This window comes from Lygodium microphyllum, chromosome 23, assembly GCF_053477565.2.
Source record: "Lygodium microphyllum isolate KBCC chromosome 23, Lygodium_microphyllum_v1.1.10, whole genome shotgun sequence".
Classification (NCBI taxonomy): domain Eukaryota; kingdom Viridiplantae; phylum Streptophyta; class Polypodiopsida; order Schizaeales; family Lygodiaceae; genus Lygodium; species Lygodium microphyllum.
Window position 1 is genome coordinate 9,043,698 of NC_141157.1, and position 144,179 is coordinate 9,187,876.

The 144,179-nt window shown below is 39.4% G+C and overlaps 1 protein-coding gene and 1 pseudogene across 6 annotated transcripts; one reads left to right on the plus strand and one right to left on the minus strand.

Annotated features, from left to right (window-relative positions):
- The first annotated feature begins 21,826 nt into the window (after positions 1–21,826).
- Positions 21,827–95,683, plus strand: LOC148015862 (OVARIAN TUMOR DOMAIN-containing deubiquitinating enzyme 12-like). 6 transcript variants are annotated; one of them, XR_015688014.1, is made up of 13 exons: positions 21,840–22,026; positions 22,677–22,838; positions 22,966–23,334; positions 23,468–23,640; positions 23,833–23,906; positions 34,364–34,418; positions 60,236–60,310; positions 60,409–60,482; positions 60,568–60,616; positions 93,904–93,988; positions 94,077–94,133; positions 94,217–94,412; positions 94,489–95,683. XR_015688014.1 is itself a non-coding variant. In XM_087663586.1 (13 exons), the coding sequence occupies exons 4-13, from the start codon at positions 23,064–23,066 to the stop codon at positions 94,291–94,293; spliced, it is 990 nt and encodes a 329-aa protein (XP_087519712.1). In that variant the 5' UTR covers positions 21,840–22,026; positions 22,144–22,198; positions 22,677–22,838; positions 22,966–23,063; the 3' UTR covers positions 94,294–95,683. The 6 variants fall into 6 exon arrangements, 5 of the variants coding, with proteins under 5 accessions (XP_087519715.1, XP_087519714.1, XP_087519712.1 ...); XM_087663586.1 differs by adding an exon at positions 22,144–22,198 and having other exon boundaries at positions 94,217–95,683; XM_087663587.1 differs by adding an exon at positions 22,144–22,186 and having other exon boundaries at positions 94,217–95,683.
- On the minus strand, positions 92,960–93,069 carry LOC148015863 (U6 spliceosomal RNA; annotated as a pseudogene).
- Positions 95,684–144,179: the final 48,496 nt, after the last annotated feature.

A 144,179-nucleotide genomic window follows, 5' to 3' on the forward strand; every position in this document is an offset into this window, starting at 1 on the left:
TAATTAGTCTATGTAAAGGTTTTAACTATGGGAATGAGTCCCTATGAATTGTTTTTGTGTTTTCCCATGTAAACACCCTCATTGACTTTTCAAATGGTGTTTCTTCATTGCCTCATGTCTTTTGGGTCCCTTCCTTGCTTGCTTATCACATTAAACCTCCTAATTGAGGTTTTTTTGTGGGTCTTTTATTATTTTTTCCACTTTTATTTTATTCCATGTGAACATTTCTTTTTCTCCCTGAAACTCGATTTTGACTTTATAGTCCTGATCGCTCCTTTAAATTGGACGTTTTACCTTTTACAACACTTCGTTTTGAGTTAGGATTCACTCAATATTAATTTCCATCAACTTTTATGCACTTTTGATCTTTTCCCATGTGAATGTATCCATTTGTACCAAAAATGGATTTGACCTTCCACTCCTATTTGACCCTTTGAAATTGACATTTTCCCTTCTTAGACCATTTATCCTGAATTGTGAATCATTATATATTCCTTCCTATAGGAGCTTACTTTTTTTAAATTAATTATTTTTCAAACAAAAAAAATGTAAACACACCTCTCCCCCCACCAACCATTTCCCACCTCCCATGTCTCTCTTGTTCTTCCTCTCTCCCTTTCCCCTCTTTGCATCGACACCATCTCACTTAAACCTCTCCCCCTTCCTTGATAGCCTCCTCCCTCCTCTCTCATCCTCCCTTGCCACTGCCCATCTCCATCCTCCATCCCCTCACCCATTCCCCCCTCCCCCCACCTTCTCCCTCTCACTTTCCTCCTCCTCCCCCCCCCATCTTCTTCTTTTGCTTCCTCTTCTTCTACACCTTTTTATCCTTCTTCCCGCCTCCTACCCCCTAGCTCCCTTTGCCACTGCTTGCTCCATTTACCCCCTCTAGCACAACCCACCTCTTCCTACATCTACCCTCCCATTCATCTCCTATCCCCTCCAAGTGTTGTTGTAAAACGGGCCACCACCCCCTAGCCCCTAGCCCGCACGTAGATTGTGATAAACAGTATCCTATTCAGGCTTCAATTATTATAGAGATCATACTACTTCTCAGTATGATCACTTGTTGTTCTCTCTCTTGACATTGCTATGCTTCAATGGATTGTCTACATTAAGTCCTTGAATCTAGAGTTTCAACATATAGTAGGAAAAGACAATCCAATAGCTAATATGGTTTCAAGAAGGATGGAGAAGATGTCTCCCCCCATGCTTCTTGTACAAGTAGATCAACAAAGTAAGTTAGGGTTGTTTTAAAAGTACATGAAACCCAACCCTACATACACATCTTGAGTTTCTTGGGTTGCTTTACAAATCCCCATCATCTTTCCCTATGCTTCTTTGTTATTATATGGCCTTGCCCACCTTACAATCATTCCCCCTATGTTGCTAGCAAGCCCAATAAACCACGATGACATTGAAAATACAAGTCCCCACAAAGAAGCACGAATATAAACCTTAGGCCCATGCTTCTTCTCATGTTGCCAACCTTTGTGGTTTTCATCACTACGAAATGAAGATTTGATGCCCCTTGTGATTCATTGTAGACCTGCACTTCCTAACCTCTAGTTACTTCACACCTTCCTCACTGTTGGTACAATTATTTTGCATAACTTCATCTAATACTCAATTCACCACAACACAAAGCACATTAGTATCTTTCCATCTATGTACCAAGCATAATGCAACCAATGTCATATGTACGTGCTCGTGCAACAAGTCACAGATCATGCAACAAATAGAAAAAATCCACAATAAATAAAGATCATATTATTTTCATAGAAATTTCCAATAAAATACCATAAATAACATAATTATGTAATGCTCTGTGTGTCATTCTTGTAATCTTAAATCCAACAAAAGCATGTAACCTCACACCATCTCAGCACTTTGATGTAACAATGCTTTTGATTGAACAAAAATAAGATCAATGTGATGAAGATAATATGATATGAATATACATGCATAAGTCACAAATTTGACATGTGGATGTATTTTTGATGGTATGAGACATGTATGGCTAGTTGTTATAAAAGTCTCATACAAGCAAGGAGTAAAGTTGTTTAGTAATTTGTTGGAAGCCGTTTTGTAGAGTTGATCTCTTTAAATCCTCCCATTGACTTTTCAAGTAATAAAAAGTTGAAAATTCCAACCTTTTTATATAATACAACATCACCACTAAGATCTTCTATATCTGATGTATGGATTATTTTATATATCTCCAAGTTGGTCAGTTATCAACCTACAAAAAATTGGAGTACACTTGCTTACCACTATTGGAAGCTAAATAGACAAAGCTACAACCATCATCTTGTGATGAAATTTGAAGAAGAGTTATTTCTTGCACTATTGAGTATCTTCCTACCCAAGGCATCCTCAAGATTCACTCAAACCACTAAAATGCATCAAATTGCTTTACTTACATAATCAAATTGTAGTCTCAAAGTATTATATCATTGTGTGCATCTATGTATCAAAGGTTAGCAAGATCCTTGACATGAGTTTTACATTTGGGGATTAGTCTATCCCTCGATAGCAATAACTTCTTTCTCTATTGAGAAAAATTACTATTGTTTATTATACACTATATTGTCTTGTTGAGTGCAATTGTTGTGTCTCCATCACCTTGGACCTATGATTCTTTTGTTTGTGAGCTTCATTGTTGACTATCTCCAGTAGTTGGCTCCTCAAATGCTTCTTATCTAAGCAATTCAACAAGTAAATCAAGGCCTACCCTAAATCCTTAGCTTCATATTATACGCATATCTTGAATCTTTTTTTTTTTCCATCACCTTGGTCTTATATTACTCATTATCTCTCAATTCTCATTTTGCTTCCTATGCAAGCAACTCTATAAGTAAACCATGGTCATACCCTAAACCTACAAGTCCAACCTTGTACCTTATGCACATACCTTGAGCTTCTTGGGTTGCATCTCCACCACCTTAATTGTTATGTTCTTTTTTGTGTGACCTTCACCATTGCACATGCAATTCAATAAGTAACCTAGGGCCCAACTAAACACCTAACACTACAAGAAAATGGCGCAATAGCGATGGTGATTTGCGACATGAAATAGCAGCCTTGCATCGCTAATTGCAATGCAAATAGTGACACAGATTTGAGAAAAAAAAGGTCAAAAACCCGAGTGCAGCATTTGTTGCAAACATTTTCGAGAGAAAGAGAGAGAGAGATCATCGCCCTCTTGAGAGTGAGAGCGAGAGGAAGAGGGAAAGAGAGAGAAGGAGAGCTCTTCACCACCGTCGTCGCCACCATCGTTGTACACGAAGAAGAGGAAGAAGTGCGCATGGGAGAAAGAAGGAACGTAAAGAGGAGGCGGAAAAGAATCGGTCCTTCAGCCTTTGAGATAGGTACATTGCCTCTTCTTGCTTTGTTTTTGTGTTTTCTTCTTTTCTTTTTTAATTTTTCTTTGTAATGAGATGCATTGAAAGAAAGAGAGAAAGAGAGGAAAGGAGAGAGGGAGAAGAAGGAAGGAAGAGGAAGAGAGTACAAGAGAGAGAAAAGGAGGAAAGCTAACAAAGAAAGAGAGGAAGAGAGAGAATATGAAGGAAGGGAGAGGGAGAGAGAGAGGGAGAAAGAGGGGAAAGATAACAAAGAGAGAGAGGAAGAGAGAAATGATATATGAAGAGAGGGAGAGAGGAGAATGAGTAAGAGAAATAATGAGGGGGGAGAGAAATAAAGAGGGAGGTGACAAAGAAAGAGAAAGAGAGAAAGAAAGAGTGGGGGAGAGAGAAAGAGAGACAAAGAGTGAAGGAAGAGGTAGATAAAAAGGGTGAGGTAAAGAGAAGAAGAAGAGTAAAAAGAAAAGAGAGAGGGGGGGGGGAGAAAAATGGACATAAAGAGGGAGAAAAAGAGAGAATAACAAATAGAGAGAGAGAAATACTGAAACAATGAAAGAATGGAATGCTAGAAAAATAAGGGGGGGTGGAAAAAAGACTCAAAGAGACCTAGGTGGGGAGAAAGGGTCTTTCAATGTCCTTATTTTATAATTTTTTTATTTTCTATCTTTGATTTTGATTGTAATGAGATGCGTTGAGTGGAGTGGAGAGGAAAAGAGAGAAAGAGAGAAAGAAATAAAGAGAAGAAGGGAGGAAAAGAAAAAGAGAGAAGAAGTGACAGTGGGGAGGGAAGATGGGGAGAGAAAGAAACAATGAGAGAGGGGGGAGAAAAAAAAATGAGAGAGAGAGGGGGAGAGAGAAACAAAGAAGGATGAAAGGGGGCAAATAAGAAAAGGGAAATAGAGAGAGAGAGAGAAAGAGGGGTGGGGAGAGAAATAGAGAGGGATATAGATAAAGATAGACAGACAGGGAAAGAAAAAGAGAGATGGAGGGAGGTAAACAAATAAAGAGAAAGGGAGAGAAAGAGGAGTAGAGACTAAAATGGACGAAGATCATCAATGAGGGGAACAAAAACATATTATTTGCCATAAGATAGACCAAATGGAGAAAGATGATAGTTAGAATGTCCAAGATCGCAAGCCGTATCTTAATCAATGTGTCACGTGTCCTTGCCCTCAATGCAAGTTGGCAATCAGACAAAAGCATCGCTTGTCCATAGAACACATATGATGCTTCGGCGAGTTTCAATCGAAGATCATTGACCAGGTGATCTCAGAATTTGAGTGAATAGTAAGAAAAGTGTGTATCAATCATGCTCTATATTTGCAAAGTAATTGAATATCATATACAAAAATATTAGACGTGCCTGTGAAATTTACATAGATAGGTGACACTTTATTCCAAGGAATTTACCTATTGTGGCCCATTAGAAGAGTTCATGGGTATGCAATGGATGGAGTACCTAATCCAATATACCAATTGGAGGGCATATCGTAGACTACACCCTTGATACCAGAGAAGAGATAGTGGGCCTTTCAAACCTTTCTCCAATCTTGGAGCCTGAGATGGAGGCAATGATCAATGCAATAATATAATGCCCATGGATGCTAAGTCATCTAATCCACTGAGAGAGGAAGTGTCCATACCATTATATGATGGATACCGAGTATCTCGCTTGAAGATGTTACTTGCGCTCCTAAGTGTGCAGACGAAGTACGGGTGGAGCGATGCGAGTGTGACCGAGTTGTTCATGTACATACTACGCTCTGTTGATTTTTTTGACTCTATTATAAAAAACACTTCTTGTGCTCTTCAAGGCTGCTTCTGATTTGTTTTTAGGTTGCTAAAGTATTATATATTACCACCTGAAAACACGATGTATGAATCTTGTGATGATGCATGATTGGTGTTACGAAAGCTTGGTATGGACTACAACAACATTCATGCATGTGTCAATGATTGTGTGCTGTTTTGGAGACTACGGGAATATGGAGACATGTCCGAAGTGTGGTGCTTACAAGTATCGACAAGACTTGCAAGGGCAAACCATCCCTCAGAAAGTTCTCAAATGACACTTTTCACTTATACCACGTATACATCACATGTTTCTACATCGGGCATGGTAAGCTTGACAACATGGCATGCATAGAATAGATCCATAGATGGAGTCCAACGAATATCAGTAGATTCACGTGCATAGAGCCACATTGACTGGATCCACCTTTCCAGGCTTTGCATGAGAGATAATGAATCTTTGGCTCTCAGTCTTGCTATGGATAGTGTGAATCCATTTGGTCTTTGCTCAACTTCTTACAGTGTGTGGCATGTAGTCCTTGTTAATTACAACATCCCGCCATGGCTTTCCACGAAGAAAGGATACCTGATCCTTAGCTTGCTCGTTCATGGGCGCTATAAAGTCAAGAACATGGATGTCTACATCCGTCCATTAATTGATGAGCTCAAGATTGTGGGAGGAGGGGGTTGCTATGGAAGATACGACGAGTAAGCACAATAGTGGACAGTTCGCTATTTACAAGGCGGGGAGCGGTGGAGACGGTTTGTCTCTTTGAGAAATACCTGCCCACAAGCATGCTCACGATACAAACTCACATCTTGGTGCATCTCATAGATGAAGTGGAGATCGCAGGACCCATTCATATGTGATGGATGTTCTTCTTGGAGCGCTTCATGAAAACCTTGAAGGGCTTTATGCGACAACGAGCTTGACCAAAAGGTAGCATAGTTGAAGGTTGGTTAGTATTGAAGGCATTAGTGCATATTGCAAAGTAGCTACCAACAATGGTGGATTCATACAACAGTATGCTATGGTTGTTGAAGGATGATGATAGACTAATCGGAGATGTGATGGTTAAAAATGGAGTAGGAAAAATGATGAATGCTACCATGGAGAAGAAAATGAATCATTTTTGTATCTTGCATCATGCATCTATGGAGAAGTGACTCGCTAAGTACGAGCATGCCAGAAAAGATCGAGAAGAAGCACAATCAGAATTTTGATGTAGTACACGCCATTGACCGATTCGATATCCTGAGGGCATGGAGGAGATGCTGTGGTTTATGTCTATGCGGTGGTTACATGGAGCTTTGATCGCAGCTTCTTACGAAGGGGGAGAGGTCTCTATTGAGGAGTGGAAATTCTTGCGGGGATGTAGTCAGAAGGTAACCGCATGCTTTATTTGCTGTTGTATCTAGATTTTATGCACAACAACTAATCTAATCGTTTCTGTCAAGAAGAGGACAGGAGAGAGAGAGAGAGAGAGAGAGAGAGAGAGAGAGAGAGAGAGAATAAGAGGAGAGCGTGTATGTGCACAGAGGAGAGAGAAAGATTGCAGGAAGAGAGAGAAAGAGAGTGACAAGGAGAGAGAAAGACTAGAAAAGGAGAGAGAAAGATAGGAAGAGAGAGAAGAAGCCATGAAAGCTTGGAGAGAGAGGTGAAGATGAAAGGAGACTTGTATTATTATTTGATAGTGAAAAATCAAGTCCTTAACACCTTATATACCAGCCAGTGTAGTTAGTATTTTTCCATTATTAAATCCCCCTCTCTTACATTCCATCCCCATCCGAAGGTTTTTGCCCTTAAAAACAATTTGGGCACTTATGATAACTGGAGAGGAGCAGATCAGAGTACTACTCTACTACATTATTGCAGGGGCATACTAATGAATAAAGAGATACATTGTGTATGATGGGTCATTGGGATATGTACGATACATGGGCCTTATTGGGGAATTATAATATTGAAATTTTGGCCCAAATATCTTGAGTAAATGCGAGCTATAGACAGTGGACAACAAGTTGTTTACTACAGGGCCCTGCTATAGTAAATCTATCATAACTTTTTGTAGGAGACTCCAATCGGGGTGTGCCATATGTCAAAATAGAGCTCTCGAGGAGTACTTTCAGCCCATGTATGATGTCCATTGCTATCCATAGTACATTAAAAAATCTCTTTGAAACAAAGAGTTGTCTGCACTCAATCTTAGAGAAATCAGGGCCATAATTAGCTAGATTTCAGCCAAATCTACTTCTAGTAGGTATAGAAACTCTTCCAAAATTGAAGCTGGCATTCAAGAAGCTTCCTCAAGTGGTAAACCTCGCCACTTAATCAAATATTCCATGATGGAGCGAGAGTGAAGTTTCTTTTCCCTTTGTCCTATGACTTGCTCGGGTATGTATTGAATGATGCCTTCTTTATCTATCAGTGGTAGCTCCTCAACATAATCCACTGATGATCCAATGAAGGGCTTCAATTGACTCACATGGAAGACATTATGAATCTTTGTGGATGGAGGCAATGCCAATCAATATGCCAAGTCTCCCACTCTTTTGACAATTTGGTATGGCCCATAGAACGTGTGAGCTAACTTGTTGCTGGACCCATCCTTAAGGGTGGCATATCTGGATTTGGGTACCTTCAAAAGCACCAAATCCCCTTATTGGAACTCAACATCCCTTCTTTTTTCATCAACATAAAGCTTCATTTGATCTCGAGTTTTCTTCAAGTTGACTTTACACTGCTGAAGTAAGGCCTGCATTCTATCCAACTCCTCCTTGCTTTGTGGGTTTATCTTATCATTGAAGATAACCATGAAAAGGGACACTTTATAGCCATACAATGCCTCAAAAGGTGAAACTCCAATGCTGGAGTGTGTAGGGTTATTATAGGCAAACTCAGCCAAATGTGGCCATGAGTCCCAAGCATGTTGCACATCATGATAGAAATGCCTCAAGTTTCCAGCCACTTGTTAACCCTCTCTGTCTTGCCATCGGCCTGTAGATATGGTAAGTAGTAGAAGGGGATAACTAAGTGCCCATGGAGCTAAAAACTGCTTGCCAAAAGTTACCCATGAACTTGTTAAATGATGTGGATCTAGGATATGACACAAGCTATGGTGGATCAAAGATGTAAACCAAGTTCATAATGACATGGACAAGTAGAGATAAACTATTACACAAGTGAATTAGGTTCCAAGATAGATTAGCTTGGACTCATAAACACAATCTTGTGTAGAATTGACAATGACAGACACTTAACTGAAAGTACAAAGCATCATGATATTGTGTTCATTTCATAGTCAAGTACAATGCTTTATAGGCTTTGAGTTGTTCCACTCTCCTCACTATGCATATGGGATTCAGGACAGCTCCTCTTGGAGCATACATCATTTGTCTATTTCTCAACACCCCCCCTCAAATGATGAGTCCCTACACTTGCTGGCTTTTGCCCCCCCTACATGATAACATGGCCTGGAAAACTAGCTCATAGGCAGCCTAGTCAAGTTAAAGCTTGAGACTTTACATCTTGGCAAGGGTTTTACAAATCAAATCCACTAAGGAAAAGAAAGATCCACTATAGGAAAAACATATGAAAGATACAATGAAAGTTCTTCAAAACAATCTGTCAGAGTTGTTGATGGTAGCAGAAGCATATTCTTCTTCTTCTTCTTCTATGAATTGGTTCTGGTGATGATCACTTTGCAATTGTTGGGCTCTTTTCTTGTGGAAACATTCACTGGCTACATGGCCAGTCTTACCACAATAGTGACATGTAATCCAATCCTTGTTGTTGTTGTTGATGAATCCTCGACCTCTTCCTTTAGGTCCAGCAGCTCCTTTGGTGTACAAAAGATTGTCCCTAGATGATGAGACATTGTCTTTTGCATTCTTGTTTTTTACTTTGCCTTCTTCATCGAGTAGTGAGTGCTCAATATCTTTAAGTGTGAGGCTTGGAACATTACTCAAAGTGGACACAAGATTTTCATATGGATCCTTGTTTACACTTGCAAGCAGTACGGCTATTGCTTCATCTTCCTCAATATTCTTTTTAAGAGATTCAAGCTGAGTTTTTAAACTCTTAAACTTATTAATCCGTATGGTCATAGAAGCACTATCTTTGATATCCAGTTTATAAAACTGCATGAGAAGTTTTACCTTTGAATTCTTTGCTTGAGTACCAAACATTTTATCAAGTTCCTCCCAGGTGGTTCTACCATTTCTAATGCCAGATATATGATGTAACACATCATCACTTAATCCCCAGGCAATGATGCCTAGTGCCTTATTATTCATCTTCTTCCATTCTTTGGATTTGAACTGGTCTTCTTCAACAAACCCGTCTTCATCATCTTCTTTCTTGTTATCTGCATCATCTTCAAACAGGTCCCATAAGTCCTTTCACATCAGGTGATACATGGTATTTTCCTTCCAGGCATGAAATCCTTCACCGTTGAATTTAGCTATTAGCTCAATCTCTAACATGTTGCTAAACTTTAGTTAACCAGCAAAAGATTGTATTTTAATGTGTCAAGAGACACAAGAGAATCAGTGTCAAATTGACACTAGTTGAGTGTTAATGGATACTAGTCAGTACTTGATCTGCTTTCTCTCAGGAACTTCATGGATAAACTGAGCTTCCTTGGACACTTCCAGACTAGTAATGATCTTCAAGAGTATTCCTCAGTGATTAAAATCACTATTGATGATGGTAATGGAAAAAGGAACAAGGTTGCCAAGCTTTCCAAATTTCTAGATATGGCTTCCTCTAGGGTTTCAGACAGATGACTGTTCTTTCAGTTCGTATAGCTCAATGAGTTGACCATTGCCCAAGATATTGTATGGGGAGTAGGCTTGCATAGTGAGCTTCAAAAGCCCTATGCTCACAAGGTCGATTGCGGACTGTACGATTGGCTTCAACAATACGACAGTGGACAGGCGCAGACAGGACAACACGTTTCGATTTGTGTAATGCTGGAGCTAGGAAGGAGTAATGTCGTCGATTGAAGTGCTAGGATGAAGCGTCTTGAGAAAGGGAAGATACCTCCAGAAGGAATCACCTAAAGATATGGCCCGTAGAGAGAGATCCAAGAGCTCCAAGGTGGGTAGGTGCAGTCTAGCTATGGCTGCCACAAGGTCCAACTGAGATTTGAAGTTGAAACTGAAGATATGAGCTGAATGTGGGCTGGTTAGAGATCACCAGAGGTGAAGGGAGACTAGAGATTCAGAATATGAGCTGTGCCATGCCCAACTGGGCTCTGATACCATGTTAAACGATGTGGATATAGGACATGACACAAGCTATGGTGGATCAAAGATGTAAACCAAGTTCATAATGACATGGACAAGTAGAGATGAACTATTACACAAGTGAATTAGGTTCCAAGATAGATTAGCTTGGACTCATAAACACAATCTTGTGTAGAATTGACAATGACAGACACTTAACTGAAAGTACAAAGCATCATGATATTGTGTTCATTTCATAGTCAAGTACAATGCTTTATAGGCTTTGAGTTGTTCCACTCTCCTCACTGTGCATATGGGATTCAGGACAGCTCCTCTTGGAGCATACATCATTTGTCTATTTCTCAACAGAACTTAGCATCCCGATCATGCTCAATGACCTGTGGTAAGCCATGTAATCTGAAAACATATTCCATGAATTGGCTGGCTACTTGAGAAGCATTATATTGAGTCTTTGTAGGAATGAAATGGGCTGCCTTGGTGAATCTGTCCACAACTACATAGATGTTGTTCCATCCTTTTTTGGTCATCGATAGGCTTGTAATGAAGTCCATAGTAATGTGTGTCCATTTGCCTTCGGGCATATGCAATGGCTGAAGTAAACCAATTGGTTTTAAGGTGCTATCCTTGTTTTGCTAACATGGCACACAACTCAAGACAAAATCTTTTACATTCTTCCATAGGCCCTTCCAGTGAAAGCTCTTAGCAATCTTGTCATAAGTTTTAAATATGTCCAAATGACCAATCATAAGCAAGGAATGCATCTCTTGCATTATCTTTTGCCTGAATGGAGAAGTGTATGGGATGGCAATCTTGCCCTGAAACCATAAGAGACCGTTCTATATGGACAGTTTTCTTCCACATGCCCTTGCTGTAATTTCTAGAAAATGCGGCTGAAATCAGCATTTAACAAATAGGCCTCTTGAAGCTCTTCTATCCAATCATTATGAAGTTCCATGATGGGCTGAAACTTTATAGGCCCACATTCTAGATAATGAATCAGCAACTACATTGTCTTTTCCCTGCATATGTGTAATGTCAAAGTCATAGTTCTGCAATGTAGCTATCCATTTGCGTTGTTTGGGGGTAAGATTAGACTGAGAGAGGAAATACTTGAGGACCCTATGGTCGCTCTTGACCGTAAATATGTTGCCATACAAGTAGTGGTGCCATTTCTTAATGGCATGAAGGATGGCCAACATCTCTTGGTCATCTCATTTTCAGCAAGTTTGTGGCTCTCAAACACTATAACCCCATTCTCCTGTAACAATACAACCCCTATGCCTCTACCACTGGCATCACACTGAATGGTGAATTCTTTCAAAAATTTTGGGCAAACCAAGATGGGAGCTGAGGTAAGCAATTCCTTGAGCTGATTAAAGCTCTTATCAGCTATGGTATCCCATAAAAAGTCCTCTATCTTAAGCCTATCAGTCAAGGGAGTTGCAATAGTGGCATAATGCCTAATGAATCTGCGATAGAATGATGAGAGACCAAGAAATCCTCTAAGTGAAGTGGTATTTGTAGGTGTGGACCAGTCTTTTATACACTGCACTTTCTTAGGATCAGCCCTAATTCCATCTTCACTAACAATGTGCCCCAAGTATTCCACTTTTGTCTGGATGAAAAAACATTTTGTCTCCTTGGCAAAGAGTCTATGCTGCCTCAATACATCAAACACCTGTCTCATATGCCAAAGGTGATCCTTCAATGATCTACTATAGACGAGGATGTCATCAAAGAAAACCAACACAAATCTGAAAAGAAAGGGTTGAAGTATTTTGTTCATTAAGCTCTGAAAGGTGACCGGTGCATTAGTTAACTTAAAAGGCATAACCAAGAATGATAAAGCCCTCGATCAGTTTGAAATGTTGTTTTGACATCATACCCTACCCTCATGCGGATCTAGTGATAGCATGACCGCAAATCTATCTTTGTAAAGTACTTAGCCCCCTTGAGCTCATCTAGCAAGTCATCTATGGGTAGAATGGGGTACCTGTTCTTCATGGTGATCTTATTAAGATCCTTGTAGTCTATGCACATCCTGAAAGATCCATCCTTCTTTTTTATCAATAACATAGGGGAAGCATATGGTGAAGAACTAGGCTCAATAAATCCCATATTTAGTAATTCTTTGACTTGTTTGGCAACTTTTTCTCTTTCACACCTAGACAATCTGTAAGGTGGCTTGTTCACAGGCTTTGACTGAGGCTCTAGATCTATGGGATAATCAACTACCCTATTAGGGGGTAGTGTTGTAGGTACTTGAAAGAGGTTCTTGTACTCTTCTAAAAGAGCTCTCAATGCTGAATTCTTTATTGTTTTAATGGACTGATCCGAATTTTCTTTATTTAACTACAATACAAAGATTTGGGACCGTCTCTTGAACTCTTTCTTGAGTTGTTTGCTAGTAATGAGCTGAAATTCACTGTTATTTTAAATTCCCTGCAAGTGAATGAGCTGTCCCGCATTGACAAACTCCATATACAATAAGAAAAAATCCATGGTTATAGTGCCCAATGTTTTCAGCCAATCTCAACCCAAGACAACATCTATAGGCCCCATTTCCAATGCAATTAAATCCATTTGCTATCCAAAATTTTCAACAAGCTGAACCTGAACATCAGGGCATACTTGAGTGCTAAATTCTTCATCCCAATTGGCAACTTTCACCTTCAATGGCTGCTGTAAATCAGTGGGAAAACACTTCAGCCTGTCCATGACTTCTCTATTAATGAAACTATGAGTTCTACCACTGTCTACAAGTATAAACACATCCTTCCCATGAGTTTTGCCCTCAATACGCAATGTATTAGGGCTTTTGGATCATGTCCAAGCATCCATAAATATGGTATAAACAGTGGCAGCATGTATTTCAACATGTGGTTCATTCTTTCCACCCATATCCTATGATACATGACCACCGGGGTCAAAAGGAAAAGAGTCAATAGGGTCAAAGAACTCTTATTGACCAAACTATTCATCAACGTCATCCGTTTCAGCAATCATCGTAAAAGCATGTGCATCCTCAAGGTCCTCCTCTGAGTCCTCAAATACCAACATGCTGTGAACCCGTGCCTTTGCATTTCTAAAAGCACATTTTGAGGCATGATCAACTGTATACTTCTCGCCGCACTTGAGACAAAGCCCTTTTTCCTTTCTTTCTTTATACAAATCCATGGGAATGGACTTTGGACTGCCAATGTTTGAAACTACTTTGTGGTCTTGAGGCATTAAAAGTGGGGTATGTGGGGGATCTTAGGAGTGTTGAATGGCACATTACCACCACCATAACTTGCCCCAAACTGTCCCGGCCTTACAACACCTCTTTGTTGCCCAAACACTGGCTAAGATGCCCCTCTTTGCTGTCCATGCTGAAATGAAGCATCCCTGTGATACTTACGAGAAAACCTCTTAGCCAACTCAATAGCTTTGAACAAATTCGATGGATTTTGGGCTGAAACATTAGCCGAGAGTTGGGGATCCAACCCATACACATACTTGTGTAACTTGGCATCATCACTAATCGACTCGACATACATGGTAAGGTTGAGGAATTGATTTGTGTATTCTCTAACAGCAAGAGCACGCTATTCAAGGCCATACCATTGGCGGGCAAGCTTTTCTTTCTCCACTGGTGATACAAATACTTGCACCATGAGTGCCTTGAATGCTTCCCACAAGTCTACTTGCTAATTTTCTATTTTAATGTACCTCCACCATGTATGTGCAAATCCTTCCAAGTGGATGGTTGCAAAATGGATCTTTTGGTCATTACTACTACGGGGCAAGATGTCAAAATAATCCTTAAGCTTGGAAAGCCACTCTTCGAGTTCAGCTGGAGATGACGATTGACCATTGAATTTTGAGAAAATAATCTTATCTCTTAGCTCTCTTTCATGATTAGGTGGATGTCCCCATATATCCAAACTGAGGCTAAGCCATGTGGCCGCCCAAAAATGATCTATTGTTAGAGTAATTTTTGCCAAAAGATAGTTGAACTCGTATAGATGGCATGGGCCCTTGCGATGGATGGAAATTACCCCTCATTGCATTGTTCATGGGCTCCTCTTGCCTGTATGAAGGCTCTCCATAACTCACATATAAGCATCATACATGCACTGTTTGTTGCATTCATTGTCATAGCTGCATACATGATTGCATCTGTACCTAAAGATACATTTTAGCATTGATTCTTAGTCATACATCATTGCAAACACATCAGTGCTACATCAATATGTCATAGACATCAATGGCATCATCATGACATGCCAATTCTCATTGTCCCCAAAATATCTCTGCACCTACAAACAAGTTCGGGCTTCGAATCGCCGAGAGGTGGGCAAAGTGCCCCCCGGGCCGGGTTGTGCACCCCTTTAGGGTCATAATCAAAAGGGGGCTTCAAGGTTCCCTCTTTTGCTTCCGACTCACCTAGAATGTATACATGGCATATATTTGGTTTAATTAAACAATCAGCATGCTATGCATGGGAGCTTGAAAGTAATTCTTTTCATGAACTGCATGGACTTAAATTGGGAATAGGGGAAGGGCTTATCGAGCAGTGACTCACTGCTATCTCATCTCATTTACAATGGATTTCAGAGATTAGTTAATACTCAAACAATCATCACAAGTCAAAAGATTAGGGTGAGGCAATCACTAAACAGTAGTTAGTGAAAACTTTCAGCATAGAATTGACCATTTTCAATGCCAAAAAGCCTAAGAGAGGAGTGAGATTAAATTGGCAGCATGTAAGCATTGAAACCTTCAATAAAATGCATGATTGACTACTTGAATCTCTCCCAACAATAGGCTTTTTGGCTCAACAATAGGATGGAAATAAAAGAGAGTTCAAGAGTCAATTACCTCTTTGATTAGTGAAGAAGGGCTGAGAATCAATGGCCAATGTCCCAAGGTTGCTCTCCAATGCTCCAATTAGCTTGATGACAAAGCTTCAGCCAAGAATTGAGTCTTCAAGCTTGATTCTTCAATGGGAGAAGGAGGGGTTGAGCTTCAGTAGCTCCATGCATGCTTTGAAGGTCGTAGAAGAAGAATCTCCCAAAATTTAACCCCATAATGCCTTCACGTGCTCCAAACCTCTTCCAAATTGGTAGGCAAGCTCCATTGATGGCAAAGACTCCAATCTTTAAGCCACGTGATCCAATCTTGAAGGGAACTTGAAGAAGTTCAAGGTTCTTGGTCTATGGCTATGGCTGCCCCAAATGTCAAGCCTCCATTCTTACTTCCATCTTCAAATACGGGCTTCTTGATGCTTGCTTCTTGAAAGATTCTTGTAGGCATAAGCTCCTGGGCCGAAAAGAGGCAAAAGCCCTCAAGATTCAGTGAGCTTTGAGCAAAATTTCATGGCTGTCCATGGCTTGCACTTGTTAGGGTTTTAGGGATTAAGAGAGCTCAAGAAATGTGAGAAGAAGGCTTCATCCATGTCAAAACCACCTGCTGGAAGCTGGAGAAGAGATCCAAGATGGAGAAGAAGCTCAAGATGATGATTATTTGCTTAGATTGTAGCCCAAAATTTGCGCCACAAATCATGGGCGGTTGCTTGGGGACAGAGGGAGGGTCAAACCATTCGATAGACAGCTTGAGATGAAGGTTAGAAGCCCTGGGAAGCTCTAGAAAAGTCATGAAGATCATTGGAGGTGGAGTAGAGAAGATCTATGGTGTTTTCTCCTCCATGGAAGCTTGGCAGGAGCATGGGAATGAGGAGAGAGAAGACTCCATGTGAAAAGTAACCAAGACTAAACTCTTTCCTAACTCCTGTGACCATTGTCTTTAGAAATTTACCTTCAAATTTGGCCCAAAATGACCCACGAGCTACAAAATCCGATCTTCCAGCCTCTAAACTTGGTCCAAGGACTCCATTAATGCTCCTGACTGCTGTCCTCCTGGTCCTTCACTGCTCCTCCATTTTAGTATATGTCCCTATGTACCTGAAGCCTCTTGGATTTTTAATTGAAAATGATGGTAACTGAGCATATAAGGTAACTAAATGGATTAGAACTAGAGATCTGATACTACTTGTCAATAAGAGGATAGGGGGGAGAGAGAGAGAGAGAGAGAGAGAGAGAGAGAGAGAGAGAGAGAGAGAGAGAGAGAGAGAGAGAGAGAAGAGGAGAGAGAGACAGTGCAAAAGAGATAGAAAGACTACAGGAAGAGAGAGAAAGAGAGTGATGAGGAGAGAGAAAGACTAGAAAAGGAAAGAGAAAGAAGCCATGAAAGCTTGGAGAGAGAGGTGAAGATGAAAGGAGACTTGTATTATTATCTGATGGCGAAAAATCAAGTCCCTAACGCCTTATATACCAGCCAATGTAGCTAGTATTTCCCCATTATTAAATCCCCCTCTCTTACAGTTTCAGTGTACAATACAAAATCTACAACGCCACTGGTCACATGTCACATGGGTGACATTTTTGTGTTGAGTGCATCGACAAAATGCGCTCCATAATAGATTGTGATATCATGGCAAAGTTTGAGCAAGAGAGTCGATGGCATGCCACAGATCTAAATACAATAGTAGATGAGATGGAGTATTTTGAAAACTTACAAGTATTATCTTAGTGGATTACTGTAGCTTCTCCACGATCATATTCGATGTACAATGGTTTAAAGTGGTATTGAAAGGAGTTGGGGTAACCATTCAACAAGGTTTGTCATGATTTTTGGAAATAGATTTCGAGAAAAGATGGATGGATCTATGTGATACGTTTGTCCTATCGCATCATTGTGAACACATACATTACCTATTTTTTAAATTTTCCATGACACGAAATAGTTACAAATGTTAGTTCACTCTTATATGTGATATTGAACATGTAATCTTCTATCCAAATCCCCAACAACCTCAATGACCTTCCAGTATATATCGAGAGATGTGCCAGGAGATTAACATGGAGCTATAGGCCATGTCTTATTTGCATGCTTACTCAATTTGTTGATGATTTGATTTTAAGGGTACTTTAGAATATGTGCTTTAATTAGAATCCTTTTTTTAAGAGTTATATTATTGTGCTTTATCTAAATCCTTATATTGATTATGCTAATATCATTTTCAGTATGTGTGCACATTACCTTTGACGATACTTAGAGAGCAGGATGAGTCAAGGGATAATCGATGAGAAGTTGCAAAAAATATTCACACGTATGTCTCTGGATCAAATGGCCCGATTTAGAGATATGGTAGACCTATCACGGACATCATCAGGCCGTTCTATGAAGTCTACTTCAGCACACCTCGGTGCTTCGATTTCCAATAGATGAGGTCGATGCTCTAGATTGGCCCTAGATAGAGGGAGTGGTTATGGGGGTGCCACGGAGATGTGGATGTTGTGAACCTGCAGTCGGTTCTAGAGAGGGTTGCTACTCCTCACTCTTATACCGGTTCTAGAGAGGGTGGCTTAGGTGGGTGTTGTGAAGGCACTAATTTAGTGTCTCCGTCTTGTCGATCTACTGGATACTTATCACCTCCAAGATTTATCACACCTGTAGGGACATCTACTCCCATGACTTCGGGTTTCGCTCAACAGCCATTCACAAGTGGCACCCCTATGGGTACTACTCTGAGAGATACTACCCCTGCAAGTATGCCAAACATATAGATGACTGAAGCGTGGTTATATGTGGGAGAGAACACACCTTAAACATACCCTAGTAGGGTACAGATACCACATAGATGATAAGATAGGTGCTATAATCATGAATGATGAGGGGAGAAGGGTGATGTCTCGCATGAGAAAGTTATGTCAACAAGTATTTAGGCACAACATTCTGGACCATTGGAAGAATATACTTGAGGGGAGCAAAGACTATGTAGTGGCATCTTTGCATGAGGAGTTTCTAGTACCTATGGTGGTGGAGAGGTTTTCCATTGGGTGGATGATGGAGTGTATGCGTGCATACATGTCACATAGATGATTAGATGCATATAAGGCAATTAAGAGTGGTGTCTCAAAGCCCGAGTGGCCAGATATAGACGATTGGTGGAGACTCAGAGAGGAGGCTATTGATTCTTCAAGACGATGGCAACAACAGTGAGAGGCAACGAGGACACTATATTGGAGGCAAGGGTCATGCATCATCTGAGGAGTGGCAGCAACATTACTTATTTGGAGGATTTTGTAAGTTTTCTTTTATTTATTCTTGTTTTCTTATTTAGAATATCACTTGTACTAACAATCTTGTTTCTAACAATGCTATTTTATTTTCTTTGCAGCACTCCATCATAAACTGTGTTCCCACAAGTTTGGAGACTCGATATGCAAAGAGACACGGTCTTACTGCACTTATCGATAAATTGTATGGGTACAGTAGCCTAATAAGTCAATCCTCTTTCTTGTTTGCAGTCACTAGTTTTGTTAATGATGCATTATGTATAGTGGACTAATGTTTGGTTGTTCATTTTGTAGAGTTCGTTCGACGCTCCTTTGCATTGGGATGAGCTTTCAGATGGCGTGGGTCTATTGCACACGCTTGAATTCATAGAGTGCATATATTATTTTTTGGTCTTGTGATCTATGTAGGCCTCTTCTATGTAGCATTCCTTAGATATACTTATCATCCTTTGCATAAAATCTCACTTTGTAATCTTTTCAAATAGATTTTCATGTTTGTTTTGATTCTCCCCTCTCCATGGTTCCATGTAATTTCATGAGTTGTCAGCACAAGTCTTGTACTTATTTTATGAGTTATTAGTCTCGTGATTTTAAGTAGTTTTTGTGCCTGTCTTGATGACGATTGTGAATCTAATATGTAATTGCTTTGGAAAATATTATATAGCACATGGTGCTATGGATAGTAGGGCAACACATTGCCCTGCCACCAAATTTTTTTCCTTTGTAACCGTTACTATTTGCATCACTAATTTACTGCATGTGTTGCTATTTGCAACGTAGTTAGCAGCAACACTATCTGCGACGTAGAGACGCCTATATCGACACTTTTAGCGATGACATGGGCAATTTTTGTACGAACATTTGCATTGCTTTGAATATCGGTATGTTGCCTGTATCTTATAGTGTAAGCCCAAGCTTGTATATACACCCCTATTGTGAAAGGATCTTGACTAGATTGGAAGAGGTGAAGCTAAGGTGGATGCTATTGAGAGAATGGATGAGACTTGCACTTCAATTTTAGAAGTATCGAGGCTTTTGGGAGCTTATGTATTTTATCTCATATGAATTCCACATTTTGCACATATTACAAATGCCCTTTATTAAGTGTTGAGAATGACACAAATTTTAGCGGGATAAAATGCGCACAAAGGCAATAAGAAAGCAAAAAAGGTCACTGCAAATAGCACCTATGTTGAGAAAGGTTAAGTATACTGGTGGAAGGACCATCATTATTACCATTGTATGCTACAAGGTTTGGGGCTAAAGTGTTGAACGAACAACAAAGAAGGTATGTACAGATCAAAAGAGAGTTGTGGGGAGCGGTTATAGCTTTAAAGTGTGATAAATAGTATTATATTGGAGCTTCAATTATTGTAGAGATAGATTGCTTACTCCTTCTTGGTATGATTACTTGCTATTCACTTTTGACATTACTATGCTTCAATGGATTGTCTACATTAAGTCCTTGAATCTAGAGTTTCAACATATAGTAGGAAAACACAATCCAATGGCTCATATGATTTCAAGAGTGAGACATGAGGATGAAGAAGATGTCTCTCCCCCTGCTCTTGCACAAGTAGATCAACAAAGTATGCTAGGGTTGTTCTAAAAGCACTTGAAACCCAACCCTACATACACATCTTGAGTTTCTTGGGCTACTTTGCAAATCCCCATCATCTTGGCCCTATGCTTCTTTGTTATTAGATGGCCTTGCCCACCTTACAATCATTCCCCCTATGCACCTAGCAAGCCCAATAAACCACCACGACATTGAAAATACAGGCCCCCACAAGGAAACATAAACATGAACCTTAGGCCCATGCTTCTTCTCTTGTTGCCAACCTTTGTGGTTTTCATCATTATGAAACGAATATTTGACACACCTTGTGCTTCCTTGTAGACCTACACTTCCTAATCTCTAGTTGCTTCACACCTTCCTCATTGTTGATGGTGATTTGGCCATGGAGGAGGTGCTTCCCTCTCCCTTGCAATGCACACTTCTTAACTTGTATCCTTCACAATGGTCACCTCAAATGTGTTCCTCACTAGGCCATATGAGCTTCATGGGCTTAGGCGGGAGAGACCAACATACATGCTAAGTTGAACCTCGATAGAAATGGTGATAGAGATAGCACTTTGCTGTAAATGCCCAATGGAATGCACATTAGTTAGGGTGGCAATGAAGGGTAAGCGCCCTCTACCTTACGTGAATATCAATGAGGGTGGCAATAGCAAGCAAGCATGTGCAAAAAATAACATGTCCCTCCTTTTCTCCACCCTTGTGCCATCCCTAATTGCAACATCAAGGATGTGTACCCACCCTGATTACATGTGGTGGGGTGCAACCATGCCAAAGCCAAAATTGTATGTGACTATGCCATAATAATTTGATTCGAACAGCTTATATGCATGGCAAATGTATCATATAGAGTGGTACATTAATGCCATGTCAACCCACCCCTAGTTGTTGGGTCTACTTGTCATTTCATATCCCTTGCTATCCTTTACAATTTGCATAAATCCCAACATATTGCCAAGTGCACATCCCATATGCCCACCTTTTTTCCTCCTCAACCCTATGCCATCGATCCTCTTTAAAAGTCACATTTAAGATGAGGTGGAAAATTGTGCAGATGTCCATATACCAAACCATAGCGTAATGCAAATGTCCATATACCAAACTATAGCGTGAATGCCCATCCTGATGAGAGGCCTATTTAGTAGTAGCCAAAGGCCATGGAATCACATTCATATGATGGATGAGATCTCAAGGGTGGGGATATGATGTGAAAGGGATTGAACCACAAGCAAAAGTATCCTGAACAAAATACTAACCAACTTACTCACATCACCCAACTTGTGAAGGGATATGAATTTGCAAGATTTTGGATTTGAACAAGGATGCACCAGTGTGCAAGAGCATTGCCCTTTTTTTGGAGAGAGAGAGAGAGAGTGTGTGTGTATTTTCTTTAAATTTTTAAAATAAATTCTTCTCTCTCGAAAAGCAAAATGTCCACATATTTCAAGGCTAAGTGAACCTCTTAACTGAAATTAATACCGGGTAAATTTTTTGAGAGCTGGACCACCTTCTCATTACCGGACTATTGTATAGGCATATGCCTTACAGACACCAAGCATCCATGCCGCGGCCCGCCTATTAATTACTCGATATTATTATCCAGGAAAGGCTCTCTTGCGGATGAATGTGATTATGTAAAATCCGGCCTACCTAATGCGGACAAGGCGGAAAATGTTTCCTCTCTTGCGTGTTTGCGGTGCCCCGTTAATCGGCCACGTCATTGCTTTCGGCAAACAAGCAAAGGATCGGTCGGCCTTGCGTTTTCAATGAACTTTTCGCCCCTTCCATCTTTTGTACCCCCCCTTGCCCCCTTTCCTTCTCTCTCTGGTTCTCGTAGCTTCATGCGCGCTTTCAGCTCGTTCGTCGTCGCAACCTTTCACCACCTCATAACCGTGTTCGACCGTCGTTCTTCATCTAACAGGTCTGCGTCTGCATACATGTAGTTGATTTTGTTTTTCTTTTGTCTGAAGTCTGCTTCCTGATAGATGTGCCCGTTTTGTAATCAACCGATAAGTCTCCTGTTTTTCAGTGGAGACAGAATTTTGTTGGTCGAAGATGGGTTAAAACGCACAGAGAATGCGGTAGCTTTTCGGGTTGACGTTTTCCAATCCATATATCTCATACAATTTCTGATGCTTGAATGTTTTGGGGAATCGGCCTTATGACGCAGTCAAAAAGCGTGCCTGTACTTTGTATTTGTTATAAGTAATAGAAGTTTGTTGTTAATGTTCGATTGTTATTGTAAATGAGGCTGGGTTTTCTTCTAGAGTGTGTATCAGCAGGATTGGATTCTTATCGCAAACGAGGCTGGGGTTTCTTCACTAGAGGTCGAATAGGGAATTTTGGAATATGGATAAGGCAGCCAAAATGTGGGGATTAAACCTTAAAATGATTTTGGGGGGGGGGGAAGCTGGCTTTGAAACTAAGAGTTTTTCTTTGGAGAGGTTGAGAGTCCCAGTTGGGAGCACTTTGCTAAGTGCAAGAATATCATTTGTTAATTTTTAGATGTTCTTCGACAACTTTTGCTTTGGACTTGCCTTTGCTAAGGCTGTCTCCTTTTCTTCAAATCAGATCTGCAAGGGTTCCCTTTCACAGACACTTCCAGGTGTTTGGCAGATGGCTGTAAGGGCTTAGGACAAAAAATATTGTGGACTCTGTGATACATAGCCATTTGGGACGAGGAATGTATCCCTTGGAAGTCTACCGGGAAAGCTAAGAGGAACGTCAGCATAGGTGCTTCGAATTAAGGAATCACTTCGATCACATTTTGGTCCATGGTTGTTTTTGCTGGTTGTAAACTGTAGGTTTTATGATACTGATAGTTATAGCCTATTCCATTTGTATTTCTTGTTTTGTGAAGGTGAAGTATTTAGCAACAACTGTAAGGATCCATAAGGTGGAGCTGTGGGAGCTCTAGAAGGAGCTCTAGAAGGTCGAGTATATCACAGATTTGCAAAGATGGTAACAGATGATCCAATTCTTGTGAGATGGGGTCTGCATGACTTGCTAGAGGGCTATTCAAGTACAGCTGTTGGCAGGACCAGCGTTCAAACTAGTGATCATGCTCGAACTGAGTTTTTTCAGCCCGGAGAATCATTCTCGGTTCAAGACTACAGTACAGTTGAAGACGATGAAGTAATAGCCCATGCTCTTCAAGAAGAGTCTTTGAAAGAAGCTGCAGAAGGATCTGAGCAGCTGCCTGACTGGTATCAGTGGACAACTCACTCTGGTATTATCTCTAGTCTACTTTGTTGAACAATTTTATATGCTCTAGAGGAGGATGTCTAAGTGACTCAAAGTGTGACATACTTGCCCGCTACAGAGCATTCAAGATTCTTATGTACGTGCACTCTTGACTTCAGATAATTGGCCTATGGAAGAAGCAACTCGAAGTACTAATTGCGACTCAAGTTCCAACAATGATTATGAATCTGGACCAGAAAGCGATGATGGTACTGCTCCTGAAATGTCAGAAGATTTTGCAGCTTATGATGGAGAAGTTGGGAAACGCTTGACTCACATGGATTCTATCCCTGTAAGTTTCAGTCTTCAGAATCATTATTCTTTTTCATTTGAGTTTTTAATGTGTTGGAAAAACTTGGACTGAACTTTTTTATATAAGCAACATCTTGTATTATCTGTACGTGGGTTATCTAGATTGCTGGGGAAATTGGTGAGTGAATATATTGTCAAGTGTTAGAGAGACTTATAAACCACCTTCTTGCAGCATGTACCCAAGATCAACGGAGAAATACCAACTATTGATGATGCATCTGATGCTCACAAGCGGCTGATTGACAGGTTGAGAGCTTCTCATACAATCCCCACCAGTCTTATTCTCATTCTTCCTTTGATTGCACTGCTCTTTAACTTGTATTGGCTTGCTGATGAGGAGTGGCTGATGTGACTTTGTTCTTCATCTTTTTACACTTTCTTATAAAGAATGTTGAAATGAGCTCTATCCAAAGAGAGGATGTAGTTACATGGTGAAAATTATAAATAAGTATATAAGTTAGCCCATGCTCATAGCCCATAGTTAGCAACTTATGAATTTTTTTTACATTGCAACAATCGAATTGGAATTTTAGGACTTAAAAGGGTATAGTGCATTGCCTAAAAAACATCAATTGTAATAAGATTAGATTATTGAGTACGAACAACGTGCTTCAAACACATTCAATAACACTTTTTTTTTGGGGGGGGGGTAGGGAAATGGCTTGTAGTGTTAGACTAGGGGTTTTGTACCTTTAGGTGTAGCCATAATTAAACCTAAGGTCCTTGGCTCCTTTTATCATTAGGAACTTTTACAAATGTGTGTTCCCCATCTAGTAAAGACATATCCAACATCTACATGCAAGTGAAGAAAAACCCATCATGGCCATTTGTCAAGCTCTCATCCAACTTCAATCGAAGGAATGTAGCCCAAAACATATTATTGAATTAGACATGGATAATCTAGTTGCTATTAAATATACCTTGTTTTTGTTGCATCCACATGTGTCACAATGATTGTGATCGCAACCATAACTAACTTGTCAAATATGGCATTCCAAATATCGAGTAATAAGTATATCATGGCACACCATGTGTACATTTGAAAGGTTTTTGTTGATGAGAAATTTAGAATGGTCAATGGTAAAAAATGAATTTTAAAGTTGTGCATTTCATGAAAAATGAGTGATGTTAACTATAATGTTTTCATACTCTTAATTTTCCTATCATTACAGTATTGCTTTCAATGTACCTCAAATGATGGTTCTACCTTTCAAAGTACAATGTCCAACTTCGGGGCCATTTAATGCATAATCCCTAACATGGATGATCAAATTAGATCCAGTGAGACAATACCATGTTCAAATGTATGCATACATTCATTAGGATTGGGTAACTAATTTCATTTTTAGGGAGAATCATTGATACAAATTGCAGCGATATATGCTCAATAAGTATGGAAAAGACACATTACTTGCCTTATGTTGGATAGCAGACATTAGAAATGTTTTGATGTATTGATTGTTACTTCATTATTGGTGTGCATAAATGAGTATTATGGTGTCTTACACTCCCACTTTTACAGTTTCATTGATGGATATTATATGGATTTGTCATCAGTAAATTCATGTGTAAGGCAAAGTCATGGTTTTATTGAAGGGCATCTTCTCCTTGTGCTTGCATACACCACTCGTAGGAAGTACATATCAAGTGAGTTAGAGATGAGGATGTTGATAATCCCCCTTTCCTTATGGCCACTCCATCCATTGGATAGGATGGAGCACTTGTACTTGACCCAACCGGCACGCACGGGCTCAAGCAACTTGTCAATTCTCTCTCTCTCTCTCTCTCTCTCTCTCTCTCCATCAAGATGAGACGGTCATGGAAAGTTGGTATATGATGCATATTTAGACTGAAAGTTTAAAATGTACGTATCTTAGTATAGAAACCTCATATGAGGACTCTAGTACTATTTTGGTAATGTGATCAGAAATTGCATTAGAGCTAGTCACTGATGAGTGAGCATAGGTTATGGTGGACCCACATAGAGAAAGGCAGTGCACACTTTCACTTGTATGACTTGATATGGTGCTTGTGAACTGGAACTCCAGCACATCAAGGTTTGACTTGCACACAAATGGATTAATGCCTTGAAGTGTGGGCTAGATTTGCTAGAATAGACAATTACAATCAACAAGATGGCATGACCATCTAAAGTTTGTACATGGTACATATGTAGGCTAAAAGTTTAGAACACACATATCTTTGCATAGAAAGCTTATATGAGGAATGTAGCACTATTTTTGAAAGGTGCTCGAAAAGAGCTTTTACATGATATTGATATTGGATGGTGCAAAAGGAGTATGCAATGGTAGTTAGTCACAACAATGTGACCTTTGGTAGAGGAGTAGGGTTGGCATAGGAGGAAGTGGTGGAGGTCGAGGGGAAGGAGGCGTGGTTGATGGACCTGAAATGCAGATCTAGGCTGGTGGGAGGCTTCAACTTGTTTCTCTGCACTTATTATAATGACTAGTAGAAGGCACATGCTAGTATATGTGATGACCAATAATGGTTCTAGCCTCTCTCTCTCCCCCCAAGTGATTTAATTTGATACTTAAGTGAAGGAGTGTGAATATATAGGCCTTTGGGTGTCACCCTACATAATAAATTGTGCCAAAATGAGCCATCTAGCTGCCCATAAAGGGCCATACGAAAGGACAAATAAAGTACTCTAAAAACCATGAAATGTATATTGCTTATACCCTCTCTTAGATGACGGGTGATCAATGCAATAAAACATAAGTGACGGATTATATAAGCCCTTAGGGACCATCACCATGTTTGATATTGCATTATGGGTTTGCCAAAGACTTGTAATATCATATAATTTACAACAATGATAAAGAAGGCACCCAGGATACTCCAACATTCATGTTAGTTTAGTTTCAAATGCACCTCATAGCAAGCACTTGAGTTGATGTCGATAATACTCAAACCACCTTGATAACAGAAAGTGGAAACAACATAACAATTGCTTGCCACAAATAGCCTTGTAGAAGCACATCATGATTCATGACCATGGATTATGCTTCTATGCTAGCTGGTTAAAGGGATCCCTTGACATTGGAATAGACTAGGAGCACTATGTCACTTAGTGTTAAAGCCTCCCATCATGGACTTGAAATATATGCGATCTTCAAGATTTGTTAGTTGTGAGACTAAGTGATGTATATAGAAAGCCTCCTCAAGGTCCACTACATCATATAGAAGTATAGTAAGCATAAGCATACCCAACCTCCACTTCCACAATCCCTCTTTGGCCTAGGCATACATGAGGAGCACCATTCTGCGACTATAGAATAGGAGTATTCTAGCTTCGTGCCAAGGCATGCATTGAAGGAGAATAAGTGTCATTGTCAAGAAGATTGGAAATGTCCATTATTTGTGGTATCCTCAAGCAATCCAAGCACTAGTCTAGCCTAGACAATGAGAAATGCCATAGGAGACGGCCTCCCTCTTTGCCATGGGGACCTTCATGATAGAAAAAATTGAAAAGGCATCACCATTCAAGATGGACCAAAGACTCGGGAGTTAAAGCTCGATATGTCAGCCATTTGTTCATCAACTGAATAGAGTGAGCCATGCCACTAACAAACTGTCAGAGATCATAGCCTGTTTTCAGGCAGGCAGCAGCAGGCAGCAGCTGCACAGTCCAGCTGCACAGTCGGACTGTGCAGTCGGACTGCCACGTGGCAGTCCGACTGCCTGCAGCTGATTTTTATCAGGCTGCGCCCTATTCTGGCGCCCCATCCTAGGCAGATTTTCGCCTATTTATTGCTGACGTTTTCAGCAGTCTGGCATTCATTCTCTGTCGCAGATTACAGACCGGTGCCGTGCAGATCTCTGTCTCTGTTCGCAGATTTCAGACAGCAGACAGTGCAGACTGCAGCAGACTTCGAGGTGGACAGCAGGTCGCATCGTCGAGGTGGAGACACGCAGTCCAGCGCACTGCGCCCGTGTATATCTTTGTATTCAGCATTCTTTATACAGCAGATCTTCAGTGTACACTGTCTCTTTCTCTCCCTTCTCTCTCTGCGTTCTCTCTCTCTCAGTCCTACGCTTCCGCACCGCTGCACTCTGACATGGTATCAGAGCAGTGTTTGAGGGCTGACTGAGCGCAGAATCAACCTGAAGAGGAGTTTCCATCGCGACACAAATTTGCGTTTTTTGCGTTTAAGGGCAGACAGGAGGGCTGCGCCTTGGAACAAGGCTGAAACGAGTGTGGGCGCACAGGAAAGGAGTACAGGTGGTGGATTTGCTGCTGTTTACTGCTGTTTGACGCGGAGAAAGTTTGAGTTTTCAACCTAAAAGTGCAGGTTTTGCTTTTTCATCGCCTCCGGCGGGTGAAGAAGCTTCGGGACGCAGAAGAGCCTTAGCAGGCTGAGTTTACCCAGTTAGAGGGGGCTGCTTTTGCGTATGAGAAGGCATTGCAGGTGAAGATGTCTACAGAGATGGACTTGGAGTTCCAGGCGATTATGGACCGGAAGGTGCCTGTCCTACCGGCTCTTCCTACAGATCAGAAGCTCGACGGCGACAACTACCGCATTTGGCGCGTTATGATGTTGGCCATTCTGGAGTCCTATGATTTGGCGGAGTTGGTACAGGAAGATATTGACCGGCCCTCGGTAAGAGATGAGTCCAAACTCTCTTCCGATGCTCGTGCGGAGTTGGCCAGGGCCCAGTCTCATTGGGACAAACTGAATGCCAGGATTCGATCCTTTCTCTTTCTATCATGCACTACAGCCGTGATCGCTCACATCGAGCACTTGACGGTGGCTCGTGAGATATGGCTGGAGCTTGATCAAATGTACAATCGGATGACCCTGATGAAGAGGGTTTCTTTGGAGGTACAGATGCGGACCTTGTCCGTCAATAAGTCTTCTTCGCTAAGGGAACACATTAACAAGCTAAGGCAACTACAGATGCAGGTTCAGAATGCGGGGAAGCCGATCTCCTCCGAAGACATGGCGATTACACTTTTGTCCCAGTTGCCGCCACGATTCGGTACATTTTACTCTGCCCTTATTGCTTCGGGACGAGAGTCTACTCTTCGGTGGGAGGAGTTGGTTCCTATGGTCTTGGACCAAGAGGAACAGTTAAAGGGACAGAATGCTTCCAAGACGGAGGCGTTGACAGGTCAAGCCTCTCAGAAGAAGGGGAAGGACCAAAAGAAGAAGAAGGGGGATAACAAGTCCAAGAAGGACAAGGAGAAGGACAAGGACAAAGACTCCACATGCCATATTTGTGGAAAGACTGGCCATTGGAAGAAGGATTGCCCTGACAAAGACTCGAAGGACACCAAGAAGAAGGAAACCAAGGATTCTGGAGCGGTGGCTGCACCCTCATCAGCTGCATTTCTACACTTAGTCGTCATTGAGGACGCTTCACCGAATGCTTCTGATGCTGCGATGGCGGCTTCCCAATCTCGAGAGTGGATTATTGATAGTGGTGCCTCACGGCACATGACTCCTTCATCAGATGGTGTTGCCCAGCTGCGACCTTCGCGTGGGCAGGTTCTCATTGGAGACACCTCTTCTGTTTCTATTGCAGGTCGGGGTAAGATGCAGCTTATTCCGGATGGACGAGGTGGCACCCATACCTCAGAGGTTTTGCATGTACCAGGATTGGGGTACCATCTCCTTTCAGTCCATAAGATTTGCTCCCTTGGTCTTCTGGTGGAGTTTGACAGTTCTACAGTGCGAGTCCTTGATCGTGAATCGAGGAAGGTTCTATCATCTGGATATGAGGAGAACGGCGCTTACAAACTGAAGTCTTCCACTGCCCTCTCTACTCTTCTTCTTACCTCACAGTCACAGTCTGAATTATGGCATGCTAGGTTTGGTCACCTGAACTATGACTATCTTCGGAAGGCGTCACGGGGACAGCTTGTTCGAGGGTTGCCGGATATAGTGGTGAGCCAGCAGCCATGTGTCTCCTGCATAAGGGGGAAGCAGCATCGGGATGCCATTCCCCACACCGCTTCGCGGCGGTCTACTTCACCGATGGAGTTAGTATCTACGGATCTATGTGGCCCTATGAGGAATGAGTCCCTGCGTGGGAGCTCGTACTTCATGCTGATCGTGGATGACTATAGCAGGATGACATGGGCCAACTTTTTGGCACTAAAATCAGAAGCTTTCTCGCACTTCAAGGATTGGCTTCTCTTTGAGGAGAACCGATCAGGCCGGAAGTTGAAGACCTTGCGATCCGACAAGGGAGATGAATTTGTCTCTAATGAATTTGCTCGGTTTTATGCAGATAGAGGAATTCACCAGGAGTTTGCCAATACGAATACTCCACAAGAAAATGGTATTCTCGAACGGAAGAACCGCAGTGTGATCGAGATGGCGCGCACCATGATGGAGCACCGACAGACCCCCCAGGTTCTGTGGGCCGAGGCTGTGGCTACTGCAGTCCACATCCTTAACCGATCTCCTACTTCGGCCGTGGAAGGGATGACTCCATTTGAGGCGTATTTTGGAACGAAGCCAGATGTTTCTTACTTTCGGGTCTTTGGGTGTGATGCCTATGTTCACATTCCCAAAGCTCACCGTGACAAATTCGAAGCGGCTTCCCGCAAACAGGTATTTGTTGGCTACAGCTCCCAGTCCCAAGGCTACCGACTCTATGATCCCGTCAAGCGGGATGTGTATACTAGCCGTGATGTGTGGTTTGTGGAGGTTCCGGCTTCTTCAACGGGTGAGGAGCATCCCGTTCTTGGAGATCCAGGGGAGAGTTTGGCTCCTTCTACAGTTCCATTGGAGCCTGTGCCGTTTGATTATGATTCTGTTTCTGACACAGAGTCTACTGTTCCACCGGATCCTTCTGAGGAGTTACCACCGGTGGACATTCCAGAGTCTTCTACTGATGGAGAACGACGAGGGGAGGTTTGGCCTCCTCCTCGCTGGGCCTGTGACACAATCCGTGATTCAGGGATCGAGGGGGTTCCTGAGGAGTGGGGACCGCAGGATGGTCCGCGGCGGTCACGGAGGCACCAGGCGCATTCTTCGGAGCTTGTGTGCTCCAATTATTGTTTGATGTCCCGAGTTATGCAGGATCGAGAGCCCACCTCCGTGAAGGAGGCTTTACAGTCCGCCCCATGGAAGAAAGCTATGGAAGCTGAGTTGGAGGCTATTGAGAGGAATGGCACTTGGTCACTTGTGCCACGCCCCCCGACGAAGAAGGTGATTGGAGTCAAGTGGGTCTTCAAGACCAAATATCTCAGTGATGGTACTTTGGATAAGCACAAGGCTCGCCTTGTTGCCAAGGGTTTTGCCCAGCGCCCAGGGATTGACTGTCATGATACCTTTGCCCCTACAGCTCGTATGGCAACCATAAGAGCTGTTCTTGCTTTGGCTGGCCATAGGAGATGGCCTGTTTATCAGCTGGATGTGAAGTCGGCCTTCCTGAATGGTGATTTGAAGGAGGAGATCTACGTTGAGCAGCCTCCTGGCTTTGGTTCTTCAGATGGGAGAGTCTACAGGTTGAAGAAGGCCCTGTATGGTCTCAAGCAGGCCCCGCGAGCTTGGAACGAGAAGATTGATTCGTTCCTCCAGACTCAGTTGGGATATCGGCGGTCCAAGGCCGATCCGCAGCTGTATGTTCACACTTCCGAGGATGGTTGTGTGCTGTTTGTATTATATGTTGATGATTTGATTGTCACAGGTGATGATGCACAGCAGGTCCAGGAGACAAAGTCAGCTTTACATCGGACGTTCGAGATGACGGATTTGGGGCTACTCCATTTCTTTTTAGGACATGAGATTTTTCAGTCTCAGAAGGGGATCTTTCTCTCCCAACAGAGATATGTTCAGGAGCTCTTGGTGTCTTTTGAGATGGAAGATTGTCGGGCCCTCTCTACTCCTATGGATCCGAACTGGAAGGCCACTTCCCACTCAGCTTCTCCTTTGGCGGATGCTTCCCGCTATCGACAGTTGATAGGGTCTTTGATTTGGCTTCTCAACACCAGGGTTGATCTATGTTTTGCTATTGGGCTCTTGGCAGGGTTCATGAGTGAACCTAAGACGGTGCATTGGCAGGTTGCTCAGAGGATACTTCGGTATCTGAGGGGGACGTCTGATTTGGGGATTCATTACCCCGCAGGGACAGATGGGTCAGATCTTGTACTTGCAGGTTGGAGCGACTCGGATTGGGCCGGTGACGTGGACCACAGGCGGTCTACAACAGGTTACTGCTTTACTTTGGGTGCAGGTGTTATTTCATGGAGTAGCAAGAAGCAGCCCACGGTAGCCCTTTCGTCTACTGAGGCGGAGTATCGGGCCGCGTCTTCCACCACATGCGAGGTTGTGTGGCTTCGGAGACTGTTGGAGGAGCTTGGGTGCCCCCAGACTCGTCCTACATTGTTGCGATGTGACAATGAGAGTTGCATTGCCTTGGCAAGGAATCCTGTTTTTCATGCCCGGACGAAGCACATTGAGATCCAGTACCACTTCATCCGAGAAAAGCTTTTGGATGAGACCATCACTGTGGAGTATTGCAAGACGGAGGATAATCTTGCGGATTTGTTTACGAAGGCGCTTCCTCAGGCTCTACTTCGGCAACATTCCAGATTCCTCAGGCTTCTGCCCTGTCTTGGCTCTGAGAGGGGGTGTCAGAGATCATAGCCTGTTTTCAGGCAGGCAGCAGCAGGCAGCAGCTGCACAGTCCAGCTGCACAGTCGGACTGTGCAGTCGGACTGCCACGTGGCAGTCCGACTGCCTGCAGCTGATTTTTATCAGGCTGCGCCCTATTCTGGCGCCCCATCCTAGGCAGATTTTCGCCTATTTATTGCTGACGTTTTCAGCAGTCTGGCATTCATTCTCTGTCGCAGATTACAGACCGGTGCCGTGCAGATCTCTGTCTTTGTTCGCAGATTTCAGACAGCAGACAGTGCAGACTGCAGCAGACTTCGAGGTGGACAGCAGGTCGCATCGTCGAGGTGGAGACACGCAGTCCAGCGCACTGCGCCCGTGTATATCTTTGTATTCAGCATTCTTTATACAGCAGATCTTCAGTGTACACTGTCTCTTTCTCTCCCTTCTCTCTCTGCGTTCTCTCTCTCTCAGTCCTACGCTTCCGCACCGCTGCACTCTGACACAAACTTGGTTGACCCTTTGCACTTATCACCACTATTTATCTGTTTGTGTGACCACCATTGAAAGAACATAACACCATCATATTGCGAAGCATAGAAGTGTTGTGACCAATGCCACTAGAGAATGGTCACTAAGGAACTTCAATGAATAGACACCATCATATTGCGAAGCATAGAAATGTTGTGACCAATGCCACTAGAAAATGCTCACTAAGGAACTTCAATGAATAGGCATGCCGAAAACCACAATCCATTGAGAAAGTCTCGCAAAGCAGTTGAGATGTAGATTGGATCCACAATGCTGGGAACACGGTCCAAGTAGAAGGTGAAGAACTTGCAGCTAAAGAGAACCATATCCCAAGCATACTCCAAGCTTGAAGAGTGCCTCAGAGGAACAAGGTTAAGCCATGATGAAAGAATTATTAGCCCACTAGATAGATTAGTCATGAGAGAAACATTAAATAACATATGAGTCAACAGTTCACACGTAGTTCAATCAGTTCAAACATTGTTCAATCACAGTCAAAAGAACACAGATTGACACAACAGTGATGTGAGTACTGATGGAGCACAACGACAAACACACTAGACCCCTCGTAATCTGGAAATGCAAAACACGAGTGATTAGATCAGACCAACAAAAAATGCAGGTTTACCACAGTCAGCGGAAGATTGAGCTCGAAGCACAATGTCGAGAAGGGCTTACCATGTAAAACAGTAGGCGACAGTAGCAGCAGTCCTCATGACAGTAGGACAGCCCAAAATGCAGGGTTTCCAGAAATCTGGAGCAGGAAAACAGGTCGTCCAGCTCAGTAAACAGGCTGTCCACAGTAGCTGGGAGAGAAAAGGTAAGGTGCAGCAGCTCAAACAGCAGTTAAACTCAGCAATTTGAGGCCTGTAATCAGTGCAAAGACAGCAACAACACTATTGGAATTGAAGATTCTAACTATCTGATATGATGTGAGGATGCGGAAAGAAATGGAGGTGAGAAACCATGCAGCATGAACACTGAGTGAATGAATAGTGAGGGAAGAACACAAAACTTAAAAGAGTGAATGATGACTGGGCAATGGAATCCATGACTCAAAGCCTAAGAATGATCAGTACAAACCACATGGGTACCAGCACCACCCTAGAGAATAATAGGTCAGACCAAAATGAGCTACCCGGCTGCCCCTAAAGGCACCCTATTAAAGGCCAAATAAAGGGCCCTAAAACCCATGACATGTACAAGCTTATGCATGGTTTTTCTTCACACTTTGGCTGATAAACCTTTCATGGTTCCTGGGTCATTATAATCCAATACCTGCTTTTCTGCAGGAATAAAGCCTGCTGTTTATTATATACAGTACTAAGTTTATATCTATAGTCTCATTGAGCTTTGAGTTGAAAACCTAATTTTGTTTGCTACAATGTGCTTCAAAGGTAGTCTTGTCTGTCTCTGTGTACACTATATGCTGGATATTCTAATATCAGTCCAATGATGCTACTTAAAGATCAGTATCTACTTAAAGATTAGTATAATTTGAATGAGTTTTTAACAGCTTCAAAGGTATTCCTTTTGTCTGACTGGATGGAGATATTTATATACATTTGTTAATGCTGGGTACAGATTAAGGCAGTATGGCTTGAGTGAGTTGAAGGTTGATGGTGATGGGAATTGCCAGGTAATCTATTTTTAGTTTTATGTGTGCAGCCACAATGTTCTGCTGTTTACTTCCTTTTTTCCACCTCGACTTCCGAGACCGGATGTGATTAGGTGTACATTTGGTTTACCCATGCAATATTATTGTACTATTACAGTTTCCTGTTTCAAGTTTCAGATTGATAAGGATAATCATGGTGAGAGAGAGTATTTGAAACTTTACTTTGCATATGTGCTTTGTTTTTGCTCTGTTTTGTGAATTGTCAGTGTTTTTGTACAATCACTACAACATGCTAACAGTAGCCTGATGGACAGAAAAAGAGGTGCCAATGGAGGTAGTCTTAAACTGAAATTGTCTTCTAGGACTACTGAATGGAGTTCTACTCTCAGAAAGTGCCATGATGCAATTTCTTTCTTAAGTTTATACATCTGTGAGAGACATTTTTAGTGGACCCTCGTGAGGTAGGCTTAACTATTACAGTCTCTGTTAAAGGGTGTTGGATTAAATCCTAATCAGATCCAGTCAGCGAACAAAACCCATATGGACAGCTAAGAAAATAGCCTAGATCAAAGACACATGCTGGATCATGAAGGGTCCACATGTGGATGTTATCGACGTACATTTCATGTCTGTACAGGCTCAAAGTCTAAGCACATTTCATTTCTGAGGTGGTGCACATTTAATGCTGGCTGACCTGTTTTTTTGGCATTTAATGATGCTGGCTCGCCTGATTATTTGGATGTATAATTCCAGCCTATTTATTGGCTGCCTTTCCTCCATCTCACATTTCATTTGGTACGAGCATATTGCATCCTGTTGAAGAGAGAGAGAGATCAGGAGCACTCTGCTGGTTGCCCACAGCCCATGCCTTTGTACACACTCTTGTGTCCTTGCTATGTGGAATCTGTTTCCCAAGTACATTATCATTGAGTTCATGTATTCTTGTTCTTCTATTCCATTCTTTGCATTTACAACAGCTCTATATTTTTGCTTTGGTTGCTCCACGCCATGTGACACGGTACTTGAGCTCAAGTGTCTTGGTTGTGCTGCTGTTCTCTAGTATCGATTGCTGGTCTTGTGGCTCTTCTTGACTGCTCCAAGCTCCAAACCTTGCTTTTTTCTGCTGTCCTGATCTGGCTGGCCTGGGAGCCTCTTCTGCAATTGGGTGGCAATGTACAGCTGCTGGGCCTCTTGCTTAATTGTGTCTTCAGTGCTGGATCCTATGTTTTTAGTGCTGCAACTTGTGTTTTGATCTGCCCAACCATTGTATTTCATCTACAACTGATGTTTTCATCATTTTTATAGTCTTTTTTCTTTTTCTTTTTTGTAGTCACTTGCCAGGCCATGCAGATAAATCTAGAGCCATTGGTATTTCACCAGTCATACACATTTGTTAACCCTCAAATGAACAAGCTGGAAAATTCGGAAAACCTAAAGTGGAGGACAAGGCCAAGGCAAAAGTGGAATGGAAGACGAAGGCACGCCGAGAAAAATATGGAAACACAAGAAGTGCAGAAAAGTCCTAAATCAAGGAAAAATATGCACAAGAAAAAGCGCAAGTTAATACTTTTGTAAAAGAGCGCAAGGTGCATTATGATTTATTTTAAGAGCACCGGGCTCTCACTCGTGCAATTTGTAAAGGTAAAAAGCGCAAGTTAATACTTTTGTAAAAGAGCGTAATGTGCATCATGATTTATTTTAAGAGCACCGGGCTCTCACCCGTGCAATTTGTAAAGGTAAATGGGCGGTAGGAAGGACACTATGAAGATAGGAGGACAATGGGAAAAATGGCCTAGGTTACGGCTAACCATGTAAAAACGAGATAAGGGGATGACCGCCCAAAAGGGAGTTAGGGTTTTGTATATAAAGTTGAAAAGTGAATGAGAAGCTCATTCTTGTGTGTGGCCAAAAGTAGCTCTCTTCTTTTTCTTTTTCTTTTTTTTCTTCTTTTTCTTGCTTGCTTTAGCTTGTGCGTGAGAGAGGGAGTGTGAGTGTGTGAGGGCGAGGGACTGTGGTGGAGAAGCTTTCCATTTTCTCCTCTCTTCTTCTCTTCTTTTCTCTTCTTTTATCTTGTCTTGCTCACGGCAATGGAGCTTAGAGCGTGGAGCTTGAGGATGGAGCTTGCACTTGGATCGTAGAGCTACCAGAGTGCTCGGGAGAGAAGGTAACTTGATCGGGGATGGAGGTAAGCTCACTACACGCGTAGAGATGGATAGCACGTCGGCTATGTAAGAGGTAGCCATTAGTACTCGGCTTGGAACGCTTGAAGCAATAAAAGGTCCGCGCGTCTCGGCGGTTGATCGTCTCTACAACATTGGTGTGTGAGCTATCGAGCTCATTAAATAGCTATATTTATCTCTTTTATGTATTTTCAGTCTGATTTTAATATTAAAGGGAAGGTTGACATGCGTTGGTTTTTGTGCCTTCATTAACTACACTCACTTCACATATTGTTGGTCTCCCTTGTCTTCCATCTAAAGTGCTTTCTCTTGCTTGAACCATTGAACTGTTGGTGTTGGGCTTATTAATGTAATTCCGAGGTATTTTCTCTATCACCCCCTACTTATCTTTTGTGTATATCATCTAAATGGCTGCTCCATATTGCAACACTGATGAGAAGCTTAAAGGCCCTCACTATCTAACTTGGAGTGTTGTGATGAAAGCATGGTTTGTGCAAAGTGTCTTTGGTACATTGTTTTTGGATCTATCTCATGCTCCCGAAAGCTCTCTCCTCTTTCACTTCATTGGGACAAAGATAATTTTGAGAAAGTAGTTCTAAATTGGGACATTGACGATGCCAATGCATATTCAATGCTTCTTTGATGTATCTCGAAGAAAGTTGTCCTTGTGGTAACCTCTTGTGGAACATCTACTGAGGTGTGGAAGAAGCTTCATCTTATAAAGCTCTATTGACGATGAGAGCTATGACCGTCTATGGTCATTGCAAAATATATTCATTTTGAGGCAATTGTTGCAATTCGATCATTCATTCATTGAGTGACACAGATGGAGGATCAGCTTCACAACATTCAATTCACTCTTCGTGAAGCCCATCCTGGGGGGATTGTTCTTTTATGGTGTTGCAAATGCCTTATGAGCTTAGACATCGAATGCACTTGTCAATTTGCAACCCATCATTGATGCTACTCGAATATGAGTTTGCTTTATGACTTTAAGGAAGGTTTCCATCTCATCGTGACGGCTATCCTTCGGTGCTTTGATTGCTTCCAAGAGGAATGACATGGTAGAAGATGAAGAAAGGTTGATGCTAACATTGTCGTAAGATGTGGCACCTCTGCAAGGATTGCAAAAAGCTAGTGACATTCCAGAAAAAGGAGAAGAAGGGCAAGGACTCCTCGGACTCTTCTCATCATCCTTGGATTCTAACTCTGATTTTCACTATATTACAAAGGCTACAATGGCCCTGGAATCATTCTTCGAGCCCTAGTGCTATTGCAATCCTCATGACTCTCCTCTAGAGAGTGTGAGTGGGTGGTGGTGATGGTAAGGTATTCGAGCCTTACTCATATGTACGAGTAGACATTGAGCGTGGCTTTCTTTGTACATTGATGAAGTTCAGTAGATTTAAATCTTGGAGCTCATTTAGGTTTCAAGGAAAGAAGTTGATTGATGTAGTAGCAGCAAAGACTGGCTTTGCTATTCTATTTGGACAGGTTGATGAGGTTGACCACCTCTTTGATTTGGGAGAACTTGCAACATTTGAGACGATTGACAATCCAGTTTCTTCATCTCTGCTAGGCCAAGTGTCAGGTTTGTACAATCTGTCAAGAGGACATGTATTTTTGAAACCTCACTTAACATGTAGATAAATTTTTAATCACATGGTTAAGTAAATGTTGCATATGTGAGGTGTAACTAGGGCTAGAGTAAATTTATGAGCTCGAGACCCGAGGAAATCATAGAATGTCAAAGGCAAAAGTTGCTATAAGTTATGCTATACTGGTACTTGGTGGTATTTGGTGCCAGTTGTTGGCCTAGGTAATTCATTTGGCTATAAGTGTCAGTTGTGGTGACTCTAGGGAAGTGGTGTTTAATGGTACCTATCGCCAATTCAATAGTCAAAGATGGCACAGAGACACTCAGGAATGGAAGTTGCCTAGCCAATTGAATTATTGGCCTGCTAGATTATTTTTTAGGGCACTAAAATAATCATCAAATTAAATTTCAGTATTTAAAGACTGAAAATTAATATTTAATTATGGATAATGCTGAAAAAACCATTTGGAAAGGTTGCCACTTGTCAAAAATGCCAATGCAAGATTAAAAAACGTTTTTAGAGACTGGAGAGAGGCATTTTTAGTGTATTCAGCTTGCAAGAGAGGGGAAGGAGAGATAGGGAAACAGTAGTAAATGACTTTCTTTCTTCAGTTCTTTGTATCTACAAGCTGTTGAGATAGGGCAGCAGTAGTAAATGATAGATTTTTTTCAGTTCTTTGCGAAGAAAGTTTGAATTTTCTCTCTCCTCAGCATTCTCTGTCATCTCCCAGCCTTTCTACAACCTTGCTCTGAAGATTACAGCATTGAGATCACCAGAGGCTGAGGAATTTCAGATTTATCTGCTATAAACCCTAATTTGCAATAGAAATTAGGTTTTAGCAACAACCTCGGGAAGCGTGCAAAAAATTGGAAGCTCCAAGACTTGGATTCAAGAGGATTGAAGCTGTCTTTAACCTATTCAAGTGGAGGGACTAGCAAATAAGTGAATTTGGGGCATTTTTCATCTCCATGAAAGCGGGTGAAGGCCAATTGATTGCCCGAATCAAGGGGCAGATCAGATTGAAGACTTGTTGGTCCTTTTGGAGAGCAAGGGGAGTTGGAATACCGAAAGGGATTGAGAGAATCCCATTGTATATCAACTTCTTTTGCGATTAAGTTAAATAAATACCGAAAGGAGTGCGAGTTTTGGGGCCAACAGGGTATCCAATGTCCAATATTATATGGTAAAGTAAGCATTTCAGTTTTGTGAATTTGTTAATTGCTGTAAATAGTGCTTAATTAGGTTATTTACCACCCTATCTGAGGAGGAAGGTTGGTTACATGGTTCCATTGTCTACTCAATCCCTTGTCCGAGGCACCTGATTGCAAGCCAAAGCTTTGTGCTAGTGCTGATTTTTAATCTCAGCTGAGAAATTACAACAATATGTCTTCATACATTGAGATGGACTCAGGCAGTGATAATGTCTCTCAATATGAACCTTCACGTGGGAATGAAGGAAATGTAATGCCTGACCTTAAACAAGGCTCAGACCATGGACAACAAGCTGAAAATGTTGCTGTTGGGCAAGATGCACGGCCTTTAGGGCATCAAGAGGCTGATGACCAGCAAGGTGAAGAGGAATTTGATGACCAGTACAAGAAAATCGGATGAGAACAACAATAAATCTCTTTGCTGAATTGACAAAGGATTCTTAATTTACCCCATTTTTGAATGCTCCAAAGAAGGACAACAAAGGCAAGAAGAAGAAGACGTCTTCTACATCTTGGAGATAGCAAGATGCATCGAAGATATTGCCAAACCCTTCATTTGAAGCTCCCAAAGATGCTAATGAAATAAATTAATTGGTACCTATGGGGCAAGGAATGCAAATGCAAGGCCATCACGGAAGTGCCAATCCAATGGATTTTGGACAAGGACGTGAAAATTTGATGCTTTGCTTATGTTTAATTGACATTTGATTAAAGGATTAATCAAATGTGCAATTAAAAGATGCACATGTGTTGTACATGTGAGGTGCAAGCTACTTTCTCACAATTGAAGCCCGAAGGACCCTGTGAAAAAGATAGGTGTCAAAGGCAAAAGTTGTAACAAGTTACACTTGTTAGATTCTAGGTGAATTTTGGTGTCAGTTCGCCCCTAGGACCATTAATTGGCCATTAAGTGTCAGTGGTGACACTAGGGACTAGGCATTAATTAATGGATTAATGTTTGTCCAAGGGTCAATTAATGCATGGGACCAATTTGGGTTGCAAATGGCCTAGCCAATTAATTTTTGGATGGGCAAGGTCAATTTTCTGGGCATGGATTAAGGGCTGAATTAATTTTCAGAATTAATTAATTTTGAAAATTAATTAAATGACTGGAAGTCGCTGAAAATGGATTAAGAAAGCTGCCACTTGGCAAAACTTTGCCATGCAAGTGGGGGAAAGGCTAAATAGGGCTGAATGGAGAGGGAAATCTCGTTTTTTCATTTTGGAGCTGTTGGAAAGAGATGTTGGACTGTTGCTGCCAGCTTTTGGGGCCAATTCGCAACCATTGGAGACCATTTTGGTGATGGAGATTGCATATTCTTGACCTTGGGAAGCTGGCAATTGTTGCTGATGCACTTTCTCGTGAAGATCAGTCTCTGATGCTCCTATTGTTGTTGGTGCATTTGTTTGGGGTTGGTACAGCAAGGCAGCTACTGATTTTGATCAGTTCTTCGCGATAAATCTCAAAATTTTCTCTCTCTACAGCATTCTCTCATCTCCTTCAGCCTACGCTCAGTCATTCTCAGCAATTCTCAGCCATTCGGAGGAGATCTCAGCCATTTTTGGTGGGCTGATCTGTAATTTCTTCAGTAAACCCTAATTCACAGCAGAAATTAGGGTTTAGCAGCCACCTTGGGATCCGTGCCAGAGATTGACAGCTCAAGGGATTGAAATCAGCAACTGATAATTTAAGATTATCAAGGGATTTTAGGAGCCAGCCCATCCCGAATTGATTTGGGGCAGCATTTAGCCAGCCAAGGGTCAAATTCGAGAAGAAATCTTGGGTGAATCAAGGGGCAAGTGACCCAAAAGGCTTGTTGGTCATTTATGACAGCAAAAGCAATTGGTTAGCAGGAGGAGATTGAAGAATCTCAAGTTGTACTCCTTCCAATTGAATGAAAGCTAAAGAAATACCGGAAGGGGCGCCAATTTTGGGGCCAACAGGGTGTCTACTGTCCAAGAATGTTATGGTAAAGTGTGTATTTCATTTTATGTGTATTTATTTATTGCTGTAATTAACTCTTCAATCAGGTTATCACCACCCATTTCAAGAAGGAAGGCTAGTTTTAGGGAACTTCACGGAGTCCTCGAAGATTCGAAAGGCAACCACTTTATTGAAAGGAAAGGCATTACAGTAGTGGTCCACTCTTTTGATCCAAGGTAGAGCACTGTGAACGTGGGCACAATTCAAGCAAATGTTTGCATGGAATTGGTTGACAAGTATCTTTGAGGTGGACATCATGACAACTTGCAATAAGCTGGATGCTAAGGAATGTGCATGGGATCCACAGCTTCTTGGGTTTATTTTCCTACTACAAGAAGTATGTAGGCGGGTTTACTAAAATTGCATCTCCATTGCATGTCTTGCAGAAGAGGGATGTGCCATTTAGATGGATAACAGTGGAAATCATTTGAAAAGTTGAAGGAAAAGATTTTGCTTTAGATCACATGTTTGTGTTGCCCCGATCTAAGGAAGTCATTCATAGTTCAATGTGATCATGTTGTAACAACATTGGGCTTGTTCTTAAGCAGGACGATCGAGTTGTGACTTATGACAACCGAATTCTCCACGGTTTAAATAAGAATTTGCAAGTCTGAGAAAGAGCTCTTGATTGTAATTCATGCATTGCCTACGTAGAAACATTATTTGTTGGGGGACTGATTTTACAGTGCAGACAGACCATCAAAGTTTGAGATACTTTCTAACTCAGACACAGTTGTTAGAGAAGCATATGAGATGGGCAAATTTTCTCTCTATGTTTCATTTTCAGATTGTACATATTGATGGTAAAAAAAATGTTGTGGCTAATGTACTGTCATGTAAGCCATGAATTTCAGTAGGTCAATATGGTTTATCACACTGAGTTGGATGCCATGAAAGAGCAATATGTTGATGATTCGAACTTTGGTAATGCTTATGATCAGCTTTGCAATGGCCAAAGGCATGAATGCTTTATGCTAAGAGATGGATTTTTGATGATGTATGGACGATTGTGTATCGCAAAGCAGTTAAGGCCTAGAGTTATCATTGAAAGTCATGCTTCTCCGTATGCAAGGCACAGAGGTATTGATGCCACGATCAAGGCAGTGGAGCAATTCTTTTATTTGCCAACTATGAGGCATGATGTAGAATAGTTTGTTAAGACATGCATTGTATGCTAGAAGGTAAAACATGATAGGCAAAAGATGTCGGGTTTGTTGCAGCCCTTGGCTATTCAAGACAGGCCTTGGTAGAGCATGGCAATGTACTTTATTTTTGAGCTTCCTAAGACACCTACGGTGAATGATGGGAGATGGATTGTCATTTGCAGGTTTAGCAAACAAGCCCATTTCATTCCGGTGAGGAAGAAAATAAAGGCTAATCATATGACACGATTGTTTTTGCAGCACATCTTTAAGTATCATGGTATGCCACAGTCGATCATTAGTAATTGAGACCCCTAGATGAACAACTTATTTTGGAAGGGATTGTTTGAGAATATGGGTACCACATTGAATTCTTATTATCTTTCCATCCACAGACAGATGATTAGTTTGAGGAAGCAAATTCCACAGTATTAGATTTTTTGAGGTGCTATGTTTTAGACCACAAGATATAGTGAGAGTAGTATTTGCCCTTGGTTGAGCTTGCTTGCAACAACACAATGTATAGTTCTATGGGCATAGCTCCATTTGAGGTGGCTTAGGATAGCAAGAAGGTACCACTTGTTCTGCAAACTACGGATAAGATCTTTAAGGTTGATTGTTATGTGGGAAACTTGGATGTAGCCTATGCAAAGATAAAATATGCACTTAAGAGATCGCAAGAAAGGCAACTAATTGCCATAGACTCACTTTGTATTTTGAAGAGGGTGATTATTTATTGCTGCCTTTTGAAAAGGCAAGGCTGAAAAATATGAAAGAAAGAGAAAGATTGTATTCGAAGTGGAGTATGAGATACTATGGGTCCTTTCAGGTGTTGGAGAAGATCAACGATGGCATATCGACTTAAATTATCTCCACATTGGTGGATACACAATGCCTTTCATGTCAGTTTGTTGAGGCCTTTTCATGGTGATGTGCCAGAAGATATGTTTGTTGAAATTCAGCTTGAGGTTGAGGAGTTGGGTGAGATTTTGGTACTTGAGCAGATTTTGGCACATATGAAAAAGAAAGGTCAAAGGTAAAGTTTCCAGGAGATACTTAGTGAAATTTTAGAATTATTCATCAATGGATGCCAAATGGATGTAAGAGGATGACTTGACCGACCATCCTCAGTTGTTGCAGCTTTACCTAGATGCTTTCAGTTGAGCCGACTTTAGTTCATACTCCGTCAAGTTTAGCAGAGCAAGGGTCCGGAGTATTGCCTGATGCTCAAGGGGGAGGTAGCACTTCCACTCCTCTAGTTATGGACAACTTGCATGTAGTGGATCTCAGATATATTCAGCATGTATCCAAGGTACTGCGCTGATAGTATGTTTGCCATGAGGTGACTACTTAGTGTACTAGTCCCTGTAAGATGTATACAGATGAGTATAAGTTTCTCCCGGGCATCTGAACTATACTTTTGCATCAGCTTATGAACAATTTAGCATGAATTTTGCCTCAATTTTGAGACAAATTCTGATTAGTTTCAGCTCAGTTTTTGATAAGTTTGAGAACCATTTATGATTACTTTGAGGATCAATTTTGCATTGATTGCCAATCACTTTTTACAATGAGTTTGTGATCAATTTGGGGTCACATTTGCAGCAGTTTGTGATCAATTCTCAGATCAACAAGTAATCAGTTTATGATTAGATTATGCTAAGTTTTCAATGGTTTACATTTTTGGTTCCATGGACAACAATATATGTTATGATGCCATTGATGTTTTAGCCATGGTTTATGCTTGGTTATGCCATGTTATGGTTTGGTTTTGTGAGATGAGTTTGAGCTTATGAGAAATAGACATGTCACATTCTTTGTGAGTCTTATGTTATGTTATGATTGTTTGGTAATTTTCAGCATGTGATGGGCATATGGAATGGTTGAGCAACAATGCGTAATATTGTGTTAACTATGATGCCTTGTAAAAATTTCCATGCACTATTTTCTTTTGATGCATTTGGCAGTGCAATCGAGTTGAGGACGATTGCAAGGATTTCAAGGGGGAGGGCTGTTAAGAGGACATGCATTTTTGAAACCTCCCTTAACATGTGGATAAATTTTTAATCACATGGTTAAGTAAATGTTGCATATGTGAGGTGTAACTGGGGTTAGATTAAATTTATGAGCTCGGGATCGGAGGAAATCATGGAATGTCAAAGGCAAAAGTTGCTATAAGTTATGCCATACTGGTACTTGGTGGTATCTGGTGCTAGTTTTTGGCCTAGGTCATTCATTTGGCCATAAGTGTCAGTTGTGGTGACATTAGGGAAGTGGCTTTTAATGGTACCTATCGCTAATCTGATGGTCAAAGATGGCGCAGACACTTAGGAATGGAAGTTGCCTAGCCAATTGAATTATTGGCCAGTCAGATTATTTTTTAGGGTACCAAAATAATCATCAAATTAAATTTTAGTATTTAAAGACTGAAAAGTAATATTTAATTATGGATATGCTGAAAAAACCATTTGAAAAGGTTGTCACTTGCCAAAAATGCCAATGCAAGACTAAAAAACGTCTTTAGAGGCTAGAGAGAGACATTTTTAGTGTATTCAGCTTGCATGAGAGGGAGAGGAGATGCTGTTGGTCTGATTTGCAGCCAATTGGAGGACCTTTTGAGGTAGCCAGGGGCAAGAGAAGACCAATCAATAGCAGGTGATAGCATCTACAAGCTGTGGAGATAGGGCAATAGCATTAAATGACTGATTTTCTTCAGTTTCTTACATCTACAAGCTGTTGAGACAGGGCAGCAGCAGTAAATGATAGATTTTTTTCAGTTCTTCGTGAATAAAGTTAGAATTTTCTCTCTCCTCAACATTCTCTGTCATCTCCTAGCCTTTCTACAACCTTGCTCTGAAGATTACAACATTGAGATCATCAAAGGTTGAGAAATTTTAGATTTCTTTGTTGTAATCCCTAATTTGCAATAGAAATTAGATTTTAGCAGCAGCCTTGGGAAGCATGCCAGAAATTGGAAGCTCCAAGACTTGGATTCAACAGGGCTGAAGCTGTCTTTAGCCTATTCAAGTGGAGGGACCAACAAATAAGTGAATTTGGGGCATTTTCTATCTCCATGAAAGCGGGTGAAGGCCAATTGATTGCCCGAATGAAGGGGTAGATTAGATTGAAGACTTGTTGGTCATTTTGGACAGCAAGGGGAGTTGGAATACCAAAAGGGATTGGGAGAATCCCATTGTACATCAACTTCTTTTGCGATTAAGTTAAATAAATACCAAAAGGGGCATCGGTATTGGGGCCAATAGGGTATCAAATATCCAAGATTATATAGTAAAGTGTGCATTTCAGTTTTGTGAATTTGTTAATTGCTGTAAATAGTGCTTATATATAAAAACCCTCTCTTGTTTCTCCTTTGGGTATACAAGATCCGGATGGTTTTCAGTATGCAAACTTCAATAGAGGAGGAGGAGACGTTCTCCGCTTCTATCACATTCTCATTCCCTATTCTATACTTAGACTTTTCTACAACTTCAGATCACTCTGCATTGTTGCAGGGAATGCCACGCTTTAACATTGTGCCATCCACTCACCCTCAAGCCACTTTGCACGATGGGGCTTTTGTTACAGGGAATGCCTGTCTTTAACATAGTTTCCTCCAACTTTTCGCTAGTAAGCCCATCATTTCTTCACGGGACTGCTGTGATGGGCATCCCTATCACTACTCCTAGTCACTCACCTCTTTTGAACTCTCAGATGCAAGGATTTCCATCCTCGGCTTATGGTGCTATGTGGGACATTGCTATGCTAGGATTCCCATCCTTTGCTTTATGTTTTCCTATCCCTCCTCCTCCATGGGCTCCTCATGTGGTTACCATGCCCATGCGTAGCCAGTCCATGCCCACATTCAGATCCACTGTGCATAATTCTTGCATACATGGTGTGCACTCCGGGACCCAGTCCCAAGCGTGCTCCATTCTCCCATCCTAGCCACCCTATCCATCTTATCCGAGTACTACCACTCCTGTTGTAATAACCAAGAACGCCTTCACGGATAAGACTTGTTCTAACATGTCAAATTTCACTACTTCATGTAGCAAGTGATTGAATCTCAAGGTCTTTCGGACCTCGTCGTTGGTCCAGAGGCTATACGGACCCTTAATTAGCTTATCCTGATCACATCCATTGTTATATTAATGACCGTCCAGGGGCCTTTGGCGCCCGTACGGGGTTCAAGGGGCTTAGGAAGTAAGTGAGTTATAAATTAGCATAACTCGCTAGAAATTGACGGCCGGCAGAAGCGTGGTTGGGTGGTGAATCGAGAACTCTCCTGCTTTCCGATATTGGGTGATTGCAAAAATATAATCCCGCTACATTGGTATCAGAGCCACTCGCGATTCGGAGACGAGCACCAACGATCTCGTCCACTCGCGACCTGGAGATGAATGCCGTTGCTAAGGGCCGTGTCCAAGCTCGGCCCCGCATCTCAGTATATGTGGCTGGCGACATCCGCCCACCGGTAAATTTCCCCCTCCTCCGGTTACAAGCATCACAATACATCCAGGCCGTAGATATGCAGACTTGAAAGGATTGTCCTCCTGATGTAGAGAAAAGGGGGATATTCTCACTGCGGCTGAGACCCCACATCGTGGGAGCCTAACACCCACTCGGTTGGGAGCAACTGACTAACGCAAGCGCTTGCGATCTCGCAACCAGAAAGAAGACGAATTTTCAACTGACTTGTATGTGGAAGTTTTTTCTTTACAGCCTTGTACACCGCACCGAATTTCAGCAATTTCCAACGTGCTGAAAACGTGAATTAGGCGGATGCAATACAGGGAAGTGCCCCACTTTCGCCTACAAATTTCTTATATTTTCTTTCCAATTCCAGTGTATTGATAAAGGGGAAAGAGAGAGAGGGGGGAACAGAAGGCCCTAGTTTCGGGGACCGCCCTATGATGGATCCCCATGAAACTGAAACGCAAGAAGAACACTGGGAAGATTTTTTTGCTACACGAGAGCAATTTGATGATCTAATTGCTCGTGTGGAAGCATAGGGGGTTCAAATGGAATTGGTAACTCAAGCACTCATAGAAATAAAATCCCAATAAGCCTGATTGTTAGAAAGAGCTAAAAGGGATAAAGGTAAAGCAGGGGCCTCAAATATTTCATCTTCATCAAAAGATGTAGATGTGACTATGCGAGACCGAAGGAAACCCCACCAAAAGCTGAGGGATAACCCAGTGTTAAAAGACATGAAACCTCCTCAGTTTCATGGGGAGGGAAACGATAGAAACATAGACACTATTTTTAACTTCCTCCAAAAATGGGAGGATTTGCACAAATTAAAAAATACCCCACTACATCTCCAAGCGCTAGAGGCCAGTTTAACCTTGGGACCAAAGGCATATAAATGGTGGAGAACTTTAAAGGAGGCAAATAAAATACTTCAAACTTAGGCTCAATTTGAATTGGTCTTTTTGAAAGAATTCCTTCCTAAAAATGAAATGGAAAGAAATTGGGAAGACTGGGATTTTGTCGGACAAAAGGAAAGACCTTTGCTAACATATCTCGAGGATTATCGTGAGATAATCCTCAAATTGGAAGGAATAGATGAATTTCAAAAGACAAGAGGATTTATAAGGAGACTAGATAAGGTTGTAAAAAGGAAGTGAAAAGGAGCTCATCTAAGACACTTGAAGAGGCAATTAAATTTGCATTAATTAATGAAGATAATACGCGTTGAGGTGTACTCACTAGCCCCATCGACATAGAGCCCAAGACTAAGGAATTTGAGGTCTCAAAATTTGCAGGCAAATCCAAAATGAAAATGCCATTTTTTAAGGGTAAGAAACAATCCTTTGAAAAGAGACAATATGTACGGCCAAAGCTAAGTCAAGATGACTTTGATATGGTAAAAAAAGAAAGGCCGTGTTTCAATTGCCTATCCCCTAACCATGCTGCTTGGAATTGCCCTCAAAGAAAGGAGGAAGAAGATAAAGGAAAGGATAAGGACAAGGGAAATGGAAAAGAGAAACAAATCTATGTAGTGCAGACCTTGGAAGTAAAGGGGCATGAAAAGTATAAATCTTTAGAGGTCTTGCACAAGGATGTACAACACAGGTGTTGTATGTCAAGTTTCAACTTCCATGTGGCAACCTACTACCTTCAGGCCACATGATTTACTTAGAGTACATGGATCGATAGGTGGGAAGAGGGTCAAAGTCGTGATTGATGACTCTGCCACCCACAATTTCATAAGTTATGCACTTGTCAAAAAGTTGAAACTTTCCCAACAAAAGAGTGAGCATCAATATATTGTTTGTATGATCGAGGTTAGGAAACAAAATATGGGATACAATGGCATCCAATTTGGAAATCGAGATCCAATGATATAAAGATAAGCTTGATTTCCAAATTATGAATATGGAAAGGGCCGATATCGCTCTAGGGAGAGAGTGGCTATGGGGAATTGGAACCATCCTTAAAGCGTAGTTATCATCATAATACATTGGAATTTGAAAGGGATGGTAAGACTTTTGTGATTCAAGGTGAACATGAAGTATCTGATAACCCTTTGATGTGTTTCCTTGAAATACAGAAGTTGATGGAGAAGAAAACTTGTGAGGTATACATGTTATGGTCCCTCCCTGTGCAAGACACTTTTACTTTTTGTAATATAAAGCATCAATTTTCTTATGCTTGTGAGTTGAATGTAAATAATGAATTAAGTGGTTTGTTAGATGAATTTAAAGATGTGTTTCCATCTGACTTACCTAGTGGCCTTCCACTAGATAGGGGTGATGGAAATCACCCAATTGACATAGATAAGGATACATGCCCTGTTTCTAAACCACCTTATAGGCTAGGTGAAACACAACGCCAAGAAGTCGAAAGACAAATCAAGAATTACCTTGATAAGGGGTCTATACAACCTAGCAATTCACCTTGGGCTTCGCCAGTGAAGAAAAAGGATGGTTCTATGCAACTTTGTGTTGATTATAGAGCACTTAATAAGACTGCAACGACTTCTGCTGATGGCGATTGCAGTGACTTCTGCTGATGGCGATTGCAACGGGCCGTCAGTTACACGACGGCTTTCGGGTCAACAGACCCGTCAGAATTTTCTGAAAAATTCATTCTTTTTTTGAAATTTCTTTTACCTACTAACGGGGTTTTGCGCGCGCAAGCACAAAATCTCAAATCTGTGCAAAATTGGCCCAAAAATTTGGGGCTTTTCCTGAATTTGGGGATCTCAACACAGAATTAGACAATTTGACTCAGAAATTGCAAAGTTGGTGCACATTTGCTTGGGAATTTTGGGGCTTTTCACATTTTAGTGGAATTCTCTCAATTTCGTTGAAATTAGGTCACGCAGGACTTGGAAAATTTGGGGATTTTTCCAGATTTGGTGCGAGAAAGATGCAACAATGATATCTGTCTCAGAAATTGCAGGAATTTGTGACATTTTGTTTCCGACATTTGGGGCTTTTAATGTACATGCACAAATTGGGCTGAAATTAATCCAATTTCTCGACATTGAGGCACATTGGACCCCGTGCAATTTGGGGCTTTTGCAGTTTGGGCAAAATTTGTGCAGCATTTGGTCATTTTATGCACATGCAGGTTGAATTCCACGCAATTTGGACATCAACAGTTGGTAAAATTTGGGGGTTTTGCTGAAATTGCTTTATTTTGGCAAAATTGGACAGTCCTATGCATGACAAAGGAAATGCAGATGTGTGTTTGACGCTTTTGAGCACAAAATTTTGGGGCTTTTGACCGTTTGTGTCAAATTTTATGCCCGTGGGTACACGTTCAACAGAAATTGCAGCTGAAATTTTGGGATTTCTCATGTAAAGTGATGAACATGCCTTTTGGAACAGCTGTAATCAGTTGGATAATGGTATAGCACTTGGTTTGGTGCCTCTGAAAACTGAATTACAGATCTGAAATCTGTACTTCTGCGTGGTCATTTATTACTGATTGGTACTTATTTGTACCTTGGTCACTTGGGTGACAATTTGGGCCTGCATTTACGGGTTTTTTGGTCACTTTTGAGCTGAAAACCATGGCTGGCAGCAATGACAGCAGTAATTTGATGCATATAAAGAAGCTTGAAGGCGCACATAATTTCGCAGTGTGGCAAAAACAGTGCTACAATATCCTGTTACAAAAGAAGCAAGCAAAGCCGATCAAAACTAAAGGGGCAAAGCCTGTGGACATGGATCAGGATGATTGGGATGAGTTGAATGAGCTTGCATGCTCAACCATAGAGCTATCGATTTCTGATGCCTTGCTCTTCAACATTGAAGGTTTGGATTCTGCATATGCTATATGGACTAGACTGGAAGAACTATACGTACAGAAAAACGCTGCAAGTAAAGTGTATTGGCTGAAAAAACTTATGGATTTGTGTATGAAAGAAGGTACAACAATGTCTACTCACTCGAGTGAGTTTAATTCCGTTTTCAGCCAGCTAGTTGCCTTGAAATTTATGATTGATGAGGAATTTAAGGCTACTTTCTTGCTTTGCACTCTACCAGAGAGTTGGGATACATTCAGGACTGCTATGAGCAATTCTAATGTGATCATTTTGTATGCTGATGTAGAGAGTGCTCTACTTATGGAAGAGATGAATCGGTAGAACAATGCATCCAGCAAGTCTTCTAGTGCTTTGCATACTAGGGGCAGATCACAGCAAAAGGGCAAATATGATGGAAAGGGACGCAATAAATTACGTGGCAAAGATGTTGAATACCAATATTGTGGCAAGAAGGGTCACTTTAAACGTGACTGCTACAAATGGAAGAAAGAGAAAGGAAAAGGCAAGAAGACAGATGATAGCAAGGAAGAGAAGGACAGTCAGCCTTAGAAGAGTAGTGTAAAAATTGAAGAGGTGAATGTAGTCACTCATGATAGTGACAATGGGAGTGATGTACTCTTTGTCTCTTCACATTTTGGTGCACATGCTCTACTTGCAGATACAGATGATGACATACATACCTGGATTCTTGATTCAAGTGCTTCTTTTCATGTCACCCCTCATCGTGAGTGGTTTTCCACATATATAGGGGGTGGACATGGTGTTGTCCATCTTGGGGACAACTATGTATGTGAGATTGCAGGTATTGGCAGTGTGCAGTTACAGTTTCAGCATGGCTCTATCTTTACACTTTAGTATGTACGGCATGTACCTCAGCTCAAGAAGAGCTAGATGATGATGGTTTTCATACCACCTTTGGTAATGGAAAATGGAAGATCTGTAAGGGATCTAGGGTTATTGCCAGAGGTTGCAAGAGTGATACTTTGTATCCACTTCATGTATTTATTGTGCGTGACCATGTTGTTGCCGTGACTGAGTAGCCAAGCGTTTCTTTGTGGCATGGCTAGTTGGGACACATGAGTCAAACATGAATGAGAGTGCTTTCTCGTTTGGGTTACTTGCCTTGTCTTCGTTATGTTGATTTTGAGCATTGTGATCATTGTATTTATGGCAAACGTGCACAGATGTCTCACAAAAAGTCTCTTTTTGAAATCTTCTTCTCTAGAGTTAGTACATTCGGATGTATGTCAAATGCTAGGATTGTCTTTAGGGGAAAATAAATATTTTGCTACCTTTGTTGATGATGCTACACGCAAGGTATGGGTTTATCCCATTCGTAGCAAGGATGAAGTGCTTGATAAGTTTAAAAAATTCTTGGCATTGGTTGAAAATCAGATAGATAAGACACTTAAGTGTCTTCGCTCTGACAATGGTGGGAAATATGTGTCCAAGGCCTTTCAGGCATTTTGTGATAGCGAAGGGATAAAGAGGGAGCTCACTACCCCTCATAATCTGCCCCAAAATGGAGTTGCAGAGCGTATGAATCGGATCATACAGGATAAGGTCCATACGATGCTGTCTCATGCTACATTACTCCATGGTTTTTGGGCACAGGCTGTTATGACAGCCATTCACTTAATTTATCGGTCACCAAACAGGTCTTGGGAGGGGGGGGGAGTTCCCCAAGAAGCGTGGTCGGGCAAGCCATCTTCATATGCTCATCTGAAAGTGTTTGGTTGCGAGGCTTTTGTGCACATTCCTAAAGATAAACGCAGCAAACTTGAGCCAAAGTCCTGTAAATGCATTTTCCTAGGATATGGTGACGAGGGTGAAACGGGATATAGATTGTGGGATCTCGAGAAAAGGAAAGTAGTACGCAGCAATGACGTTATCTTCCGGGAAGATTGCATGCACAAACAGCCCGAAAAGACTGTGGAGGTTAGTAGGGTTGTATTCTGGGAAGAAATACCTTTTGGACAGCAAAATGTACCTGCTGTACAGCAGCAAATACCTGCTGTAAATAAACCTGTGAATGTAGGAAATGATGCTGGAAATGATTAGCCAGCTATTGCCCATGAAAATGAGCCATTAGATGTGCAGGAACAGCCAGGGCAGCAAGCTGTTAATGTTGATTTGCAGGCTGAAATGCTAGGATAGCATACTGAAAATGGAAATTTGCAAGAACAGCCAGCAAACAATGACCATTGGGTTAGGAGATCGTCTAGGGCTACTAGACAACCTGATAGGTTTGTTCCTGGTGCAATTAATGTGGCTGAATATGTCATGCTGACATACTGTGGTGAACCGTTTTGCTTCAATGAAGCAAGACAGGACAGCAAGAAATGGTATAACGCCATGTTGTTAGAGATGGAATCTCTTGAAAAAAATGGCACTTGGGACTTGGTGTAGTTGCCTAAAGGACAGAAAACCCTTCCATGCAAATGGGTTTATAAAATGAAAGCCACTTCTGGTTCCTCACCAAAGTACAAAGCAAGATTGGTTGCAAAGGGGTACAAGCAAGAGCATGGAATTGACTTTGATGAGATTTTCTCTCCTGTAGTCAAGATGACTACATTGAGAACCATTTTGGGCTTGGTTGCAGTTGAGGATATGGAGCTCATATAGATGGATGTAAAGACTGCGTTTTTACATGTTGATCTACATGAAGACATATATATGCAGCAGCCTGAAGGGTTTGTTGAACAAGGGAGAGAACAAATGGTATGTAAACTCAAAAGGAGTTTGTATGGGCTGAAACAAGTACCAAGAGAATGGTATCATAAGTTTGATACATTCATGCAATTCGAAGGCTTTCATAGAACTCAAGTGGATCACTACTTGTACACCAAGAAGGCAGTAGATGGCAGCGTGATTATCTTGGTTCTGTATGTTGATGACATGCTGATTGCTGGCAGGGATACTCATGCCTTGGATTCATTGAAGCAAAGTCTTCATGGCAGATGTGACATGAAGGATCTAGGTGATGCAAATCACATTCTTGGCATGCGAATACTCAGAGATAGATCTAAAGGTTTACTCTATCTATCTCAGCAGGAGTATATCTTCAAAGTTTTGCAGCGTTTCAATATGGAGGGGGGGAAAACAATTGGGGTTCCATTGCCTCCATATGTGAAACTTAGTGCAGAGGACAGCCCTACATCTGATGATGAGAAGGCTGAAATGGCTAAGATACCATATGCTTCAGCTGTTGGCAGTTTGATGTATGCTATGGTTGCTACACATCCTGACATTGCTTTTGCAGTAGGAGTGGTTAGCAGATACATGGCAACCCCTGGCAAGAAGCATTGGGATGCAGTGAAAGGTATTATGAGATACCTCAAAGGCACAAAGGAGTTGTGGATCTACTTTGGAAAGGAGAAAGCATCTGTTGTTGGCTTTACGGATGCAGACTATGCTGGTCATGCGGACTGCAGGAAGTCCACTTCTGGGTATGCGTTTACTTTCACAGGAGGAGCGGTCTCTTGGATCTCCAGGCTACAAAAGTGTGTTGCATTTTCTACGACAGAGACAGAGTATGTCACTGCCACTGAGGCATGCAAGGAGGCTTTTTGGCTTTCACGTCTGGTGGGAGAGCTTGGAATCACGGAGTTACTTGTTCTCCATTGTGATAGTCAGAGTGCTATCATGCTATTACGGAATCCTATCTTTCATGCAAAGACAAAGCACATATAGGTGAAGTAACACTTTATTAGAGATGTACTTGACAGCAAGAGCATTGAGCTTGTTAAAGTGCATACAGATGATAATCTTGCAGACCTTTTCACGAAGGGTCTTCCAGCAGAGCGGTTTGCTCATTGTGGATAGATGATGGGAGTTGGATAGATATATGTATTTCAGCTTTGTACGTACCTAGACTTAGCTGATTCTTTTATCCTCTTAAGGCACATTACCTTTAGGTGGAAGGTTGTTGGGAATAAATGCCTCGTTCCTTTCAAATGTACTCGAGTGTGAAAATACCCTTAGCACTTGTACTTACACATATATATCTATCTAAAAACTTAAAGGTACACTCGTCATTGTACTTGAAAATGTGCTCACTCTCTACTCTGCTCTCTCGCACTCTCTCTGTCTTTCACGGCACGTAATGAATGTGTCTCTATCTCCGTGTCTTATCGGTCCCTACAATTGCTATAGCTCCAATACTATTAATTGTGGATCCCAATAAACCATTTGTGGTTGAAGTTGATGCCTGTGACAGGGGCGTAGGTGCGGTCTTATTACAAGAGGGTTGACCAGTTGCTTTTGAAAGCAAGAAATTAGACCGTGCAAAACAGAATTATTCCGTTTATGAGAGGGAGCTGTATGCAATAGTACATGCAATGAAGAAATGGAGGCACTATTTGTATGGTGCTAAACTTTTGAGCTTGTTGGATTATGAAAGCATTAAGTGGCTTAGTGACCAACTGGATCTACGAGGGCATAAAGCCAGATGGGCCGAACTGCTTCAAGAGTTCGACTATGAGATGAGGTATAGAAAAGGAAAGTATAATATAGTGGATGATGCACTTAGCAGAATGCCCATCATAAATGAATTGAGTTTTACTCAATTCTCTTCCGATTTGCTTGAATCCTTAAAAGGGAAATGCCAGGTTGATCCAGCATATTCCAACATTTGGGAAGCAATTGAAAATGGGGATTCAAATGGAAGGGCCTCCACTGAGGAAGGAGCATCTGAGGATGTTCAACAAGGAAATGAAGCATCAAGGGTTACTCAAATGGGATTCAAATGGAAGAATTTTACCATTGATAATGGTTATTTACTCTACAAGGGTAGGGTATGTGTCCCAAAAGATGAAGAAATAAGGCGCTAGATACTCTTTGTGTCATGATACCCCTAGTGCGGGACATCCAGGAGTTAATAAGACTTATTGTCTTATTAAAAGGCAGTTCTATTGGCCTAGAATGAATAAGGACGTCCTTGACTATGTGGTCAAATGTAATAAGTTCCAGGTTAATAAAGCTAAAAGATTGAAAATGGGAGGACTTTTCCACCCATTAGAGATTTCTTTGGGAAAATGGGAGAATATCTCCATGGACTTTATTGTCGCGTTACCCAGGACACAGAGGGGGCACTACTCTGTGCGGGTGATTGTGGATAGGCTAACCAAAATGGCTAGGTTTATTCCAATTTTAACTGATGTTAAAACACTAGAATTGGCTAGATTGTTCATAGAGAACATATACCGATTGTATGGCCTTCCGGTAAATATAGTTTCTGATCGGAATATTAAATTTGATAGTCAATTTTGGCGTGCTGTATTTAGGAAGTTGGATACCAAACTTAGCATGAGCACGGCGGAGCACCCGCAAATTGATGGGCAAACTGAAAGGGTTAACCAATTCCTTGAAGATATGTTGAGAGCATATGTAAGTAAAAGGCAAACTAATTGGGAAGAGTATTTACCGATAGCAGAGTTTGCATATAATAGTGCCAAACACTCTTCCACTAGATATAGTCCATTTATGCTAATGTATGGGTTTCAGCCCATAGCTCCTCATGCAATAGGACTGTATAAGGAAAAGGTTTCAGGCAACAAAAGATTTTTTGGAGGATATGAATAGTATGTTAAAATTTGCTCAAGAAAATATTAAGAAAGCTCAAGACCGAGTGAGAGCTTATGTAGATCCTCACCGAAGAGACATATCCTTTGAAGAAGGGGAATTGGTCTATCTTAAAGTGCCTGGACAAACTAAAACCATGAAAATGGGACGATGTTCAAAGCTTTCACCCAGGAATTGTGGTCCTTTCACAATACTCAAAGAGGGTGGGGAAATAGGCCTACAAGCTCCAACTACCGACATGTAGTAAAACACATCCAGTTTTCCATGTAAGTAGGCTAAGAAAGAAGCTAGGTGATATGAATAATCTAGTCTTAAATGATAAGATTGAGGAGCTATTCAGTGACCAATCTATTCCACATGAACTAGAAAGAATTTTAAATGTTCGTAATAGACGAACAAGACATATTGTTTATTAAGAATGTCTGGTAAAATGAAGAGATTGTTCAGAAGAAAGCTCAACATGGGAGCGAGTAAGCACTTAAAAAAAAAGGTTTCCCAATTTACAGTTAGATCTCCCAAGTGTCGTTTTTGAGGACAAAACCGATTCTTAAGGGGGAGGAAATGTTACATTAATGAATGTAACTTATGGACTTATTAGGAAACATCACGAGAGATGACCGTTCGGGGGCGCACGTACGGGGTTTAGGGGGCTTAGGAAGTAAGTGAGTTATAAATTAGCATAACTCGCTAGAAATTGACGGTTGGCAGGAGGAGATACGTTGGAGTCTTCCGGCATCTTTCGAAGTATGACTGGGTGGTGAATCGAGAGCTCTCATGCTTTCCGATATTGGGCGACTGCAAAAATACAATCCCGCTACATCCATCAATGGAGAGGTCGCAAAGCCACAATCAATGTTGAGTTAATGCAAGGGTTGCTTCTTGAGTTTCACTTTTAGTTACAACATTTTCCACTCTCATCTGAGCGTTGGAGTCATCTCATTGATTGCTATGTGGCAAGAGATCGAGTGCTTCGGGAGTTTCCATTAAGGAAGGAAATGATCTGAAAGTCAAGTTGGCCGAATATCGGTGGTTACTCATAGAGTTTGCCACTATTGGCTCCCGGAAGTCAGATGATGATCAGGTCATGTTTTTCTTCAACAAGTTGCCCCAAAAAATACTTCTGTTTTACTTAGCATACTATCTTACTACCTAGATTGCAAACCTTCTATGAGTTTGAGTGCTAGTTTTGGCGTTACATAAGGTTGCATGACCAAGCCCATAAGAAATCCTCCACGTATACTTATTTAGAGAGGGGGATTGGTTGCATCTTCTTCACAAGGTAAAACTAGTAGTGGCAAGAACTCACAAGATGCAAAGGCAAGCGAAACCAAAGGTGAGTTCCCTTTTTCAGATGAAACCAAAGAAACAAAACCCACTTGGCAATAACTCCCTAAGAAAAGTAGGTTTTGCACACAGTGTGAGAGATTAGGCCATGTGGATGAGGAGTGTCGTACCAAGGCCTAGGATCTTCCTCCTAAGAAACCTTAGTATACCACTGCAAATGTTTGAAGGTAACCGGGGAATGTTTCACCCCTAAAACGTTGCGTTTCACTCTAAAACGTTTCAACTTTGGGCAAGTCCCAAGCGAAAACTCCAAGTGAAATGGTTAAATAATACATGTAAGATGGTTTTTTTAGTAAACAACAAGTTACAATTTACACATTTATACCATGTGAATCCTTTCATATCTACAAATGATGTGTACTCTATTTATAGTGTCCAAAATCTTCAAAAAGGCAAGAAAAAACAAAATTTAAATCCATGAAAAAATCACGTTTCAGTTAGCCATTTCACTTGGGGTGTTTTGTGTTCCGGTGAAACATTTCAAGCGTTTCAGGTTTTTTGGCGTTTTAGCATTAGCAAAACGCGTTTTGCGGTTACCATGATTCCTTCGCTCTGGCTGACAATCCCTTGGGTCTATGCCTCCCATTGTTGCCCCATCTACTCCTTTGGTCCTAGTAGTTGTTAGATGGGTGGCACACGGATAGCCTCTGCGGGCCATTCTTCTCTACTCTTGAGGGGTTGATTGATTGGTTTGTGAGTCCGATCCAATAACACTTTACACATCCATTGCACATTCATGTCCATGGATTTTATCCTTAAATTTTCATTCTTAAGTCTTCCGTTGCATTTACTCACACACACATCCACATTCGTGTCATTGCATTGTTCTTTCAATTAGCTTTTCATTTTAGCTTAGTTTTGTCTTTTGAAGCATCTTTCTGTTGATCTCTATGCTTGCATGTTTTTATATTTTGTGCAGGGTTTTGTTTTTAGTGCAGGGCTAACATGTAGGTTTGCACCAGTCCTCACTTGGTTGGGAACTTGGGATGCACGTTATTCCATCCATAGTTTTATTATCCTAGGAGTTTTGCTCTTCTTCCAGCGTGGAGGCTTTCCCTCTTGAGGCGGATCGTGCAACATCTCTCTTGACGCTACCATGGTAGTGACTTCTATCTTGTTCTTCCAGTTGGGATGCTTCCTCACATCATGGTTCTTGGCACCATATGAAGATTGACATCTGGCTCCTATGGTTCTTGGCACCACATGAAGTTTGACATCTGGCTCTTCTTCCTCCTTTGGTGTCGACATCCAAGGTTGAGAGGGGGTTGCTATCCTTCTTGGTATTCTGTAGGTCTCGGCACTTGTCTTCAACATTGACCTTTTTCCCCCTATCACTGGTGGTTTGTACACCATACCACCATTATTTCATTATCCTTCCTTCGTCATTGACACCCTTGAGTGGATGGGTAACTTGTCTGTTTTGTGATGGGTTGGACCTAACCATCCCTTCTCCTTGTCCATATGATACAATTACTAGCCTTCTTTTCCATTGGCAAACAGTGTTTTTAATTTTCTTTTTAAAAGAGACTTGGTCAACTTTTTCAGTACTTGTATTGAATGCACAGGTACGGTATGGTAAACTGGTAGTAGACCTACTGTGTGAAAAACACATTATCTTTTCAGTTTGCTTACAGAATGTACAGTAAGGTACGGCTCGTATGGTACAGTATGGAACCTTTCCGTATGCAAATGGAACACAACTGTGATAGGTATTTTGTCATAAGAAATGACTTTTAGGTAAAAGAGAGCTGAAAAGGAAGCTAAGTAAAATTGCGAAACATTAACTGAGAGTAGGCAAATAGTAGTGTTCAGTGATTCAGTTGTTTGTGCACAATGATAAACTGGAATTTTCTTTAGTGAAAGGTTGATATAAAGTTTTTGTTGTATTTAGTTCTTGGTATTTAGGCACATATATTAATTTAGGTCACAAAAGTGAATCTTGTTGGGATATTTTTTCCATAGTGGAAACATTATGAATTAAAAGTTGATCACATTTTGTTGAGGTAGATGCTAAAATAGTGCTACCATCCTTTTGATTTCTTTTCTCCTCATCCAGACAAGACTGAATGACACCTTCAAGTATAGGATTTGGTACATTTGTTAGTAGTTACAAGAGTTGGGAAGACTTTCTATTGCAGAAAATTAACCAAAGTAAAGCACTTGATAAACAAAAAGCTCTACATATGTGAGTGTGGCCACATAAACCTACATTGAATGTTCTAACATTTCTTTTTGAAAACTAGCAAGGGCATTAGAGGGTAGGGTAGCATCACAATGTTTGTTCTTAGTGAGCTGGATTTAAAAAGACAGTAGACAGGCTCCTATTTTCAGCTTGAGAGCCAGTATTGATCACTCCTTGCAAGTGTTTTGAAGCCACAAGATATTTGACTTGTGATACTGCACAATCAAATTTTAACCTTTTGCAATTCATATAATTTGGAAGATAGTTTTGAAGGTGTATCTAATGTGCAATTGGTGCTCTTATGTGATGGTGATGACTCAATGGGAAAATCAGTTTCGTGCATTCTCGGATCAGCTATATCGAACACCTGCACATCACAAATCTGTGAGAGATGACATTGTTAATCAGGTTGAAATCCAAGTTGAGGTTATTGTATTTATTTAGTCCCAAATGATACATGACTTTTCAGTGGTCATTCTTACAATAGATTATACTTTGTTGTGCAGCTGAGATCACATCCCGAGTTGTATGAAGGTTATGTACCTATGAAGTACTCGGAGTATGTGAAAAAAATGGCCAAGTATGCTTTTACTCTGCATGCGTGTTCACTCGATACATTTACTTCATGTGCAATACCACAATGATCTCTTTTCTACATTTTGAAGGTGTGGAGAATGGGGAGATCATGTCACTTTGCAAGCAGCTGCTGATTTTGTACGTATAAACTCTTCATTTGTGCTGGTTTGTTACTTATTGTACATCAAAGTTCCTTTCAGTTCAACGTTGTCGTTCTGAGTGTTGTAAGGTCCATGATGTGCTGGTCATGCTTCTCAGAGAGAATTGCTGAGATGCTCTGACGATGGGTGCTCAGGTCATGAGATGACCTATTTGTTTAAATTACCTGAGAGAATAGAGAATATATCTGTCACCTGGATTTGCTTCTATACAGAATTACTTTCCAATCATGAATGTGGGAGGTATAAAATCCATTATTTATAATATTGTACTATTCATATGATGCTCATTCAAGATGTATTGACACTGGTATATATTAGCTTCAAGCTTTTGTTAGAACTGAAGCTAATAGGCCTCGTGGCATGCTGTAGGTGAAGCTTTTATTATTGCACATTTTCCTGTGTTACCCGTTACTATCCTGATTAATTGTATATTGCCCATTCTGCTCTCTGAGCCCATCCTAGTGCCGAATAGGCTTTGCCCAAAGCAAGAATGGTTCTCACCTTGCATTTTTGGGAAGGTATAAGAAGCTTTTATTTCAATATCTAGGTTTGTCCAATAGCAAGAATGGTTCTCACCTTGCATTTTTGGGAAGGTGTAAGAAGCTTTTATTTCAATATCTAGGTTTGTCCCATTTCTTAGGGGCAAAGGGCACTCTAGCAAAAGGCATTATGTCACTCAAATCAATGCTTCTCTAGAAGCTAGAACCCTTTTCCTATGGTTCTTTCATATAAAGGTCTTGCACGTATGGGAGAAAGTGCGTGCCTTGGTGTTTCTTATGTAATCATTTGTATGGGTCTCCCCCATGTGATTTTTACTATGCTCATATTCGGCCTTTTTCATTCAGGGTGTTCTCCTTTCATCTATCGCTGTGCTCTTTCTTCTCTCTCTCTCTCTCTCACACACACACACACACTCTCTCTCTCTCTCTCTCTCGCCCCCTATATCCCTTCTTCCGCACTGCATGCTCATACAGCATTGTTGCCAAGTGTGCATGGAGAGACTAATTCCAACCTCCTCTGATTTCTTCTTGCTGCTGCATTTGTTGGTTATACAAATTGGGAGAAAGCAAGGTCTTTAATGGGACTACATGACCAGGACTACATGACCATTTTTGAGTAGTGGAAATGGATGGCATACATGCAAGTGTAAATATTGCAAGAAAACTTTTGATGGAGGACCATCACAAATCGGAGCACAATTTCTTGGGCTGAGAGGTTATGGTGTGAGAAAATGCACTTAAGCTCTTGAACATGTGAAAGAGATATCATAGTGATCCACCTACAATAGTTAAGACATCTATGGTTGATCTAGGCAAGGGCTTGCATTCTGGTGAAAATGTTGCTATTTCCAATGCTATAAGTACAAATGTTTTAGGCACTCCTCAAGAGCAAAGGCAAAACTTGTCTTGATTGACGGAACCCTTAGCAAAGGTTTGGAACTTGCAATTCATTGTTTTTTCTATGCGGAGGAGCTTTCCCATTGGAGGTTGAGTCATCCAAATTTTTTGGATAGGGTGAAAGCAATAGGAGAAGTAGACGCTAGCTATAGCCCTCATATTTACAAAAGTCTTTGCATGAAGCAACTTGCAATTGAGGTGTTTGTGGACAAAGACATACTTGACATTAGAGAGAAGTGCAAAAAATATGGATGCAATATTATATGTGATGGATGGGTTGACACTTGTTGTAGACCAATCATCAATTTCATTGCATCTTCTATACATGGGTTTGCTTTTATGATGATCATGGATATTCGGCCCCAAAATTTTGTGGCAATGTTTATAGATAATGCAACAAATTTTGAATGGACAAAAAAATTGATAGAGAAGCAATAGCCTAGTATATTTCATACTAAAAGTCCTTGTCACGCCTTGGATCTTCTATTCACAGATATTGCCCAACTCTCTTGGGTTGCTCGGATGTTGGTAGGAGCCAACAAAATTGTCACATTAATTACATTCAAGCACAAGATTTTGGCTTTCTATCGATAGTTCAATGCTAAGGAACTGTTGAGGCCATCCCAAATACAATTTGCTTACATGTTTATCATGTTGGTAAATCTACTAGATGGTAGGTGCTATATTGGATTATGTCTCATGGTTGTTAGTGAAGCTTGGACTAGAAAAAGAGTTTGTTGCACTAACAAGCATAAAGCATACTAACAATGATGTGGCTTTGCAAGGTATTTTGTATATTGAACTAGATATGTGTAAGCCAAAATCAAGTGGATTTGCATGCTCCCTTCCAAAGTATGTGAAAAGGATGCATCAAAGTGTGAAATGGTAGGAAACATCTAGAGTGTGCATCCCAAAATTGTAGCAATTGGGTATCAAAGTGCTTTTACAAGACACATGTATCTTCATGTGAAAGAAATTGGAGCACCTTTTCTCTTATCCAAGCAAAGAGAAGAAACAAGTTACTCCTGAAGCATATGGAGAAACTTGTCTACATCCATATTTATGTTTGTGTTATCTTGAAAATCAAAGAACAAGGATGGGAGAAGGTTGAGGCAACTCTTGAGATGTGAAACAGAGAAAAGGATAATGATAGACTATTGGAATTGCAAGAAGTGCAAGGGAAGGAATTGGAAAATTTTGTCACAACACCAAGCACTAGTGGTTCCTTCACATATATCATTGATGAGTATGAATGATGAGGACGAGGAGAATGAAGATGGCGATAATGAGAATGGTGTATCATGCCCATGATAGCAAGAACATGTACTTTGTGATCTAAACTTTGTTTGGTCTTTTCCTAGTATTTATTGTCTACAATCTACCTTGTATCCTTTATGGCAATGGAGTTAAATTCTATATCACTTTCAATTGCTAGACTCGAGTCTTAAGTCTTGAAAAGTTAGATCATTGATATGTAAATCTTCTATTTTAGAAAATGAACAATCAACCCTTGAGCCAATTGGTGTGCAAGACTTCAAATGGTTGGACAATGAATTCAAGTTTGTACTCGGTTTGTTGATTAAAGTACTTAATGCGCTTTAAATGACTAGTTTTAATTATATACTTCTTGATTATTTGAATGAAAGTTAGGGCAACATATGATTCAACCCTAAGATACTCCATTCAAATATTTCCATCCCTTAATATGCTAATCATTTCAATTTCTTCTAGCAATTTACCTCACAATCTTTGATATTCAATTTCTACAAGTTAGAATGTCATTGTTTGACCAATTTCATAAGAAAGCCCCTTTTCCATCTTGATATCAAAAGGAGAAGCAAGAAACTGGGAAGAAGAACGAAAATAATCAAAATACTAGAGAGGATCCGAGTCAATGCCTATCATGACTAAAACCAGCGTGGCATAATGTACCCAACAAAATTTAGTGTTGTCAACATTGTCAGAAGGAGAGCCATTTCCATGATGAATGTCTCAAGTCTATCCCCATCAGTTTGGTAGGTAAGGCCAATGGAAACCTCAAGGTCATACGGTTACTAGATGACCATCACAGTCCATGCTTTTCTTGACTCTGGTCTACTATGTTAGGCTAAAAAGGATACATTACACATTAACCCTTCATTAGCTCATTAAACAGCCCCAAAACTTGAATGCACTTAGGGTGGGTTAGTGTCCCATAATTGAACTCACACGCTTAGGTTGCGTCTATCTTTTATAAATAGTGTGCTAGGTCACTTGCATGTGTTTGAATCTCCAGTCCCTTTAGTTTACCCAGCGTCTTCAGCTGCTGCCCTTAGCTTCTAGAGGGTATCCACACCTATGTTTGGCTTTAGCTGCTCTTGCCATCACCTTAGCCCTCTTTTTGGCTGTTGTAGCCCTATATTAAGTGTTCCCAGCTGCTGCACTAATCATTATGACCTGGTAGACAGCTGTGTTTTCATCCCTAAGGCTGCCCTATTGCTATTCGTCATCTCAAGTACTTTTTCAGCCTTGCCCAGCTGCTGCTCTGCTTCTTGTGGCTGCTGATCATGTTGCCTTGGCTGCCACACAATAGGTGGTTTTGCAGTTTCAGCACTTTTCTTCATTAGCCTTTGCTCAGTTTGGTGGTTACTGCACTTGGGATATGTCTCCAGTGAACGATACATTTTGACTCTTCCCTCAGCCCATCGCCACAAATGTCATTGTCTATTGGACTGCTTTGCCTTGGAGCATTGTGTATATACATTTATTTACATTCAACACTTGTTCAGTTTCACTAGATTCTCTTCTACCCTATTTTGCGGTTTTGCATTGTGATCTAAGTTATTGTGTTTTATGTTTTCTTAGTGCAAACCCTAGCATGTACTCACATGGTATTAGAGCCGGTGGTCTACTAAAGCATATTGTGTGGCTATCATGAAGGCTTGGTCTTTGCGAGATACACAAGTGTCATATAACCAACTCACAATGGTTAATACGCCTTACTCTAGGGTAGCCATCCTGTCTTTTGAGGATTCTCCTTCATTGGAGGTTTTGAGTAGCATTATGGTCTTAATGATGTGGACCTTGCGTCCTCTCCCTCTTCATCTATCTTACTAGATGTTGTCTAGATGATGGACAAGGAGTTCAAAGAATTTATATATAGTAGATGTCAAGACTACACTCATTTTTCTTCAATCCATTCTTTGTCAAGAGTTGTGTGCTGATTAAGAGTTTGATGGTGAGGCTGGATACCTCTCCACTCAAGGAGGACATTACACATTTGGGATGATTGACAAACCCTTGTCTTCATAACAACTAGGCTCAATGTTAGTGTTAGATAATCCTTTTGGTTTACTTGAGCATCTCTCTACTCAAGGACATAACGCATTTGGGACAATAGACAAACCCTCGTCTTCATCGTATCTAGACCTGATGTTAGGGTTGGATAATCCTTTTAGTTTATACGAGCCAAAGTCCTTTCTGTTGCTTCTACTATTGTGCAAGATCTAGTTGTAAGTTACCATGGAGACTATGATTGATATCAGTGTGTTAATGTGCATAGAGGAGGCTCTAGAGATGGACATACATCTTTATGTTTACTTGCTATCTTTTACTTTTTTTGAGCATATCGTTGGTGCTAATCAATCACAATTCCCTTTCATTCCTTCCAGTTCTCATGATAAATTCGATTCTATTATTTTTGCTTTGAGTGTTAGGATTAGATTCAATCCTTGTATAATCTATACTATATAATTTAGAGTCGCTCTCTTTAGATTCAATACTTGCATAATCTACGGTAGGTTTGATTTCTTCCATATGCAATTCAAATAAATTAGAATCATCTATTTCCACTCCCTAGTTCATTATCTTTTCTCATTCCACATGTTAGTATCCACAAGTGCATGCCCTTGTGCACCCTAGTATTATTGTTATCAGGAATACTACTTGTACATGTTGCATCGTGCCTTTCACTTGCAAGTCAACACACCTATCTATCTTGGAATGGCTATTTGGGTACTCCCCTCACGCCCCCATGACATGTATCAACAATAACTTAGATGCAAGAATATCCAACTTGTAACTAGCCTTCCTTCTGTGGATGGGTGGTAAATCCTTGATTACAACTTAATTACAACAGCAAACAATTAGTGCAAATCTGAAAATACAAATTTACCTACTGATCTTGGACAATGCACACTCGATTGGCCCAAAATTGGCGCCCCTTTTGGTATTTCGTTAGCTTTATTGAAGAAGAAGTTGATTTACAATGGGATTCTCCCAATGCAGATTAGAATTTATAGTAGAGAAATCTGAAATTTCTCAGTCTCCAAGGGTCCAAATGCTGAGATCTTCAGAGCAAAGCTGTGAAATGGTTGGGAGATGAGAGGGAAAGCTGTAGAGAGAAAATTCAGAGTTTTGTCACGAAGAATGACTAAAAATCAGTCAAATGCAGCTGCTGCCTTGCCACAACAGCTTGTAGATGCAAAGAACTAAAGAAAATCAGTCATTTACTGCTGCTACCCTGTCTCAACAGCCTGTAGATGCTGTCTCCTGCTGTTGATTGGTCTTCTCCTGCCCTTGGCAGTCTCAGAAGGTCCTCCGATGGCTGCAAATCAAACCAGCAGTCTCCCCTCCCTCTCTTTTGTAGACCGAATTGATAAAAATGCCTCTCTCTAGCCTCTAAAGACGTTTTTCAGTCTTGTATGGGCGTGTTTGACAAGTAGCAGCCTTCCCAAATGGCTTTTCCAGTATTTTTCATAATTAAATATTAATTTTCAGCCTTTAAATATTGAAAATTAATTTAATAATTATTTTGGTGCATTGAAAAATAATCTGACAGGCTAATAATTAAATTGGCTAGGCAACTTCCATTTGTGAGTGTCTTTGCGTCATCTTTGACCATCAGATTGGTGCTAAGTACCATTAAACACCACTTCTTTAGTGTCACCAACTGACACTTATGGCCAAATGGATGATCTAGGCCAACTCCTGGCACCAAATACATGTGCGGCATAACTTCTAGCAACTTTTGCCTTTGATATCTTGTGATTTCTTTGGGTCTCGGGCTCATAAATTTACTTTAACCCCAGTTGCACCTCAGATGTGCAACATTTACTTAATCATGTGATTAAAAATTATTCCACATGTTAAGTGAGGTTTCAAAAATATATGTTCTCATGACACAACCTCTACTTATAGTGCACCTTCACACATTTCATGCCACTCAAATGCAAGGAATTCCATCTTGTGTTTATTGTGTATATATTCGCCCTCCTTGGGCTATACATACAATTATCATATCTATGCCTAGTTAGCCTCTACACTTATATGGCTTCATTGTGCACACATCTCCAACATGATGGACATTTTGAGACCAACACCCAAGTGTTCTCTAGTTCGCTATCTTACCCTATCTATTCATGACTTAGCATGCACACTAGTTGTTATGGCCAAGAATGCTTTTAGTGACAAGACCTGTTTTAACGAGTTGAACATTACAAGTTTGTTGAAGTTCATGGAACAAGTGCTTGAGTCTCAAAGTCTTTGGGGTGTACTAGTTGGTCTAGAGGCTATACTCCACCAAGGTTGTCCATGTCCGATGGACGGGACAACTCGTTTGACCCATCCAATCCCATCCGCTCCATCCGATAGTTTTGGTCGATTGCACCCATGACCGCGAACGCCAATGGTCACACTGGTTTTTTCTTTTTTTTTGTGCGCTTTCTTTTCTTTTTTTTCTTTCTTATTTCTCTCTTCTCTATTCTCTCTATTGTTTTCTTTCTCTCTTATCTTTCTTTTCTTTCTCTCACACATAGAAAATACTAAAGTTTAAAGTTTAAACTAACAAGTTAAAAAACTCCCTCTCTTTCCCCCCCTCCCCTTCCCCCCCCTCTCTCTCACATACACACAATGGCATGATACAACTTTCAAATTTCAAATTTTGAAATCTCTCTCTCTCTCTCTCTCTGTGTTCCCCTCCTTTCCAATTCTTTCTCTCACTCTTTCTCCCCAATGCTAAATTCTAAAGCACTCTCCTTTTCTATAAAAGTCTCTCCCTCTCCTCCATCTCATTCATCCTTTCAAGTTTTCTTTCTCTCCTCCTGCTTTCAAGCTCTTCATTCCTTCTACTCTCTCAAGCTCTCTTCTCCCTTAACTTCTTAATCCTTTCAAGTTCCTTCTCCATCAAGTTCTACTCTCTCTCTACTCGCATTCATCACTTGCATTCTCATTTATATTTGCAAATTAGAAGGGGAGGCTATACCATACCTCGGTATTCCCGATGATATCTGTGAAGATTGTCATTAGAAATACTTGCCATTGAATCGATGCAAAGGCCTTTCAAGGGTGAGTGAGGAGGTGGTCTCTCTCGATCATGAGGTCTCAGATGCGGAAGAAGATACCTCTCCAACCAACCGTCTTGGTTTCCTTCGTTGAATGGGCTTCCTTCTATCCCATCTGGAAAAGCCATTTGAGTGGTACACCTATGCCCAAAAGGCAAGCCACTCTTGCCCAAGCAAGGGGGTAAGTTTCCGGTCTGGTACTCTCTCCTTTCTCAAGGAGAGGTGAAGGCAAGAGAAAATAGATATTGCATACACCATAAATTGAGTGTACTCTCTCTTTTCATATCCTCAAAGTGGATTGATGGAAGCAGATAGTGAAAGCTATTGCCGTCCCTCGGTCCATTCGAGAGATGGTATGATGTTACATACAATGACATGTATACTAAAACCAATCTTGCTCCTCGCATAGGGTGGCAAATAACCCGATTAAGCACTAATTACAGCAAGCACAAAATTCATGTAAATTGAAAATGCACACTTACCGCTTTAAACTTTCATATTTGACACTTGGTTGGCTCCAAAATTGGTGCCCCTTGTGGTATTATTTAATCTTATATTGTAAATGAAAGGAGTACAACTGAGATTCTCTAATCTCCTCTACTAATCTAAGTATCTCTTGTCATCAAAATTGATCAGCAAGCCTCCAAACCAATTTGCCCCTTGGTTTGCTTGGGGATTAATCATCGGCTTACTCCTGAAAGAAGAATTCGGTCCTAAATCTTATATTGACTAGTTTGCCTCTTCAATCTCCTTGAACTTCCTCAATTTTAGCTGTTGGAATTCAAGTCCTAGGTCCTAAATTGTGATCACGTATCCCAAGGTGGCTGTCAAACCTTATAGATGGACTGAAATCTCTTCCTCTAATGGCTTAAGCTGCTACAAAATGCTGAGATAACTTAAGAGATGACTGGGGGATGAGAGAATGCTGTAGAGAGAAAAATTTCAGAGTTTCATGGCGAGAAATATTTAAAAGCTATTGTTGCCTTGCTCAAATAGCCATGGAAGTTGTCACCTACAACTTAGGACCACCAGAAAACTTGGTGCTTCTCTTGTATGTTGTCATTTAGACTAGAAGAACTTTGGGCTATTTTCACCTGCTCCTACAGGACTCGAAACTTCTGTCACATGCTGTAAAACTAATTCCTGGTGGTTGCAAATCGCATTAGTAGCCTCTCCTTGCTTTCTAACAAGCTTCTTCTCTCTCACAATGGTTGGAATAGACTTTCACAAAAAACCCTCAAATTTTTTAAAATCTCGTAATTCTGGCATTGCAGATTTTCTCGATTTTCATTTTAATTATGCAAACAACAAGAATCAATTGAGAATTCGGATTTTACAAGTATTAGAAATCATATTTAATTATTTGAAACCATTTTTCATATTATGTGCGAAAGATTCATCATAAGACGACAGAAATAAGCACTTACGCGTTTAATTTAATACGAATTCGCATGTATTTAAAAGTCGAGAAGCTGCTAATGCTCTTTCATGATCACTAATGGATCCTTAATCTTCGATTTACACTCCATAACACTTCAGCATCATCACACGATCAAAATCTATCGCTTTAGTCTATATCCTCTCTTACATATCATCTAGCTTATTAAATTAATTTTATTAATTAAATAATTATTTTATTGCTTAGAATATCAATTTCACTAGCCAATAATTAAGTTAACTAGGTCAATTTATTTTCTAAGTATCCTTGAGTAGTTATTAATCCTTAGATTTGTATTGATTAATTAATTAATGCCTAGTCTCTAATGTGACCATTGATATTATTGGCTAATAAATTGGTCTCTATGTCCAAATTTGATACCGGGTACCACCTAGCATCTATCATGCATAACTTAATACAACTTTTGCCTTTGGCACCAATTGATATCTCAAGGTCTTGGGTCCTACACTGTGGAATAATTAACTTGCATCTCACATGTGCAAATCACATTAACACATTTGATTAACATTTAATGAAGTGCTAAGCAAAGCATTAAAATTTCACGTCCTCGTAACATGTATCAAGAAACTTGATATGAGAGAGAGAGAGAGAGAGGATTGACATGTCCTTTGACGCCATGCGTGTTGGTTGGGCGAAATATGGATGCTCTATACTATTCGATGGATGGAGTGACCATAGAAAAATAGGAATCATTGATATCCTTGTCTCTTGCCTACTTAACATATACTTTCTACGAGTGGTGGATGCCGATACAAGGGGAAGGAAAACCACGGGCTCCTTTATATATCCGCATAAATAGCAAGCCGTCATTGAGGTAATGCTTCTAGTTCCATTATTTTGCAATCGCTCATTTCATTTAACCTCCTAAATTTATTCTAACTTCATTGTGTGTAATCTTGTAGGGTGGGTTGCAAAATATTGTGCAAGTTATCATGGATAACACCTCAAATTGTTCATCTATGGGACGGAAATTGAGTATGGATGCCATGCACTACACATTGTCTATCTAGATCTTCTTATAGAAGATATAGGCAAGCTGGAGTGGGTAGTGAGGATTGTTAATAACGTTTGCACAATCGTTGGCTTCGTTAACTCCAAGGTCTGAGTTTGTGCGATTTATCTCTCATACTCCCACTTGGACTTGAAGAAGGCCTTCGAAGACTCGGTTTGTGGCCATGTGGCTTCTTTTTGAGCGTCTTTATGACATTCGCAACAAGCTCCAAAAAATGGTCATATCGGGTGAATTTAAGGAGTGGCTTGAAGGGAAGTCCGCATCAAGCTAAGTGGAAGCAAAGACTGTTCAATGATGTTGCATAAAGGAGGAAGTTTGGATGGACATGAGAAAGATTGTCTTTGTCATTGCTTTTATCTACAGGGTGCTGCCCATGACAAACACGAAGAGGGCTACTATTAGCCTCCTCTATCATCTTAGTGTGGATGTGATGGAGGAGATACAATCATTGACCATTTTGGATGGGGAGGTTTCTTTTTCATAGTACTTAATTTAAAAAAAATGATTCATGCTTCTTTTTAGTTTTAGAATTTAGAATTTACATTGTTTCTCTCTTCTTCTTCAGCTCTAAATCTCCCTCCAAATCTCTATCCTCTTACACCTATGTAATGACATCTTGGATAATATCTCTGAAAGAGATGATATTCTCTTTTTGACAAAGAAGGGATGGGAGTGGATAAAGCGACCCATCCATGGATTAGTGACACTTTTGTATCCTGCCTTTAAAATTGCCTCTCTCTTCATGGATGTCAATGTGCTTGTTGACTGCGATACCTTTTTTCCAAAGACTTTGGCGAAAGAGCACCATGGTGTCTTTCTCCGAGAGCTCATAAATTATAGCGATCGAAGGGATACCAATTTTGCATCTACCATTTGTTGGGAGCAAGAATAGTTGGTGAAGCCTCTTGTTTGGCGAGAGTCATTTGACTACCAATTGTCCCATCTCCAAAAAGTAGCATTACGCATTCTTGTACAAGCTTGAAAATCTCTTCTCTTTTTCCATTTGATTCTAGTTACAACTTGTCAGTTTGAAGTTTAAACTTATTTTCTCTTCACATGGTTTAGAATTGTTCGTCCGGTGCATGTGAGAGGAATTGGTCCGTCTATTTTCTTGTGCACACCAAAGTTTGTAATAAGTTTAGTGCGTGGCAATTGGAGTGATCAATGTATTATCACTCCAATTTACGCACGTTATGTAATATGCATGATATGTCTATTGCAAGACATGTTTACTCAAATTTTATACTTTTTAGTTTATAACTTTATTAATAAATTATGGATTATATTTAGAGATGGTTCCTTTGTTTAATCTAAGTTCTTCATCCTTAAGTGTATAGGTGAATGTGGATGTGCTCAAGCTCTGCTAGCACACTTAAAGTGTAACTTGCGAGAGAGACTTGGGGCAGGAGTAAATATTTAAGAAGCTTTATTTGGAACTCAAGGAGATAGATTGAAGGCCTCTCGTACTCATGTATGTTGAGCTTGTATTACTGTTTGCCCTTGTGCCGCTAGTGGTGGCACTTTTACTTCGGTATCCACATCGGTTGCTTGTGATGCTTGTGGGGCCCTTAGATGCTATGTGAGGCGTGGGAGTGGCTCCAGAAGCACTCCTAGTTTGGCCCATGAGGATATACCTATCACTACGTCTCACATAGAGCTTAGAGATCTCGAGTATGATGAGGAGGTCAATGCCATCAATGAGAGTAATTTTGTTGGGGAGGATGATGGCTTCTTAAGTGGCGATGAGGATGCTTTTATCTTCGATACCGAGAGTGATATGAGCATTTAGAGTCTAGGAATTTCTCATTTGATCGTGTATCTTGATTTGGATTGAGCCATGTCTTCATCTCAATCCATTTCTGTATATATTTTTGTACGAGATTGTATATTTGGCTCATAATAAAGTAGTTGGTTTCATTATTCATGAATCATAAGTCATGACCCATATTGTATTCTTGGGTCTTGACTCTCGAGTCTTGTTTCAACTCTCTTCCACACTCACTTTTGACTTGAATCGCTAGGTTTATGCTTTAAGTCTAAACATTAAGAGAGAGAGAGAGTGTGTGTGTGTGTGTGTGTGGGTGTGTGTGTATAATATTCATCGAACGTAGCATTGGACGCAAGTCCAAGATTTATTAGTCGGATTAATATCATACTAGCATTAGATTGTATTAATAGGACACCATTGGACGTGATAACCTTGTGTCCCACTCTCAATTGGCCCACCTTGGTCATATTAGTTCGATTAGTACCATACTAGTGGGATGCCATCGAACGTGACAATCTTGTGCTCGACTCTCAATTGGCCTACCTTGGTCATATTCATCAATTGAAGGCTCATAATACGAGAACAAATGTTGATGATGTAGGGGGTTATTTCTCAATCTTCACTCTCATCTTTAGCACTTTTTCATAACATTTAATTATTGGAGACATATCAATCTTGATCATGAGATGCAAAAGTTCTCCATTAAGGGAATGATATTATGAGGACATGTATTTTTGAAACCTCACTTAGCATGTTGATTAATTTTTAACCACATGGTTAAGTAAATGTATGAGGTGTAATTGGGGTTAGAGTAAATTTACGAGTGTGGAATCCGAGGAAATCACGGGATATTAAAGGCAAAAGTTGCTGTAAGTTATGCCGCACACGTGCTTGGTGGTATTTGGTGCTAGTTGTTGGCCTAGGTCATTCATTTGGCCATAAGTATCAGTTGTTGGTGACACTAGAGAAGTAGTGTTTAATGGTACCTAACGCCAATCTGATGGTCAAAGATGGCATAGAAAACACTTGGAAATGGAAGTTGCCTAGCCGATTTAATTATTGGCTAGTCAAATTATTTTTTAGGACACTGATATAATTATTAGATTAATTTTCAGCAGCTGTTGAGATAGTGCAATAGTAGTAAACGATAGATTTTCTTTAGTTCTTCGCGAAGAAAGTCTAAACTTTCTCTCTCCCCAGCATTCTCTCTCATCTCCTAGTCTTTCTACAGCCTTGGTTCGAAGAGTAGAGCATTGAGATCACTAGAGGCTGAGAAGTTTCAGATTTCTCTGCTGTAAACCCTAATATGTACCAAAAACCTCTGGAAGCGTGCCAAAAATTGGAAGCTCCAAGACTTGGATTCAATAGGGCTGAAGCTGTTTTTAGTCAAATTCAAGTGGAGGGACCAGCAAATCGATGAATTTGGTCCCATTGTACATCAACTTCTTCTTCAATTAAGTTAAATAAATACCGAAAGGGGCACGATTTTTGGGTCCAACAGGGTGTCCAATGTCCAAGATTATATGGTAAAGTGTATATTTTAGTTTTGTGAATTTGTTAATTGTTGTGAATAGTGCTTAATGAGATTATTTACTAACCTATCTGAGGAGGAAGGTTGGTTTCATGGTTCCATTGCTAGGATTAGCACTCAATCCCTTGATTTGGTGGGTATGAGCCACTTGATTGCCAGCCAAAGCTTTGTGCTAGTGCTGATTTTTACTCCTAGCCGAGAAATTACAGCAATATGTCTTCATACTACAGGGAGATGGACTCAAAAAGATGTTTTTGTACACCTTTGGGACAACAAACCCTTCATTTGAAGCTTCCAAAGATGCTAATGAAACAAAACAGTTGGTACATGTGGGGCAAGGATTGCAAATGCAAGGCCATCATGGAAGTGCGAATCCAATGGATTCTGGACAGCTGGGCATGCATGCTATGATGGGGCAGCTAGGATATTTTGGTGGAAGCACGATTTTTCATGGTATTGGCAGTGTGCAGTTACAGTTTCAGAATGGCTCTGTCTTAACACTTCAACATATACGGCATGTACCTCAGCTCAAGAAGAGCTTGATCAACGCAGGGCGATGATGATGGTTTTCATACCACCTTTGGTGATGGAAAATGGAAGATCTGTAAGGGATCTAGGGTTATTGCCAGAGGTTGGAAGAGTGATACATTGTATCCACTCCATGTATCTAGTGTGCGTGACCATGTTGTTGCCGTGACCGAGCAACCAAGTGTTTCTTTGTTGCATGGCCGGTTGGGACTCATGAGTCAAACAAGAATGAAAGTGCTTTCTCGTTTGGGTTACTTGCCTTGTCTTCATTATGCTGATTTTGAGCACTGTGATCATTGTATTTATGGCAAACATGCATAGACTTCTCACAAAAAGTCTCTTTCTTTGAAATCTTCTCCTCTAGAGTTAGTACACTCAGATGTATGTCAAATGCAAGGATTATCTTTAGGAGGAAAGAAATATTTTGTCACCTTTGTCGATGATGCTACACGGAAAGTATGGGTTTACCCTATTCGTAGCAAGGATGAAGTGCTTGACAAGTCTAAAAAATTCTTGGCATTGGCTGAAAATCAGACATATAAGATACTTAAGTGTCTTCGCTCTAACAATGGTGGGGAATATGTGTCCAAAGCCTTTCAGGCATTTTGTGACAGCAAAGGTATAATGAGGGAGCTCACCGCCCCTCATAATCCACCCCAAAATGGAGTTGCAGAGCGTACGAATCGGACCATCGAGAATAAGGTCCGTACGATGCTGTCTCATGCTGCAATACCCCATGGTTTTTGGGCAGAGGCTGTTATGACAGCCGTTCACTTGATCAATCGGTCACCAAACATGTCTTTTGGGGGGGGGGGAGTTCCCCAAGAAGCGTGGTTGGGCAAGCCACCTTCATATGCTCATTTGAAAGTGTTTGGCTACGAGGCTTTTGTGCACATTTGTAAAGAAAAATGTAGCAAACTTGAGCCAAAGTCCTGTAAATGCATTTTCCTAGGATATGGTGACGAGGGTGAAACGGGATATAGATTGTGGGATCCTGAGAAAAGGAAAGTAGTACGTAGCAATGACGTTATCTTCCGGGAAGATTGCATGCACAAACAGCCCGAAAAGACTATGGAGGTTAGTAGGGTTGTATTCTAGGAAGAAATACCTTTTGGACAGCAAAATGTGCTTGCTGTAAATAAACTTGTAAATGTAGGAAATGATGCTGGAAATGATTAGCCAGCTATTGCCCATGAAAATGAGCCATTAGATGTGCAAGAACAGCCAGGGCAGCAAGCTGTTAATGTTGATTTGTAGGCTGAAATGCTAGGTTAGCATACTGAAAATGGAAATTTGCAAGAACAGCCAGCAAACAATGACCATTGGGTTAGGAGATCGTCTAGGGCTACTAGACAACCTGATAGGTTTGTTCCTGGTGCAATTAATGTGGCTGAATATGTCATGCTGATATACTGTGGTGAACCGTCTTGCTTCAAGGAAGCAATGGACAGACAAGACAGCAAGAAATGGTATAATGCCATGCTGTTAGAGATGGAATCGCTTGAAAAAAATGGCACTTGGGACTTGGTGTAGTTGCCTAAAGGACAGAAAACCCTTCCATGCAAATGGGTTTATAAAATGAAAGCCACTTCTGGTTCCTCACCAAAGTACAAAGCAAGATTGGTTGCAAAGGGGTACAAGCAAGAGCATGGAATTGACTTTGATGAGATTTTCTCTCCTGTAGTCAAGATGACTACATTGAGAACCATTTTGGGCTTGGTTGCAGTTGAGGATATGGAGCTCATATAGATGGATGTAAAGACTGCGTTTTTACATGTTGATCTACATGAAGACATATATATGCAGCAGCCTGAAGGGTTTGTTGAACAAGGGAGAGAACAAATGGTATGTAAACTCAAAAGGAGTTTGTATGGGCTGAAACAAGTACCAAGAGAATGGTATCATAAGTTTGATACATTCATGCAATTCGAAGGCTTTCATAGAACTCAAGTGGATCACTACTTGTACACCAAGAAGGCAGTAGATGGCAGCGTGATTATCTTGGTTCTGTATGTTGATGACATGCTGATTGCTGGCAGGGATACTCATGCCTTGGATTCATTGAAGCAAAGTCTTCATGGCAGATGTGACATGAAGGATCTAGGTGATGCAAATCACATTCTTGGCATGCGAATACTCAGAGATAGATCTAAAGGTTTACTCTATCTATCTCAGCAGGAGTATATCTTCAAAGTTTTGCAGCGTTTCAATATGGAGGGGGGGAAAACAATTGGGGTTCCATTGCCTCCATATGTGAAACTTAGTGCAGAGGACAGCCCTACATCTGATGATGAGAAGGCTGAAATGGCTAAGATACCATATGCTTCAGCTGTTGGCAGTTTGATGTATGCTATGGTTGCTACACATCCTGACATTGCTTTTGCAGTAGGAGTGGTTAGCAGATACATGGCAACCCCTGGCAAGAAGCATTGGGATGCAGTGAAAGGTATTATGAGATACCTCAAAGGCACAAAGGAGTTGTGGATCTACTTTGGAAAGCAGAAAGCATCTGTTGTTGGCTTTACGGATGCAGACTATGCTGGTCATGCGGACTGCAGGAAGTCCACTTCTGGGTATGCGTTTACTTTCACAGGAGGAGCGGTCTCTTGGATCTCCAGGCTACAAAAGTGTGTTGCATTTTCTACGACAGAGGCAGAGTAGGTAGCTGCCACTGAGGCATGCAAGGAGGCTTTTTGGCTTTCACGTCTGGTGGGGGAGCTTGGAATCACGGAGTTACCTGTTCTCCATTGTGATAGTCAGAGTGCTATCATGCTAGTACGGAATCCTGTCTTTCATGCAAAGACAAAGCACATATAGGTGAAGTATCACTTCATTAGAGATGTACTTGACAGCAAGAGCATTGAGCTTGTCAAAGTGCATACAGATGATAATCTTGCAGATCTTCTCACGAAGGGTCTTCCAGCAGAGCTGTTTGCTCATTGCCGACAGATGATGGGAGTTGGATAGATATATTTATTTCAGCTTTGTATATACTTGGACTTAGCTGATTCTTTTCTCCTCTTAAGGCACATTGCCTTTAGGTGGGAGGTTGTTGGAAATAAAGGGCCATCGTGCCTTTTATATGTGGACGGATGTGAACACACCCTTAGCACATTGTACTTTCATACATATATCTATCTAAAACCTAAAGTGGTACCCTCATCCTTGTACCAAAAACGTGTTCACTCTCTATTCTGTCTACCTCTATCTCTCTGCCTCACCGGTTCCTTCAAGCCCTGATCTAGGCAGATCCTCGAGATCCTAGGTATGAAAAGGTGAGATGACCGCGGGAAGGAAGCCACTTCATCCAAGGGTAGAAGTAGAAGGTAAAAGACCTCCGCCACGATGTGTGCAAAGGATGGAGCAGTGGGTGGGGACCCCCTTTGAAACTGGAGGAATAGGAGCCTTCTCTGAAGTCGGAGTAGATGTGGATGCCCCCTCAGAAGGAAAATAAAGATTATCCCTCTGTGAATCTCTCTTTGAGGTAGATAGGGAATTCAAAAACTCATGGATCACAAACTCCGAAAGAAGTGCTACTGGTCGTGTTGATGAAGGTATTTGGGGTGGTGAAGAACGCCCAAAGGTGGCCTCTTGAACCTGAGTAGGCGAGGGTGAATGGTGGGGCTCGGATTGAGCAATGAGTGGGCAATAGTCGTTGCTTCTCAATGGAGCGGACTTGGAAGTTGAAGAAGGAGGAGTCGAGCAGCCACTGTCTCTCGAAGGAGCGGACTGATGAGGAGATGGTATCAAACAATCACTGTCGCTCAACGGAGTGGACTGCAGAACCACGGGCTATGATAGCCACTGTACCCGAAAGTAGGTGGGAGAATGTTGCCACTGGAGGCGATCTCCAGGAGATTGTAGCACCAATTGATCCTCCATCTACTCCAAAGGACTTAGTGCGTATCGGATGCATCTTATTGCCTTGAGCATAGTACTTTGATAGCTGATGCAGAACGATCTCTGTGGCCTAGAAAGGAGAGGTAGCAAAGGTAGTGTCAGGTGGGAGACCTATATACTCCAGAGGGGGGGGGAGGGAGTAAAGGTCGAAGTCAAGAAGCATTGGGGCTCGAAAACATTGGCACAACATAGGGAATTGATAGCTGCAAATAAATGTTTTATTTGTGAATGTTGCAAGGGACTATCTCAATAGGCAGCAAGCTGGAAAATCAGAAAATCAGGGAGATTCTAAAGGAATGTGCATGAGATCCGTAACTTCTTGGGCTAATGTTCTTACTACAAGAAGTATGTACGCGGGTTTGCTGAAATTACATCTCCTTTGCATGCCTTGCAGAAGAAGGATATGCCATTTGGATGGATAGCGGTGGAAATTTCAGAATTTGAAAAGTTGAAGGAAAAGATGACTTCAAATCCTGTGCTTGTGTTGCCCGATCTGAGGAATTCATTCATAGTTCAATTTGAGCATGTGGTAACAACATTGGGGCTATTCTTATGCAGGACAGCCGAGTTGTGGGATATGAGATCCGAATTCTCCTCGGTGCAGAAAAGAATTTGCAAGTCTATGAGAAAGAGCTCTTGGCTGTAATTCATGCATTGTCTACGTGGAAACATTATTTGTTGGGGGTTGATTTTACAATGTAGATAGATCATCAAACTTTGACGTACTTTATAACGTAAATAAAGTTATCAGAGAAGCATATGAGATGGGCAAATTTTCTCTCTATGTTTCATTTTCAGATTATATATAATGATGGTAAAAAGAATGTTGTGACTGATGCATTGTCACGTAAGCCACAAATTTCAGCCGTCAGCATGGTTTATCACATTGAGTTGGTTTCCATGAAAGAGCAATATGTTACCGATTCGAACTTTCCTAATGTTTATGATCAACTTTGCAATGGCCAAAAGCATGAATACTTTGTGCTAAGAGATGGACTTTTGATGATGCATGGACGATTGTGTGTCACAAAGCAGTTAAGGCCTAGAGTTATCATTGAAAGTCATGCTTCTCCGTATGTAAGACACAGAGGTATTGATGGCATGGTCAAGATAGTGGAGCATTTTTTTTATTGGCCAGCTTCGAGGCATGACGCAGAACTGTTTGTTAAGACATGCATCGTATGCCAGAAGGTAAAGCATGATAGGGAAAAGATGTTGGGTTTGTTACAGGCCTTGTCTGTTCTAGATAGGCCTCGGTAGAGCATTGCAATGGACTTACTTTTGAGCTTTCTAAGACACCTACAAGGAATGATGGGATATGGACTATCAATTGCAGGTTTAGCAAACAAGCCCATTTCATTGCGGTGAGGAAGAAAATAAAGGCTGATCATATGGCATGATTGTTTTTTTGCAGCACATGTATCATGGTATGCGAGAGTTGATTATTAGTGATCGAGACCCCCGGATGACCAGTTTATTTTGGAAGGGGTTGTTTGAGAATATGGATACCACACTGAAATTCTCATCATCCTTCCATCTGCAAGCAGATGGTTTTAGTCTAAGGAAGCAAATTCCATAGTGTTAGATCTTTTGAGGTGCTATGTTTTAGACCACAAGATATAGTGGGAGAAATATTTGCCCTTGGTTGAGTTTGCTTACAATAATATAGTGTATAGTTATGCGGACAAAGCTCCATTTGAGATGGTAGGGTGACAGAAGGTACCACGTATTTTGCAAACTAATAATAAGATCTTTGAGACTGATTGTTATGTGGAAAACTTGGATGTAGCTTGTGCAAAGATAAAATATGTACTTCAGAGATTGCAAGAAAAGCAAAAGAGGGCAGCTAATCGCCACAGATGTGCTTTGCAATTTGCAGAGGGTGATTATATATTGCTGTGTTTTGAAAAGGCAAGGCCGAAAAAGATAAAAGGAAGAGAAAGATTGTATCCGAAGTCAAGTATGAGATAGTGTGGGCCCTTTTAGGGGTTGGAGAAGATCAGCAATTTGATATATTGGCTGAAATCACCTCCACATTGGTGGATACACAATTCCTTTTATGTTAGTTTTTGGAGGTGTTTTCATGGTGATGTTAAAAGGATATGTTTGCTGAAATTCAGCTTGAGGTTGAGAAGCTGGATGAGATTTTGGTACCCGAGCAGATTTTGGCACATAAAAAAAGAAAAGTCAAAGGTAAAGTTTCGAGGAGATACTTAGTGAAATTTCAAAATTATTCACCAATGGATGCCAAATGGATGGAAGAGGATGACTTGATAGACCATCCTCAGTTGTCGCAGCTTTACTTAGATGACTTTCAGGTAGAGGCAACTTTCGTTCGGGCTCCGTCAGATTCAGCAAAGCAAGGGTCCGGAGTATTGCTCGATGCTCAAGGATAGCACTTTCACTCCTCCAATTATGGACTCTCTCATATGTAGTGGATCTCGGATATATTTAGCATGCATCCAAGGTACTTCATTGATAGTATGTTTTCCATGAGTTCACTACTTAGTCTTATATGACCTACTTAGTCTTATATGACGTACAATCAATGCAACACTTGAAGCGTAATCTATTCGGAAAAAAACAAAGACAAGTAAAAGAAATTTCAAATTTCGTACTTTCAATGGGTCATGCGATGCAAAGCTTATACTTGCTTTTATCAGTCAATTTGATGATTATTTCCATGAAGAACAGTATGCTGAGAAAGACAAAATTAAGTGTGTCACTAATCATCTAGTGAGCATCCCTATGGTGGACTGTTGCCCGCAAGAGCATTGATTGTTCTACTACTTGGGAGACTTTTCAAAAGAAATTTATGCAGAATTTCCTTCCATCCCAATTCCTCGAAAAAGTTGTGAAGACATAACAGCATTCAATGTTGGAATTTTCATATCCAATGTAAACATCTTGCCATTTCTTTTGCCTTTAGCAATGAGTTTGCATTCTTGACCATACTCTTCAATGTAGCATCCGTCTCTATTGAATCTAACTTGTAGATTCTGTTCAACCATTTGTCCCACAGAAAGTAAGTTTTTGGTTATGGAGGGTAAATGTAACACATCATAGAGACTCTTTTTCCTGTCACCATGCATCATCAAGGTAACAATACCTGTATGCATAATGTCATGCTGCATATCATCCCCTGTGCAAACATATCCATGAGAACCTTTTACCAATGTGTCAAACCACTCTCCATGAGGAGTCATGTGGTTAGATGCCCTTGAGTCCATATACCATACATCATCTGCTTTGCCTTATATAGGCTACCCTTTCTTCACATGTTGCATAGCAAACAACTTTTTATCTTTCTGCATATCACTAGAAGAAGCATAATTACCATGTTGCTTCCCTCTTGCTCTTTAATCATTCTTCTTCTTGTAGCAATCCTTAGCTACATGCCTGTATTTGCCACAATGCTAGTCACTGTGAGATGCAGCAGACGAGTATGAGTTTCATGAGAACATTGGAACTACACTTTTGCATCAGCTTATGATCAATTTGGTATAAACTTTGCATCAATTTTGAGACAAAAATTCTAATTAGTTTCAACTCAGTTTTTGATCAGCTTGAGAAGCATTTATGGTCACTTTTGGAATTAGTTTTGCATCAGCTTTTGCATTGATTGGTGGCCAATTTTTTGCAATGAGTTTGTGATCTGTTTCGGGTCACATTTGTAGCAATTTGTGATTAGTTCTCAGATCAGCACAAGTGATCATTTTATGATCAGATTATGTTGAGTTTTCAATGGTTTATATTTGGTTTCATAAACAATAGCGTTTGTTATGATGCCATCGATGTTTTTATGCTATGCTATTGTGACATTAATGTGACATTAAAAGTGATATTTAATGTCGCGTTAAGGTCATAAATATGGGATGTGACATTAAAAGTGATATTTAATGTGACATTAAGGTAAATCTAGGGAACATGCACGAGAATGACCGTCCGGGCTCTTGGGCGCCCGACCGGGGTTAAGGGGAGCCTAGAGAGTAAGAGAGTCCAAGAATAGTAGGACTCCAGAGAAGTGGACGGCTGGCAAAGGAATCCGAGTGAGAGGTGCCAGCACTGATCTAGGCGTGGTTGGGAGGAGAAGAATCACTCGTGCTCAGAGGTTTTCAGTATTTTTCTCTCTGTCTTTCCGGAGCCATCTTTCATTGGTATCGGAGCCTATGGTTCAACGACCAGATCCGTCGTTTGTCAGATCGTCAGTTGTTCGTCAGATCGTCAGTAATCCGCCAGGTCGTCAGTCGCCTGCCAGGTCGTCAACTTTTCACAAGGTCGCGTGAGTATCAGGCGCCGTGAAAACGCGACGGGCCGTGAAGAGAAAGAAAAGTGAGACGTGCCACATCACATTAATGTGACACGTTACGGACAGGGAAAAAGATCAGACGTGGGGTCGCGAGGACCAGACCAGAAGTGGCGTCGCGAGGACCAGGAGTGGGATCACGAGGAAACGTGACACGACTGCAGCAGATGGCGGTGAAATGTGAAACGTGACTTTGTCACGTCTGCTGTTGATAGGTGACTGCGACTGCTGTGAGATGGACATGACTGCGACTGCTGTGAGAGGGACAGAAGAATGTCATACACGACTGAAGTCAGGAAATTGAATTTCCAGCATGACTGTTTTACTGCTCTAGTCTGGGAAGATAAAATTTGTTCATTACTCTTCGGGCTTCTTTCCAAACCAGCAACCACAGCCTGTCATTAAAAATCAGGGAAGTACTTTACTTTGTATGCAAATTTCTTATTTTTGCTTTCCAATTCCAGTGTATTAATGGCAGAAAAAGGGAAAGAAAGGGTAATGGAAAGCTCTAGTTCTGGGGATCAACCTATGGTAGATCCCCATGAACCAGAAATACAAGAAGAACAATGGGAAGAATTTTTTGCTACGCGAGAGCAATTCGATGATCTTACTGCTTGTGTGCAAACTCAGGGGGTTCAAATGGAATTTTTAACTCAAACACTTACTGAAATAAAATCTCAATTAACTTTATTGTTGGAAAGAGATAAAAATAAGATAGAAATCTCAGATGTCCCATCTTCATCGAAAGATTTAGATGTGACTATGCGAAATCCTAAGGAACCCCAAACTTACCATAAATTGAGGGATAATCCAGTTCTAAAGGATATGAAACCACCTCAATTCTATGGGGAGGAAAAAGATAGGAATAAAGACACAATCTTTAATTTCCTCAAAAAATGGGAAGATTTACATAAATTAAAAAATACCCCACCACATCTCCAAGCACTGGAGGCTAGTTTAAATTTGGGACCCAAAGCATATAAGTGGTGGCGAACTTTAAAGGAGGCGAATAAAATACCTGAAACTTGGGCTCAATTTGAATCTGTCTTTTTGAAAGAATTTCTTCCTGAAAATGAAATGGAAAGAAATTGGGAAGATTGGGATTATGTCAGACAAAAGGGAAGACCCCTGCTGACATATCTGGAGGAATATTGTGAGATAATCCTCAAACTGGAAGGAATAGATGAATTCCAAAAAACAAGAGGATTTATTAGGGGACTAGATAAAGCCTGTAAAAAGGAAGTAAAACGGAGTTTACCTAAGACACTGGAAGAGGCAATTAAATTTGCATTAATTTATGAAGACAGTATGCGTCCAGGTACACTCACTAGTCTCATGGATACAGAGCCCAAGTCTAAGGAATTGGAAACCTCAAAATTTGTGGGCAAATTTAAAAGGAAATTGCCATTTTTTAAGGGTAAAAAACAACCTTTTGAAAAGAAACCATATATGAGGCCAAAGTTAAGTCCTGATGACTTTGATAAGGCCCAAAAAAAAAAGTTGTGTTTCAATTGCCTATCCCCTAACCATGCTGCTTGGAATTGCTCTCAAAAGAAAAAGGGGGAAGACAAAGGAAAGGATAATGACAAAGGCAAGGGAAAAGAAAAACAAATCCATGTAGTGCAGACCTTAGAATTAAAGGGCCATGAAAAGTATAAATCTTTAGAGGTCTTGCACATGGATGTACAACATAAGTGTTGTATGTCAACTTCTATGTGGCAGCCTACTTTTGGACCACATGATTTACTTAGAGTACATGGATTGATAGCTGGAAAAAGGGTTAGAGTCATGATTGATGACTCTGCCACACATAATTTTATAAATTATGCACTTGTCAAAAAATTGAAACTTCCCCAGCAAAACAGTGAGCATCAATATGTTGTTCGTATGATGCAAGGCCAAGACAATAAAATATGGGATACAATGGTATCCAATTTGGAAATTGAGATTCAAGGATATAAAGATAAGCTTGATTTCCAAATAATGAACATGGAAAGAGCTGATATTGCTCTAGGGAGGGAGTGGCTATGGGGATTAGAACCATCCTTAAAACGTAGCTATCACCATAATACACTGGAATTTGAAAGGGATGGTAAGACTTTTGTCATTCAAGGTGAACATGAAGTATCTGATAATCCTTTGCTGTGTTCTACTGAAGTTCAGAAGCTGATAAAGAAGGAAGTTTGTGAGGTATATATGCTACGGTCTCTTCCTGTACAGAATACTTTTACTTTCTGTAATATAAAGCAACAATTTTCTTATGTTTGTGAGTTGAATGTTAATAATGAATTGAATAGTTTGTTAGATGATTTTAAAGATGTGTTTCCTTCTGATTTACCAAGTGGCCTTCCACCAGATAGGGGTGATATAAATCACCCAATTGATATAAATAAGGATACACACCCAATTTCAAAACCACCGTATAGGTTAAGTGAAACACAGCATCAAGAAGTTGAAAGACAAATTAAGGATTACCTGGATAAAGGGTTTATTCAACCCAGTAATTCACCTTAGGCTTCACCAATTTTATTGGTAAAGAAAAAAGATGGTTCTATGCGACTTTGTGTTGACTATAGAGCACTTAATAAAATAACGGTGAAGAATAAATTTCCTATGTCCAGAATGGAAGAACTTTTTGATCAATTGCATGGGGCAAAATTCTTCACAAAGATAGATTTAAGATCAGGCTATCACCAAATAAGAATTAAGGCACAGGATGTTTCCAAGACGGCATTTCGTACTAGATACGGACATTATGATTTTTTGGTGATGCCTTTTGGCCTCACTAATGCACCAGCTACCTTTATGAAGCTGATGAATAGTGTTTCACGGCCCTATCTAGGACATTTTGTAGTAGTTTTCTTGGATGATATCTTGATCTTTAGTAAATCAAGAGAAGACCATTTGGAACACTTACAATTAGTATTCCAACTGTTAAGAACACATTCCCTTTATGCGAAGAAAACTAAATGTGAATTCTTTGCACAAGAGGTCAAATATCTGGGGCATATTATCTCGAAAGAGGGAATCAACATGGATCCAGAAAAAGTAAGGGCAATTATTGAATGGCCACCTCCAAGGAACCTGTAAGAGCTGCAGATCTTCCTAGGTTTATCTGGATTTTATCGTAGATTCATTCGAGATTATGCCAAAATAGCTGTTCCAATGACAGATCAACTTAAAGGGAAAGGGAAAAGTTTTAATTGGGGAACAGACCAAAATGAAAGTTTTCAAAAACTTAAGGTAGCTATTGCTACAGCTCCAGTACTATTAATAGTGGATCCCAACAAACCATTTGTGGTTGAAGCTGATGCCAATGATAAGGCAATAGGCGCGGTCTTATTACAAGAAGGTCGACCGGTTGCTTTTGAAAGCAAGAAATTAGATCGTGCAAAACAAAATTATTCTGTTTATGAGAGGGAGTTGTATGCAATAGTACATGCAATGAAGAAATGGAGGCACTATTTGTATGGTGCCAAACTTTTGATTTTATCGGATCATGAAAGCATTAAGTGGCTTAATGATCAACCAGATTTACACGGGCGTAAAGCCAGATGGGCCGAACTCCTTCAAGAGTTTGACTATGAGATAAGATATAGAAAAGGAAAGTATAATACAGTAGCTGATGCACTCAGCAGAATGCCCATCATTAATGAATTGAGTTTTACTCAGTTCACTTTCAACTTGCTTGAATCTTTAAAAGGGAAATGCCAGGTTGATCCGGCATACTCCAACATATGGGAAGCAATAAAAAATGGGGATCCAAATGAAAGTGCTTCTACTGAGGAAGGAATATCTGAGGATGTTCAACAAGGAAATGGAGCATCAGGGGTTGCTCAAACTGGATTCAAGTGGAAGAATTTTACCATTGATAATGGTTATTTACCCTACAAGGGTAGGGTATGTGTCCCGAAAGATACAGAAATAAGGCGCCAGATACTCTTTGAGTTTCATGATACCCCCAGTGCGGGACATCCAGGAGTTAATAAGACTTATAGTCTTATTAAAAGGCAGTTCTATTGGCCTGGAATGAATAAGGACGTCCTTGACTATGTGGTCAAATGTAATAAATGCCAGGTTAATAAAGCTGAAAGATTAAAAATGGGAGGACTTCTCCATCCATTAGAAATTCCTTCGAGAAAATGGGAGAGTATCTCCATGAACTTTATTGTTGCTTTACCTAGAACACAGAGGGGGAACGACTCTGTGTGGGTGATTGTGGATAGGTTAACCAAAATGGCTAGGTTTATTCCAACCTCAACTGATGTTAAAACACCAGAATTGGCTAGATTATTCGTAGAGAACATATACTGATTGTATGGCCTTCCGGCAAATATAGTTTCTGATCGGGATAGAAAATTTGATAGCCATTTTTGGCGTGCGGTATTTAGGAAATTGGATACTAAACTTAGCATGAGTACGGCGGATCATCCGCAAACAGATGGGCAAACTGAAAGGGTTAACCAAATTCTTGAAGATATGCTTAGGGCATATGTAAGTAAAAGGCAAACTAATTGGGAAGAGTATTTACCGATAGCAGAGTTTGCATATAACAGTGCCAAGCACTCTTCCACTGGATATAGTCCATTTATGTTAATGTATGGGTTTCAGCCCAGAGCTTCTTTTGCAGTAGGACTGCATAAGGAAAAGGTTCAGGCAGCTAAAGACTTTTTGGAGGGTATGAATAGTATGTTAAAATTTGCTCAAGAAAATATTAAAAAAGCTCAAAATCGAGCTAGAGCATATGCAGATCCTCACCGAAGAGACATCTCCTTTGAAGAAGGAGAATTGGTCTATCTTAAGGGTGCCTGAACAAACTAAAACTATGAAAAAGGGACAATGTCCAAAGCTTTCACCAAGGTATTGTGGTCCTTTCATAATACTTAAAAGGGTGGGAGAATTGGCTTACAAGCTCCAACTACCTGCTGGTAGTAAAATACATCCAGTTTTTCATATAAGTAAATTAAGAAAGAAGCTGGGTGATTTGGATAATCTAATCTTAAATGATGCTATTGAGGAGCTATTCTATGACCAATCTAATCCACATGAACCATAAAAAATATTAAATGTTCGTAATCGACGAACAAGGAATACTATTTATCAGGAATGTTTGGTTAAGTGGAAAGATTGTTCTGAAGAAAGCTCAACATGGGAGCGAGTAAGTACTTTAAAGAAAAGGTTTTCTGATTTACAATTAGACCTTCCAAGTATCGTTTTCGAGGACGAAACTGATTCTTAAGGGGAAGGAAATGTGACATTAATGTGACATTAAAAGTGATATTTAATGTCACGTTAAGGTCATAAATATGGGATGTGACATTAAAAGTGATATTTAATGTGACATTAAGGTAAATCTAGGGGAACATGCACGAGAATGACCGTCCGGGCTCTTGGGCGCCTGAACGGGGTTAAGGGGAGCCTAGAGAGTAAGAGAGTCCAAGAATAGTAGGACTCCAGAGAAGTGGACGGCTGGCAAAGGAATCCGAGTGAGAGGTGCCAGCACTGATCTAGGCGTGGTTGGGAGGAGAAGAATCACTCGTGCTCAGAGGTTTTCAGTATTTTTCTCTCTGTCTTTCCGGAGCCATCTTTCTGCTATGGTTTGGTTTTGTGGGGTGATAATTTGGCAATATTTTTAAGATTCTTTGTGAGTCGTATGTTAAGTTATGATTGGTTGGTAATTTTCAGCATGTGTTGGATATATTGAATGGTTGAGCAACAATGCGCAATGTTGTGTTAACTATGATGCCTTGTAGAACTTCCAATCACTACTTTGCTTTTGATGCATTTGACAGTGCAATCGAGGATGATTGCAAGGATTTTAAGAGAGAGGGTTGTCATGAAGACATGTATTTTTGAAATCTCACGTAATATGTGGATTAATTTTTAGCCACATGGTTAAGTAAATGTTGCACATGTGAGGTGTAACTTGGGTTAGAGTAAATTCATTAGCTTGAGACATGAGGAAATCATGGAATATCAAAAAAAAAAGTTGTAAGTTATGCGGCATAGGTACTTGGTGGTATTTGGTGAGTTGTTGGCCTAGGTCATTTATTTGGACATAAGTGTCAATTGTTGGTGACACTAGAGAAGTGGTATTTAATGATAACTAACGCCAATCTGAAGATGATGCAGAAACACTCGGGAATGGTTTCTGCACTCGAGAATGGAAGTTGCCTAGCCGATTTAATTATTGGCTAGTCAAATTATATTTTAGGGCATTGAAATAATTATTAGATTAATTTTCAACATTTAAAGGTTAAAGATTAATATTTAATTATGGATAATGCTAGAAATTTGTGAAGGTTGCCACTTGTCAAAATTGCCCATGCAAGACTGAAAAACGTCTTTGGAGGTTGGAGGGAGACATTTGAGTGGATTCAGCGTGTAAGAGAGAGGGAGGAGATGCTGCTGGTTTGATTTGTAGCCATTGAAGGACCAGCTATTGAAACTTGAGACACGACAACAGTAGTAAATGACTGATTTCCTTAAGTTCTTTGTATTTACAAGCTGTTGAGATAGTACAGTAGTAGTAAATGATAGATTTTCTTTAGTTCTTCGCGAAGAAAGTGTGAATTTTCTCTCCTCAGCATTCTGTCTCATCTCCTAGTCTTTTTATAGCCTTGGTTCGAAGAGTAGAGCATTGAGATCACCAAAGTTTGAGAAATTTCAGATTTCTGTGCTATAGACCCTAATATGTAGCAGAAATTAGGGTTTAGCTGAAACCTCGAGAAGTGTGCTAAAAATTGGAAGCTCCAAGACTTGGATTCAACAGAGCTGAAGTTGTTTTTAGTCAAATTCAAGTAGAGGGACCAACAAATCAATGAATTTGGGGCATTTTCAATCTCCATCAAACTAGGTAAAGGCGAATTGATTGGCTGAATCAAGGGGCAAATCTGATTGAAGAGTTGTTGGTCATTTTGGATAGCAAGGGAAGTTGGAATACCGAAAGGGATTGGGAGAATCCCATTGTACATCAACTTCTTCTTCAATTAAGTCTAATAAATACCGAAAGGGATGTGAGTTTTGGGTCCAATAAGGTGTCCAATGTTGAAGATTATATGGTAAAGTGGGCATTTTAGTTTTGTGAATTTGTTAATCGCTGTAAATAGTGCTTAATCAGGTTATTTACCAGCCTATCCGAGGAGGAAGGCTGGTTTCAAAAGGTTACAAAGTCAAGATGGCGGAATATAGGCACCACTTGTGTAGTTTACTACCATTGGCTCACTACTATCAAATGATGATGAAGTCACATTATTTTTAAACAAGCTGCCTCCAAATGTTTCCACTTAGTGCAACAAGGCATCTTTTTGACTGGAGGGGCATCCCTTTTAGAAGTTTGAATACCAGCTCTTGCATTCTGCAAGGTTGCATGATTGGAGAATAATCTTCCACAGATTGAGTAGCATTTGCTACTACTGGTTATAGCCTGCTCATGTTGAGTTGTGGTTATGAGCTGAAACCATCGTCTAACATCGTGCTCAAGGGAGTGAAAATGCAGTCAATGGTCGACTTCTTGCACAATATACAAGAAATGTTCTCAATTGCAAAGGAAAAGTGTTAAAACAACCTAGGATTGTGCTACATTTTATGCCGACTAGAATTGTAGTCCTCAAGAGTTCCAAGAGGGTATGTGGGTTTACCTTAAAGTACCAAAGGATTCCGATTCAGTAACTATTGGATATTCCTAGAAGTTATCTTCGAGCTATTATGGTCTTTTCCAAATTATCAAGAAGATAAGTAGCGTGTCTTGTAAGTTGCATTTACCTCTGAACATACTAGTTCACGTGTTGCTCCACGTGAGTCATTTGAAAGAACAACTAGGGCAAGGTGAACTCATTACATTCAATACAAACTTGAATCAATTCTTGAGTATAGGAGTAAATCCTGCTCCTTACTTATTTTGAGTCCTCTATCAATCCTTATGGCCTTGTCTAGTATGGCTTTGATGTTGAATCTATCAAGGATAGATTTGTTTATTATATCCTCAGAAATTCTCTCATCTCTAATTACTCTTAATGAAAGCATTTGTTATGTCTTGGCAATTGGCCTCTCTACTAATGAAATTCTTTTATACAAACTCACTTTTGATTCATAGTATCTTATATTCTCTCCTTCCCGAATATTTAAATCATTGAAAGAGCCATTAAGAGGTGGAGGCAAGAAGCTTGTGAGTTGACCTGTTTGGCTTTACAGTTGGGAGGTGGGCCTGATGCCCATTTCTTTTATGTTCTTTGTTGCCACAGGTATTACTTGTGTTGTGTCTTGTGTGTAGGTTGAATCCTTGGGGGATATTTCACTCCTTATGCATTTACAATTATGCCAATTTCTCTACTTGATCACAATTTTCCTTGGCTGAGGCTTGTTGAAAGAGGTGGGCGATGGTGGCTACACCCTTGGGCCTTCTAGCTCCCTTAGGGTAGAGTAGGTGAGTCTAGCATTCTTTAACTTTTAGCTCATTTGGCTGTCGAGTCGGGTCCATAGGATACTTATCTTCAGGGTTTTCACGTATCTTCATTGCAACCATTCATTCTCTTAGTTTTTCCTCATTTTTAAACTCCTGTTACATATTACTCTCACATTAGCTTTGAATTATTTTTCTTAAGCAACATCAAAGCATCTCAATATGAAGCACTAATATACAGGCTTTGGTCTGTTTTGGTCCTTACATGTTAGGTTTTGTATTTCATCCAAGGGCTAACATGAAAGGTTTGCATTGTTCCTTATTGGCATAGAGACATGGGTTTTGACCCATTTCCTTGGTAGTTTCATCTTAGTTTGAGCCTTGTCCTTCTAGTGGTATGGTTAAAAAAATAGAGTACTTGAATGAACCCTTAAGTTCTTCGATATGGCCATAGTAGCTTGATGTGATGGACGGTGGTGGTGATCTCTCTTGGATCTTTTCAATCCCAAGTGAGATCATTGAATGGACTATTGTTGGAGAATGATGAAGGTGTGGGTTGGAAGGAGGGTAAGTGTGAAGGTTAAATAAAAATTTCTACTCTAACTTCACCTTCTTTTAAGTAGTCATGGAACTTCTTGAAATGATAATTCATATGCCGCGCAAAACTTCTTGTTCAGTTGTTGAGGCTTTGGGGCCACAGGAAGAAATTAGGCAAACTCCTAATGCTTTACAATCAAGTTGGAACTGTGGCAAGCCTTTTCAAGAAAGTGGAAGGCATTTTGTGTGTATGTGCGTGCACTCTTCTTTTTTTGTGTTTATTATTATTATTATTATTATTGGGTGGAGGGGGTGTGTGTGTTGGTGGAGGGAGGCATCCAATGGTTATGGAAAGGAGAGCCTATTGAAAGGTTGTGACACAAGATGATAATTTGTGCGTTTAACAAATGCATTAGGGTTGGTGTATGTGTTGGGGTTTGTTGTACATGTTGTACTTCAATTAAAAAACCCCAATTGTAGTGTTGAGTTGGAAACCTTAACCCTACTCAAGGGAGAATCATCTAAGGTTGTCATACCCTTGAGAATGTCCCCAACACATGGAGGAAAACCATTTAATGCCATCATTCCTCTAGCAATAAAAACTAGTGCCTCTTGGGAACATAACACCCAATCCAGCCCAAGGGTAAGCAATCAGGAAAAAAAAAGAGGTGCTGGAGGTTTTGACAGGATACACTAACCTGCAGGTGTGCATGTGGGATGATAGTGAACTGATGGGACTCACTGACATGTAGGCACACTGTGTGTGTATGTGATTGTGTTTGCAGGGAAGATTGTGTAGTTCTTAGGCTACCAAACCTTGCTTTGGTTCAATAAAAACTGCATGGGAGTGATGTATTCGTCAGTGTGACTACTTTTATGTTTGTTTAGGACCATTTGGGCCACCCTGCCTCTGTTTCAGTTCAGTTTCCAGTATTGTGATGGCCTGTATGGATGTTATAAATGTGGCGACAGACAGAATTAAGTGGTGAAAGAAGCAACAAATGCAACTCATGATGGTGGCATGGGAGTATAAGAGTGTGATGGGGCTCATTTCCCACCCTCCTTTACACAAGGTTCCTTGCACATTGTTTAGGCACATGACACACAGTGACAAAAGTAAATTTTTGTATCTTGCGCCTAAATGATGTGCCGATGAATCCTATATGACAGAACCATATCTCTATTTGTGCATCATCCTTGTTTAAGGGCCATGTGAATCTTCTTTGTAGTATTCCAATTTTATCAAAGGCCTCCATTTTTTTTGATGGAGCCTGATGAAGTGCTTGTGGCAGACATGCATGATGGGAAGAATGGTGGTGCTGGAAGCTGAAGTTGGTGCTGGTAGAGGGGAAATGCAAACTGTGAACTGGTGCAGGGAAAGAGGGTGGGAGTGCTTGAATCCTGCAAGTTGGCTCTGGTCCAAGCACTCATATACATGCAGGATACAGGGCTCATTGGGAGCCAGAATGTATTCCGAAAAAAGCGACTAGTAAACGAGAGTAAAAAAATCTGCTGTATGAGGAAGCTACTTGTTGGAGTTTTTAACCTTCTCTTCTCTGTGTCATCCTAATAATCCACCATCATCATCTCTGTGCTATACTTTTAACCTCATCTTCTCTATATCAGACTAAAAACCCACTATCAAAGAAACTCTTAAACCAAGAGCGAAGTAATTGGTGATGTACTAGTCTTGTACCCACTTCGGAAATTTTGACTTTTCTTTTGTCTTTTGTGGGAATCAGTATAGCCATGCGCATCTTTTAGCTAAAGGAAGCATCTTTCTTTATTTAAAGGAAAAAGAGTTACGAACATGTTTTCTCGTAGCCGATAAGAGGGAGGAGTCTGTCTTACAGGATGTCGTTTAGCCACAAAGTAGGTACTTATTGGAGGGGTACTTTTCTTTGTACTTGAAGTATTTAGTACAAAGAAAACCGGTCCCTTAATTATAGAAAGAAAAATGCTATCAATGGGAATGCTTTGGCTTTCTAGGTGACGTCTGTGGTCCAATTGAACAAATCATTCAATGGATTTATTAACTTAAACATGTTTGTTATATGCGAATGGGAAGGTGGGAGAGCTCAGATATTTGTATTTCTTTTTTGCAGTATGGCGTGAGGATCTGTCTTTTAACGTCATTTAAGGACACATCATTTGTCCAGATTTTACCAAGGCAGAAAAAATCTAGGAGAGGTTAGTTTTTAAAAGAATATTTCTTACTTGCAGTCTGTAATTAACACTGCGCTCGTTTGTGATAGAGATGCTTGGTGTGCTTTTGTAGATATATTTCTCAGCTTCTGGGCAGAGGTTCATTATAATTCCATTTATCCGGAAGGAGGTAAAAGTTAACCAGGATTGATTTTTTCCTTAAATAAGAAGGAAAAGCTGTTGATTGTCATTGTACTGCTTATGTGATCGCAGATGTTCCAATATTTCTAGGCCAGACGAAGAAGAAGAGGCACTGGCGGCAGTATTTTAAAAATAAGCTGAAAATTTGAAGGCCATTGTTTGCCTAATCACAAGAAGACGCCGATGTATGGTTTATTTTGTAAAGAGCATTCCATCTAGACAGCCTATATTTGTGCCCCTTAATTTGCGCAACTTGAATTATGTACAGGTATGAGCAACTTATGCCCAAAGGGCTGTTTTATGGTCATGATTTTACAAGGTTCAATTGCAAACCTTACTTACAGGGAAATATATGGAGCGTAAAGATGGTAGGGGTATTGCTGAAGTTAACACAAATTGTGTGCAAGTTACAACCTGCTTAATGGTCAAAACTGTGCGTGATTCGATCTTCCCTTCCAACAAAGATATTCAATCTTCCTTCTGGCGAAGTATGGAAATGAAAAGAGAGCTTCTTCGGAGCCCTGATGATATTCCTGCTTGCTAATCCGACTGGTCTGACTATCAACGAGCACTAAAGAAGTATGCCAAAAAGATCTGAGACGCTTATCAAATAGGAAGCTGTGACGTGGCGGGGTGTTGGAGGATGTTATATTATGCTAACTATTACTACCTTGGGTGCTAACTTCTAAGTGACGCTTCACATGCCCCACTCGAGGGCTGTAGGAGCACGACTCGCCAGAATTTGTTGCCACGTGTGCTGCTACTGGTATCGAGATTCTTCAAGCCAATGGCCGTCGGGAGCAATTGCTGGCATCCGGATTCGAGATTCTTGTAGTTTTATCGTCTTGTGCGCACAATATTGTTCCAAAAAATAAAAATAAAAAATCATAGGAAACCAAGGGGCATGCGGCAATTTGTAAACGCTCACGGGCACAATGCTCTTGTTCTTAGAACGGGTTTTGGCGCACGTTACGGCACCATGTTACAAATCCTTGAAAAAACGTTACCCTGTCCCAGAGTTCGGAAATGAGGAACACGATGCCACGCGCCAGAGTGCAACAGCGATAAAAGCACTTCCATCTGCTTTTCCTTGGCTCTTTTCAAAAGAAAAGCATGGGAATTGTCATTTAACTTTTCCATCTTTTGCTCCTTGCTAACAGTTACTCGGTGTACCCGTGCAAGGGTGCGTCTTAAAGGCGCATGAAAGCTAATCTGGTCTTTTCGTAGAGTACACATGGAAAGAGAGAATGGTGTTGCTCACATCTCCGTCGCAAGAGGAGGCCATGATATCATTAGACCTAAACCCAAAGGGACTTCCCTCAAATATACCCATTGGGTGAGTTGGATGATGCAAATTACTATGTATCTTTTGGTGATTTTGCATGGAAGATTATCCATAGGAATCTTATCTTTGCTAAAGGTGCCAAGGTTACCAGTCTTTATTTTTTATTTGTATTTGGATCTATTGACCATGTTTTGGTTATGGCTTGTATATCACATGTATCTTTATGGCATCATCACCTTGGGCATGTCTTTAAACGGAATAAAAATACTTACTTTTTATAGTATCTTTTGTCTTTTGATTTACAAATGTTTGGACTTTTGTGATAATTGTCTTTATGGCAAGTAATTTTACATTTTTTATAAGAAGGTTAACATTATAAACATAGGTAAGCTTCTAGCTCTTGTGCATTCTAATGTATGTGGTTTCATGTCTTATCAATCATTGGGTGATATTTATTGATTATTATTCACATTAGATTTGAGTATATTCTATTAAGTAGAAATTGGATGACTTATCTATTTTTTAGTATCAACTTGCTCTTGTTGAGAGCTACTTTATAGGTTGAAATGCTTAAGGCTTGATAATGGAGGTATGTTTCTAAAGCATTTGAGTAGTTTTGTAATGAGAGGGATATTAAGCATCAATTAACTATCCTTACATCCAGCCCAGAGTAGTGTTGCAAAGCGTATGAATAAGACTATCCAAGAAAGTATCTATAGTATGTTTAGTCAAGCAGGTTTACCATAGCATTTTGGACTAATGTCGTTATCTATTGTTGTACAATTGATAAACATATTCCCATGTCTTGCTATTGGTTGTCAGGTTACAAAGAAGGTATGATTTGGAAAACCTCTCCTATATGTGTATCTTGAAGTTGTCGGATGTGAGGCTTTTTGTAATATACCCAAGGATAAATGCAATAAGCTAGATAAGTTACTAAAATGCATATTTCTTAGTTATGAGGATGGAGATAAGATCGGCTATTGTCTATGGGATTTGCAAGCTCAGAAGGTTATTTGTAGTCGTGATATTGTTTTCTATGAGGAGAAGATGCATAAGTAACTTGAGTAAGTTATTGAGATACATAAGGTGATCTTTTAGGAGGAGCCTCTTGTTGCAATATAATTAGCTAGATAGTCTATAATTGATGTTTTAGTAACCCACGATCATAATGTTGGTGGAATGTATAGGTTCCACATTCCATTTGAGACAGTCTACTAGAGATAGACATTAACTTGATCAATTTGTATCTTCCATGGATTATGTTATGGTGACGGATTTTGAGCCCCTTACCGTAAGGAGACTGTGTAAAGGTGAGTCACTCTTGGAAGAGGGCCATGTAATCTAAGTTTAATTCAATGTAGAAAAACCATACATGGGATTTGGTTCTTTTGCCCAATGAAAATATGCATTGCCATGTAAGTGGATGTATAAGATCAAGTAAGCCTTCGACATCCCATGCAAACATAGAAGGCTAGATTGGTTGCAATGGGTTTTCAGCAAGAGCATGGTATTAACTTTGATAAAGCATTTGATCATGTAGTCAAAATGAATATCTTATGATTGATTTTAGCTTTGGTTGCGTAATTAGATCTAGAGCTTTATTAGATGAATGTGAAAATAATTTTTTCATATGGAGAGTTTGGTGCGCAAAACAGATGATGTATACGCGTGTAGTGAACGTCGGAAGGTTCCCAAAAACAAAGAACTTTTCAAAAGTTCATAAAGCAAGAAGAAAGGTTTACAATATATGAGACAAAAAGACAAATTGGGTACAATCTCTCCGCATGTCTTGTGTGAGTACTTTACAAGGCATGTATTTATAAATTTATTAATCTTCAAGCTAAAAAATAGCCAAATTTACAATTACCATGCTTTTGGCTTTTGTATTTGCTTTTGCTCAAATAAAGAGTACAGCATTTAGGCGTTCAAAAAAGTCAGATTGTGCTCAAATAAAATGTCCAATAATGAAATATTTAAAATCGAGCGCTTATTCGTCTATAAAATAATAAATGTTTATCATGCACTTTAATAAATAAGCGTTCCTAAATAAATATTGACGCCACGTCTTAAGTGATAAGATACACGTCCATCAAAATAATAATTCCTCTAGGTAATCTGAATACACTCCATAGCTTGGCACTTCCTAATCCCACCGCTGCTTGCTCTACACATCAGCTGAAGCATTCATAATTGTTAGAAAATAATAAGATAAAATCCACACAAGTGAATACGTAACAATCTTTAGCTACAAATAATTAAATAGATTGAAACTCTGTCCTAACCTTAATTTAATACGAGTGTACTTTAAACTCGCAAATGTCCATTAATTTAAATATATATTTTGTGGAATCATCTGTTGTGGAATTACCCAAGTGCATATTAAATTAACATGACACCCGAAAAGGACAAGCGTCCTTGTCAACTTCTCGCACAAGGAATTCACCTTGTGTATGAGCCCCGGTAAATACATAAAGTTTTACGAAATCCACCGTAGAATATGCCTTCAGTTTTACGAAATCCACAAAAAAACCTCACAGAATCCACTATGGAATATGCCTCTTGGCATTCTATCCCTGGGGTGGAATAGTAATTATTCTCAATTGCTATTAGCTCAATGTAGAGCAAGTAGTGGGAGGTAAGCACTCAGGTCGCATGTGTGCATCCATTGGGCTTCTTCAACATGATGATTTTTAAACTTGACCAAATATCTAGAATATCTACGGGCAGTTCTAGTGGTCATAAAGTCAGTGTCTAGAATAGTTTCATGTTTAAGTATTTGAGTTTCTTCTTCTAACAAAGGAGGGTTTTCATAGACAGGGTGGACATGTAATTGGCCTCTAAAAGGTGGTAGTAAATTGATATGAAAAGTATTATGGATCTTTCAATGTTAGGATAGTTCTAATTTAAATGCATTGTCATCAATCTTGTGAATTATTTTGAAAGGTCCATAAAATCTAAGGGCTAACTTAACAACAGGGTGTTTCTCAACACTTTGCAATCTTATCTTTTCAATGCATAACCAAACATAATCATCAACAATGAAACTCATGGCTTTTCTTTTCTTATTAGTATGTTTAATATATGATTGCTAGGCTTTCACAATCATAACTTCAACATAAATAGTAGCATGCATATTGGCAATATCATCAGTAGCTTTAACTTTGTTTGACAATGATGTAACAGGTGTAGGTAATCTATGTCCATAAATGATTTCAAAAGGTGCTTTATGTGTAGCCGTGTTTTGTGGTGTATTATTGCATGCAAATTGAAGTAGATGTAAATGTGTATTCCATGTTTGTGGTTTTGCAATTGTGTATGTACACAAAAGATCTAGAATTGTATTGTTAGTAGCTTCTGTTTGCCCATTGGTTTCAACATGAAATGCAAATGATAAATCAATATTAGTACCTAAATTAGCGAACAAAGTAGTCCAAAAATTGTTACAGAATCTAGAATCACGATCAGAAATAATAACTTTTGGCAAACCAGGGTTAGTGAAAATAGTCTTCAAAAACAATTGTTCAACTTGAGATGCAGTTAATATTTTCTTGCATGGTAGGAAATATGTTTGTTTGCTAAATCAATCTACTATAGTCTAAATCATATCATGATTAGCTCATGTGTTAGGCAAACCAGTTATAAAATCCATTGAAATATGTTCCCATGGATGTTCATGAATTGGTTAAGGCATTAACAAACCATATTGCTTACCATGGTGTCGATTGACTCTTTGACAAATTAAACACTTAGAAACAAAGTTAGAAACATCAGATTCCATTTACGGCTAGTAAAAATCTTCAACCAATCTTCTTAAAGTGGAAATTAATACCTCTGTGGCCTTGATATTGAGGACAATGAATTTCGTGCAACACAAATGATCTAAATGGAATAGTGACACACAATCTTTTTCATAAAACATAAATCCATCAGAATAAGACAAAGAATCAATTGGAATTCAATTATTAGCAACTAATATATTCCAATCAGCTTGAAAACTAGGGTCATGGTCACAATATCCTTTATAGGAATAAGGAATTCAAAAGATAGAATATAAATATTATGGATACTTGGTCTTCTACTCAATGCATCGGTAACAACATTTTCTCTTCCGGGTTGATATTGGATAAGTGGATGGAAACATTAAATGAAAGCAACCCATTTGATATGACGATCAAAGATTTGTGGTTGACTAAGAAGATGTTTGATACTTTATTGGTCAATTTTGATCATAAATTCGGATCCCATTAGATAGTGTTTCCATTGATTTACGGCTTGAACTATAGCTAACAATTCTTTATCATAGGTAGAATACTTCAGTTCAGAAGGTTTATGTTTGTAGCTAGAATAGGCTATGGTATGTGAATCTTGCATGAGAACAACTCCTATTCGTGATCTGCTAGCATCAGTGTGACTACTAGAAAGAATTCTTGATTAAAATTAGGTAATTGCAAAATAGGTGCATATGTTAAAGCATGTTTCAATAAATCAAAAGACTTTTGTTGATTATCAAACCAATGATATACAACATCGTTCTTTAATAATTTCGTTAAAGGCAATGCAAGCAATGAAAAATTTCTTACAAATTTTTTATAAAAGCTGGCAATACCTAAGAAAGAACGTAACTTATGCACAATTTTAGGGATTGGCCAATTCAAAATTACCTCTATCTTTTTATGATCAATACGAATACCATCAGAAGAAATAATGTGACCTAAGTATTCAATTTGGGTTTGGAAAAATTAACTCTTGTCAAGGTTAGCATATAATTGATTCTCTTTCAACAATTTGAAAACCAAAAATAGATGTTCACAGTGTTCGTTCTCATTCTTACTAAAAACCAATATATCATTAAAGAAAATAATAATATAATTCTGATATTTCAAAAATATTCGATTCGTCATATGACTGAATATAGCTGGTGTATTAGTCAAACCGAAAGGCATAACAAGGAATTCATAATGACTAAACTAAGTTCTAAATGCAATCTTGAAAATGTCAGGTGTATCCAATCGTACTTGATGATATCCATATTTGAGCTCTATCTTGCTAAAAATAGTGGCTTCTTGTAGTTTATCCATGAGGTACCGGATATCTATTCTCATCATTGATCTTGTTTAGGGAACAATAGTGAATGCACATCCTATAGGTATTATTTTTCTTCTTAACTAATAGGACAAATGCACCAAAAGAAGAACTACTGGGCCCAATGAGTCCTCGATTCAACAGCTCTTCAACTTGTGCTTGGATTTCTTTCTATTCAATCTGATTGTGTTTATAAGGTGCTTTACATGGTGGTTGAGAACCAAGGATTAAGTCTATTTTATGGTCTTCGCGGGACGTGTAGGTGGTAAACCAACAGCAAAACAATCTTTAAATTGTGCATGTCTAGGATATATCTGATTTTCCTTAGCTTCAATTTTATTCACCTATACTAAGTATGATTTGCTATCTTTTCTCAATGCACATTTAGCATGTGTGTGACTAAGCAATGAAAAATTATCAAAGATATGTATTTCATGTAATGTGATTTATTTTTCATTAGAATAAATTTTCATAGAATATGTAGAATAATCTATATCGGGATTATACTTGTGATGCCAAGGCATTTCTAAAATAATATCACTAGCTTGCAAAAGGCACAACCAAGAAATTTATGCACTCAACATAATCGCCAATTTTAATTTCTAAATCATGGAACTTCTTGTGTACCATTGTATCTAGTGTCTAACAATGCAGCCTTCATGCGATAATGAGTTGGAATAGTAGGTAAATTCAATTATTTCACCAACTTTACAAAAATAAAATCATGCGTGCTTCCATCATCATGCAAAATAATATTTTCTTGACCATGCACAAAATATTTCATCGTTAAAGTATCTGAAGTATCGCCAATATCATCATCATCTTCAGTAAATATCTTCATGCTCTTCATCTTCAGTCTCTCCGAAGTAATTGATTTGAACAATTGGCTTCTTGGATTGACAATTCACTACTAAGTGTCCAGGTTGTTGACACTTATAGCAAACTATAGGCTTTGCTTTGGAAACATTATTGGTAATGGCTGGAAATTTGGATATGTTGAGATTTGGTTGGAAATATGGCTTAGGGTTTAAATTTGTGTTTGATGGTAAAGCAGGGAATCGAGTCTAGGGTTTACGAAAAGAAGAAGGAACAAAGCGATTTTGATTGAATCTTCGGAAGTTAGAATTGAATTTCTTTGTACCAAAGTTACCATTAGTTGAAAATTGTTGTGGTCGCTTTTCTCGTCCACGAATTTTGTCTTCAGCATCATGCGCTAAAGAAATCGTATCCTCCAAAGTCTTTGGCTTGAACATGTTCACTTCCGCATAGAAGTGACCAAGCAAACCGGATATATACTTACGCTTCTGGATCACCTTCAAGAACATCTTCAACCATTCGACGTTGTGGTAAGGCACTCTGGAAATGCTTAGTGTACTGCGGAATGGATTCACAAGAAGATTCCACTGTTTGATTGCTTTGTTATGTAATTGAGGTGGAAGAAAATTATGCAAAAATTTCTTTTGAAAGGCCTCCCAAGTAGTGGGACAATCAATACTCTTGCGAACAACAGTCCACCATAATGATGTTCTATCTGCTAAATGGTTAGTGATGCATTTGAGTTTATCTTTTTCAACATACTGCTCTTCATGGAAATAATCATCAAACTGACTAATGAAAGCAAAAATAAATTTTTCGTCATATTGCCCATTAAAAGTATGAAATTTGAAATTTCTTTTACTTATTTTACCTTCTTTTCTGAGAGACTGTGTGTCGAGTGTTGCGTCAATCGTACGTCGAATAATATCTTTGGGTTGCGCTCCGTCTTGATCAACAATGGATCGTTGAAGTATAGCCAGTTGTGCTTGCAAATTTTGATGTGCTCTTCACTCTTCTTGAAGTTGCATCATAATTAGGTCCAATTTTTGCTCCATGGTCAGTTGCGGAAAATTACATTCGTCCATAGAATCTTCAATGTTTTGTTCCGACATCCTACAAAATATCAAATAATCTCACACGCTCAAAATCTCGTTAGAAGGACAAGCACAGCTCAAATTTGGGTTTACAAGGCTTGCTTTAAAAAAAAATATGGCTTTTGTGATCTTGCTTCTTTCGCATGTACAGCAATTGATAATGGCGGTCTTCTTCCAAGTGAAAAATAGACTGCGTGTGACAGCCTGCTTGCTGGAAATCAACTCTGTCAAAGTGCAGGTAGGAATAGAGGCTTGTTGGAGTTGCGAAGCGGGTTCAGGATTAATTCGATGGGAACACCCGCTAGGAAGAAGGAGATTTAAGATTGAATTGAAGCTTTAGTATAAGCTTTAAACCTTAAGCTTAAGCTTTTAAAGAAAAAGCTTTAAACAAATCAAATTACTGAGACAGAACGACGGTAGCTTTTTGACGATGTTGACGGTGATTAGTACATCCTTCCGCCGCTCATCGTTGAAATTTGGAAGCTTAAGTTCTTTCTTAAGATTTTTTTAAAAAGCTTAGAAGCTTAAACTTAATGAAAGTTTCGTCTGTGTTTTCTCTGAGAATAAATGACTTGATAAAGGAGCTTGAGAAGTGGTTCTCTACCTCCTGGGAGAGATCCTTCGCTATCTGACAACACAACGGGGATTCTTCACCGCAAAGAACACGCTAGTATTGACGGTTCATTGCGAGACTGCATATAGAGCCCATTCATTCCGGATCTTTGCCTTCGCATGATATGGTAAGTGATTGGAAGCCCTTGATCTCAGCTTCTCTCTGATACCATTGATGCACAAAACGGATGTTGTATGCGTGCGCAGTGAACGCCGGAAGGTCCCCAAGAACAAAGAACTTTACAAAAGCTCATAAAGCAAGAAGAAAGGTTTGCACGACATGAGACAAAAATACAAATTGGGTATAATCTCCCCCCATGCCTTGTGTGAGCGCTTCACAAGGCATGTATTTATAAATTTATTAATCTCCAAGCTTAAAAATAGCCAAATTAACAATTAGCATGCTTTTGGCTTTTGTGTTTACTTTTGCCCAAATAAAGAGTAAAGCGTTTGGGCGTCCAAAAAAGTCAGGTTGTGTCCAAATATAATGTTCAATAAATAAATATTTAAAATCGAGCACCTATGCGCTTGTAAAATAATAAATATTTGACAAGCCCTTTAATAAATAAGTGCACCTAAATAGATATTGATACCATGCCTTAAGTGATAAGATGCATGCCCATCAAAATAATAATTATTCAAGGTAATTTGAATACACGCCATCACGCGGTGCTTTCCCAAGCCACCGCTGCTTGCTCTACACATCAATTGAAGCATTCACAATTGTTAGAAAATAATAAGATAAAACCCACAAAAGTGAAAACTTAGCAGTCTTCAACTACAAAATAATTAAATAGGTTGGAACTTTGTCCTAACCTTAATTTAATACGAGTGCACTCTAAAATCATAAATATCCATTAATTTAAATATGTATTTTGTGAAATCACCTACTATGGAATCACCCATATGCACATTAAATTAACATGATGTCCGAAAAGGATAGGCATCCCCGTCAACTTCTCGCACAAGGAATCTACCTTGTGTACGAGCCCCGGCAAATACATATAGTTTTACGGAATCCACTGAAAAATCTCACAGAATCCACTGTGGAATATGCCTCTAGTTTTACAGAATCCATTTAAAAACCTCACGGAATCCACCGTGCAATATGCCTCCTGGCATTAGACTTGCATAAGGATATTTATATGCAATAGAGCTTTATGGATCCATGTCTTTACATGAAGAGGTATTGTGATGGTAGCCTTATTATCTTGATACTTTATATTGATGATATGTTGATTACTGGGAGAGCTCATGAAGATTTGGATGCTTTGAAGGCTCACCTCAAAAAGATCTTTGAGAAGGATACACGACATATCTCACATATTCTTGATATGCACATCACGTGCGATCAATCTAAGGGACTCCTTTACATGTCACATGAGGCATACATACATAAGATGCTTGAGCAATTCCATATGTGGGATGTTAAGTCTATTGGTTGTCCTTTACCTTCCCATTGAATGTCAATCATGCCGATTATCCCCAATTACATGAGTAGAAGGCCGAGATGGTCAAGACCCCTTATGCATCCATAATGGGCAGTTTGATGTATGCCATGATAGCTACTCGCTGTGACATAGCGTTTGCAGTGGAGTTGTGGTACACTCTATGGCTATGGCTAGCTGGCGACATTGGGAAACTATGAAGGATATCACGAGGTACTTGAAAGACATTGTAGATATGTGCATTTACTATGGTGGCTAGGATATACTACAATCATGGGCTACATTGACTCCAATTATGCAATATATGCCACTAGTAGGAAATCCACGTCTGGGTATGTTTTGACTTTTGTTGGAGGTGCTATTTCTTGGATATCTACAATGCAGAAATGCATGGCCTTATTTACTGAGATAGAATATATTGCAACCACTGTGGCTTACAATGAGGCACTATAGCTAGGTCGTCTAGTGGTGGGGCAGACCTTGGTATTATTATTACTTCTACCCTACGTTCAAATTTTATGAGTTCTACTTAGTTGACCAAGAATTTGGTCTTCCATGCAATAAAGACAAAGCACATTGATTTGCGCTTAGAGTATATTGCACCTACACTGAGGCTTGCAAGGAGGCCCTATAGTTAGGTCATTTGGCTGGGAGACCTTGGTATTACTATTACTCCTACACTACATTTAAATTTTATGAGTGCTATTCAGTTGGCCAAGAATCTAGTTTTCCATGCAAAGATAAAGGACATTGAGGTGGTGGGGTAGATAGCAAGTATGTTAAGCTTGTTAAGATCTCAACTGACAAGAATCTTGTAGATTTGCTTACTAAAATTCTCTCAGCGGAACATTTTGTCTTCCTTAGGCAAATGATAGACATAGGATGGGATGACATCTATTCCTTAACTTGTTGTACTTGATGTACATTTGTACTTTGTTACTTTTTTTCCTTATTCTATCCTCACTCGAGGCATATTCTCCTTTTAGCAGGAGGTTGTTGGGGCTAAAGGCACATGTGCATATATCACCCTATATTTACTACACACACCGTGACTGCACACTTGTATACTACAAGTGGCAACAAGCCGCCATCACTATGGTGGTGAGTGCCTATCACTATCACTTTATTCTTTATTCTTTTAGTGACTATTGAATACCCGTAGATACAAGGCTTTTGGTCAAAGCCAGTACATGATGTATATTATGCAGTGTAAAAGAGTTGTATGAATGAAATTGCAGTTGTACATTTCCAATGCCAACAATATCCAATGACAAGTCATTTTCCAATCTCATAGAACCTGTCATGATGTGATAGTATTGAAACCAATCCTTGTGTAGGGATAACATGAAAAAAGCCCCTAAATCAAGCAACCAACATTGAGAATATGTGGACAAAGCTTGGGTTAACTGAGAAGCATTGAGAGACGAAGGTACCAAGATGTACTCATCTTTACATTGAACTTACTAGGAATAATGATGTGATCATTAGACTTTTCATACACTTTGCCATTGCCTTTCTCTTTGTGCTTATCATCATGCATCTTATGACACTATGACCGAATATGACCTTGCTTTCCACAATAATGACACATCATAGAGGACTTACAGCCAAGAGAATACGAGACTTCTCACGAGACTAAAACCTCTATGAGTCTCTATCACATGATCATTACCGCTCTTACCATCATGTCTACCACTAATAATCATTGCATGAGAAGTACAGATTGTATCAACATTCTTTTCATTTATCTCCTTTGTGAGTAAAGCACTCTCAATATCTTGGAGTTTCAAGCTATCCTTAGGCATCTTAGCATACATGGTTGTATGAAAAGTGTCCCATGACTCGAGGAGTGTCACAAGTAAGAACAAGAGAGGTAGGTTATCCTTGAACTCAATGTCCTATGAAGTCATCTAGCTAAAAATTGAATGAAATTCATTCAAATGCATGGATATACTAGTCCCTTTCTTCATGCAAAGATCCATAAGCTATTTCAACTAATATGTCTATGATATAGGAGTTCTCTTGTCATAACGATTGCATATCTTTTCCCATGACAACCACGTAGTATTTTTAGGTGCAAAAACATTGAAATAAACCTATTTAGACAATGATAGTATAAGTGTGGATTTACATAGCTCATCCAACTCATCCCAATAATCCTAATCTATGCCTTCAAGCTTTACACTCTTGGTTTTCAATAGTTAATCTATTTCTTTTGAACCAATATTTGCCATATTTGCATATTCCAATAGGAGAAATCTGTGTCGTCACACTTTTTAATATTAAAAATAGCACTATAATTTCAAAAACTAACCATAATGATAGTATATCAATGCAAAATCCAAGAGAATGGATTGTTATAAATGACTATAAATCAACCCCCAAAACTCAGCCAAAACAAGGGCAAAATAGGAGGAAATACCAAAATATAGAGCTGTCCATCAACTGCAAGCAATAAATTGCCAAAGTACAATGTTTGCTCTCCAAGACAATGTTGAAATATGTAATTATAAAACAATGCAAAATAAAGACAATAGTATATGTCGATCCAACTATGGGCAAATAGCCAAAAAAGAAAGCTCTCACTACTAGGGATATTTGAGCAACAAACCAAGATACAAAGAATGCAACTAGGAGTGACTAAGCATAGGCCATTGGTATCGAAGATTGTCACAAACTCATAGTGTAAGTAAACCATACATCCCATAATTATATATATCATTGACAAACTACTGATAGAGGTAAATGTCCATGTCCAAAGCATACAGAATCAAATCAACCCGCAAGTAGGAGTAACTATATGCAATAGTATATAAGAGAGTATATACATGAACTAAGAGCTCCATTGTCTCAAAGAAACAAGCTCTACTAAGTAAGTACAAGCATCTCCCACTGGAAGCAATTTCAAAATGAAAAGTGAGCAAGCAAAGCTTAAGACATATACATCAAAGCATCTAGGAAACCTAAGCGCTTCACAAATACATCCGAGAGCATAAGTATATCCAATGAAGCTTTATATCATAGCTATATTTGGGCTCATACATCATTGTAGACATGTAGCACACTTGAAATACCATCTAGGCACAATAAACATTCAAAGCATGAATGAAGCTCACTATTATATGCTTACTTTCCAAACTATTATTACAAAAATAAACAATTCAATGAGCTAATAAAGCTCTAATAAGCTCAAAAGGTTTCCCAAAGCATTAATGCATCATATAAGCATTGCAAACGTTCCCCATAAGTATCGATAAAGCATAAACCAATCAACTACTTGCTATCCAAAAAAGAATTGTTCTATTCTTTATAAAATAAAGAGCTATAAGCTGGAAAGAATCAAGTCTATGAGTACTCAAATTTATAACTCTTGTCGTGCTCTTTCTTTCTAGCTATAGAACATAAGAATTTGATATTGTATACAAAAGTTTTGGCCAAAATATGAAAGTGTTATCAAGTTACCATAACTGTTCACGTCTTTATCGACTCAAAATGGATAGAATGGCTATTTCTCAACTCAACAAACACTCAACAAGCCTCAACTAAGACCCAGGAAGCTCTTCGATAAGCTAGGAGCAAATTGGAACAAACCAAGAGAAGGAAAGACTCAATGTATACCTCGAGAGTAATAAACAATGGCTGCCATGAAACCTTGAGCTAAAGCTTTGAATAAGCAAAGGATGGAGAAACTCCTCGAATATAGAGCTTGAGTGGACACACACAAGTAGAATTAAGAGCAAAGTAAAAGCTATGGCACACACACACACACACACATAGAGAGAGAGAGAGAGAGAGAGAGAGAGAGAGAGAGAGAGAGAGAGAGAGAGAGAGAGAGAGAGAGAGAGAGAGAGAGAGAGCATTGTAGGAACTCCAATTGTCACAATGTGTGACTGGCCTTCCCTAATTCAATAATCACTAAAAGAATAAAGAATAAAGTGACAATGATGGGCAACCACCACTTGTAGTGTACAAGTGTGCAATCATGGTGTGTATAGTAAATACAAGGTAGCATAGGGGCAAGCACCTTTAACCCCAATATACACTACCTTCTAGCAACTCCATTCACCTTCTTTATAGACCATCAAGCTTTGTGTTATGTTATCAATACACCATGTGGAACTTAACACATTGTAAGATAGTTACTCTTAATGCTTGATTTTGATTTCTCAATGGTCATGCATAAAAATAAGCAACAATATATGGTAGAACACATGTTAAGAGTTCCAATTGGGGAGCCACCACAAGAAATCATGGAAGATATACTAAATGTCTACTTGCTTTAGATTTAGCAAGAAATAAAGCTATCTAGAGCATACCTAATTCCTCACTATTAGGTATGTGATATTGTACACATTGCCAAATATGGATTGTTGAACTGCCCAATGGAGAAAGTAAGGCTCGCTCATCCTCATCAAACCCAACCCTATTAGCTTATTGTAGAATGAGTGTATTAATGGCGAGAGGATGGATTGTTGAGAAGATGTGCATGCAAATATGAGATGCTAGACATGCCCCAAGAAGCATATGGAGGAATAATAGGACACTTCAACGGGAACATATGGCACATAAAGTACTTCAAAGCATAGTTGTGGTGCACTGCCCACCTTGTTCAAGGACATGGCATGATCTATGAAGCTTTGTGACAAGCATTAGGGTATGAAAATACCAATCAAGAAGACAAAATGGACCTAACATTGGTGTGGCTTGTCAACCCTTTGAAAATTGAGAATTGAATTTAATAGATCCATGAGCCTTGTAGCTCAATACCTTCAAGCTCAATATTTCATATTATTTGACAAATGGATTGAGGCTAAGGCCACAAAGAAGAATGATTATTGCCCCATCAAAATCATAAGCGACAAAGAAACTCACTACTTGAATGAAGTAATTGCTCCTATCTACTTTCATTGTCATTCACAGAAAGTTGTCTCTATACCATGGTGTGCCCTATGTATGTTTTCCCTTCTTTCTTACAAGTTATGTTGTTGGGTCCCTTCATTGTCACTTTGGTACTAGATCTTAAGCTTTGTTCATGTGGCTATGGCTAGTTATTTGGGCTGCATTTGTTGAGATGCTACTAGTTGTAGCGGTTGAGAAACTTGTTCAAGAGCTAGGAGTAGGTGGAGCTATTGTGGCATGTTCTCTATTTGCACTTTTGCATGTAACATAGTTTCATTGCAATAAATAGCATTATTTTTTCAAATCAATTGCAATCGTGGACTTATGTTCTCTTGTGAGAGGGATTTTGAACGAGTCATTTAACTCTCCATGGATTGCATTGTAGAGTGCCATGTTCAATGAGAAGGTTGTATTCTCAATAGTGACGACATACATATTATGTGTATATGTGTGGTCACTATCACAAATGTGCTTAGTGTAATGTTTGATTTGCCTCTTTATGTTGTCATTGGGTGTTTGAGAGAAACATTGTAACCATAGTGGAGAAGCTCAATAGCTTAGGTAGAGATTTCCTTGATTTTCCTATTAATAGTGGCAGTGTAGGAATGGTCCTTTTAGAAGCTCTGCATTTTCCATTGCAATCTTTTTAATGAAATTTGTTTCTAGGATGAGAGAAATTTAGTAGCATCATGGAAGAGTCTTACCTTTTGCGAGCTTGTGTTGCTCTCCTTCATGATTTCTTATGAATGTATCCTTGCATAGGTCAATGAATATTTAGTTCTCATTCATATCGTCAACAATATATACCCAAAGTTGTTGCCTAGCATTGTTTGCAATTCCCATTTGGTGAGTGGTCATTCATATATAGTATTAATGGTGCATGTTCAACAAGGCTCTTTATTGTTCTCAATGCACAAGCACTTATCATTAGTGGTGTAAAGAAGGAAAATCTGAGTGAAAGATTCATTGAATTTATGTTTGTTAGTGTTGAATTGCATGTGCGTATGTTTGGTGCACTGCATCTAGGTTCATATTTTCTTTTGTAGGCATTTCTTTTTAAGCTAGTTGTACTTGTATGCATCCAACTTTTCCTTTCCAAATGCTTCTATATTATGTGGTACACCTCATCTCCATTTATATTGTCATATAAATACATGGTGTATCCATTCACAATATTAAAATAAGAATTTAGAATTTTTTCTAAAAAGGAACTAAACAATATACTAATCTATGAAGCATAAGGTGTCATGTTTGATTTATTTTCTCTTAAAAGTGCTAAAAGTGTTTTTTCTTTCAAAAGCCCTTTGTACCTATGATCTACGCACTTGTGAAGGAGCATGTTCCTTTTCTCCATGTGTTATGGCTCCATGGTTGGCATTGGAGTGAAAGTTGATGGATCTATTGTACAGACTATTTGCAAGTTCTTTCTTTGGGTCACTCTTGAAAGCATTATGTATGCAAGTCCTAGAGAAAATATGTTTCATGTTATGAAGGAGGGGTTTTTGAGAAATCATAGCTCCTTACGATTTGTGTCTAGTGAATACACGTGTGTCAACAAAAATGTTGACTCTTGGGACCACTTGGAATTGAGTGCTCTGCATTGGTGTTTACTTTTGTAGGGCTAGCTTGTTGTTGTTTAGTGTGTGGATTGTTACTTGGATTCATACAATGAGTCCATTTGTTCTTCTTTTTGAAACCAATGATTTTGCACATTGCATCGCTTGTAACACCTATTATGATTGCCTTTAAAAATATATACTCAAGCTCATGAAAACTTTTATGTGTCAATCAATTTTGTAGGGCTGGCTTATTGTTTACATTGGCTTGAATTTCCACAAAGCACACTTTGAGAGCGCAATATCTATGAAGGAGTTGCTTGTTGTAGTTATACACATCCTCTTTATGTGTACATATTGTGGTAGTTTTTAATCCACTAGCAACAATATATCTCTCTCCTTGATAATGCACTCTAGTAAGCATTGTGGGATCTCTTATTTTGAGAGATATGATGCATGATTGTTTGCAAGAATCATAGAATGGGTGGGTCATGCATATGCCTAGTTGGTGTGTGAAAGAAGTGATGTAATCTGACATTGTTGGCATATTGGGTTTTGATAGTAATAGATGGGGAGAGTTGTGTGAGGTCACCAAACAATAATATGAGCTTGTCCTTGAATGGGTCAAGCAACATTCCTTAGCATACCCACACTATTTGATGGACTATTATGTTAAACATTATCCATGTTAACATAGACATCTTATTGATGATGATTGCATGTGCTTCTCTTATGGCAATGAAATTTTCCTCCATTTTATGTAATGACAATAAATACTGTTGTGCACATACTAGGATCTTGAATTGGTAATGAATGGTCATGGAAAGATTACACAGCCTAGCTGCAGCTACTTTTGTGCTTCTTGTTAGAAAGATTGTAGGTGTAGTAACACATGTGAGAGATTTTGCCATTCCTTGGGGTCCCATTGAGAATGTGCAAGTCAGATGCTGCTTTCATTAGGTAGTCATGTATTGCTTGTTACTTTGCTATCAAAACATTGTCACTTGTGGTCTTGAACTTTTTTAAAGCTACAACATCTTTACTCATGCAAAGGCCATGGTGCATCTTTGATCCACTATTTGTGGATACATGATGTATATTGATGGGTTATCTTTGATGAATGGAATTTTTTGAATGATCACATTCATTAGTTGGTGGGCCTAATCTAATGCCGACAAATTTATTTGTGTGTACTCCACTAATGTGTATCTCAAGGTCTTCCTCAATTTAAAAGGAGGCCGTGAAGTTGGCATTCAACATACTATGACTATGGTATATTCTCACTGCTTATCAGCTCATTCTCTTGTCTAAAAGGGACTCATTGGAGCAATGTATTGAAGAAGAGAACTTTTGTCTAGTAGCTTGGGGTGGAAGTTGATAAACCTCATTGAACTTTTGTGCTCCCACATGATATTATCATATGCATGTTGCATAATGTCCATGAGGTGTAAGCTAGTTGTCAATTTGGTGATGTTGTAGGTTCATTCTATGGTAGTCATAGAATGTGAGGTTTTCAAGGTTGGTGGCCTAGTGCAATACATGTAGTTAGGATGCATGATGATGTCTCCTGACCTTATTATCTTTAACTAGCATATATTCATAGGGGATGTATTGATGTACTCAACAATTCTAATCCTTGTCACAATTGAAACATGTAGTTCAAGGATGCTTCAATATGAGACTTTCTTTGAGAGTATTACATCATAGATTAGTTTCAAATTATTTGAGTCCAATTATTGCACCCTAACCTTTTTACATCTTTAGCATTGATTTTTAGTTTAACCATTGGGTCTACTTTCATTGCATACTTAAGTAAAATGAGATGGATGACTTTTTGACCTGTTGAATGTCCATGGGGATGCCCCAAAGGAGAAGAAGTGTTGGATGGTAGGGGATCATGTTTCTATGCTCATCCTTGAGATGATAGTAGATGCATCTTTGTGTCTCAAGGTCTATTGTTGCTTCTAAAGTGTGGCATGGTGGGAATGGAAACCTCTACTTGCATTTTCCCTACTTATTTGTACTTCAAATGTGCCAGACTTGATGGCGTGCATGAAACTTTTTTGTTAGGAGTAGGCTTCTCAATCTCTACATTAAGTTGCACTACTCATTATTACCTAAAATGTAGGCAATGATCTCATTCGTTGTATTGTCAATGTATGCCTTATGTATCCAAAGGAAGACATGTGCATGCAATGAGTCTCTATGTTGCATCTTATACCTAACAACGTAGGGTTGGACATGTCCAAGACAAGTATCTTTTGCAAGGATATGTTGATTGAAGAAAATGTGACGTATGATATAGAATAAGGCTGTACACTCTACAAGGCAATCTTTCCATGAGAATTTTGGATTGAACTTGCATGCTATTGATTCCAATGTCTACATCCCTAACAATTTTACACTAGTGACTTTGTTGGTATAAATGCAAGGAACAAATATCTAGATCCCTAATCATCATCTATTGGTGACTTCATTGATTCTAAATGTGAGAAAGAAGTGTGGCATACCCCAAACATCAACCATCATAATTAGGTCCTTTAAGTTCCACTTGTGCCACGGTTGGGATCCTAATAATGATCTAGGGATGCTATAGTTAAGTATATATTGCACTATTTCTTTGTTTGAGCTTTTTTTTTTTTGCTGCATACTTCAAGTTGTTAATGTCACTTTGCAACCATAATGAAAGATTTTGTTTTTGTGCCTCTACCCAATTATTAGAAATGATGGGGTCTAATAATTGAAATGTTGTTGTTGTTGTGCTATTCACAAACATAACACCTTGCTTCAAGTGATATACATTTAGAAAGTAAGGCTCTTCCATATGTACACAAAGAACAAGTTGACATGTGCATCATGGTGTATTCATTGAGGTACATTGTGCCATCAAATGAGCCATGCCCAAAGGGAAACATGATAAAAAATACTACATTTTCCAAGGTTATGTCTAGGCAAGGTCATGGTGCATGTGCTCCAATTCTGTAACTTAGGATAGGTGATTCATAGTAAACCTATTGAAAGTTGAGAAACATAGTACAAGATTTTATCATAAAGTCATGGCAGACATAGCTTGATGTAATTTAGGTTCTACCATGAAGAAGACATAGCCAACACCCTCATAGATTTCTATTTCCACATTATTGCATCTTGCAGAATTCCAACCTCATGTAGTGTAGGGCATCCCTATTTGCAAGGGCAAGGGGTGGCCTAATATACTAAAGGTTTTAGAAAGAGATTGATGAAAGGATGCTCTTTATTGGTTTACAAAGGGAGGGCAAGCTTGAGGCAAGCAATCACAAGGGCTAGTTCATAGAGGTACCTTGTGGATAGGATTCCTCCAGAGAATGTATGTGAACGTTCCCAAGAGAAGCTGAGGTGAATGAGTATGAGGCCTTTGAAAGAGAGGGGTTGCCAAAACAGGGGCTACAACTTGATTACACAAAGAGAAAAATGGTCGACTATGTGGTTGCACTTGTGCTCATCCTCATAAAACAAAGCATATTACATTGCTTGCTAAGCATGGCTCTCCCTCTCCTTCAAATGTAGTCAAGAGCTCTTACCATTTTCTTAATGACTCTCGCAATTAGGTTGCATGGTTCCTAAGGATTGTTAACTATGTCTAATATCTCATATATAGATAATTGTGACTTCCTAACATTTCTCACAAGTTCTAGTAGTAGTCCTATGCTTGAAAGAGTATCTTCTATTACATTGGAAATGGGAAAAGGCAAACTAGTGTGACACAAGGAAGAAGAAAGTTTTTGATGATAATGATGAATCTACTAGTCATTCATTTCTTGATGGAGATTTAAGTTCCATTGAAAGTTTGCATGATGAGTTTGATATCCCTACTATTAGCACAATTAGATGGTCATGTTAGTATGTAAGGCATAAGGCAAGGTTGATTGCTAAAGGCAATGCTCAAACATATATAAATCATTAGAAGACATTCAATCTAGTAGCTAGATTGGAAATGATTAGATGTATGATTCCTTTGGTAGCATCCAAAGGTTGAAATTTACATAAGATCAAAGATTACCTTCATGTTTGTTGCATCAAGAAGAGATGTACATCAACTAACCAATAGGTTACGAAGAGATAGAACATCCCATACATGTGTGAAGATAAGTATAGAGGTATTATTATGATAGATTGTGAGGTGGTATGGATATAAATCATATCGGTTGATTTGGATATTGAGGTAAATGGTATGGTTGTCATTCATTGCAACAACATGAGTAGGCAACAACTAGCTAATAGCTTTATATTCCATACCAAGAAATAAAATATTGAATTGCACTACCATTTTTATGAGAGAGAAGATGCTTGTAAGTGAAATTGACTTGATGTATGTTAGTACATAAGACCATGTATTTGACATTTTTATGAAGACCTTGGATTGTGTAGAGAAGCTTCCAAGTTTTCAAAGGTTAATTAGAGTTGCAAAGATGTGGTTAAGCTTGAGGAGGAGTGTTGAGATGGCAAACTTAACACATGTGGATATTGATGATGGACGACCACCTAGGTAGATAGGGTCCTCACTCATCATTTATTATATTGGGCTAGTACATCTACTTATAGTTGGGGATAAAGGTGCCTATGCCTAGCTGCTTGTGTATTACTATACTGATAGCACTTGCACACCTGTACACTGCAGGTGGCACATGCTTTCTTGATATTTATTGAATGCAATTACCCTATCATGGACTTATTTGATCTCTTGGCTTGGACCTGATACTTATGTCTGTTAGGGTGTTGGCAATGGTATTTATGTGCTTCTAGGTTATGTTTTAAGCTTTGCTCAGTCGGTTATGCATCTAGCAATTCTCTTCATTTACCTGTAAGACCTACCATGTTCATGATGTCTATGCCTATTGCATTTATGGTTTTTGATACACTGTAGTTATGATAGTCTTCACTGCCTATTGTTCCTAGCTTCTTCCTTCTTGGTTGCTCACATTTGGCTGTTGGCATATTGTTGCAATTTATTAAAACAACATGTCATTTCAGTTCCATGCATTCTATTGAGAGCAGTCACCTAGACTTGACAATCTTTTCCTTACAATTTATGGACAACTCATTACTTATCTCTAGTTTCCTACTTGATTTAGTAGTGGTTTTGGGGATAATTTGTAGGGTATTATAGTAGCCCAACTTGCCCTTTTGTGTACTTTCTTGGTCTCATTATGGTTAGTGGTTCTTGTGACAGTGCTATCTTTAATATTGAGAAACTAGATGGGACAAATTATAGCTATTGGAAGACTCGAATATGGTAGGTTTTAGTGTAAAAACTAAATATTAGGCCACCAAAAATGGGGGTACCAAACTCGAAAACATTGTGGCTAGGGATTGGGATGAATTGGATGAGCTATGCAAATCCATAATCATTTTGTTACTCTCTAAGCAGATTCACTACAATGTTGGAATTGGAAATTATATTGCATATGACCTTTGGACACAAATTAGGAATCTTTATGACAAGCACAATCTTGCATTTTAAATGTATTGGCTGAAATAGTTGATGGACCTTCGCATGAAGGAAGGAACATCTATGTCTGTACACTAAAATGAGTTTCACTCCATTATTAGTCATTTAGCTTCACAAGGGATTGAGTTCAAGGATACTTTGTATCCTTTATTTTTTCTTGGCACTCTACCTAAGTCGTGGGATGCTTTCCATATAGTTCTCTATGCTAAGGATAGGCTGAAATTGTAAAATATTGAGAGTGTCCTCTTAACAGAAGAGGTGAATAGAAAAAATGTAGATGCTTCATGTATATCCCATACATTGACTATGAGAGGCTAGTAGGATGGAAATGGGCATGGTAGAGACTCTAATAAGTCTCAGTCTAGCACACATGGACAGTCTTGAAGTAAGACTTGTGGTCGCAAGTTCGGTCTTACTTGTCATTATTGTGGAAAAATAGGTAACGTTCGGTCACAATGCTATAAAACACGTGAAGATAAGCATAAGGAAAAGAGAAAGAGTAAAGTTTAAGACAAGAATGATAATCACAGCATTGTGTCTAGCAAGTCCAATGTCAAAGATTGAGGAGATTAATGTGGTGTAGCTTGATGTATTTGATGATCTTATTTAACAGCTTATTCTTTGGATGCTTCATAGCTGACTAATGCTTTGTTAGGATATAGTTAATATTAGTTAATAGATCCAAGGGCTTCCTTTCATGTGACTCCTGATAGAGAGTGGCTTCACTCCTATAGCAGTATGCCTGGATCTGTCCATTTGGGTAATGACTTGACATTGGAGATAGTTGGTATTGGTGATATCTAACTGTGTTTTGGTTTAGACATGTTCACCCTTCATGAAGTGCACCATGTATTAGTTCTCTTAAAGAGTCTTATCTCTATCGATACCTTAGATGAAAATGTCTTATCTCTATCGATACCTTAGATGTGGGAATCTTATTATTATCCATGGTGCTAAGTCTAGTACCCTCTATCCTTTACTTGTATTAGGGTTAGTTGACCATGTTTTGATTGTGGTTGCAGTTCCATATGTATCTCTTTAGCATCGTCACCTTGGGCACATGTCTTGGAAATGAATGAAAATTCTTAACCAATTTGTAGTATCTTCTGCTCTTAGATTATAAGTGTTTTGAGCCTTGTGATCATTTTTTCTTATAGGCAAACTGGTAGTACGTATAAAAAGTTTGGTATGAAATGTATGGGTAAGCCTTTGGCTCTTATTCATTTAGATGCATGCGGTTCCATACCCTAGGTGGTGCAAAGTACTTTGTCATATTCATTTATGATTACTCACATAAGGTTTGGTTTACCCTATTAAGGAGAAATCGGATGTCTTATCTACCTTTCAAAATTGGCTTGCTCTTGTTAAGAACTAGTCTGGGAATAAGCTGAAATCCCTAAGGTCAGATAATGGGGGTGAGTATGTCTCAAAAACTTTTGAGTGGTTTTGCAATGAGCGAGGTATTAAGCATAAGTTGATCACCCCCTACACCCCTCCCCAAAATAATATTTCTCAACATATGAACACAACGATTGAGGAGAGAGTCCACGGTATACTTAGCCAAGTAGGCTTACCACAATACTTTTGGGTTGAGACAGTTACTATTGATGTACACTTGATTAACCTGTCCCCTTACATTGCTATTGATTGCCAAGTTGTAGAGGAGGTATGGATTGGGAAACCTCCATCATATGCTCACTTGCACATCTTTGGTTGTGAGACATTTTGCCATGTTCCCAAATCGTTGGTTGTGAGGCATTTTGCCATGTTCCCAAAGACAAGCACAACAAGCTAGATCTTAAGTTTGGAAAATGCATCTTTCTTGGTTATGGGGATGCAAGTGAGATAGGCTATCATCTATGGGATTTGCAGGCTCACAAAGTTATTCGCAACCATGATGTCATTTTTCATGAGAAAAAGATGCGTAAGTAGCATGAGCACCTAGGTAGTTGAGGTACAAAGTGTGATCTTTTAGGAGGAGCCTTTTGCTCTTGTATAGCCAGCTAGACAACCTGCAAAGTTGATGCTTCAGTGGCCCAGGATTTGCCTATTGTATAGGATCAGTCTATTTTGAGATGCTCTACTAGAGCTAGATGTCCGTCTGAGTGCTTTGTGCCCTCCATGGATTATGTTATGGTGATAGATATATGTGAGCCATGATGAGGCTATGCATTGAGATGAGTCACTCAAGGGATAGAGCTATGCAGTTAGAGTTTGACTTCTTACATGCTAACCATACACGGGGTTTGGTTCCTTTGCCTAGTTTGACAAGAAGGCACTACTATGCAAGTGGGTATACAAGTTGAAATGTATCCCTGGATGTCCCAAGCCCACTTATTTTATAAGGCCCAATTGGTAGCTAAGGGTTTTAAGTAGGAATATGGTGTTGACTTCGATGAAGTCTTTTCTCTTGTGGTTAAAATGATGTCCCTACCCTTAGTACTAGAATTGGTTGGTTAGCTAGATCTGGATCTTTATCAGATGGATGTAAAAATGGCTTTTTTACATGGGAACTTGCATGATGATATCTATATGTAGTAGCCTAAGGGCTTTGAAGGAAAAGCCAAAAAGCACCTGGTGTGCAAGTTGAGAAAAAGTCTTTATGGCCTTAAATAGGAATCCAAGAAATGGTACCACAAGTTTAATGCTTTTATGTATTCACAAGGATATAACTGTGGTGCTATGGATCCATGTTTATACACAAAAAAGGCTTGTGATGGCAGCCTTATTATTTTGGTACTCTATATGGATGATATGTTTATTGCTGGGAGAGCTCATGATGAGCTCGATGCCTTGAAAACTCAGCTTAAAAAAGATTTGAAATGAAAGACATGGGATAGACCAAATCTCACATATACTTGGGATGCGCATCACATGTAATCGTTCTAAGGGGTTCCTTTATCTGTCACACAGAAGCAATATATCTAGAAAGTCCTTAAGTAATTTCATATGCAAGATGATAAGCCTGTTGGTTGTCCTCTACCTTCTTATATGAAGGTGAGTTAGGCTGATTGTCTACAATCTAATGAGCAAAAGGCCAAGATGGACAAGATCCCTTATGCATCCTCCGTGGATAGTTTGATGTATTCAATGATAGCTACTCATTTTGACATAGCATTTGCAGTGGAAGTTGTGGCATGCTATATGGATATACCTAGAAAACGGGATTAGGATGCTGTCAAGGGTATCATGAGGTACTTGTGAAAGGCATAGCAGTTATCTGCATATGTTAGGATGGCTAGGATACAAGAGTTGTGGGGTACATTGAATCTGATTACGCAAGACATGTAGATAGTAGAAAGTCCATCTTTGGCTATGTCTTCACCTTTACTAGAGGTCAGGTGCTATTTCTTGGATGTCCAGGAATACACAGCCCTCTCTACTATCAAGGCCAAATATGTTATAGTCACTAAGACTTATAAGGAGGTTCTCTAATTAGGGCGTCTGGTGTGGTCAATGACCTTGGAATTACTGATGTGGTCCCTACATTGCATTTAGATTCTATGAGTGTTATCTAGTTAGTAAATAATCCTTGATCTTCTATGAGAAGACAAAGCAGATCGAGGTGTGTTACCACTTACTTGATCATAGAGGTTGTTGAGAACAAGTTTGTTGACCTTGTCAAGATCTTAATTGACCAAAATCCTATAGATTTGCTCATGAAAAGTCTCTCAACAGAGTATTTTGCATTTCTTAGAAAATTGATGGGTATTGGATTAGATGATGTCTTTTCTCATCCTCTTATACTTATGCATATTTTTTCTTTATCACTTTTTTCTTGTTATCTCCTCACTAGAGATACATTCACTTTTAAGTGGGAGGTTGTTGGGGGTAAAGATGCTTATGCCTAGCTGCCCATATACACTGATGACAATACTCGTACACCTATATACTGTAAGTGGCGGGTGTCTACCATCACTATCACTTCATTCTTTATTCTTTTAATGACATTTGAATAAAGGAAAGGCCATGTCAAGAATAGTGTGGTGGGAAGACTTACTTGAGCTATTACACCAAACACATACCATACACACAAGAGAAAACTCACTCAAAAACATATGAAGAGAAATTGAGACCAAAACATTTTCTTGCTTGTTTTTTTTCTTTCACTCATAATACAAATATTCACAAACTATAGATAAGATACAACACAAAAAAAAAGTGTACTAAGTCAAATAATGCATAACTAACTATACTAATTGATTGACACTATGACTATGCCACCTATAGGTAGATATAACAAGCTAAATATAATAAGTGATAAGTCAATGGCTATGTGAGGATCATAATAACCATCGATGTGCTAAGTGTAGATTGTGAACCTATCTAGCCAAGTGGTCCATTATCAATATCCGCACGTATTGAGCTTACTATCTCAACAATTGTATCTCTACAACTCTAAGTAAGCTTCAAAACTTTCAAAGCTTCTTTACACCCAATGCCTTTGTGAAAATGTCACCTATTTGATCTTGTGTATTGACATATGCCAAGTCAACCTCTCCTGCAATTACTTTCTCTCACACAAAGTGGTAATGCACCTCAATGTGTTTTGTCCTAGCATGGAACATTGGGTTCTTAGCTAGCTGTATGTTCCTCATGTTGTCATAATGAATGAGAATTGGGACTATCTCCATGCACCATCCAAATCACCCAATGACTTTTATAGCCATACCACCTTACATGCTACCATAATAGCACCTCTATACTTAGTCATTGTACTCAATAAAGCAATTATAAGTTGTTTTTTACTATCCATGTAATTATTGCATTGCTAAGAAAAAACATAAATCTAGTGGTAGATCTTCTATCAAACATGCTACCAGCCCAATTTGCATATGGTATCCAAAAACCTCTATATCCTTACTTGACTCATACAATTTTTTATAATATAAAGTGGACTTCACATACCTCAACATGTATCTAACTGTATCCAAGTGAGGCTTTCTAGGCATTTACATAAACTAACTGACAAGGCCAACATCATAGCTCAAATTTGGCCTTGTGATAGTCATATAAATCAAACTTTCTACTATTTTTTTAAACATAGTAGGGTCTTCTATCTCATCCCCAACATCAGCACTCAACTTCATATTTTGCTCCAATGGCAGTGAAAGAGACTTACACATTATAATATCATTATTGGATAACATATCCAAGCCATACTACCTTTGTGATAACCATATACCATAGTCACATCTGATTGCCTCAATACCAAGAAAGTACCTTAGCTTATCCAAATCCTTCATCTCAAACTTATTTTTCAAAAAGTCCTTAACTTTAGCAATCCCACTATCATTGTCACCTATAATAATTAAGTCATCAACATAGATGACTATAATGACTAAGCTTGCATCTTCCTTTCCTACATAATGTGAATGGTTAGCATCAGAAACATAAAAGCCAATGTTGACAAGATACTCTCCAATCTTGTTAGACCATACTCTAGGTGCTTGCTTCAATACATAGAGTGCTTTCTTTAACTTGCACATATATATGGGATGCTCTAAATCCTCATAACCTATTGGCTAGCTACTCCATATACACTTCTTCTTGCAATTCACCATGCAATAAAGCATTCTTGACATCCATTTGCTGCAAACCCCAACCTTTGGCTCTACTACCAAAGCAATCACATATCTAACAGTTACCATTCTAACAACTCGAGTAAATGTCTCTTCATAGTATATACTATATATTTGAGCATAGCCTTTTGCAACCAGCCTAGTCTTATATTTTGCTAATAGAACCATTTGCATTATGCTTGATTTTGTAAGCCTACTTACAACCAAAAGCTTTATTGCTCTTAGGAAATGGTACTAGATCCCAAGTGTTATTGACTTCTAATGCAACCATCTCCTCATCCATTGTTGCATCCTAATGAGAATGATCAACAGTATCCTCAAAGTAAGTGGGTTCAACATCCTCAATCACCTTTACCATATACGTATAATGGTGATTGTATAACCTTCAAAACCAAATCTTTTAATAGGATATCTATCCTTGTTAGACTTGCATACCACTAGATCAATTAGAGATATTCTTCCCCTCCATCTAATCTCAAGCATTTAACTTTCAAGCTTGTTTTGTTTCAATAGTAGCCTTGAAAGTTTTGAAGTGCTCAAACACATTACTCTTTTTCTTTATGAAATATATCCACAACTTCCTTGAACAATCATCAATAAATGTAATAAACTATTTTCTGCCACAAAGAGATATCTTCTTTATAGGCTCCGAAACATATGTATACAGAACATCAAGTGTGTTTCTACCCACATCTGTGCCGTGCAAAAAAGGTTGTCTTACTTGCTTACCAAGTTGACATGCTTCACACACTTTATGAAATTTTGCAACTGTAAAAGTAGGCAATCTTGTAACAAATTCTTTGGACTATATTAATTTCAACATTTGCACATTTGTATGGGTAATATATTTATGCTATATTTCAATATTTGCAAATACTCATTTTTCTTTAGTATACATAGCAATATTCATAGCAAAAAATCTAGCATCTAAAGTGAGCATGCAACCAACTCTATTTCCTTTTGTGACCAATCTACACTTATCATTCAAGTCTTCTACAAAATAACATTTTGTATTAAATTGAACTTGCAACCATTGCTCTATTATTTGGACAATAAACACTAAATTCTTTGTGATTGATGGTATATATAATACACCAGATAGACTCTTTGTATAGCCATTAGGCAAGGATAAGGGAACCTTTCCAATATGTAGAATTTGGTGATATAAATCATCACCTGTTGCGCATAGCTAGGATTTTGTAAATCCTACATCTCTAGAAACCATTTAACATGACTCCTCATATGATTAGATGAACTTGAATTGACATATATAATCACATGTCCCCTTTTTTGTAATAGTATTCATTATATATTGCATAATAAATAGATGCTCATTTTTGTCTTCATTCTATTGTGAAGATAATGTATAGTTTCCTTACTACAATTTACCACTGTGGATATTATCCTTCTTAGCATAGCAGTTGACTGTAATATGATATGTTTTGCTACAATAATGAAAAACAATACCAATTTTTTTAGAACCTCAGTTCTGCCATTCACCTCTTCCTCTAGAGCTCCCCTTGCCTCTAAAGTTTCCATGGCCTCTTGAAACTTGCATTTCATTAAATTACTAATTTAATATATTTTACTGGTTTTCATAGCACATCCCATACTAAAGCCTCTTGAAGAGGATTTGACATGTCTTCTTCTTAAACTTGAGTAAAAATCTTGGACATGTTCACCATTTCTTTTAGATGATTCACCCTACATGTTGACCTCTTCAGTAATCATGAGAGAGACTAACTTATCAAAATCTAGAAATGGCTTCTATACATATACAAAAGCGACAAATTATTTCCAAGCCTTCTCATTATTAAGATTACCAAAAGTAGATGAAACCAAATCATCATCATCAAGTATTGTATTAATCATTGCCAAAGCATATGCAATGCTCCTTGCCTTGAAAACATACTCATTGACATACATTTTTCCTTTCTTTAAAGTATTTAACTCTCACTTGAGTTGAATCTTCCGTGCTTTTGTATTTATTGAAAACATATTCTCAAGAATTACCCAAGTTATATGTGAAGTTTTTACATTTTTTATATACCCCCGCATAGTATTATCAATGATTAGAGATAGCCAATGCATCATCTTTTTGTTATTTGCATTCTATCTTTTCCATGCTTTTAATTCATCTACAATTGCATGGTTACTCAGCTCTAGCTTCTTTTCTTCACTTGAAACAAACTTGTAAATGCATTTTTCAATAAGAAAGTTTATCATATGAAACTTTCATGATGGATAATTGTTATTGTCTAGCTTCTCAATGATTGGATTTCCACCATTCTCTACCATTACCACAAAATTGATAAAAAATAGTAAGCAAGTCTTCTACAATCTTTCACAACAAGTACACAATAATACACCAAGTAGCCCTTTTCTCTGATCGCTTGCTCAACAATACATATAATCCGTAACTTGTTTGTAGATAAAACTTGTGTTTTCTTCCTAGCAAACACGTCAGAACTTACAGATTTGAAATCTATAACCTATGTATGCACTTTCAATCGACACTATCAAAATTGGAGTATACCTTGAAACTATTGTCTACAACCTTGCAGTTCTAAAATGAGACCTGAAATAGTGCTATGCTCGCACACCAAATCACATAGCAATATGAAATTTTCAATCTGCCCTGCTTTCGGTGCCTCTACATGTACTATCCAAGAGAAAGAGTGAAAAAATAGAAGAGCTTTTTTACCCATTGCTCACTCGCTCAAATCCTTGCTTCTCCTCCTTTACTTCAACCTTCAAAACCAGCCTCTCGATAGCGCTGCTTTAATACCATATCAAGAATCAATGGTGAGGGGACTTGCTTGAGCTATTGTGCCAAACACACAATATACACACAAGAGGAAGCTCACTCAAGAACATAAGAAGAGAGATGGAGGCCAAAATATTTTCTTGCTGGTTTTTCTTCTTCACCTCTCACAATACAATATTCACAAAGTATAGGTAAGATACAACATGAAGGAAGTAACCTCCTAAGTCAAACATTACATAACTAACTATACTAATTGATTAACACTATAGCTATGCCACTTAGGTAGGTGCAATAAACTAAATATAATAAGTGATAAGTCAGTGGCCATGTAAAGATCATAATGACCACTGATATGCTAAGTGTAGACATGTGAAACCATCTAGCCAAGTGGTCCATCATCAATGTCTGTGCATGTTGAGCAGCTTGTGTAATGAAAGCAATCAACCATGGAATGAAATCTAACTGAAATTGAAAATTAACTAAGCTACAACAAAGAATTAACAAATCTATTGCACCAAGACATCCTCATCATGTATTAATGGTTGGGGTTTCAAGAATACATAATAGCCATGGCTGAGTGCTTCAAAGCTAAGAAGAAGCTTACTCCAAGAAAATGGTAAAGCCAAGATTATTGAATGATCAAAAGATGTCTTGCCTTTGGCCTCTAGTCCCTTTTATTCTAACCCTCTTCCAAACTTAAGGGCTGTTCACACATGTACACATAGACTAAAGCTAAATTTACAAAGGCTGGAATTAATCCAAGGTGCAAATATTAATGTTGTATTTTTCCTTCATGACAAACCATCCCTTCCTGAAGATGGTTTTGTCCTCAAAACCAAGAAGTAATGGCCTAAATCCAAGTCAAGAATGATAGTAATCATGCCCATTCATCTTCCAAATGATAAGAAAGCACTGTCCATGAAAAGAAGACCTTTTGCATGCCAAACTGTGAGAAAACTGGTTGCTGTCCAAACAGGGCTGATTCACTAAAACTGCCATAACTTTTGATATATTGGTCCAAATAAGGCGTATGAGGTGTGGAAACGAAGTATACACTCCCAAGCATCACCCCATAACATCAGAATCAAATTTTGATGAAGTCAGGACAGTTTTATTGTCTGCAGAATTTTCATACAGCAAGCTGTCTCTGCACACTCACTGCATACTGCATTATATATCATCCTGTAATAACCAAGGAAAGTTACTGACATAAGTGGATGGTTGCCAAGAAGACTCTTCAATGGGCAAATTCTTCCACTTAATGAGATACTCAATGAGAGTACGATTTCTGAGAACTTTCTCTCTCTTTCCAATAATGCTTTCGGGTTCATATATGATCAGTCCTGCCTCATCCAATGGTGGTAATTCTTCCAATACTTGTACATCGGGCCCAACATACTTCTTCAGCTGTGAAATATGGAATACATCATGTATTCTAGTGGAGGATGGTAGCTGAAGTTTATAAGCAAGCTCTCCAATTTTGTCCAAAATCAAATATGGTCCATAAAACCTATGAGCAAGCTTGTTATTCCCACCCTTTAATGAAGCATAATGCGTCTTGGGCACTTTGAGAAATACCCAATCTCCAACCTTGAAGTCTAAATGTCTTCTTTTCTCATCAGCATAGACCTTCATTACGTCTTGTGCTTTCCTTATGCTATCCTTGCATTGCCTCATGAGCAACTCCATTCTTTCCAACTCTTCCTTTGCTTGTGGGTTGATGTCTTCATGGAATAAAACTGATGGAAGTTGGACTTTATACCCATAAAGAGCTTCAAACGGAGACATCCCAATGCTCATGTGATGCGTGTTATTATAGCAAAATTCAGCAAGGTGGATCCAACGATCCCATAAAGCTTGTGTGTCATGACAATAATGCCTAAGGTACACTTCCACCCAATGATTGACTCTCTCCGTTTGCCCATCAGTCTGAGGGTGATAGGCCGTGCTAGGAGTGATGAAAGTACCCATAGAGGAGAATAGACTTTTCCAGAAGTTGCCCATAAACTTCGAATCACGGTCTGATACTATTCTCATAGGCATACCATGTAGTTTGAACACACCTTCCATAAATTGCTCGGCTACTTGCCTTGCTGAATATTGGACTTTAGTTGGGATAAAGTGGGCTGATTTGGTCAATCTATCAACTACCACATAGATACTGTTCCATCCATGACTGGTAGTAGGCAATCCCGTTATGAAATCCATGGAAATATCTATCCATTTGCCCGTAGGTATGGGTAAAGGCTGAAGTAAGCCGGCTGGTAATAGAGTGGAATCCTTATTTTGCTGACACTCCAAGCACTGAGATACATACTCTTTAACATCTTTCCATAGACCTTTCCAATAAAAGCTTTGATGAACTCTATCAAACGTCTTGAAAAGGCCCAAGTGACCAGCCATTGGCGATGAATGCATCTCTTGAAGCACCTTCAGCTTGAATTTACTGCTGGGAATCAAGTACACTTTACCCTTAAACCATAAGAGGCCATTATGCACTTTAAAATTAGGAAATTCAGCATCACACCCTTGCTGTAATTTCTGTAAAATATGGGCAGCATGCTCATCAAGCACATATTCCTCTTGAATGTCTTCAATCCAATCCTTATAGATGGTAGACACAGTAGATAGACTGCATGCCCACATTCTTGATAACGCATCAGCCACCACATTATCCTTTCCAGCCGTGTATGATATTTCAAAATCATATGATTGCAAAGTGGCCAACCATCTCTTTTGCTTGGGAGAAAGATTGGGCTACGAGAGAAAATATCTCAAGACCCTATGATCGCTTTTGACTTTGAAGTGTGTCCCATAGAGGTAGTGGTGCCATTTCTTGATTGCATGTAAAATAGCAAGCATCTCTTGCTCATAAACATGCATATCTCTCTCTTTGTCATCAAATTTTCTGCTCTCAAATGCAATGACACCATGCTCTTGTACCAAAACTGCTCCCAAACCTCTACCACTGGCATATGCATAAATGGTAAAAGTCTTGGAGAAGTCAGGGCAAACTAGTATGGGTGCTGAAACAAGCAATTGCTTCAGTTCATTAAAGCTCTTGTCAGTGATCTCATCCCAAAAGAAGGCTTCTTTTTTCAGCCGATGGGTAAGAGGAGCTGCAACATGAGCATAGTTCTTCATAAACCGTCGGTAAAAAGATGACAAACCAAGGAAACCTCTTAATGAAGTGGCATTGGTTGGTGTAGGTCATTCTTTAACGCACTGAACCTTCTTAGGATCCACTTTGATTCCATCTTCTCCCACTATATGACCCAAGTACTCAACTTCCTTTGTTATAAAAGAGCATTTAGTGGCCTTGGCAAATAGTTTGTGTATCCTCAATATGTCAAAGACCTCTTTTACATGCTGCAAATGGTCTTCTTTATTCTTGCTATAGATCAAAATGTCATCAAAGAATACCAAAACTGTTTTAAATAGCAATGGCTGAAGTATCTTATTCATGAGAGACTGGAATGTGGCTAGAGCATTTGATAACCCAAAAGGCATAACCATAAACTGATAAAGACCCCTCTCCGTCCTGAAGGCTGTTTTGAATTCATCCCCTTCCTTCATACGTATTTGATGATATCTCGATCTCAAGTCAATTTTTGAGAACACCTTGGCATCCTTCAATTCATCTAAGAGATCATCTATTCTAGGTATTGGATACCTATTCTTGATAGTGACCTTGTTGAGATCACGGTAATCAATGCACATTCGAAAGGAGCCATCTTTCTTCTTCACAAGAAGGACTAGAGAAGCAAAAGGTGATTGGCTTGACTTAATGAGATCCATTTCCAAAAGCTCTTTGACTTGGCGTTCTACCTCTTCTCTTTCCACTTTGGAGAGGCGATATGGTGGTTTGTTGATGGGCTTTGTATTGGGCAGCAAGTCAATGGGATGATCCACTTCTCTTTTGGGAGGAAGAGAGGTAGGTGGCTGAAAAATATCATCATATTCTTTCAGCAATTTACAAAGACATGGGTCCATATTGTTGGTAGGAGAAGAGGGCTGATCCTCTTCAATCTTGGAAAGAAGAATGGTAAACATACATGCCTTTGCATTTATCTCTTTCTTAACCTTCTTGGGGCTGATCATCTCCATTCTTTTCTTTTCAGCTCCATGTAGTGTTACTTGTTGTCCACACCATTTAAACTCCATTTCCATGTTGTTGAGATCCATGGTAAATCTGCCCAAAGATTTCAGCCAGTTGCAGCCAAGTATTATATCAATGGGACCCATTTCTAATGCAATTAGGCTCACTGATGTAGTGCACAATGGGGAAAGGGTGATAGGTACATTTGGACAGCATTGATTGCTCTTCTCAAAATTTCCATTTGCCACTTGGATTTTGAGTGATGTAGGTATTTCATGCGTATTCAATTTCAGTCCATTGAGTGACTTAGCATTAATGAAGCTATGTGTACTTCCCGTATCTATGAGTATATGAGCGGTCCTTCCCTTGATTTGACCTTTAAGGCGTAGGGTATTATCCCCTCTTGAACCACTCCATGCATCACTTGATATGGCACATAGCGATGGATGTAAATCAGTCCATGAATCATCCAAATAATGACCACCCGGGTCGAAAGGAAACCCATCCATCGGATCATAGAACTCATCATGGCCATTCTCTTCATTTTCATGCGCCTCTTCTTGAGTTGTTGTGACATCAAGCTGAGCCAAGCTTCCTTCAATAGATTCAACATCGGAATCATCCTCGATGATCATGCTAATCTTCATATTTTTGGCCTTGCATTTGGACTTATGATCGGGTGACCATTTCTCTCCACATTTGTAGCATAGACCTTTAGCATACATATCTTTGAGCTTGTCATTCGATACATGTTTGTCTTGAGTAGGGGCTGAAGTTTTGACATTTATATCAGTCCTCTTTCCATCAAATCTATTTTCAGCATTAGGTCTGAAATTACTGCTTTGTTTTGACCCAAAAACAGTAGGAAAAGTGGGTATCTTGCTGTAGGTATTGCTGAAAGTATTTGATGGCTTCCCAATATGCTGAAAATCAGTTTTAGCATGCCCATAATGGCCTGATGTCCTTGGGAACTGCGTAGGCTGAAAAGAATGCCCTATTTTTGGCTGAAAACCCTTGTATTTCTGTCCATAATGTTCAGCCAATTGAATGGCAGCTTGTAGGGATGTAGGATTCATGGCTCCAACTTCAGAAGAAAGAATAGGTTCCAAACCAAATATGTATTTATTCAACTTGGCACTATCGGAGACCACATGAACATACATCGAGAGGTTCAAAAACAGATTTGAGTACTCTCTAATCGAGAGACCACGTTGCTCAAGTGCATACCACTTTTTCTCTAACCGCTCTTTTTCAATAGGGGAAACAAAGACTTCAATCATAGCATTTTTCAATGCATCCCAAGACAAGAAGTCATGTCCCATCCTCGCCATATATCTCCACCAAGTGTGAGCATAGCCTTCTAGATGAAGGGCTGCAAATTTTACTTTGGCATTCTCGGGCCTTGGGTAAAGGAAAAAATACATCTCTAACTTGTCAAACCACTCCTCCAACTCCGTGGGTGAAGGGTTCTCTCCCTTGAAGTTTGAGATAATTATTTTCTCCTTGTACTCTCTCTCGTATTGAGGAGGTTGTCCATTAGGGTGCTGCTGCCCACTATGGTGTTGTGGCCCAAAAGAATTGCCAAAAGGTCCTTGCCTAGGATATTCATTATTTCCATGCCCTTGCGCATAAGGAGTTTGCTGTCCATAATGCATACCATGACTTTGTGACTAGAAACAATGTCCTTGAGGCTGAAAGTATGTGTTGCTCACATTGGGAGGTTGTCCATGCATAGGTGAGTTGAAAGGTGGTTGCTGCCCATTATTTTGCTGATTCCAACCATGATTTAACATGGGACTTGGCCTATTGGGCTGCACTTGAGTAGAGAAATTATGTTGTGGCTGTCCAAAAGCATTTGGGGCTGAATTCACATGTCCATGTGGCTGCCCATAAGAGTTTGGGGCTGAATTAACATGCCCTTGCTCATAGCCACCAACATTTGCTTGAGGGTAAAATTGCTTGTAGAATGAGTTGCACCCATGGATGTCTTCATCATGCTTTGAGTTTGTTTGCACTCTTTCTTGAAGATCTTGCCCATGTGGCTGAAAGTGACCCTTTTGTTGATGGAATTGTGGCTGAAGTGAAGTAGGTTGAACAAAATCCTTAGCTTTAGATGACTCTCCAACTTCAAATTGACCTACCACCTTAGGAGTAAGTGGTTTAGGTGGTTCTTCAGCCCTATGAGGATGTGGGATATTAAGACCAGCTGTAGGCAACATTTTCTCACCAAGAAGTGCTACAAGCTTGTCAATACCCAACCTCATACCCTCGAAACCTGATTTCATATCCTTTATGTCATTTGACAATTGTTGAAAACTGTTTGAATTCATTGAGATATGAGACGTCTCTATGGGTTGATTGGTAGGGGAGTGGGTGGAACTTGCATCGACCTCATCGTTCTCATAATGCATTCGGTAAATGGCATCTTGAGAAGTGTCATGTTCACCCCTTTCCTGTTGATGTTCATCCCTTTCCTGTTGATATTCCTTCAATTCTTCATTGATAGTATCCAAAACAGGGTCTCTCTTCTTATTCCTAGCCATGGTTGATTTCTGTCCTGAATTTCCTGCAATAGAAAAACTTGATTATCTTCACTTCTAGAGCTCCAAATTACGAGATCTTTGGCTCTGTTCAAAGCTTGAAGAGCCCTCTATCCAACAATCTATCAATTGCAGAAAATGGATGAGTATAGAAATTTCTGTAAGGGATTTTCTGTTGCTGTCTGAAAATTCCTGCAGGCAGTGAATACCCTGTTCTAGTCAATTAATGGCTTGTACCATCAATACCAAGCATGTACTAACTTCATAACCTTGTAGGAGAGTCTCATACGTCTGCCCATACTGAAAATGGCCTCTGTAACCAGTAAAATGGCTGTCTAACTCAAAGTAGACTGCAATCTTTAATGAGGGTATGTATACATACTCTGTTCCAAACTTTAATGCTGAACCATAGTGTCTTTACCATGGGATGCATACATTTTACTGTAGCCACATGTCTTCATACATTTGCCATACCATACATTTGCCAAAATCTCAAGAACTCACTGCCCATAACTCATGCTGTAGGCTGATTTCAAGTGCCTTTGAGATTTGTACCTGCACCTAAACTTGAAAATACGTGGGATCCGAGACCCGAGGGGTTTGCAAAGTTCCCTCTCGGGCCGGGTTGCGCTCCCCTTCAGGGTCCTCGTCGGTAGGGGAGAGTCACCTCTCTTTTGTCCTACCGACTCGCCCGGCATCCACTTTTCCTCGTGGGCAAGTACATGGCAAGTGAATTCTAGCTCTAAAAATCAATATGATATGCATGGAATAGGAAGGAAATACAATTGCCTTTCATTTGCCCTTTTCATGATATGCAAGATTGGAATTGAAAAGGCTGAAATGTAAATGAGAAATGGAGAGGTATTTACCTCAGCAGTGACTCATTGCTTACAAAGCTTTTCTCACTTACCAATTGGGTAATGATTTTCTTATGATCAAGAGGCAAAATAGGCAAGCAATTTCATGTCAGGGTTAGGCAATAAAGATTGAGTAATGAAGCTCAAGAAATTACTAATTTCAGTGAATGAAAGTAGATGGGTAATGCTCATTCATTATGGAAGAGTTTGAGACATTTAGAGATGGCCATTTCAGTAAATTGAAGAGGTTTAGTAAAAACAATGACTGACATAACCTATAGGCTTCATGTAATGCATTAGGCTATGAATGAAAGCTTCATTAATCCTCTTATTTCTCTTCAGTAATTGGAAATGAGATCAGCAATTGGATGTAAAGAGAAATTAAGAGTGATTAGAGTACCTCATTTAATTGATTGGAGAAGAGCATTGTTGATGGAATGACCTTCAATCCTTATTGCTTGACATAGGTGAGTTGAGCTTGATAATCCTTCTAAAATCAGTCCAAGAGATCTTCTATATTCAAGAATAATCCCTTCCTTGATAAGCTTCAGCTTCATTAATTCCATGAAAGCTCCATGACTCCATGAATGCTCCAAACGAGGGTTGATGAAGACCGATTACATGAATGCTCCAAATGAGGGTTGATGAAGACCGATTACCTTCTCTACTTGAAGTAGATTGCAATAGGTAATAGAGAGGGCTTCAATGTGTCCAAGAGATCCTGAAATTTGAGAGGGAATGCCAAAATTTAATGGCATAAAAGCTTCATGCTGTCCATTGAACACCTAGACCACCATTGGCTTCAATCTCTTCAATGTCGGTCCAATGTTGATGGATTCTTGAGGGGAAATGGTTGAGGGAGCTTCAGAGATGCTTTGCCCACAAAAGCCCCATGAATTGCTAAAAAAATTTCAGGAATCTTTAATGCTGTCCCAAACTGTTATACATAGAGTTTGCAATCTCCATATCCAAGCTCCATCAAAGCTTCAAGCTTCAAGATCAATCAATGTTGGTACTAGGATGTATGTAGAAGCCTCAGGGAGTATAATAGAGCAAAAACCCTTTGATCTTGATGAAGAAATCTGAGAAATATGAGTGCTGTCCAAAACTGTCATAAAACTCCATACCCAGGGTTTGAGAAAGCTCCCATCTTCCAAAAGGAGTGAAAGATCAAGTAGAAGATGATGTAGACTCATAGTTGCACTCCATTTGATCCTCTCATGAAGAGTGCAAGCTCAGATTACCTCACGTTTGCTGATCACGAAGGGGGGGGCTGTAAAAACAACGCAAACTGCTGCTGTACATCCTCTTGCATCACGTGATGAAAACGTGGTAGATATGAGGCATGCAGGTAATCCATAGGTAGCTTAAGACCCATACTACACTCTTGCATAAGCCATTTGAGGATTAGAGGTCATGGGAAGAAGATCTGAGAAGAAATGTCCATGGCAGTTTGTATGGCAGGGCCCTTCCTTCTCAAAAGTAACCACAGTTAAAGTGTCCTGTAACCATTAGTTTGTACACTTACCCCAATTTTTGGCTCAAATCTTGATCACGTCCTACTATTTTGGCTGGAGCCCTCCATTTCTTCCATTATTAATGCCAAGAATCACCATCTTCATCCCTGTTTGTAGCAGTCTTTCACAAGTAACTCCGGTTTGAATCCTTCATGTCCTGTCAAGTCCTGTCACTCAAATTTCTAACTATGGTTTGCTCTCTCTAGCCTAGGAAACTGAATCTAGTACTTGAAAATGACTTCTGCAAGGATCTAAGCTATGGCTCTGATACCAATGTAATGAAAGCAATCAACCATGGAATGAAATCTAACTGAAATTGAAAATTAACTAAGCTACAACAAAGAATTAACAAATCTATTGCACCAAGACATCCTCATCATGTATTAATGGTTGGGGTTTCAAGAATACATAACGGCCATGGCTGAGTGCTTCAAAGCTAAGAAGAAGATTACTCCAAGATAATGGTAAAGCCAAGATTATTGAATGATCAAAAGATGTCTTGCCTTTGGCCTCTAGTCCCTTTTATTCTAACCCTCTTCCAAACTTAAGGGCTGTTCACACATGTACACATAGGCTAAAGCTAAATTTACAAAGGCTGGAATTAATCCAAGGTGCAAATATTAATGTATTTTTCCTTCATGACAGCTTGGTATCTCAATAGGCCAATCACATATTGTAATTGTTGAAGTTCCCACATCTTGTGTGTGTGTCTCTGTCTCTCTTGCTCTTGCTCCTTTCCCCGTAGCTCTTGCTTATGCTCACATGCTTTCACTCTAAACTCACTCCCTTAACTTATATCTGGCATAATTATAGTGCCAACCTATATTATAGTTATGTATTGCTTAAGCTAATAAGCCACTTTTCTTCTATTGAGAGAACAAGAATATATTTGGCATCTAGATCTCTTTTTGTCATTTGAGTGAGCTTCCTCACATTCATTGTATCTATGGTTGATGTAATTGTTCAAGCAAGTTCTCCCACCACACATGTTTTATATATGGTGTTTTTTCACTCTTATTGCCTGCATCTCCATAGTGTGACTACTCTTACTTGGAAAAAATGATATTTCCATGGTCAAGAAATATTTCTTAACACTTGTCCACGATTATATATATATTTTTTCTAGATTTATCATTATTAATGGGCTAATTACTAAGAGCTTATTTGAAGTAAATAAGTGTGCATCTCCTTTTGGTGTTTGAGTTCTATAAAATCCACAAGTTTCATTAATAATTTATCATATTTAAAATTTATTTATAAAGTATTTGATTACATTTGTTATCCTAACATTGCTCGTCAACACAAAGCAAATTGCATATAACAATATACTATGGTTTGACCATACCCTTTAGTACATGCACAATGTGGATTTATCCTCCTACCAAAAAGTCTATGTGATTTAATGCTATCTTTCTTTAAGTAGACTACCAATGAGGCATAGAAAGAGAGAAAAATCACTTTAGTCTTCTTCTATTATAGAGAAATGGTACTTTTAGTTGCCAAGAACTTGCTAATCTTAGGGACAGTTCCAACTCATTGGTACATTTGAAAGGTGATGGTGTAAAGCTTATTGAGACAAATAATACAAGTTTCCTACAAGTTGAAAGGCCATCTCAAAATTTTTCTAGAGGGAATATATGTTCACGAGGACACTACAGACCCAATAACTTTAGCTTTAGTTCATTTTCTATCTCTTCTCAAGGATCAAACAATTCATGTGCTACCTCTCAAAGCTTGAAAAGGAAAGTTGCTAATCTTGAGTATAACTTGACTATTAGCAAGTTGATTTCTGATTAAATGTGCCAATTCCTACATTGCATCACCATGGTCATTTTGTCATGGTAAAACTAGGCCCATGCGTACTATCATCCATGACACTTTTTGTAATGCTATTTTTTAATAGGCTTCTTGTAAAAATTGCTCTCAAGAGTTTCTTTCTTGTAACTTGCCTCTTACTGTATATTTTTATGTTTTACTTTCATAAGAAAATTTATCCAATTCATATAAGCTTTCTTGTATCGATTCCATAATCTACTTATATGAATTATTCATGTTATTGTTGATTATATAACAGAGGTTCTTACTTCAAAGACTGATTTCATGCTGGTGCTACAAACCTTGTAATCATGCAAGACTTCACGTTGCATAGTCTTCTTACTAAAGGTATGAATCATATTCTAGCAAAATTGCAAATATATAAGAAGCAAAAAAGGCTTCAAAAATGAAATTTAAGAAATACACCACAAAATTTTGAGATCTAATAGGACAAAAAGAATTCTATGTTTACTCATGATTTCAACATTATTGGCATAGATAAAGCTTCAATTACCCATTGATTTTGTGGAAATAGCTCCTCCTAGCACTATCGGCATGGACATATTCAACAAATAGTTTCACACTTTCAGCCTTGATGCTTTGGCAACTCAAGAACTTGGTTAATAACTAAGGGTGTTAGCTTTCATTCCTAGCCAACAGTAGCTCTCTCTCATAGCATTTAGGATCTTGGCATATTCGAGATGTCCAGCCACATGGTTGTTATGCGCGATTGTTTTTTAGTCCCCCATACTTTGGGTAGATATACAATAGTTTGTCTTGAAGAAAAAGATAGATCTTATTCTCTACATGTATAATATTCTTAATCTCCAGGTATTATGATCATTAGGGGATTCAACGGCCATGCTATCAAGAATGGGATTGCTAGACATTGAAGTAAGAGTTGTGAGGCTTCTATATCTTGATGGATCTTCAATTATTAGGGCATTTCAAAAGGCTTTCCAATTGAGAGCATCAACGACCCCCGCATTTTTCTTGCTAGACTTGATCTCAAAGTCAAATTCTTGCAAAACTTTGATCCATCTTCTTTGCCTCACATTGAGGTCTATCTGAGTGAAAATCCACTTAAGGCTCCTATGATCGATGATGAGAGTAAATCTACAATTATGTAGATAGTGATGCCAAAGTTTGAGAGTGTGAACTACCATTAGTAGCTTCAAATCATGTGTAGTATAATGCTTCTCATATGATTTGAGTTTTTGAGAAGAGTAGGCTATGGGTCGTCAACTTTCTAGTGAAAGTACACAATCCACTACTACAACGTTGACATTTGCAATGACTTTGAATTCTTAAGAGAAGTCAGGGATATTTCATGTTAGAGTGGTAATGAGACATGCATGTAGCTTGTCAAAGCTCTTTTTTAGGAGTCCATACTATCTTGGTTTGCTTCTTGAGAAGTTCAGTTAAGGGGTCGTGATAAGAGTATAGCCTTTGATGAAGATGTGGTGCCATCTTGTTAGCCCTAAAAATCCCTTGATTTCTCAAACACTTTGCAATGGTGGCAAGCCCTAAACATCTTTTACTTTGGCTAAGTTAGTTGAGATACCTTTGACTGAGATAATGAAACCTAGGTATTTGATTTTCTTTTTGGCAAAGACATGGATGATTTGGAGGTGGTCTAGATAGTTTTCTTCTTCTTTGGAATAAGCTAGGATTTGATCAAAGAATACAAGAACGAGTTCATTGAGGTAAGGCCTGGAAATTTCATGTAATAATCTGTTGAAAGTAGCTAAAGCATTACTTAAACCAAAGGACATAAAGAGTAAATTCAAAATGGCAATACCTAGTATTAAAGATAGTCTTTGGGATATCTTCATATTTTATTCCATTTAATAGTATCCTAATGCCAAAAAAAATTTTGAGAATATTTTTACTCCTTGAAGCTTATTAAGCAATTCGTCAATTCATGGGATGGGGTATTTATTCTTGATGGTTACTTGATTCAACCCACGAAAATCAATGCAAAGCCTTAGGGTCCCATATTTTTTATTTTGAAAGAGTATGGAGGCACTGAAGGTGAGTTGCCGGTTAGTTGAATCCTTGTTCCAATAGTTGTTTGAGTTATTCCTTCAATTCAATGGGTTTAGGAATACACATCTTATAGGGTTTGTTTGCAACAAGTTGAGTTTCTTGGGGTTCTCATGATCTACTTCATAGCCGGGGGTAGCTCCATTAGGTCTTCAAGGAACACGTTGGCATATTCACTAAGCCATGAAAATTCTTTAGGTTCCATGGGGGTGGTTCTATTTTATTCGATTTGATCAAATAAATGGGAAATCATTTCATTAGATCCTTAATTAATCAATTGGCTTTATAGCTAACTCTAATCTAGGTTTTTCTACCCTTCCATGTGCCTAGACTACGGTTCCTTTGATGTCATTAAATGTAATATTTTCTTTCCTATAATGGATTCTTCCTTGATTTGGGACTAGCCAATCCATACCTAGGAGACAGTCCTAGGTTCCTAAAGACAATACCTGAAAATTTACATTTGTATGTTGGTTTTCTAAATGGAATTCTATGCTTTTGATTATTTAAGTTGAGTATACTTCCTTTTCATTTGTTAGTTTGACTGCTATTGATTTCCTAGCACATTTGGGTTCCAATTGTAATTTCTTTATATACTTAGGAGACCTAAAGAAATGAGTGGTACCATCATCAATGAGTATTTGAAAGGATTTACCTTGATGATTTGCAAGAACTTGCAAGATGGTATATTAGCATCTAGCCTCTTGATTATTGATGGTGGTATGAATGTCTCTTTCTACTTCTTAATATGTAGCAGGGTCTTCTTCTTCTTTCCCAGCTAGGAAACAAGTTTGGCCACTTGCACCTCATCCTACTTGTTCTTGTTCATGGTTATTAAAATATCCTCTTGCTAGAGGGTTACAAGGAGGTTTGTGTTAGAATTATTTGCCCAAGCAAGGCACTAAGATCAAAAGTGGCCTAGCTAGTTACATCTAAAACAATGGGATTGGGCTCCTTGATTGACATTGGAATTGACAGGATTAGGGTTGTTGTTGTTGGATGGATGGTTTTGAGCATTCTTGACAAGATTGAGATGACACCAATTCTGAGGGCCCACTTAAAGGTTGACTGTAGCTCTCCTGGGTAAGGAAATCCTTGATTTGGAGGGTGTGGGGTTACTTGAAAATTGTGTATGGGAAGCGAGTCTACCAAGGGCTAAGCTCATAGTAGGGCATCCCTTAAGATCAAAGGGTTTCATGGCTTTAAACTACCCATTAAGAGGTGGGCTTAGGCCTTGGCAAAATCAAGCTACTTGCTATGTCATAGTAATCTTAGAAGGGTAAAAAAGTGGGAGCACTATCCTTCCACTGTCAACCCTTTCTATCTTGAACTGAATAACTCGCACATCTTTCAAATGTAGTAAGATGGGGATAAGTACTTCCCTTGTCCTATCGCTTTAATTTGCTCCTAGATTTGGGAGCTCTTAGTGTGACAGCCTTGTTGGGGCACCATTTGTTTTTACTAAAGATAGGCTTCTCTAGCAATGTGATGTAGTTGGGTGATCATAGCCTAATTTGGCTATGCTCATCCCAGTAGAGAAGTAGTTCTCAATCATAGCTTGATTTGGCATTTTGGGTCCCTTGCCATTGAATTCAAGTGGCTTTATTTGCTTCACTAGAAACTTCTTTTCTTACTAATCAAATAAAGCGATTGGTGGTGGAGGTATCGAAAAAGTTTTATAGAATTTGGACATGAGTATTAACACCAAAGAAAGCTCCAGTTTTATTGCATAAAATATATACATTGATCATGCTTCAAAAAGAGGTTTTTAACACACCTTGTTGGAGATCTAGTCATTGAATTTTATAACATATATTTCTTTATACCTAGAGGGCTTTTCATGGACTTTGAGAAGGTGATAGTGATTGGGTTGCTTTAGGAAACCTTCAACAACATAACTATTTCATTTTAGCTTGCATGGATACGCTACCCTTTGAGGAAGGATTATATTAGTTACATGATAATAAATATATTGATATTGATAGATATTTCAATCATTTACATTTATTATGGAATTAGGTAATATCTTGATGAGGTTCAACTCTTCCATCCATCGAATCCTTTTTAGAATTGTCTTGAGGTATGTTAGCTTTTTGGCATCAATGAAGTAGTACGTGCCATATGAAGGCCATTGCCTATCCACATAGTATACAAGGGGACAATTTATATTTTCCAAATCTTCATTAAGTCTTATTGTTGAGAGTAATCCCCCAAATGTAAGGTGGATGAGTATATAGTTTGGAAGACTAGAAAATCATGCAAGGACTCATTTTGAATCTATATAATGATGAGGTAAGTTTATTCAAATCACAATTCCTTTTAATAGAAGATTACCTTAAAACTACACTATATCGTCCCATTATTTATATACAAGGGCTTCACTCAAAAGCCATGTGTGTCACATAAGATCAAACATGAAAATTTTCTAAGGAAATAGTGTAATATTTAGATAGCTCACTCACAACATCTAGGACTAAATACTCTACAAGGAGACCAGGGAATCCCTTCACCTTCTATTCAATTGTTGGGGATTGATGGGTAAATACAATGTGGTTGGAGCAAATGACTTGATGAGTAATCCTCCTATAAGCCCACTAGGCTCAAGTCATGGCCTCACCCTCATGATACTCGATAGGACTAGGGGGACCAAGGTAAAAGGCAAAGAGTAAGACAATGTTGAGCCTTTCAGTCCAATGAATCCTCCATAACTCATACTCTAGATTGTTGATATGGTGAACATACATACAATAGTTAGGAGACATCATATACCATCCCATGTTAACTGGTAGCAAGGTGGGACAAAGATCCAATCCATCATCCAAAAAAGACACTCATACAAGGGTAGGTTACATTGCAATCTTATCTCCTAGACCAGTGGGAACATCATACGAAATTCCTCTTGCAGCAAATTTTGAAAAAATTAAGAGAGTCGTATATTTTCTTGTTATTTATAAGTTTCATAGGTTATAGCGATTTTGTTTCCATTCATTGATAATAAGCAAACCAATCCAAAATTTGGGTTTCCACCCTATCTTGTTCATCCAAGGCCTTCCAGTGCTAAACCACATTGGGCTCATACAAGTTTTCTAAGAGATTTCTTATTAATTTAACTAATTTTTAAAAGAAATTAAGTTTTAAATAATAATTAAATTCTCTTATTACTTATCTTATTTATCTCAAGTTTCTTTTAATTTATAATGATTTAATTATAAATTTATGCAAAGTAAAAAAATTAAATTTATTTTTAAAAAACTTCAAATTGTAATCTTCAATCATTTTTCATATAATTTGCAAGTATAGTTTAGCTATTTAATGATAATAAAAGATTAACAAAGAGAAGATAAGTCACAATTCTATTTAGGATTAATCAATGGTCGTATTTTTAAGGTTATAAGTGGATGAAGGTATGGCTATATTGGTGTGCTTATGTGGGGCCCACTCACTCACTCTCCCTCCCTCCCTCCCTCCCTCCCTCCCTCCCTCCCTCCCTCCCTCCCTCCCTCCCTCCCTCCCTCTCTCTCTCTCTCTCTCTCTCTCTCTCTCTCTCTCTCTCTCTCTCTCTCTCTCTCTCTCTCTCTCTCTCTCTCTCTCTCTCTCTCTCTCTCTCTCTCTCTCTCTCTCGTATCCTCTTATCAAAATGAGATGCATCTGTGAAAGGGGATGTGAGGGGGGGGGGACAGGGAGGGGGGATTTGTTGAAAGGAAGAAGAGAAAGGTCCTTCTCTTTTTTAATTTTTTCTTAAGGGAAAGGGACAATTTGTTTCCTTTATATTCAAAGGATATTTGGAAGGGGGGGGGGGGGGGGGCACGGGGCGGCAAGACTTCACATGTGATCCCCATTGGGATCCCCCTCCTCCTGTAGTAGCCACCCTTAACCCTTAAGAGATAATCTAACCCATTCTCCTTTCCAACTTTGGGATTTTGTTTTATTGAAAGATAGAAAGTTGAAAGGAAGAAGATAAAGCTCTTTCTTTTTCTTATTTTTCTTAAGGGAAAGTGATTTTTTTCCTTTATATTCAAAAGAGTTTTGAAAGGGGGATTAACCCCTTAAGGGTTAATCTATTCTCTTTTTTCATGTTTTATTTTTTAATTTAATTACTATATATATATATATATATATATATATATATATATCGTTAAGATTGTGTGACTTTGTGGGACTCACTAGTTGCCCTAGCTGCCTACTTATAATCCTCCTCTTCATCTGAGAACGGTAGATCAATGGTGGCTAGCACATGCATTCAATCCCACTTGTCCTTGGGGCAACGCAAGGGATATACTTTGTTAATGGTCCGTAGATTTATTGACTCATAAGTCTTCTTTCAAAATAGTGGAGATGGTATCTAGGTCGACTAGTGTGGTCTTCCAAGTATCCATCTCGACTCTCATAGCTTCTGATCCGTTGCCTAAGAATAGTGGAGATGGTATCTACGTCGATTAGTGTGGTCTTCCAAGTATCCATCTTGACTCTCATAGCTTCTGATCCATTGCCTAAGAATATTAGACCATTTTTTCAATATTCTATCACTTATGTGTTTCGCATCTAGGGTCAGCCTAGCAAGATGTCGTAGTCCACTCCCTTCACAACTTTGAAACTCACTGAGAATTAGACTCCTGCTATCTTCAAGGGCTAATCTTTCAACACTCCAAATGGTCTAGCCTTCATTTTGTTAGCTAGTGTGATGTTAAACCTAGCGGTCTCCACACGAGGGTTATCCCAAGCTTGCAGGATTGTATGGCTGAGCACACTAACTCCTGCTTCTATATCTACAATTCCCTTCCGTATAACATCTCCTAATGCATTAACAAGCAAGACTGTGTGCATCTCTATGCCTCTCCAAAAAGCATTTACATGCAAAGACTTAGGCATTGAGTTCATGGTTAAGCTTGGTATGTGTGTTACTATGTCATGGTCAGAAGTAAAAACATAAGACAAGAGAAAATGCAAGCACTAATGTTGGAGAGTACCCTGACCCCAACCAATAGCTAAAAGGCTATGGATAATGTCAAGGAATGAATAAAAGAAGTGCAAGCTCACTTGAGAGATGTTGAATCTATCATTGAGGATGAGATCAACAAACTCTCAACCATGAGCCCACCAATCTCTTCCACGTATTTGAGACATAAGAGACAACACCACCACATGCATAGCCATATAGACAAAGCATGGATGTTGCGAATAGACGGGTTGCCCAAGAGCATTGGCAAGATGCCCATGAAGCTAAGAGGAAAAGACGGTTGTTGGCAATTTGCTAAGATATCAACTCTTATGACATTGTCACTAGGCGAATTGCTTAGGCAAAACCATGCACTATGGCAGGGATTGAAGCAATGGGTAGAAAAATTTGATAAACATGAACCACAAGGCTTGTTTGATCTTGACATCGTGACACATATACCAAGCCTAATGCCGAATCCGATGTCTAAGTCCCCACAAGTGAATGCATTTTGGAAAGGCACTAAGATGCACGCAGTCTTACTTGTCATTGCCCTTGGAGACACTACGTGGAAGGGAATCATAGGCACATGAGCAAGAGTTAGTGTACTTAGCCATGCACTCCTGCAAGCTTGGAGAAACCCACTGGTAGAAACTACACGATTCAATGTCACTCTAGCGAACGGATTGAAGGTTAGACCTTACGGAGTCCTAAAGGATTAGTCCTTAAAGATAGAGGGAATCCAATTATTTGTGAACTTCATAGTCATAAAGGGAGTGGATTATGATATCCAATTAGACATACCTTGGATGAGGAATACCCGAGTGATAGAGGATTGGGGTAATGGCTTAATATTCTTAGGGAATAGATCAAAAGTAGTGCGAGTAGAGATTGATACTTGGAAAACCTCACCATTGGACCTAGATGCCACCTCTACCATGCTAAAGGGTGACTGAAAGACTAGAAGCGAGTTTGGACCTATAACAAAGTATATTCCTTGTCCTGAGAATGAGCATGATTGGATGCATGTGTTGGCAGCCATTAATCTCCCATTTTCAGAGGATGAGGATGAATACATGCAAGCTATAAACTTAGCTAGAAAACCCAACTACACCATAACTTCTAACCTATCCACAATGCCCCTATGTATGATGGCCAAGAGTTCCATTAGCCAACCAATGCCAATCACCTATTGTATCCCAACTAACAAATCAAAACTCCATAAAATCCTCAAGTGCTTGTCAAGTGAGCTAGCTGGCAACCTAGTTGTAAATTCAAAGCCCCTCAAGGATCTCATGGAAAGCAAAGAGTGGTGATGGACTAAGGTGCATGACTTAAACATGTCATATAGCTGGACTCTCATGACAAGCGAGAAAAAACTTGAGAACAGGAACCCTGAAAATGATGCACAATCCAAGTATGAGGATTCCGAGGATTGGTATGAAGATTGCAGCTCCACCAATGGGAGGGAAGTAAAGAGAAATTAGAGACCATAGAATATGACATGGATGGAAGAGTGATTGAGCAAATTAGAGTACACACTAAACCCTAAGAGATCAACATGTTTAGAGTAAACAAAGGAGTTGCCAAGGT

Bases quoted from the DNA above. Each gene is read 5' to 3' on its own strand.
- LOC148015862 (XM_087663588.1), top strand. From the start codon at position 23,064: ATGGTAACAGATGATCCAATTCTTGTGAGATGGGGTCTGCATGACTTG. The intron at 60,311-60,408 runs GTTGAAATCCAA...TTTGTTGTGCAG, and splicing joins GAGATGACATTGTTAATCAG to CTGAGATCACATCCCGAGTT. The intron at 93,989-94,076 runs GTTAGTTTTTAA...GTGCTTTTGTAG, and splicing joins GCAGAAAAAATCTAGGAGAG to ATATATTTCTCAGCTTCTGG.